Consider the following 118,625-nt stretch of genomic DNA (forward strand, 5'->3'; position numbering starts at 1 on the left):
CTCCCCTGCGACCCACTATGGAATAAGCGGTAGAAAATGACTGACTGACTATATATATATATATATATATTATAGTTAACCCTTGACAATGTTTCAATTTATAGATTTGATGAGAGAGGTAAACCCGAATGATCAAGTTGGAGTTCAGCGGCTGGAATCGACAGTCTAAATTGAGAAGGCGAATTATTTCCAAACAAGAAAAACCCCAACAACATCTGAACTTTCTTCTAACACAGAAATTAAAACTGATTCTTTGAATACTCCTCCGCCAATTATCATCATTTCCCCTGAAGACACACTGGATAAGTTACCGGCACCTCCAGAAAGTAAGTCCTAGGAACTAACTATTTTTCTTTGAGAGTGAATGTATTTTAAACCTCAGATAAAAACTGTTTACAGATTCGACTGAGAGCTCTGTGGAAGACACAGCTGTCGAGCAGCAGCAGCAGCAGCAGCAGCAGCAGGGTAGAAAAAAAATAAAAATAAAATAAAAACAATATATATATATATATATATATATATATATATATATATATATGTATGTATTTTAAGCATAGTTCAATAAAATGTCATATAAACCTGTTTACAGATACATCCAAAGATGCCACATTGAATCCGCCCACCAGAAGGTCGCTTTTCAAAGATCAAGACAGCTTTCAGCAGAGAGGCACCGTTTCAGTTCAACAAGAAGTGAAATCTGGAGGTTTTACTGCAAAGAATATTTAACCCCGGCCAAAAGACAGCGACTCTCTGCGCTACAAAGCAGAGCAACACTAGTGAGTGGATTAATGAACGGTACGTTTTAATTCATACATACATACTGAATTAATTTGAATTCCTTTGTTTTTTTGTTTTTGTTTTCAGCTTTAATGTGATTATTTCAATATATATATATATATATTTATTATCTATTTATTTTTTTTTTGTTCATTCTCCTTACAGAGGTAATGTTGATGGTAGAACAGATTGGTCACAGAAACAGACAGCGCAGGAAGACAGTCTCTACAGCCTCACGGAATCTTCGTAATAAGGCCTCATCGTTAACGCTTCTGGCAGCATGTCAGATTCTGTTAAAGAAGCATTTTGGTGACATCAAGGTGATTTTAAACTGAACTGATCACTGTGTTTTGTTTTTGTTTTTGTTTTTTCTGTAGGTTAGTTTTATTTTATTTTATTTTTCTTATGTTCATAGAAAATGGATAACCGAATCAGACTTGACCTGGATGAAATAAGAAATTTAGTTAATGAACTTAACGAAATTCCCGTTAATGCAGAAGTAGCAGATAACATCGTTTTAAATGCATCTCCTGCTAACAGTGAAAATGTAATAAATGAAGATCAGCACGGTGACGTTTTAAACGTAATCAATCAGGCTCTTGAAGATTTAAATAGAGCACTGTATCCACTCAGCATTCAGCAAAATGATCCACCTGACACTCATCAGAATCCTTCTACGTCACAAGCCGCAGATCGGCACGGTGACGTTTTAAACGTAATCAATCAGGCTCTTGAAGATTTAAATAGAGCACTGTATCCACTCAGCATTGAGCAAAATGATTCACCTGACAGTCATCAGAATCCTTCTACGTCACACGCCGCAGATCAGCACGGGGGTCATTTCAATACGGACGTAGCAGTTAGTTCTGATCAAATAGAGCGAGATCCTCCAGCTGTGGTTGAACGTGAACATTTTAATAACCATGAAATAAGGAGACCTTTTACCATACCGCCGCCCTGTCCAAGTAACGTTCCAGATTTAGCAGCATTCTATACAGACATCATGCGTATTATCATTGAATTAGCCGACGCTGCGAGATCGTTAACCAGACGTAACGACGTTGTGCAGCTGGAATTAGTGGGTGAAAATCTCAATCGTCACATCACATTTACTGTTACAGATGATGGAAATATGATCCTGCCTGCTTTCGAAAACTTCCTCGACGATTTAGTACAATCGAATGCAAATATACCTGTAGATAATAACATGGAATTTGTTTTTCAGGTTGTTAATGACCCAGCAGGAGGTTCTAAGCGTAAAGCTGCAGGAACGTTAGACTGTGAACTGTTTAATAAGAAAATGCGTCATTTGTATATTATAAACAATACCGGTAATCAGTTATCAGTAATCAGTAATCAGCCTCGCACACGTCTCTGATCCTGAGCTCACGGATCACCGTGCTGTAGAACTGGGGAGGAGATGGCAGCATCAGGCAGGCCTCGACGAGCAAACAGCAGTTACTTTTAGTGATATTGGTAAATTTGAAACCATTCTGAAGAGAAAAATTGTAGTGTTTCACAGAACCACGGGCTCTACTGCTCTGTGTAAATTTGAGACCAGTTTCCCTGATTGTTCAAACCCTGTGTTTTTGCTGTTATTTCAAGGTCATTACTATGGGATAAAAAATCTCAAAGGTTTTATGGGGTGCAGATATATTTGTAATTACTGTTACACCAGCTATGATAATGCAAACACACACCATTGTGAAGGTTATTGTCCAGTGTGTCGAACATATACATGTATGCAAGAGATTAGCAATCCTGTAAGCTGTGCAGGCTGTCAAAGAATCTGTCGTAATTCCTCATGTTTCAGTAGACACAGGGAACCACGCAACAGAAATAGTGCTGAAAGGCCTATGAGTTACTGTGAGTTGGTAAAACTGTGTAAAGTATGCAAATGGATATACGTTATTCCAATCAGTAAACCGAATAAACCACACGTGTGTAATGTAAAATGCAGTATTTGCGGTGAAAATGTACCCCCCAGCCTAGACATTACATGCGATGATCATAAGTGTTACATTCTGCCTTGCAGTGCAATTAATCAGCTTGATGATAAACTGATTTTTTATGATTTCGAATGCCTCGTCAATGAGAGCGGCGTGCATACCCCCTTTCTGGTCTGTGCTAAAATGTTGAAAGGTGATAAATGGTACGCTTATGGACTGAATTGCACCCAAAAATTTCTCCTGCATTTCAGGAGGCCGAAGTACAGAGGCTTCACCTTCATAGCGCACAATGCGTGGGGTTACGATGGTTACCTGATTCTCACAGCAATGCTGCAGTTAGGCATTAAACCTCATCTCGTCATGGTAGGGAGTAAAGTTCTCTGTTTAACCGACCCTGATTACAGGTTAAAATACATTGATAGCCTGTCCTTCATGTGCATGAAGCTTAGTGCCATGCCGAAAGCGTTAGGCTTTACCGATCAAAGCAAGGGTTTTTTTCCCCACCTATTTTCCTCTGAACAACATCTCCAGTATGTTGGGGCTTTTCCTCCTCCATCCTCCTACGCTGTAGAACGCATGAGTCTTCAAGAACAACAGGTGTTTAACAGCTGGTACAGAGAAGCGAGCAAAGAGGTCTTTGACTTTAAGAAAGAAGCTATTCGTTATTGTAAAAATGACGTTGAAATTCTTTTTCAAGGATGCTTAAGATTCAGAGACGAGTTCTTTAAGGAGACAAGTGTGGATCCGTTTAAAAGTATCACAATAGCATCAGCCTGCATGAAGGTTTTTGTAACCAATTTCCTTCCTCCTCAAACCTTAGCCATTCCATCACCTCTGGACTACAGACGTAGCAGTAAAACGTTCTCCAGCGCGTCCATTCAATGGCTCGGCTGGATTGCAGACAGCAGAGCCATATTTATCGAGCATGCATTAAATAGGGGTGAAAAGAAAATCGGGCCATATTCAGTGGATGGGTATGCAGAGATTAACGGTGTCAGAGTTGCATTTGAATTTTACGGCTGTTTTTTCCACGGCTGTAAAAAATGTTACATGCCTCATGACAAGTGTCCGTTGAGAGGGGTCGCATTTGAACAGTTTTACGCCGCCACTGTTGAGAGAAGCAAGGTGTTACAAACTGTGTACGGCCTTCGTCTCGAAGTCATATGGGAGCATGAGTGGATTGAAATTAAAAAATCAGACCCTGGGGTGATCAGCTTTCTTGAGAAAGTTAATGCACCCGAACCGCTATCCCCCCGGGATGCTCTGTATGGTGGACGCACCTGTCCTATGAAGTTGAGGTACACAGCGGAACCGGATGAAACTGTACACTATGTGGATTACACATCTCTGTACCCTTATGTAAATGCCAACTGCGTTTTTCCCCTCGGACACCCCACCATCATTTACAAAGATTTTGATGACCCCAGCAGCTACTTCGATATAATCAAAGCTGTGGTCTACCCACCACGTAACCTGTTGTTCCCTGTTTTACCTTACAGAACATCCCAAGGTAAACTTGTGTTCACTCTCTGCCGCACATGCGCTGAAATAAATAACCAGTCAGGTCCCTGCATGCATAGTGATGAGGACAGAGCTCTGACGGGTGTATGGGTGAGTGTAGAACTCTGTAAAGCGTTGGAGTGTAGTTATCGTCTTGCTAAAATCACAGAGGTGTGGCATTTTGAAAAGAGAAGTGATACAATTTTTAAAGGTTACATTCATTGCTTTTAAAGGGTAAGCAGGAGGCTTCAGGCTATCCGTCTGAAGCAGTGGATCAGGAGAGTAAGTCAAAGTATATAAGCGACTACAAACTGCATCAGGGCATCCAATTAGACCCTGAGAAAATCGAGATGAATCCTGCCAAAAGGCAGGTTGCAAAATTGTGTTTAAACAGTTTTTGGGGGAAATTTGCGCAAAGAAGTGATCTGTCTCAGACCACAGTCATCACTAACCCTGAAGTCTTTTTCAGCTTCATGTTCTCGAGTAAATACAGGGTTAACTATTTTCATTTTTTCAACCCTGAAATGTGTGTAGTGCAGTGGAACTACAGCAAACGTGTCATATATCCACCAAGTAAGACAAATAATGTGTTTATTGCAGCATTCACCACCGCTTATGCACGTTTAAAACTTCTCAGCGGCATGGAGAAGTTACAGGACAGATTGATTTATATTGACACGGACAGTTTGATTTATGTGACAAAAAGTGGTGAAACTCCTCTGGAATTGGGGAATTATCTGGGTGATCTTACTGACGACTTAGATGGTGACAGCATTTCGGAGTTTGCATCAACAGGACCCAAGAGTTATGCATACCAGACCAAAAACCGTAAAAATGTAATGATACGTGCTAAAGGCATCACTCAGACGCATGAATGCAGCGAGAGGGTCAATTTTGACAGCATCAAAGGGCTGGTCGAGGGCTACTTACAGAGGTCAAGTGAGGGTGTCATTGAAATCCCTCAACACACAATCAGGAGGGATAAAAAGAGATTCCGTTTGACAAACGCGACATTTCTTAAAACGTTTCGATTGGTGTATGATAAGAGACGTCTTTTTTCTGACGGGACAACTCTGCCTTTCGGTTATTAGAGTTGAAGAAGAAATAAAATAAAAAGTCACATGGATTTACAGGAGATTGATTTTGATCCTAGATTTAGAGCACCTTTCTCATGTATGATAGTTGGACCCAGCGGCTGTGGGAAAACGTTCTTTGTAAAAAGTATTTTACAAAACTGTAATCATGTCATGGATATTGTTCCAGAAAATATTGTATGGATTTACACATCTTTTCAACCCATGTATGCTGAATTGCAGAAGATGAATAAAAATATTACCTTTGTGGAAGGATTGCCTCATTCTTTTGAAGATGAAAACCTGTTTCCTCCTGATCAGAATCATCTGATTATTCTAGACGATGTTATTGCTCAAGCCTCAGATGATGAAAACGTGATGAAGGTCTTTACCCAGTTTCGTCACCATCGTAATATGAGTGTTATGATGTTGACTCAGAATGTTTTTCATCAGGGAAAGTTCAGTCGCACTATTAGTTTGAACTGTAATTATATGGTGTTGTTTAAGAACCCGAGAGATAAACTCCAGCTGAATATACTGGCCCGCCAAATGTTTCCATCTCAAAAGGGTCTCTTCTTGGAGAGTTTTGAAGACGCAACGAGAGAAGCTCATGGATATTTAATCATCGATTTTACGCCTACCTGCCCAGAACATTTCAGACTGAGAACGGGGATACTTCCTCAGCAGTGGCCTGCTGTGTACGTACCCAGAACAAAGTAAGTCATCATGTCTGCGCGTTTAAAAAGGAATTTACCATTATTCAGAGCTTTGTACCAGGCCTGTCCACAGAAACGTAAAGATATTCTCGCACACTGCTCTCCCGACTTTATTCAGGCTCTGTGCGAGATTGCACTGAATATCCTAAAAGGTAACATTAAACTATCACCCTCTCAACACCGACAATTGAAGAAACAAATAAATATCATCAGATTGTTGGGTGATAAAAGAACCGGGATAAAAACTAAACAGTTGGCTCTCAAAAAGCAACAAGGTGGTTTTATTCTTCCCATCTTAACGGCTCTTGCACCCTTGATCGGTGATCTAGTGGGTGGTATAATCAGGAGATAATGTCTCTCAGAACATCGCAGAAGATGTTTCTCATTTCCCCTCATCAGTTCAGGTGTCTGACCCAGTCAGACACGTCCATCAGACAGACGGCGGAGGAGAATTTGGATGCTGAAATGAGAGCGATATTAAACGAGCCGGGTTTGACTTCTTATGAAAAAATCAAGAGATACGATGCTCTTCTCCAGAGGTATCTGACTTTATTTAAGCAAGGTGTCAAAGAAGAAAAACAGCGAGTCAGTTTAACGCTGCAGCGTGACACAGAGGTTCCTGAACATGAGCGGTCCCAAGAAAAACAAGGCCCAGGGCAGGACGAGGCCCCTAAGGATCAGGTCCTTACGGAAGTACTGAAAAGCCTTCCTAAACACAACCGTAAAAATGCCGAGTACATTTTGAAGAAATTATCCGAAAGAAGTTAGAGTTGGACTTCGCGAGGTGAATTTGTATTTAAAGAAAATGTTATAAAAGGGTCCCACATGATTGATTTGTTGAAAAATCTCATGCTTCCGTTTAAAAAATCTGGAGCATCACAAACCCGAGGATGGTCTGATTTTCTACACTCCATGTCAGAAGTAAACATCCCCATATCTTCAGTCATTAACCCTTATGCTCGTGAAGAATATAGACGTTTCAAAACAGAGGGTACATCGATTGAAAATGGGGGTACACCCCCCAGCGTTAAGCAGAGAAGAAAAAGAAGAAGAAGGCAGATAACTCATTCTCCCCATTGGTCGAGATCTGAGCTGGAAGATCCAAAAAATGCTGATGGGAGATCAAAAAGGTCTCTTCGTAAGACGACACTACCACCCCGATGGATTACATTTTCACCATAAACCGTTATAAGAAAATGAAACATGTAGTCTATTTCTTGTATTCAATAAAATATTTATTGATTATATTTTTCAAGTCTAACTTCGTTCTCTACTTCACACACTAACATATGATATCATTACACAAATATTAAATCATAAGAAGAAAAAAAACAAACAATCAATGAAAAAAAAATAAGACATTTTAAATTCCATAACAATCCAGAAACATCTCCAAAGAGCATGTTCCGTGAGTATAAAATGTACAACTTTGATTAACGACACATTTCTGATATTTTTTCACAAAGTTAGATACCATTAAATCATTCTTAATCACATCTCTGGTGTATTTCGACAACACTTGCTGCAGTGATAATCCGCACGCTCTATGACATAGATAAAAAATGCAATGGTGACCGCACACAGTGGACAGAGTGTTTTGAAGCTGATTATTATGATACAATATTTTTGAGGATCTGTCTTCTAAAAATGTTACGATGCTTGACGGGTAGAACTCGAAATCCGGAGAGAATCCATAAGAGTCAAAAAAGCTGGATTGACCATTCTCATCCAATGTCAGAGCTAGCCAGTGTTCTCCCGGCATGTGTGAAGGATGTGTGTTCACAATAAAGTAGGCCGGCCCTGGGAATTTGTCAGCTAGCAGCGGGAGCTGGTCGCACGGCCATACACCACAAAACAAATCTTCCAGCAGATGACGCATCAGGCTCTCAATTTCATGATTATTCATGTCTGATTAGATTAATAATAATCCACCAGCACACGCCTCTTTGAATCAATCTCTAAAATAGAGTCATAACAAGCGTAGATGATCAGCGTGGTGGTATGAGGCAACGGGTTTCTGAAGCGCATTTCCAATCTAAAATTCCCACTGGAAACTGGAAATAGAGCATCTGTGTCCTCGCCCGGGTTAAGATTAAATGTGAATAGAGAGTATCCTTGATTAAATTCCTGACGTGTTATACTCAGTGGAAGATCTTTTAGATGTCGTCCTGTAGCTGTAAACAAGTTGTAATACTCTCTCACTGAATGACCTTGGTTAAAATTGGGCTGGAAGGCTTTAGCAGGAATTTGTCTGCCATCCTTACACAAAGCTAAATATTCCATATCAAAATAATTAAAGTCAAACGGATTGAGATTGCGTGTTCCTGTAAAAGCGTCATGATCCAGTAACGGAATCACCATATACTTGGGAAAGATGCCTAAGAAAAGATTTTCTTGGTTGCATACCCTTGAATTTTCAGGGATGGAATATGTTTTTACATTCACACGTGAAAGTGGATACAGAGCATTTGCCTTCATTAAAGCTGAAGCGTGCCCCAGTCGTACAGCTGGAGAGACAGTAACTTTTTTTGATAAAAAGAGATGCTCCTAATATCCTGAGTTTGTAAGTGGAGTCTCTTGCTGCCATGAGACCAAAGGCATCGTTGGCTCTTGTAAGTTTAATTTTAAGGTCAACAGAGTTTAAAAGACGTCTCTCGCAGAAAAATATGTCTGCATGCAGGGGGCCTAGGAGATGTACCTCCCTGGAATTTTCCGTAAAGCCTGCTCTGCTGTTAAGACCTTGGTTAGGGCCGTTAGTTGTAACAATAGAGTTCAGAGCACCTGCAGTGTCTTTATAAAAAAGACCAGAGCTAAACTGGGTTTTTAAAGAATCCTCAGAAAAGTTTAACAATGTCTCAATCATGGCTCTATATGGATGTGTAGCGCTGGATTGTGAAATCATTCGATCTCCGAGAGTGACGTCACACTGACTGAAGATGGTGTTTAACGGGTAGTTGATGAGCCCTACAGGTGCATCATCTGGCAGGTTTGTTCCATTCTCGTTAGTAATTTTCACTCTGAGATGCAACAGCGTATCGTTGAGATCCAGATACTTTTCCCCGTCTCCCGGAATGAAAAACTCGATTGGCCATCCATCAGTGATTGCTGATAAAGGCTGGATCTCGGTGTAAATTTTATCTTCGATCAATAGCTGCGTCATCGGGGCAGAAAATAAGTCCAACTCTGCCAGCGTGCACTCTGATGATTTGTTATGTAAAAGAGCCATTATTTAAATATATCAAAACTTGCGGATGACTTCCTTCCTCTTCGTTTGTCAGCTGCGACTGATCTCCTTTTTCGCGTTTGTCGTTGTTTTTTAACCGTCCTTAAACGATCACCAGGGGGTCTTGTTCTGGGTCTTTTGGATAAAACCATAATTCCTGAACCTTCTTGACCGTCGGTGTGTGTAGAACCACTCATTTTATTCACGGCTCTACCGATGACATCCGAAGCGATATTTGATGCAGCCGTTTTAAGATGGGGTTTTGCAATTGCAAATCCTTTTTTAACCAGAGGGGATACGAAGCGGAATAATTTTGAAAATAATGATCCAATTCCGCGTCCGTACATGACCGGAGCCCCATAAAATCCTGGCAGATTACCGCCTGATTGACTTACATAGTAATTTACAAAGCGATTTGGATCACATCTCAGACTTAGCTGTGCCATGTTCTCTCTTGCCTGCTTGATGCAGTGTTGAATGACCAGCGTAATATGAATGATAACCAATCAATCTTAAAGGTTATATACATATCTCTGGAATAGTTTATACAAATAAAATTTATCTCAGGCTACGATATCACTGGTCTGAAGTGTAGTCTTATGACGGTCTTTCCATAGACGAAATTTACAGGAACGTTTTGGTCCGATTTAATTTCTATATTGATATTTTCAATATGTCTTCTGGAGACTGGAAGGTAGTGGGCGGGGTTAAACGTCTGAGTAATCATATCACTGAATTTGCCTTGTACTTTGACGGTCCGCAGTAAAGGTGCAAAAGTGTCGCCTACTATTTGTGGGCTGACCACGTCGCTGTAACAGTATAGGTGATAGAAACCAGCCTTTATATCCTCCGGAAAAGGAGCCAGTTTTGGTTCAGAAACATGAATCCATTCCCCTGGTTTCACACCCATCATATAAGCTAGAGTGTTGAAGAAGCGTATTTCATACGGACTGTTTGCTTGAAATGCAAATCTCTTTTGAACTTTGCTGAATTTAATGCGTAAACCCGATTTCAATTTTTTGAAAAACATTTCCATCTCTGTCTCGAGTTGAATAACGCTGTTATAGTAGCCACTTCTGATCCTTTGCGTATTGATCTCCACATCACCAACCTTCCTCCATTCAAAGTAGGCATCATAATCCGGTAAATTATGCCATGTATGAGGGTATGAAATCTCTGCTAATGCAACCATCCATTGGCCTTCTAAATCAATATGTTGAGCTAAATTCACACGGAAACTTGAACTGGTATTATTTTTAAACACTTCCATGCTAGCATTAGATGGAAGAGTAACGTAAAAGCCATCATCCTCTACCTGACGGTTCATGATGCTGTGTCAACTGTGAGGTTTAGTGCAAACCTTTTTTATACGTTTCGAAGTTCATCAAACTTGATCCAACTGTTGAATTTCTCAGGCCAGTTTTTCCAGCTTACAAAAACCTGTTTGACTCCCTTGACCGTACGTCGTTTTAATATTTTTTCCACTTGATACATCTTGTCGTTAAATATTTTTACTTTTTGAAGTTCCTCAGCGTAAAAGGAACCCTCGATAGGTTCTCCATCCAAATCTTTGAGTTTGTATACAGGAGGAGAACGGGGTATCCGCTCATACACTGTAAACACTTCATCCGTAAAACTCTGTTCGTATTTTTTGTCAAACACTCCACGGACCTTGGATGTTCTGACAAGATCCCCTTGTTTAAACGTTGTCACTGAGTCCTTGCAATATCTGTTGGACTTGACATCATACAGATTCTGAAACACTTGAAAGGCATTTTCTGGGGTCACTTCCATAGGGCTCATTTTAATGCTGGAGTGGTAGGAATGGTTGTAGCTTCTAGCTAGGTTTTGCAGTACATCGACGTACCGCCGGGTATTGTTAGCTGTAAAATATCTCCACATCCTTGTTTTTAATGTGCGGTTAAATCTCTCGACCACTGAAGCTTTTGCTTCACTCGCTGTGGCAAAATGTTCAATACCGTGTTTCTCCATTAAAACCTTGAATTTCTTGTTAGAAAATTATTTACCGGCATCAGTCTGAAGTTTTTTGGGGATCTGACTTTCTGTAAAAACTGATTTAAATGCCTTTACCACCTCAGCGGCTGTTTTCCTCTTCAAAACTCGTACATACGCCCTTTTTGAAAAGATGTCAATGACTGTTAATAAATAATTATAACCATCATTTTCCATGGCCAGAGCTTGCATGTCACAGAGATCAGCCTGGAACTGCCTCAATGGTCTGGTGACAAAAACGCTGTTTCTCGGGAACTTTATTCTTGCAGGTTTATGTAGAGTATAGGTATCTTCTCCTGATAAAAAATCTTTAACTTTTTCAACCGCAACCTTCTTTCCCGTTTCATCTTGCATAACCCTCCTCAGCCTATCTACACCCCCAAAACTTCCCGGATTTGAAGGGCTATAATATACTTTCTTCATCAGCCGTCTTCCTGCCATCTCTGCCTTATGCTCACTCTGCCGATTACTTGTTAAATAATGAGAAAAAACACACAGGAGGGTAAATTTATCCTTTTTTATTTTTGTATTTTTGCATTTAATATTGAAAGAAAACAACCAAAAAAAAATTCAGATAAAATGCAGATTAATGCAGATGAATTCAAACACTACTAGCTTTTAAACAACACTTTTGGGAAAGGTTACTATGTTCCTACTTTAATTGTATTTAATAGTAAAAAGAAAAAAGAAGAAAAATCATATAATGCAGATTAATTAAAGTACTGGAATACAAAAAAAAAAATAAAAAATGATACAACAAGTCATCAAACATGTGAGATCAGTTTGTCAGTCCATAGCACTCTGAAACAGAGTTAAGTTGTTTGAGATGTTTCTCATCGACCATGCGATCATAAACGTGCGCTATTGCACTGTGGATGCCTTGTACCGATTTCAGTTCATATAAAACCGTCTTGGCAATCGTCTTCACTCTGAAGTCATCCGCTTGTATGCGTCGAAGTACCAGAAGATTCTGAATAGCAGGAACGAGTTTGGGGGTTACGAGTCGTCGTACGATGCGTTGAAAGTTGACTTGGTAATAATCCTCCCCCAGTACCTCCAGGCAATGGTGTTGACGCTGGCTCGGGTGGTTCGTTATACATCCATAGCGGGTTTCTCTGAGATAGTTCAAAGAGGTTATGTTGAAGAAATGAAGTATCGCTGTTTTCACCGTATTGATGAGGGTGGTTGAGAACCAACCGTCAATTTCGTCCTCCTGGTTACTCTCATCCTCTGCTGAAGGCTGAGGGTCCTCCATCGGTTCCAGGGTTTGTGTAGGGGCTTCGGTGGAGGGTGAGTAGCCGGTGGCTACCTCCTCCTCCACGACCACCTTCATGTCTTCAGGCAGGACATTCGCGTCTACAGACTCAGCCATGAATAGCGGTGATGGTGAGCAGAGGTCTGGAGAAAGCGGTAGATATTTCATGTTGTATCCTGTAAGTGATGCAGGACTGAAGTGGTTCTCTGAGAATGAGGATGTTGAGGTGGATGGTGAGAAGAGGTCAGGGGAAGGCGGATGATATGGTCCAATGTTGAAGCTTTCATCGTGCTCAGGAGAGAAGTGGATCTCTGCTCGGTGGTTGTAGAGATTCCTGTATGGTGTCGGTCCACTCATTCTCATGATACGATTCTCAGTGTCTGTGAGCTTGCAGTTATCCCCCCCGTATATATATCATAGGAAGGGGCGTGTCCTCAGAAGAGGGTTCGTTCTAAACGTAAAACAGGAAACGTCAGCGTTTTTTTCACTGACATGACATCGATCCAACTTCGTGACTTGTGGAAAAGGTCGGAAAGACGATGTCCAATTTCACTCATCTTCTCTGCCCAAGCTTCAAACGGCAGAGCCAGCATTGTCTTGAATACGCCGCAGTCCTGATTGAGAGCCTCCAACACAAACAGATCTGAGGGACTCGTCCGGTTGTTCCTGCGTCTGCTTGCCCGAAAAGACCAGCGGCCATTTACTGTGGTTTTTGACCCCCACACTGCGCTAAAGAGAGGTTCTCTCTCAGCTATTTCACCATCGGATGGTATATGAAACATTCTCGCCCGTTTTACAAGTCGAGGAGACAGTTCATTTTCTTCTTCTTCTTCCTCCCTCTCCTGCCTTGAGACTGTTTCAGGGCTATCATTAAGGTGCGGGATTGCAAGCCTTAACACAGCCCAGTCGCTGTGGGTGAGAGTACACAGAGCCAGTGATCCATTAAATACCTCATCTTGATCCAATTGATACAGGCAAAGCTCTCCTATTTCATACATGAAAATATAACCCCAGCTGCCAACCAGGCCATATGGCTCCAAAGACCATTCTTCCTGCAGAGTGTCGAACGGGGGTCTTTGTACCCTGCAGATGTAGTATGTTGATTTCTTAGGAGCATTCAATTCACGGGATGAATACTGGTAGACGGTCACTGGGGTTTCGCACAGAACTGACATACCTCTTGGCCGACCCGAGGTCTGATTTTCAACCATGGTTGTTGAAGTTGATGTTGGATCCTCATCATCGGTAGAGTATGTCATGACGGGAATTCCGATAGGTATCTCCGTTGAGGAAGTATATGATGCAGTTGCTTGTTCATCATCATCATCTTGGCACGCGTTGCGTTTCTCCTCAGCTTGACGATAAACTCTCTTAACTCTAGCCATTGTTGAACGGGTGTTCTTTTTTCCAACGAATGCTGCATGTAAAGTGCAGAGTTTTATCTCTGTATTTAAAGTAAACACTAAAGCACGCCCTATTGTTTTCATTGGGTTATTCAAGGTTTAACGATGCTTACAAACACACCCCCTCTATTTTTAATTGGTGCTGATGCCACACAGTTTCCGATAATACCATATTTGTCTTGTTCTATTTATAACAAACACACCCCTGTGTTTTAATTGACTCATTTAAGGTATCGCCCCTAATGACGACAAGCAATCAGCATCCACGGTTACGCCCCCTTGGACACACCACCTGCTTGACCACGTGACCTCCTGCCCACATGGCACCCACATAGCGCCAACCGGAAGTCCCGCACTCACCGGAAGTCCCACCCACCTGTCAAAAAGTTTGATGAAAGGGTGTACTTAAATTCTCTCCCCAGAGTAGACATTTTGAGTATTATTGCATTTCAAAGCCACCAAATGACTGGAACCCATCATTGGCTTAGATCTGTTTTAATAAGTAATCGGTCTACCTTTAATTAAATATTATAATGTTATGGACTTAAAATCTATGGCTTACGGGCTTCAGGAGTCCAGGAACCACAAGTTGAGTACTACTGCATTGAAGAATGGTGTTAACTTTCTGCAGAGATTGAAGGATTGGCTAAATATATTATTTCTGCTTGGACAATAATCAGATTTAAAATTATGAGTTCACAGCTCCTAATTTACCTCAGATCATATTTGCTCCTAACCCAGTTCATAAGAAGCTTCAGACAAACATTATGCTAAAACGCCAAAAACAAAACAAACAAAAACCAGATCTGTTTTAAAATAAAGGAAAAGCATGCTTAAAAAAAACTTGGTACTGTGGTGGAAAATAACTCCACGGTTCTGAAGGCCTTTTCATGCAGTCTTTTAGGAAACATGAGATTAGTTTAATTTTTGTGTGGTACCACTGTCCAATCAGATTCTTTCTAAATAACCCCATTTTTCATTCTCATTTTAAAGGTTTGTTTTACCAAGGAAAATGTGTTTAACAAAACCAATTACTCTCAAAGTTTCAAAAGTTTTTTAGCTGGTGATATCTTAGAAAACAACGTGTTTTAAGACTCCTATGCGACACAGAACTGATCAGGTTTCTCTTTCCTTCTCCAAAGGGAGAAAAAAGGAAACTGCAGAACCAAACCTTTCATAGTTTTTTTGTCAGGACCTGATATAAGGTACAGTGTAAATCAACAGCTGCATGAATCAGAAGAGGGAAGAAAAATCTAATATAACCTCTTCCCAGCAGCTGCTGTGAAAAACAATGAATTTGTACTTTCCATAAGAGTAAGTTAGCACTTGCGGACAAAACTGCACCAAACTGTAAATACTGTGTCAGAAACTGTATGAAGACCATTTGCAGTAAAACTAAGCCTGTTTTAATGAGGTCTCTACCCATTAGATTTATGGGATACAAATTCTGACAACAGAAAATAATATCTGAAGGAGAAACCCATCAGGTTTTACGCATGCGCTGGGTTTTAAAAAAATGCTCCATGAGATCTGTCCTGAGAATAACATAGAAACACTTGGTTACTGCTGAGTTTTGGAGATGTTGTAACTTCCTCTGCTTTTTAATAACTTTTAATAACTATAATAATTGACCCTGAATATTCCACGACGAAAGAGAACTTGTTTCTCTAAAAGAATTAACCGGAAAGTATCAAATGAGTTAAGTTATCACCCTTTTAAAGATACTTTTCTAACCCTAAAATAATATTTTAACCCGCTATATCTGTCAACGTCAGGCCAGCGTCACATGAGCAGCGGTTAATAAGCGTTTTTCATTGCAGAAAATAGGAAAAGATTTATGCAAATGTGTGTGTGTTTGTACGTTACCCCCATCAGTTTCTAAATCGCTCCAGAGTCAGACTGTCATGGCACACAGTCCTCTATCAGTCCAAAAAACAACCAGGCCCTTCCCAGGTCTGTTGGTGAGACATTGAATCATTCTTTGTCCACTTTAACTTCTCCAGGAGGGAGAAAGAAGAAACTTTGCTCCGGCCTGTTTCTCTTCTGCCCGCATAAGATGCTTTCAATATAAATCCAGTGTATCACTCTTCTGGCTCTGGCAAACAGCATTTGTCCATCTCAGTGGGTTCGGGCCAGACTTCTTCTGAGTTTCGTTTTTTGTGGAAATTCACACTGCGATTTGCAACAAGCAGGCAGACAGGAAGGCAGATCTCTTTCTCTCTTATCTCTCTCTCTTCCAGGCTGTGCTGGAGAAGCGTCTCTGGCGGAGTAGCCATGGAGAAGGGCAGGTTTCTAAAATCCAGACTCAAAAACGCAGATGTTGAACTCAAATCCCATATATGTGTGTATTTGTGTGTGAGAGAGGCAGAAGAAAAAGTTTAGTATAGGTTCAGATTTTGCACAAAGAAATATTATCAGTCAGTGAGTCAGTCGTCCCCCTGCCTGTCACTTCCTTCCACAAGATGCACTATAATCCTTTCTAAAACAACTTTCTTTTCGACTCTCCAATGTCCCTTTTCACTTTTTTACCTTCTTTTCCGACTGATCGCAACATTTAAGACAAACGAAACTTCCTTCAGGAAAGTTTTAACTTTTTTTTTTTTTTTACTCATTTACACTTAAACTTCCACACTGTGAAAAACCAAACTTATCTTCCAAATTAAAGCACATTTAACACAATCATCCCCACTTTGATGTTTAGGAGATGATGGTTAATGTGTAATAAAAATAGGAAGAACAATAATATAGCACTCACACAGGTTAGTATTTTAACATATTTATGTCCCTTCAGCAATATGTATGGTCGACCTAGTTTAGTTTATGAGATCTCTTTATTATTTAACACTTAATTTAATTCCCTTCCGGCGGAATGTTACCAACCAAATTATCCAGTTCACTTTACGGCACCTAGTCGTCTCTGATCTCCTTGCGGCGAGATCCTACCTAAATTTATCACTATTTCCTTGCGGCGAAATAACACCTTTCCAATGCAGTGTCCTTACGGCGACACACTACCAAAAGACTTTTAAGTACTTTTCTTCTTTCATTTCTATAGCGCTTACTCTTATCTCACGTACTGTATTTTAAAACTGTCTCACCTCTGAGTTGACTTTCAGGTGACTCTGTCGGATCTCCCGGACCCGCCCGGCATCGAGCAAGACAATAATCCACCGGCCAGATGCGAACGTCACACATCAGGACTTTCAGCCACCAGGCCTAGATGCGGCTGTGCGGCAGCGCTTAACTCGACGTCAGGCTGTCTCCGGAGATCCGCCAGTCACTGCAAAGAAAGATAAAATCAGTTTAGTTCTTATACTCTCCGGCTCGAAGGACCAAATTAATGATAGGTATAATTTAATCAACTCAGAGGTAAGGAAAGACACCGAGTCAGTTTTACTTGCAAGGGTAGCTGTACACTACAGACTACGAAGTATTAGCCCCCTCTCTCTTTATTTATACATGCTTGGTCACACACAGTTCAAACATCATTCAGAGTGGGGGTGTGTGTGTGTGTGTGTGTGGGTGTGTGTGTGGGGTCAGAAAGGTTAGGGTTCATGTGTCTTGATTTAAAGAGAAAGGAGTGAGGATTGGTGCCAGTCCCTAGATGTTGCTGATAATAGCATAACTCACCCTTCTCTCTTATCTCTTTGTCTATGACATGTGGGGGAAGAAAGCACTTAGAGCAGACACAAGTGATAAACAATAAGAAAAGTCATAAAAACCCTAACACAAACTGTCCCAGAGAAGTTCCTTACAGAGAAGCGGTTTCTACGAAGCCGAACGGAGCGGTCTCCCAGTCTGGAAGGAAGACAGCAGAGACCCCATCACCGTGGTTACAGTAACGTGCAGTGTGGTTGGCGGACAGAACGGGCCGTCTTTCATCCACAGCTAAGGAGGATAGCTGTAGCTAACTGTTTAAAGACTGTGGACGTTTCTTCAAACTTCTCCGCCTTGGACATCGTTCCTCACCACAGTTCATGAAATTAAGTGTTTGGGCAGAATAACATAGAAGTGATTTAGATTGAAATGATCTAAACGTTTTTCATTTTATGAAGTTTGGTTTTGTTTGTGTTGAACTCAGATATCTTGGTGCTAGCAGACTATCTGCAGCACACGTGCTCAGGTTGTGTTCTTTGTATGTTTTTAAAGTTAAGACAAACTTTATTAAAGGGGGATTTTAAACAGAAGATTGATCATAACGCGCCGTCCGCGCTTATGCATTTTAACCCTTTTATTAATGGTATTTTTAAAGGTGTGTTTTTGATCCTGGTGCTAAGCTATCAGCCTCCTTTGTTAGCTGAACTGCTAACAGCTGAGGACATGTGCTTGCTGCTAAATAATATTTACCCAGAAAGGTTTAGTTTTCAATCCAGTAAACACCATTAAGCCCATTTCTCCAGAAAGATTTGGCTCTTTCCAAAATATTCCCTTAATAATATTTATTCAAATATTATTTCAATAAATAAAGGTAGCTAATGAGACACCGTTGAGAATTCATCCAGAAGGTTGGTTTTATTCAGCAGATCATTCTTAAAACATTATTTTATTAAAATAATATTTTATCTGATCTTGCATTGTGAAGGGTTGTCTAAAGGTATGCTGATTATTGCCTTAGTTAGTTCCATGACTAACTTCACTTCACTTCAAGATTCTTCAAGATGATCCTTGGTTCTCAAACATAAATAACATTGCATGGTAATGTTGCATCACTCTTTTGGTCATGATTTTCAATCATCTTTAATCAACTTGTTTATATTGTACATAGCCCATTAGTCTTCATTGTTCTTTAATTCTGCTTGGTAGTTTAGTTGGATTGTTTTAGCATAGTAAAGAGTTTGTTGATTGAAATATGTTTGATTTTGAGTTTACTAATTTTTGTTAATAAATTCTTGTATTTTAAGAAATTGTGTGAATTCATTCCATGTGTGTGCAGAGTTTTGCTGTTCAATAATGTCAGAGCTTGTCTCACATCTTTCTATTGTGTCCTAATACCATCGCCTTACTGGGCTGGTATTCACAGGACAACCCTTAACAGACCGAAATATTATTTGATAAAATATTAAAATATTAATATTAAATAATATTCTCAGATTCATAATCCCAACACTGGGAAGAAATCCTGAAACATCTAAGGACAGTTTTGGACCGACTGAAGATGGCAGGTCTTACAATCAACCCAGCAAAGTGTTCCATGGCCAAGACGGAGACACAGTACCTTGGTTTCACAGTTGGAGGTGGGGTTATAAAGCCACAAGTAAGAGCTAATGCATCCACTTCGCTTCCACAGACTAAAAAACAGCTGAGATCCTTCCTTGGGATGGCCAGCTTCTACAATCGCTTTATTGCAAACTGTTCAGCCAGAGCAGCTGCCTTAACGGATTTGACAGGTTTGCGGTGCCCAAACCAGGTTCAGTGGAGTCAAGAGGCAGTAGCAACTTTTCGAGACATCCAGCAATCTCTGAGTAAGAATCCAGTTCCCCCAGATCTCCAAGCTCCAGCAAAACAATATCAGAGATGTGTGGACAGGGATGAAGAAGATCACAGGCTTCAAGCAGAAGGATGATCAGACCGATGGAGGTCTGGACAGAGCCAATGAACTGAACACATTCTTCAATGGGTTCAGTTCAGAAACAAGCTTCGCCTCCTCCTCTCCTGCTCACAGCCAAACAGATATTCCACCTTCCTTTGACCCATAGGACCCACAGCTGTCCAGTAACACCTCACATTCTTTATCTTCCACCTCAGCCCTAGACCCTTCTGCTTCTACATGTTTGCCTTCAACCATATCAGAAGATGCTGATGCTTCATTTGCTTCCCCCTTCCACCTGTGTGTCTCAAGAAGTCAAGTGAAGATGCAACTGGAGAGACTGAATCGGAATAAGGCTGTAGGTCCAGATCATGTCAGCCCTAGAGTCCTGAAGGCCTGTGCACAGCAGCTCTGTGGGATTCTGCAGCACCTCTTCAACCTTAGCCTGGCCCAGAATAAGGTTCCGGTGTTGTGGAAGATCTCCTGTCTTGTTCCGGTACCAAAGAAAACTCACCCATCAGTCCTCAATGACTATAGACCTGTTGCCCTGACATCTCACATCATGAAGGTCCTAGAGAGACTCCTGTTGGCCCACCTGAGTAAGCAAACAGTAAACCATCGGGACCCCCTTCAGTTTGCTTATTGCTGTGGAGTTGGAGTTGAAGATGCCATCATACACCTGCTTCAACAAACCCACTATCATCTGGACAAAGCCAGCAGCACTGTGAGGATCATGTTCTTTGATTTCTCCAGAACATTTAGTACAATCCAACCTGATTTGCTTTGTCAGAAACTCCAGAAGACTCAGGTGGAGGCCTCAACAATCTCCTGGATCAAAGACTACCTGACAAACAGACCACAGTTTGTGAGAATGAAGGGTTGTGAGTCTAGCCAGGTAGTCAGCAGCACAGGAGCACCACAGGGGACTGTACTCTCACCATTCCTTTTCACTCTGTACACCTCAGACTTCCAGTACAAGACAGACTCCTGTCATCTGCAGAAATACTCAGATGATTCTGCAGTCGTGGGGTGGATCAGAGATGGACAAGAAGCTGAGTACAGGAAGGCGGTGGACCGCTTTGTGGCATGGTGTGGAAACAATAATCTCATTTTGAACGTGACTAAAACAAAGGAGATGATTGTAGATTTTAAGAGAAACGGGAATAAGTCAAAAACAATTTCTATCATGGGAGAAGAAGTGGAGGTGGTGGAGGAGTATAAATACCTTGGTGTTCACCTGGACAACAGACTAGAGTGGAGATGCAACTGTGAAGCCATCTACAAGAAGGGACAGAGCAGACTGTACTTCTTGAGGAAGCTTAGGTCCTTTGGTGTTTGCAGCAAGATGCTGCATATCTTCTATAAGTCTGTTGTGGAGAGTCTGATCTCTTCTACCATCATCTGCTGGGGAAGCAGCATCAGAACCAGGGGCTTAAAAAGCTCAACAAGCTGATAAAAAAGGCTGGCTCTGTTCTGGGGACTCCTCTGGAACCTCTGGAAATCATTGTGGAAAGACGGATTCTTCATAAAATGAAGAACATTATGGAGAACCCTGAGCATCCTCTTCATGAGACTGTCCTACAACAACAGAGTGTCTTCAGTCAGAGGCTTCTTCAGATCTGCTGTAAGACGGAGCGCTACAGGAGATCCTTCCTGCCCACAGCCATCAGCATCTACAACGGCTCTTTGAGGAAACCTTCATAATGAGCTACAACAACATTTAATTTCCCTTTGGGATTAATAAAGTATTTTTGAATTGAATTGAATTTTGAATTGAATCTGTTGTTTTAGCTGATACAAAGATTAAGCAAGTCAAAACAGAGCAAAATATTCATGAATTTACTACAGACTTCAGCACAGCTATTTTAGTCGCTGCAGTCAATTCCTAAAGGTCGTAGTGGTCAAAAAAAGAAATGTGTTCCTTGATGGACAGAAGACTGCAAAAGGGCAATTTAAAGTCGAAATCAAGCATTTGGGGTTCTTAAATCAACCAACACTCATTATAAAAGGAAACGGGCAATGGCGAGGAAGTTGTGAAATTTGCTATACAGAATTATTGAATGACATTTTGTGAATCTATTGAATGGAGTACACCAATACAAAAAGTCTGGAAAATTATTAATGATTATTAATAATAAAGATGAGTAGGGATAGGACAGATTATAGGTACCCAATCTTGAAAGAGGGACACAATGTTATAATAGAAAATAAGATTAAGACAGAATATTTTGCAAGAGCATTGGCTAAATTCATAGCACAGATAATCTCACTATTGAGGGAAAAAGGCAAAGAGCCTTGTGAGAATTCACAATAATCTTACTATTAAATTTTCTGTCTTGTTGAATTATGCTCTATAAAACAAAATAATCATCTCCAGGAAAGGATCAAATTACATACAGTATGTTGAAGAATCTTACTGAGAAAGGTAAAAAGACAAGTTTGAAACTTTACAACGGAGTCTGGGAAAAGGGAATCATTCCGGCTGCTTGGAAAAAGGTCGTTATTGTACCAATTTTTAAACCATGCAAGGATCCAGGTCAGGCTAATAGTTATAGACTGATCGCATTGACATCTCAGGTATAAAAAACTATGGAGAAAATGGTCAATGAAAGGTTGATTTATTATTTAGGAACAAAAGAGAAGATTAAAATTATCAAAGTGTATTTATGAAAGGTAGAACTACACTTGACTCTACCCTATGGTTAGAAGATCAGATAAGGAAAGCACAAGCCAATAAAGAAAGTCTTATTGCTGTATTTGTTTGATGTAGAGAAGGTGTATGACATAATGTGGAAGCCGGGACTTATGATTAAGCTGTATGGGCTTGGAATAAAGGAAAAAAATTATAAGTAAAACGTTTTTTTAACAGAATTTGTGTTAGGGTAGGCAATGAATTTAGTTCAGATTATGCAGTAGAAAATGGTACTCTGCAAGGAAGTATTGTTAGTCTGGCACTATTCTCTATTATGATTAAAACTGGAAGTAATAGAGTCCTTCAAATACCTAGGGATTTGATTTGATAAAAAGCTTACCTGGGCATTTTATTTTGGAAAAGTCATTAATAAATGTAACAAAGTAATTTATATAATTAGATTTCTGAGGGGTAAAGAGTGGGTGCAGAAAGATGTCCAATGAGGACATTGCATATAGCTCTTGTAAGATCTGTTCTGGATTGTGAATGTCTAGTATATCAAACAGCAGCATTTTCAATTCTTCAGAAATAGAAATTATTCAATATCAAGCTTTGAGACTGTGTTGTAGTGCAGCTAAATCTATACCGATGGCTGCATTACAAGTTCAAATGGGAGAGATGCCACTGCATCTTAGGAGGAAACAGTTGGCAGCGGTTTATTGGGCCAATTTAAAGGGGCATAAGGATGTCCATCCTAAAAGGTCAGTAGTACAACCAAGTCAAGAGAAAGAAAAAAGTCAGTTCAGAGGTTTTGGGTGGACAATCGTAGATTGAACAAACAATGTAAAAGTTGATCAGTTGAATGTAAGCCCTACAGTACCTTTTAGAACAGTGCCACCCTGGGTCCTGGATGAAGCAGTCACAGACACTTGCCTTCTACAATTAAAACATAGAATAAATCTAATTACACAAGATGTAATAAATCACTTTCAGTCTAGATATTTAGGGTATCTAAAGATCTAGCCTTATGCTTCAATAATTGCTCATAGGGTAGGATCTGCATTTATTGTAAATGAAACCGGTTATATGTCCTCTTATAGAATTAGTGATAATACATCTGCGTATACTGGTGAATTAGTAACAATCCTTGTAGCATTACAGTGGGTAGAAAACAACAGATCAAATTATGTTTTACTTGCGACAGACTCTAGCTGTGCTATATCTAGTATAAAGCTTGCTCATTCCCAGGCAAGATTAGATATTATTGTAGACATTCTTCAGTCAATTTTTAGAATTAATAGATCGGGTAAGTCAGTCAAATTAATATGGGTTCTCAGGAGTTGAAGATAATGAGTTTCAGGACAGGTTTGCTAAAGAGGCTACAAAGAAAACAGAGATTACTCTGGTTGTTCCTTACAGCAAGCCTGAGGTAAAAAGTATTGTGAAGGAAGAAGTGAAAAGGAAATGACAGGAAGAGTGGAATAAAGAGCAGAAAGGGAGATTTTATTTTGCTCAGTCCAAAAAACAGTGGGTAAGATGAGGGAAACATCAAGAACCAAAAGGGATGAGGACATAATATCAAGCCTTAGGTTTGGTCATACAGGTCTAAATAAAAGTTTAAGAGGAATTGGTAAACACTCTACTGGACTTTGTGATTGTGGCTATTCTCAAGAGACTGTTGAACATGCAATTATGTTTTGTACCAGGTATAGTAGAGAAAGACATGTTCTTCAAGATAAGTGTCTGGATCAAAAAATACAGTTTAACTTAATTGAGTTACTTCATCTAAAGTCTGGTCGTTGTCTAGTGAGAGCGTTTCTTAAGTTTCTTATCAAAACAAAATGTTTTAGTAGGAAATAGGGGCGGTAATGCACACCACTAGAATAGAATAAATGGCACATTTTTCTTAAGATGGGGAAACATCTTACTAGTTTATTTAATTAGTGTAATACCAAAGAGACGGTAGAACATGTTTTTATTAGATGCAGTAGGTACTAGAATCAAGAAACAATATTAAGGGTGGAACTGGGTAGAATTGGGGAATTGAAGTTTGAAAATGTGGTTGCTCAGTTAAGTAATGAAGTACAGAAGGATTTTTTCATTTTAGTCAAAAATACTGGATTCCTTAAGCAGTGGAAATGTGGATAAAATCCAAGAAATTTCATTAGTGCAATATTTTTGGATGCAAGTAAAAAACTAAAGAAGAAAAGAAGAAGTGCCAGGTTTGGCCCTGGCAACCTGTTCTTTTCACACATGAGAGGAGGTTCGCCCCGAGCTCATGTGATAGACGTGAAAGGAAGCTGTTATGAATGTTATGTTCAACACATACACATCAACTCCAGTAACAATGTTGTCTCCAACTAGAACAGATTTTGACAAAATTTCCCAATTTCACCAAATAAACTGCAAAATCTTAGAAGAAATCGTAAGCTCTTCTTCCTGCTGTCTTGATCTTTTACCCACAGCTTTCCTTAAGAAAGCTTTTGCCTGTAATAACATCTGATTTAACTCAAATAATAAACACGTCCCTTTTGTCTGGTGTTTTCCCCCACGCCCTGAAAACAGCAATTATCACACCTCTATTGAAAAAGAACAATTTGGACAAGCTGCTACTACAGAACTACAATCCTATATCAAACCTCCCCTTCATCAGTAAGATTATTGAAAAAGCTGTGTTTCAGCAGTTAAACAACTTCCTAACAACGACCAACCGCTTCGATGTCTTCCAGTCAGGCTTCCGTGCTCACCACAGTACAGAGACTGCCCTTGTCAAGGTGTTCAATGACAATATAAATGCAGACTGTGGAAGAACTACAGTGCTGGTATTTTTGGACCTTAGTGCAGCATTCGACACTGTTGATCACTCCATTTTATTAGAGCGCCTGGAAAACTGGGTCGGCCTTTCTGGTACAGCACTCAACTGGTTTAAATCCTACTTGAAGGACAGGGACTTTTTTGTGTCAGTAGGTAACTTTACAACAGAGAGCACAAAAATCACATGTGGCGTTACCCAAGGGTCCATCTTAGGGCCCCTCCTTTTCACTATCTACATGCTCCCCCTAACTCAGATTTTAATAAACAACAACGTAAGTTATCATAACTATGCAGATGACACACAGCTATATGTTACCATGTCACCAGGTGACCATGAACCCATTCAAGCGCTGGGTAAATGCTTAGAAGAAATCAATGCCTGGATGGGCCTAAATTTTCTTTAGCTGAATCAAAACAAAACTGAAGTAATAATCTTTGGACCAAAGGAAGAGCGTTTAAAAGTTAGCACACAGCTTCAGTTAATACAGCTAGAAACCACCAGTCAGGCTGGAAACCTGGGTGTAGTGATGGACTCAGACCTGAACCTTCAGAGGCACATAAAGACAGTAACAAGGTCAGCCTTCTATCACCTAAAGAACATCTCCAGGATTAAAGGACTAATGTCTCAGCAAGACCTTGAAAAACTAATTCATGCGTTCATCTTTAGTAGAATTGATTACTGCAACGGTGTCTTCACAGGTCTGCCTAAAAAGTCGATCAGACAGCTGCAGTTGATCCAGAACGCTGCTGCCCGCGTCCTCACTAGAACTAAGAAAGTGGAGCACATCACCCCGGTTCTAAAGTCCCTACACTGGCTCCCTGTAGCTCAGAGAATAGACTTTAAAATACTTCTGTTGGTCTATAAATCACTGAATGGCTTAGCACCAAAATACATTACAGACTTGTTGTCAGTGGATCAACCATCCAGACCTCTCAGGTCTTCTGGCTCAAATCTACTCTGCAGAACCAGAACCAGAACTAAACATGGAGAAGCAGCTTTTAGTTCTTATGCTCCACTAATCTGGAATAAACTGCCAGAAAACTGTAAAAGCACCGAAACTCTAAGTGGCTTTAAATCAAGGTTAAAAACTTATTTGTTTAGAGTGGCCTTTGACTGTATCATTTAGGCATGATTAGTTGTGATTAGTTGCGTTTTCAGTCCAATTTTCCTTTCATTTTCTTGTCCATCATTCTATTCTCTTTATTTTATTTTACTTTTTTAAATGACCTCTGTTGTTTGATTTAATCATTTGTTTTGTTTTTCTGTGTCTGTATTTGTGTTTATTTGCTTTGTGATTGTATTGTAATTGTATGTACAGCGCTTTGAGTGTCTCGTTGCTAAAAAGCGCTATATAAATAAACTTACCTTAGACCTGTACAGGGCAATGGCACCCTGACTGGATGAAATCCTTAGCGCCATTGTTAGACGCTTCGCTGTTGCAGTGGGTCCTGGTTTCCTCCTGATGCAAGAGAATGCCCGGTACCCAGGACACCATCTGTCGTCTCATAAGGAGCATGTCCCAATGTTGTCAAGGTTGTGTACAAGCATGTGGGGGCTGTACAATTTTAAGTTGCTGCAATAACATTTCAGCAGATTGGATTAGCCTGCTGCATCATGTTTCCGCTGAACGTTATCTGTGACTTTAGATTAAGCCTTCTGTGGGTTAACAGTTTTCATGTTCATCAAATGATGTGGCATCATGTTGTTCCTAACAAATTACCCATTCCATATCAGTAGGGATATCCACCATGAGTTTTTTTCAGTTTAGATATGAAGTGTTCCTTTAATTTATTTGAGCATTTGAGTATTTTAATAATTAGTTGAACATTTTTGTTTTGGTAAGGCAAGACAATTTCATATGTACTCGTACTCGTACTCGTCGTCTTCCGCTTATCCGGGACTGGGTCGCGGGGGCAGCAGACTCAGCAGACTCAGCAGAGACACCCAGACGTCCTTCCCCCCAGACACCTCCTCCAGCTCCTCCGGGTGGAGCCGAAGGCGTACCCAGGCCAGCTGAGAGACATGGTCCCTCCAGCGTGTCCTGGGCCGTCCCCTGGACCTCCTCCTGGTGGGACATGCCTGGAACACCTCCCGAGGAAGGCGTCCAGGAGGCATCCGGTATAGATGCCTGAGCCACCTCAACTGGCTCCTCTCGATGTGGAGGAGCAGCGGCTCTACTCCGAGCTCCTCCCGGATGGCCGAGCTCCTCACCCTATCTCTGAGGGAGTGCCCAGCCACCCTACGGAGGAAGCTCATTTCAGCCGCTTGTATCCGGGATCTCGTTCTTTCGGTCACGACCCAAAGTTCATGGCTAAAGGTGAGGGTAGGAATGTAGACCGACCGGTAAATTGAGAGCTTCATTTTTTGGCTCAGCTCTCTCTTCACCACAACAGACTGGCACAGCGCCCCCATTACTGTGGCAGCCGCACCGATCCGTCTGTCGATCTCCCACTCCATTTTTCCTCACTCGTGAACAAGACCCCGAGATACTTAAACTCCTCCACTTGAGGCAGGAACTTCCCTCCAACCTGAAGAGGACAAGTCACCCTTTTCCAATTTCATATGTACTATAACACAATTCAAAAACAAATATTTCAAATTCATTCATAAGTGCTACACATGGAGAAATACATTTAATAACGCAAAAATGTTACATAAACATTTTGAAGGTGTAAAGGTCAATATAAAGCAAATTAGGAACTTTTATGAGATCAGAAACCTCCGTGGAAAAACTCCAGTGAAAAATTAGGTTTTCATTTAAGATTTAAAAGAGCCCACAGATTATGAAAAATAATGTTTGTTTAGTTCTGGTCCTAGTAACACTAAGTAAACAGGTTGGTGATGAATTGAAGGACCTACATTGTTCATACCTGACACATCACTTAGATCCTATACCAATAACAAGTTTAAAATCCTTTTAAAAAGCGTCATTGTCACTGCCAGCGCAAGGATTTAAGGACTGTTATAATTAGACGTGGGCCAGATGAGATTCTTCCCAAAATATAAATTATGAACCAAAATTCCTAGTTTCGCATTGCTCCATCCCCAATGCTTTACCTGATTTTTTTTAATGGTTTTGGGGTTGGTGAAAAAGCAGACGTACTTTAGTCAGATTCCAGGTTTTTAATTTAGCAGTTGTTCAGATCGTAATCTGATTAGGTTTGGACCCTTTCACTTGTCATGTTGTCATTCAGATAGATAGATAGATAGATAGATAGATAGATAGATAGATAGATAGATAGATAGATAGATAGATAGATAGATAGATAGATAGATAGATAGATAGATAGATAGATAGATAGATAGATAGATAGATAGATAGATAGATATAGATAGATAGATAGATAGATAGATAGATAGATAGATAGATAGATAGATAGATAGATAGATAGATAGATAGATAGATAGATAGATAGATAGATAGATAGATAGATAGATAGATAGATAGATAGATAGATAGATAGATAGATAGATAGATAGATAGATAGATAGATAGATAGATAGATAGATAGATAGATAGATAGATAGATAGATAGATAGATAGATAGATTGAATGGTTGATTTTAATATGATACTAGAGTATAATTGTGTTTAATACTATTAAAATGTGTTTTATGGTCGGATCTGTGTGAAATAGTAGGTGGCGACAAAGCAATAATCTCCAGGACGGAAATGAGGAAGGAGCTCGTCACAGCTCAAGTTAGAATAGGTTCCGGTGTAGCAGGGTGAGTTAGAGGGGGCTGCAGCTGGAAAAGACTTCCAACATGCTGTTACGAGTGAGTATTGAACCTTGTTTGTGTTAATGTAGTCTGTCGGTAAGAGCTCCGCCTCTAAACGTGTGTTACATAAAGTTAGTGGTGTGTAACATGGCAGGACAGCTGCTCTGGTAACGCTGTGTCCTCCCTCACCGCTTGTTTGGATAACAGGACAGCTTCAGATGCTGCATCGTAACTATGTTCACTGCTGAGAAGAAGTCTGATGTTCATTCAGCTGGTTTGATTTGTAACATGTACGACACAAAGCCTTTTTATTGAAGAGCTGAATATTCTGGCTTCATAACAGACCTCTAAAAATAACTGAGAGTACCAGAATATCTATTATTCAGATCAAGATGAGAAAAATTCTGAAGTCGCCCTTCAACAGGTCTAATTCTGTAAGTGAGCGCAGCTCCAACAGAGTCCTTTCAGAAACATCCCAGTTAGCCCTGTTGCGCCTTTCCTCACAGCTTGATTTAGATCCGGAAAACCTCACCTTAACCTACTGGGACTAACCCAGATAAGTATATTAATAATAATTTGACTTCTAACATGCATTATCTAAGCAGACTCCAACAGTGAAACATAGAAAATGACTATCCATGTATTATTTTTCACCAACATAATCAAGCAGGGCTGCACGTCTCTTAAAAACAACAGGATCGGTATTGATTGTGTCCAGGAGTGTAATATCTGAGGATCTGAAGGAAAGGGAGTTTCTCTGAGAGAGTTCATCAGGCTGGCTGATCAGTTTTCAGCCATATCCCTCTGCTGCAGCTAAATAACCAAGGAGCAAACATTTCACAATACTATTCCTACTTTGAGTTCTCTTATAAAAAAAACAGTCATATCTTCATAAAGCAGCTGACCGATCAGAACCGTGTCATGAACCACAGTTTTTTGTTGTAGTTTTAAATGACTGAGATCCAGACGGTTTGCTGGGCATGCCACTGAGATGATCTTTCTTGGATTTCATCATCATCATGAAAAATTGACGTCTGCCACACCTACATGTTCACCTCTACATCTCCTGCCATCTGCCCTGCTCCTTTACTGGATATGCAGCAGCTTGTCATTAAATTATGCATATTTACAAAATTCAACCAGGTCTTTCTTTCTTGTAAAAACACTGTGTATACACATACTTACTAAATTAGTTTTATTTCTCTTTCATGTTTCTGTAAAACAAAGTCCTCATTGAGAGCTATTTAGAACCGAAGTCAAATTCCCTGTTTGTGTGCACACACCTGGCAAATAAAGCTGGTTCTGGTTCTGATCAGCGACGGTAGAATGGACTTGTTGTCTTCAGCTACTCCTTTAGATGCTTCATTGGGACAACACCAAATAAAGAGTCGTCTCCTTGGCCAGTGCAGATTCCAGATCCTTCACCATATCATCCACATTGCTAGAGCCCTGTTTTCTTCTTGTATTGTTGAAGGCTTTAGTTTCTGCAAATGGTTGACATTTTTTTACAAATGCTAGAAGTCTAATTCCAACATTTTTCACTTCCCTGCATCTACAAAAATCCATGTACCAATAATTACAACAATGTGATTTCATTTTTTAACAAATGTTTTATAAATCCAAACTGTTCTGTTGTATAGTGTGTTTTTTTAACAAGGTAAAACAACTTCCTGAATAACCGCCTAGAGTCCAATGTTTTTATCATAAGCAACATTTCTTCTGACAGTTTGAATGTTAGATTTATTTATGTAATTATGTATTTATGATTATGTTCATGTTTAATGTGTTTTCAGCTTTAGGAATAGGAGCTAAGATCCAAACAGTTTTACAGAATTTCTGAATGAATCTTGGTTGAATACTGTGGTTCTGGCTTAGACATTAAAAAGGTTGTTAAAAGATAATAACAGCAACAGGAATCCCCAAGCGCAGGGCTTTACAAGGCACTTCTGTTCTACTAAAATACTGTTTAGAGTTAAACCCAGACTTACTCGCACTGCTGGCAGATTCAGGTTCAAGGTATGATTTGAAGTTTTCCGACATGTGTCTTGGGACTGGAATGTTAACATTCTACAGTGGCGGAGCGCGGTGGTGGTGGTGAAGGGGTTAGGCATGCGACCATGTGCAGAGGCTATAGTGGCTGTCCTGGGTTTGAGTCCCAGACCCGGCGACCTTTGCCGAATGTCTCCCCCTCTGTTTGCCCTCTTTCCTGTCTTCCTACTGTTGGAAAAATGAAAAAATAAAGGCCTCTACTGCTGCAAAAACCATTTTGCAGTGGCCCAGTCAAAGTCGCAACTTGAATCTCAAAGATAAATCCTCAATACACCAGAGGAAAATGTTAAAAGCTGCTCAGCATTTATAAAAGGGGTTTAATTGCTGCAATGCTAGAAAGGTTTTTCTGTTGAATATTAAGAGGATATCATAATTTATTATTACTGAAAGTAGATGGAAGCAGACAAATTATTGCTTTCCAAAATGATTCTCCTTTTATGTTGTTGCATTATTTTTTGAGAAATATCCGTCTCATTTCCTTTCAGAAACAAACCAGTTGGTTGAATAAAAGATTTTTGGATCTAAAGTTGCATGCCATATGATTCATTTTGGGTTTCATTGTAATTAATGTTAAAACGTCTCTTTCCTGTCTGATAGAGTTTATTGAACATCGGGCGTCTGTCTCTGAAGCACAGCAGAGCCGTCCACCACAGTCCTGTATGGAGGAGTCCTCTCATACCCATAGTTGTGGAGCAGACGGTAAGTGGCAGATTACCCACAATGCACTACATCAATGTCCACATTTTTTTACTGTGGCATTTTGATAAATGTGTAGGTGTGCTGAGTCAGTGGTGGAGGTTAGTGGTCATCATAGCTAGAAGAAAATGGGAATTTGGTTTATTTTTGGATTCGGGAATATTTTGGGCCTCTTCACAATGTTGTTTCTGCACAGATCCCACCATAGAAATGTTTTTTGAGGTCTGAACTTTGATTAGGCTAATATGTCACCCTTTTTTCCAGCCACTCTGTTAATAATTTTCTGCAGTGTTTGGGTAATTTATGTAAATCTGTATATGTATTAACTGAATTTGCATAATATTTTTTATTGTATAATGTTGCAATAATATAGCTGCTGAAAACCTAAAAGTACAACTGTGTTTGTTTTAGGGGAGAGGGGAACGGGCGTACGACATCTACTCTCGCCTCCTGAGAGAACGAATCATCTGTGTGATGGGTCCTGTAAGTGTTATAATAACATGAAAATTTCACCATGTTTTCAGAGAAATCTGTCATCGCGTAACCCTTCACGTTCCCCATGTTCTCAGATTGATGACACCGTAGCCAGTCTGGTAATTGCCCAGCTGCTCTTCCTCCAGTCAGAAAGCAACAACAAGCCCATCCACATGTACATCAACAGTCCTGGTGAGAGACCCAACGCCGAACAGAAGCCCTTGAAGGGCTCACTGTTAGCTCACATTGGTTAACATCATGGACAAAACATTCAAACGACTTGCTGCTGTTATACAGTAATGTCTAATTTCAAATTTCAATTACTTATATTCTTATAACATGCAGTCCCCAAAGGTCTCTCTGTGTTGAAGGTAGTCCAGTTTTGTCTTTGGGTAAAATAATCCTGTCTTTTTGCACTTTGCAGCAGTAAATCCTTACTTTTACTCCCTCTTCTGACCAGGCGGTGTGGTGACAGCAGGCCTGGCCATTTATGACACTATGCAGTATATTCTTAATCCCATCTCCACCTGGTGTGTTGGCCAGGCAGCCAGCATGGGCAGCTTGCTCCTGGCAGCAGGTACGACTGGCATGAGGCATTCACTGCCCAACGCCCGAATCATGGTGCACCAGCCTTCAGGTGGTGCCAGGGTAAGCAGACCAATTCAGACCCATCAGAAATTAGACCTGAAGGGTTTACAAAGTCTAAATGATGACCCGACATTAAGAGTGCTGTTCCTCCAGGGCCAGGCCACAGACATCGCTATCCAGGCTGAGGAAATTCTCAAGCTAAAGAGACAGATCAACAACATCTATGCAAAACACACTGGGCAGGCACTGGAAACTATAGGTAGGTTTGCGAGGCTTTGTGTGAATGTGAACCTTTACTTAAAGAAATAGGTGCACAATTGTGATGTTACTGTACACAGAATATATGGAATCCAGCCAAAAACCGATTGTGAGACTATACAAGACAAGGTGGACATGGAATTACTGTATCTAACTAAATTCAGAGATCTGTTACTTGCAAGAGATCTTAAAATTAAACTTGTTTTCTTGCCATAAGTTGATTAATTTCTGGAGGTTGGAGTAAAGTCTCTGTGATGGATTACAGTACCATAGCACCCTTTCTTTCCCTGTCTTTAAACTAGATTTATTTGTAGCTGCTGGGTTTTTTTCCTTCTTCTCCTGTCTTGCATAATGTTAGACATAATGTTTTTAACTGATTTTAGAGTTTTCAGCTGCCATGAAAAGTAGCTTCATCACAAATTACTCACAATATACTGTATAAATGAGCTTACAGTATCAATGGTAAATGGCCTGAACTTGTATAGCGCTTTATCAAGTCCCCAGAGACACCAAAGCTTTACACTACAGTCAGTCATCCACCCATTCATGCACACATTCACATACTGACAGTGGTTCAAAGCTACAACGTAGCCACAGCTTCCCTGGGTCAGACTGACAGAAGTGCGGATGCCAGACACAGGTGCCACCGAGCCCTCTGACCACCATCAGCAGACAAGTCTGGTGAAGTGTCTTGCCCAAGTACACAACGACTAATACAAACAGACCTGGGGTTTGAACTGGCAACCCACCAATTACAGGATGAACCCCTACCATCTGAGCCACTGCTAACCCAATGCTATGCTGAATACACTAGAAAAATCTTTACATGGTAACAAATCAACCTATAAAGGCTGGGCTTCACTACAGCTCATAGACGGCTTCTGTGGTCAACCATGAATTGGTGTGTGTCTCTCTCCTGGAGAATGATGCATTTAAGGACATACGGAGAATCTGAGTCAAGAAACCCTGCCAGGATTCCAATTAATTCCTTCATGCTGTTACTCATTAGAACAAAACTCCTCTGCATGCACTTTATAGTAGTGATGCAGGCAGCATGATCTATTACGCACACAGTGCCTTGCAAAAGTGTTTTTACCCCTTGAACTAATTCACATTTTGTGACATTCCAACCACCATTTTCAGTGTGTTGTATTGGGGTTTTATGTGATTGATAGACACAAAGTACAACATTGTAAAGTGGAGGAGTAATGATAAATTGACATTTTCCAGCTAGCTTTACTCAGCATCTCCTAAATAAAATCCAGTGAACAATCTGTCTTCTGGAGTCACCCAATTAGTAGATATGAGCTGTTCTGTGAAGACTTCTAAAGGTTTGTTAAAGAACATGATTGAACAAGCAGCATGTGAAGACCAAGGACCACAGCACACACGGGTCAGGGAGAAAGTTGTGGAGAAATGTAAAGCAGGGTTAGATTCTACAACAATATCCCAAGCTTAGAACATTTCACAGAGCTCTGTTCAATCCATCATCTGAACATGTAGAGAGGACGGACCAACTGGAGACCTATCATGACGCAGGGGTCGACTTAAACTGGCAGGCTGGGTATGGAGAACATTAATCTGAGAAGTAGTCAAGAGGCCCCTGGTAACTCTGAAGGAGCTGCAGATCTGGCCTTTATGAAAGAGTGGTGAGAAGAAAAGCGCTGTTGAAAGAAAGCCAAAAGAAGTCCTTGCAGTTTGCTGTGAGCCATAGTAGTAGACAGAATATCACCAGCTCAGTTAAACAGTTTTTGTACTGTGTCCCACTCTGTGTTGCTGAGGAAGAAACAGCTTCTTAGGTTAGGGCTGTTGCAGGTGACTCGCCTGTTTGACAAACCAGTAGAATATCATCACCCAGTTGTTTTAGTATCTGCTTTGCCACCTTTACAAAAACGTATCTCCAAATTAATGCTGGAGGGAATCTTGTACTCGATTGCTGAAAGTGTAAATGTTTTATAGTCGGTTCAGTACTACTGGGCTGATGCATAGTGAGCAGTGGTAAATGGATGTTCATTTCTTTCCAACTTTTAGAGAGTGTGATGGAAAGGGATCGCTACATGAGCCCCATGGAGGCTCAGGACTTTGGCATCATTGACCGGGTCCTGGTCCATCCACCCCAGGCAGGCCAGGATGAGCCAGAGTTGGTACAGAAAGAACCAGCAGCAGCGGCAAGTCCCTCTCCACAGCCAGAGTCTGCAGGCCCAGATGAGGCCTCCACCAGTACTAATCCCCCCACTTCATACAAACCAGAACTTTGAACTTCTACTGCAGTCTGATCCTGGATCTGATGGCTGCTCTCTAGGACTCTGTGCCTGACGGGCTCTGAGAGCAAAACCTAGCTTCTCTTTTTTTTCTTTACTAGGTCGCTGTTCTCCATAATCGACGGCCTGCAGCCTAAACATACAGTATGTGGCCTGGGTAGTTCAGGCACATACTTTTAAAGAAACAGAATTTCATTCCTGTAGTGTAAAAAAATATGACCCAGAAAACACGTACTGACCATAGACCTCAGCAGACACCTTTTATCCTCCATACAGCCAGTTGATGAATTCTGAGAAAAACTCAAGTGTTTGAGAACTAGATATTTATGGAAGTAAAGGATGAAAGTAAAAAAACTGAGCCTCCTGAAGGTTACATGAGCTCCACAAGACAGCTGCTGAAAATACCTTCAGGAGTGGAATTCTTGTTATTCAGGTTTCTAATAAAGACAATTTTTGACCACAAAGTGTCTATTTGATCCATACGTTTCCTCCTGACCCTGGTGACTGAAAAGACTGAAATTTAGGGTCTTAAAAAGTCTCACACTTTTATAAAAAAGTTTAAATAACACCAAAATGTTTCATACTAGGCCTTAAATAGCATATGGTTATGTCATAAATGAGTATGTTTTTTCATGTTTCCTCCATTCCTGGTGGCATTCGTTTGCAGTGAGAGACGTTTGATCAAACTGACCATTGTAAAATACAGAATAATAGGCTGATTAAACACATGATGTGATTTAACATTTAACTAAAACTGTTCCAAAAGGAATTTTTTTCACACAAAATAATACCTTTAGGTGAACTAATTTATATGAACTTTGAAGATGAATCAATTGAGGTTCGTTTGGGTGAACATCTGCCTAGATTCCCAGTCACCCAGGTCATGACCATCCTAAGTGATTAAACAGAATGCAACCGCTGGGTTAATTCTAATTTATGTGGACCTATTACTTTCTCCTCATGTCAGGCACATATAATACAAAGAACTCCCTTATTAAAAACAGAGTTTGTCATCTGCACAAACAGTTTTTTTCTAACTGAGCAGTCTAAACAGTTATGTTCAAATTATTTATGGGGATAATTATTCATGACTGAAACACGCTTGTTTATTTTTTTTATGTGAAACTGATCCTTAAATGATTTTAAATTCTCATGCTTGACTATTATTACAATTATAGTTTTGATGTTTAGATGCATTTTCAAAGTGTTGTGAGGGTTTAAGGAGCATAGAATGAGATTTGAGCAGACTGCAGATATGTGGTTACTTACTCATTACAACTTTAGCAATGAAAATCAGTTTTTCTTTAGTGATAATGACCATGCTGCAAGCCCACTGACACACTGCACGGTAGTTCAGTGGTAGTTCTCTGTAATTTGCTCTTAGTTCTGACTGTGTGTATGCATGGATGTTTGTCCTGTGATGGACTGGCATCCTGTTTAGGGTGAAATTAGTTTCATTCAAAAATTATTTAGTAATCCCAAAAGAAAATTAAAGAAAAAATTTTTTGCGTCCTCTCCGGCAGAGTAGCGCTCAGAATTGTTGTCTGAGTTCCAAGAATAAGCCCAACAGATTTACTTTCACAAGTAGAGCTTTGCAGCTTTAATTAATCCTTAAATCTCTGCTTGATATTTATAAAAGAAACCTAATTAGAAACTGCTTTGGGATTATTTCAATTGTTATGGACACGGAGACAGAAACAAAAAGGAAAAAATAAGCACAAAAGAGAGAGGTGGGGCAAAAAGGAAAAAGGGGGAGAAAGAGAAAAGAATGGAGGAGAGAAAGGAGGATGAAGAAATTACAAGATAACACCCTGCTTGTGGAGCTTTTTAACCACCTCGGTGACTTCAGCCTGGGTGATGAAAGAGTCCAACCCCGAGTCCCCAGCCTCTGTTTCCACCACGGAATGCGTGATGGCAGGATTGAGGAGATCCTCGAAGTACTCCTTCCACCGCCCGATAATGTCCTCAGTTGAGGTCAGCAGTCTCCCGCCCCCACTATAAACAGTGTTGGCGAAGCACTGCTTCCCCCTCCTGAGGCGACGGACGGTTTGCCAGAATCGCTTCGAGGCCAACCAGTAGTCCTTGTCCATGGCCTCACCGAACTCCTCCCAGGTCCGGGTTTTTGTCTCTGCCATAGCCCGGGCCGCAGCACGCTTGGCCTCACGGTACCCATCAGCCGCCTCAGGAGTCCCACAAGCCAACCACAGCCGATAGGACTCCTTCAGCTTAACAGCATCCCTTACTGCCGGTGTCCACCACCGGGTTCTGGGATTGCCGCCGCGACAGGCACCGCAGACCTTACGGCCACAGCTACGGGCAGCAGCATCGACAATAGATGCGGAGAACATGGTCCACTCGGACTCTATGTCTCCAACATCCCCACAATCTGGTCGAAGCTCTCCCGGAGGTGGGAGTTGAATACATCCCTGGCCGAGGGCTCTGCCAGGCGTTCCCAGCAGACCCTCACTATGCGCTTGGGCCTGCCAAGTCTGTCCGACTTTTTCCTCCTCCAGCGGATCCAACTCACCACCAGGTGTTGATCTGTGGACAGCTCAGCCCCTCTCTTCACCCAAGTGTCCAAAACATGCGGCTGAAGGTCTGATGATACGACAACAAAGTCGATCATCGACCTCCTGCCTAGGGTGTCCTGGTGCCAAGTCCACTGATGGACACCCTTATGTTTGAACATGGTGTTCGTTATGGACAATCTGTGACTAGCACATAAGTCCAATAACAAAACACCGCTCGGATTCAGATCGGGGAGGCCATTCCTCCCGATCACGCCTCTCCAGGTGTCACTGTCGTTCCCCACGTGGGCGTTGAAGTCCCCCAGCAGAATAATGGAGTCCCCAGGAGGGGCACTATCCAGTACCCCCGACAGGGACGCCAAGAAGGCCGGGTACTCTGCACTGCCACTCGGCCCGTAGGCTGAAATGATAGTCAGAGACCTCTCCCCAACCCGAAGGCGCAGGGATACGACCCTCTCATCCACTGGGGTAAACCCCAACACGAGACGGCTGAGCTGGGGGCAACAAGCAAACCCACACCAGCCCGCCGCCTCTCCCCGTGGGCCACTCCAGAGTAGAACAGAGTCCAACCCCTCTCAAGGAGACGGGTTCCAGAGCCCACGCTGTGCGTGGAGGCGAGCCCAACTATTTCTAGTCGATATCTCTCGACCTCCTGCACAAGCTCAGGCTCCTTCCCCCCCAGCGAGGTGACGTTCCACATCCCTAGAGCCAGCCTAAGCATCCGGGGATCGGGCCGCTGAGGTCTCCACCTTCGTCCACCACCCAATCCTCTTTGCACCGGTCCCTCACGGTTCCCCCTGCAGGTGGTGGGCCCACTGGGGGATGGCCTCGCGTCTCTCGTTCGGGCTTGGCCCGGCCGGGTCCCGCGAGGAGCAACCCGGCCACCAGGCGCTCTCCGACGAGTCCCGACCCCAGGCCTGGCTCCAGGGTGGGACCCCGGCTCCGCCGTACCGGGCGACGTCACGTGCCTCGATATTTTATTCTTCATGAGGGATTCTTCCTCCACATCGAGAGGAGCCAGTTGAGGTGGCTCGGGCATCTATACCGGATGCCTCCTGGACGCCTTCCTCGGGAGGTGTTCCAGGCACGTCCCACCGGGAGGAGGCCCAGGGGACGGCCCAGGACACGCTGGAGGGACTATGTCTCTCGGCTGGCCTGGGAACGCCTTGGGCTCCCCCTGGAGGAACTGGAGGAGGTGTCTGGAGAGAGGGACGTCTGGGCGTCTCTGTTGAGTCTGCTGCCCCCGCGACCCGGTCCCGGATAAGCGGAAGACGACGAGACGAGACCCTGCTTGTGTGGCCTTGAAATAGGCCCCACATTTCATGGGGGGCCTAAACTGATCCAGGAGAGGGAGCAGTCCCAAGACCCACCCTGACAAAACGTAGGCACACACAGTCACGATCACACATTCTCACCCTCATGCATACACATAAAAACACTCACACCCATGCACCCAACGTAATGACAAACAACAATGGACCATACACTCACTCACACTTCCCATACATACTCTATACTCCAAAGCCCAGGTGCCAATACCCCATAGGGGCAACAGGACCCAGGGCAACAGGACCCAGGAGGTGGTCCCTTTCCTTCCGGGGGTGGAGACAGGCAGACCGCCCCAGCACCAGCTCAGATTAGTGCTGGCACTGCCCGAACCTGAGCAACCCAGACCCCGACCCTAGTCCCCAACGACCCCCATCCTCATCCGGAGAGGGGGCCATGTACAAAAGAGGGATCTACCTGGTCCAAATGAGTCCACCAACTAGTGCCACCACAAGATCAAACAGTCCCAACCCCCCAATGAATTTTGATCTCAACCCTATAAGCCCCCCACCCCCCATGAACCCCAACATGAATTTTCCTACTGGGCCACCCCCAACCAGAAAACAGATATCAAACACATGTCCCCGAACCCAAACGGCATGAATCACCTCCCCACAGGGGCAAACCCACACAGCACAAGCACCCCGGCTGCAGCCTGCCCCACACCAAGACAAGGGCCCCACGCAATGCCACCCTAGCCTCCGCCCACAGGTGCAACAGGGCAGACCCCACCGAGTATCGCGCCCACAACGGAAACCCCGATCCCACACCAAGACAGCACAAACTCACCCGGCAAGAGAGGTCCCCGGCCAGTGGCAAGCACCCAGGGCCAACGTCCCCCACCACGCCCCCCGCAACCACACAAACACACCACATCACCGACACTGCAACAATAGCCCAGGGAAAAACATTATCCTGCTCAGCTCTACCATCGCCGCTCCCCCCCCGCACCCCACAGACTGCAGCCCCTTCACGCCACCCTCTAGCTGCTGCCTGGATCATCCCCCCCGGACACAACAGCCAGCAGAGCAGCACGTCGCCAAGCCCGCCCAACCATCCAGCAAGCGCCAGCAGCCCCAGCCCACCGGTCCATGACAGAGAAGCATGCACAGCATGCACCAGCTGAGTAACCGGGCCGGGCAGTCCAACCACTCCAGGTTCCAAGCACAACCCGCCAGCTGCGGGTTAAATGTTGTAACTTCTATTATTCTAGTTTCTTCAAAGAACTGAACCTCTCATCCTTTGTCTCCTGGAGATAAAGACCAGCCAGCGAACCCGACACCCCCCCTCCCCGCTCTAGTTGAGTGCCATCTAATTTAGTGAGTGCATGGTTAGCAGCTGATGAACAGGAATGTGGAAGAAGTATGTTTAGTCTTATAAGCATTAAGTACCAAGTTTAGCATGGCCAAAGAACATTGAATAACTGAAGTGCAGACTGAAGAGTATTAATTGTAAAGATGCTACATCATCAGCATAAAAAAATAACTAATAACCAAATTCACTTCTTTACAGAACCTTGATAAAAAAGCACCAGAGGCTCACACCAGAGCTGAGAAACATCAACATAAGTAGACACATAAGTAGTACATGTCACTTGTTGGCAAGTTAAATCAAAGTCATTAGATAGCATAGTTATGAAGTCAACCTAGCATTTTTTCGTACATCATACGAGTTCAAAATTTAAAGTCATAATGGTCTTAAAAAGTCCATGCATCCATTGTCTATACCAGCTTGATCTTGGTAGGGTCACGGAGGCGCTGGTGACTGCCATAAGGGGTCATTGGGTGAGAGGCCCTGAACAGATCATCAGTCCATCACCGGACAACACACCACACCCATATTAGAGCAAGTTAAGAGCAGATTAGAGAGAGCCATTACCCTAACATGATGTTTTAGGCTGGTGGAGGAAGTCTGGGTGCACATGTACAAGGAGAACATGCAAACTCCATGCAGAAAACCTGCAGCCTTGGATCTAAACCCAGGTTCTTCTTGCTGCAATTGGTTTGGGTTTCTTAAAGAAACCCTTAGAATTCTCTGTTTTGCAACAAAGGTTAGAAAAATCTAATTTATTTAGAAACAAACATCCTTTGCTTCCCCCTTCCACCTGTGTGTCTCAAGAAGTCAAGTGAAGATGCAACTGGAGAGACTGAATCAGAATAAGGGTGCAGGTCCAGATCATGTCAGCCCTAGAGTCCTGAAGGCCTGTGCAGAGCAGCTCTGTGGGATTCTGCAGCACCTCTTCAACCTTAGCCTGGCCCAGAAGAAGGTTCAGGTGTTGTGGAAGACCTCCTGTCTTGTTCCGGTACCAAAGAAAACTCACCCATCAGTCCTCAATGACTATAGACCTGTTGCTCTGACATCTCACATCATGAAGGTCCTAGAGAGACTCCTGTTGGCCCACCTGAGTAAGCAAACAGTAAACCATCAGGACCCCCTTCAGTTTGCTTATCGCTGTGGAGTTGGAGTTGAAGATGCCATCATACACCTGCTTCAACAAACCCACTGTCATCTGGACAAAGCCAGCAGCACTGTGAGGATCATGTTCTTTGATTTCTCCAGTGCATTTAATACAATCCAACCTGATTTGCTTTGTCAGAAACTCCAGAAGACTCAGGTGGAGGCCTCAACAATCTCCTGGATCAAAGACTACCTGACAAACAGACCACAGTTTGTGAGACTGAAGGGTTATGAGTCTAACCAGGTAGTCAGCAGCACAGGAGCACCACAGGGGACTGTACTCTCACCATTCCTTTTCACTCTGTACACCTCAGACTTCCAGTACAAGACAGACTCCTGTCATCTGCAGAAATACTCGGATGATTCTGCAGTTGTGGGGTGGATCAGAGATGGACAAGAAGCTGAGTACAGGAAGGTGGTGGACCGCTTTGTTGCATGGTGTGTTCCTCCTTGCAGAAAGGCGGAGGTGGCGGTCCTGCTGCTGGGTTGTTGCCCTCCTACGGCCTCCTCCACGTCTCCTGGTGTACTGGTCTGTCTCCTGGTAGCGCCACCAGGCTCTGGACACTATACTGACAGACACAGCAAACCTTCTTGCCACAGCTCGCATTGATGTGCCATCCTGGATGAGCTGCACTACCTGAGCCACTTGTGTGGGTTGTAGAGTCCGTCTCATGCTACCTCGGGTGTGAAAGCACCACCAACATTCAAAAGAGACCAAAACGTCAGCCAGAAAGCATCGGTACTGAGAAGTGGTCTGTGGTCCCCACCTGCAGAACCACTCCTTTATTGAGTGTGTCTTGCTAATCGCCAAAGATTTCCTCCTGTTGTCTTTTCCATTTACACAACAGCTGTGAAATTGATTGTCAATCAGTGTTGCTTCCTAAGTGGATAGTTTGATTTCACAGACGTTTGATTTACTTGGAGTTATATTATGTTGTTTAAGTGTTCCCTTTATTTTTTTGAGCAGTGTATATACAAAAACACCAATAATCTTCCAAAATGTTGCAAAACAAACATTTATTGTCCTCCTAAATTGTATTTCAGTGTAAAAAGTTTCTATTTGGTCTTAAATTCTCACATCCATCTTCATCATGTTGCCCTTAAAAGGAATTTACACTGATATAATCAATTCTTTAACCCTCTAAATCAGCCCTCTGTTATCAGATGTTAACCCTCACACTGCCACTTAATCCTGAGGTGGGACCTGATGGCCATCAAAAAGCTGGCAGACACCAGAAATGATCTCTCCATACAGATACAGTAAAACAAGCCACACAGACTGTATTACATCAGTGAACAGCTGCTTTGCTGAGACGTGGTCCAACGCAGCCATTTCAACTTGTCTTCAGTGTAAGGTGGATACCGCAGGGTATTGAGTCTCTCCAAACCCCAGCCTCGCATCATGCAGGCCCGTCGATGACTGAACGTCTCAAAGCTCCAGCGGCCATGGTAGGAGCCCCAGCCACTGGCCCCTGGAGGGACGTGGGAAAAACGTTTAAGTTAGTTAAACATATTATTGTCTGACAAAATAAATCTAAAACAGTTTCTAATGAATTCTATGGTGCAACTTCCAACTGACTGCAGTGCTTAATTATATTTAACATAATTTATTTTGTGTCTGTAAAGTCCCGATGGCACTGCTGCCTCCACGCATCAGGCTGTAGCAGAGGGCCAGAAAATACATATTTTCCAGAAAATTGGACTCCAATCTGCATTTAAATACAAACATTTTCCCATTCTTCATTCTCTCTTTCCATAATTACTGAGACCTGGAATACTTCAGTCAAACTCCAGCCTGTTTAGGAACCCTGGCAAAATGTCTTAAAGCCACGTTGTCCACTGCTGCCATGAAAGCCAGTTAAGACCACCTCATGCCATCACAACCTCAATGCTGGTTATATGTTTGTTAAACTTAGGGCTTCAGGATTAGTGTATTAGTTTCTGTCCAGGCAGCATTTCGGTTTAACCCCCAACACCTTCAGTTTTCTACAAACCTCAGGCTTCCTGAAAAACTCAAAATAAAAGCTTACTTGGACAGAAGCCTGATTTTGTGTTTGCCTGCTCTGTTGCCCTCAGATCCAGTTTGAACTTACTAGAGCCAATATCATAGCAGTCAGTAGGAGACAGAGGCTCAGCAGTGGGTTAACTGACACATACCTACACCTCCGAAAGGCAGACCAGGAAGGGTCATATGAACAATCCCATCATTAGAGCAGAAGCCCCCACTGCTGGTCTTCTCCATCACCGTCTTCACCACCTTTGACAGGAACAACAAAGTTATCTTCATTTTTACATGTGTTTGAAGCTTTCAACAGGGAGCCTTAAGAGTTCTTGTCCTTACAGAGGATTCGTCAGAGAACACATAAAGGGCCAACGGCTTTTCATGACGATTGACAAATTCAATGCTCTTCTCCAGTTCCTCCACAGTGAAAATAGGCAGAATAGGGCCAAAGATCTCCTCCGCCATCAGGGCATCATCTTCCCCTGCATCCACCACCACTGTGGGTGCTGAAGAAGAACAAAGACTTCAATTTTGCATTAAACTTAAACTCATCAGTAGAATTATTTTTTCTTCTTACCATCAACTTTTAAAAATGATTCTTTGAACATTTCGAATGTTTATTTCTGAGCTCTCCTGTGCATCAGTAAACATGGTCCTGAGTTAGCCATTCAGATGATATGATATGAATAAATGTTTGAAAAGTTTTATTATGACACGTCAGCAGGTTGCTGCTGATGAGTCTGATGCTTTCAATCATTCACTAAACACCAGTTAAAGAACGTCTAGGCCCACCTATGTATTTATCCTCCTGGTCGCTCTCTCCTCCAATAACAACCTTCCCTTTGGTCTGTTCAAGCAGCTTCATCAGACGAGTGAAGTGCCGAGCAGAGACAATCCGGGACAGGTCGGGACACCTCTGGGGCTCCTTTCCGTAGAACTGTTCCAACACGCTGGACAGTGCGGGCAGCAGGGCGTCCCGGGTAGCTTCTGTGCACAGCACGTAGTCTGGAGCCACGCAGCTCTGGCCAGCATTAAAGAACTTTGCCCACACTAAGCGCTGAGCAGCAGCTTGGATGTTTATCCGCCCATATATGAGGCAGGGACTCTTGCCGCCCAGCTCCAAAGTTACTGGTGTCAGGTAAACAGAGGCTGCCTGCACAACGCTTCGGGCCACAGCTTGGGAACCTAAAGGAAAGAGTTAAATGTCAGAGGTCAAAGCAGAAATGGCTGCACCATTTTTATGGTAAATGGTAAAAGGGCTGCACTTATACAGCTTTTCTAGTCTGCCAACACATCAAAGCTTTACACTGGTACTGGTGAGAAATGTATATGAACTCATCATGGGCATCAGTATCAGATTACTTAAAGATGCACTTAAACTGGTGTTTTTCCAGGTTAGAAGGATCATCTAAGAATTTTAAAAAACAACACCTTGGCGCAAATGTTTGAAATTATTGTGGATTTTCTCCAATCCACACAGGTTCTCCATATGCATACATGCTCAGCTATATACATACACCTCACTGTCCTGTTGGAACCCCCGACTGTGTCCAAGTTTCAACCATCTGAGCCAAACTGTCACCCTCTGATGAAAGTATATCAGTTAGAATGATTAGAATCACGAATAATCCAGGTAGCACGAAGGTTTAAGCCCATTATATCCTGCCCAGAGTCAACGTGGTCACCAGGAAAGACGCACGTGCTCACAAATCAACAACTTCAAGCTCGACTGAAATTTGCACCTGCCCATATGGACATGCCAAATGTCTTCTGGAGAAAAGCGTTATGGTCAAACGAGAAAAAGAGTGAGCTTTTAAGCAATAAAAAAAATGTGGAGGAGTTTAAGGGGAGGCTTCAAACCTAAGAACACTAGCAACTGTCAAGCATGAGGCTGGTAGCATCATGCTGAGGGTGTGGGTAAGGCTGGAATTTTGAAGGAACATTACCTCAAAATTCTTCAACCTAACCTGAAATCAACACATACAGTACAGACCAAAAGTTTGGACACACCTTCTCATTCAAAGAGTTTTCTTTATTTTCATGACTATGAATATTGTAGCTTCACACTGAAGGCATCAGAACTATGAATTAACACATGTGGAATTATATACTGAACAAAAAAGTGTGAAACAACTGAAAATATGTCTTATATTCTAGGTTCTTCAAAGTAGCCACCTTTTGCTTTGATTACTGCTCCACACACTCTTGGTATTCTGTTGATGAGCTTCAAGAGGTAGTCACCTGAAATGGTTTTCACTTCACAGGTGTGCCCTGTCAGGTTTAATAAGTGGGATTTCAAGCCTTATAAATGGGGTTGGGACCATCAGTTGTGTTGTGCCTGAACCCAATCGAGATGGTTTGGGTGAGCTGGACCGCAGAGTGAAGGCAAAGGGGCCAACAAGTGCAAAGCATCTCTGGGAACTGCTTCAAGACTGTTGGAAAACCATTTCAGGTGACGACCTCTTGAAGCTCATCAACAGAATGCCAAGAGTGTGCGGAGCAGTAATCAAAGCAAAAGGTGGCTACTTTGAAGAACCTAGAATATAAGACATATTTTCAGTTGTTTCACACTTTTTTGTTCAGTATATAATTCCACATGTGTTCATTCATAGTTTTGATGCCTTCAGTGTGAAGCTACAATATTCATAGTCATGAAAATAAAGAAAACTCTTTGAATGAGAAGGTGTGTCCAATCTTTTGGTCTGTACTGTAGATGGTTGAACCCTGGACTCAGTTAAATATATCAGGAGGACAATGAAAAAACATACTAAAATTAAGCTTAATGGCCCTGACCTAAACCACACAGTACGGTCATGTCCTCAAGGAGCTAAAAGCAGCACACAGCGCTAACATGAGCAGAAGGCACAATACTACTGCTATCAGAACAATAGCCAGGATGTCATATCAACGCACAATAAATGTATGTCTAATATAAAGTTTGTTGTCATTTTAGTGTAAGTGCTGCGTATCACTTTGCTTTGTCCGTTGTTTCCATAGACAGAAGGAACTGATCCCTTAATCAGATGAAGTCTTTCAGCAAATCCTTCTTGATACTGGAGGCGGTTGCTGAAGGCACTCGTCCTTGAAGTTGGGGAAATAGGAATATTTCCATGAAAAATAAAATTTAACCAGGCACTTTGAAAAGGTTCTGATGCTGGGGGATGGTGTAATGAATTGTGTGGGTTAATACACACAAGAACCAAACCGAACTCATCCACTTGCAGCTTCGGCATTGTTTAGCTTGGACTGCAAATTCACAGCGAGAAATAAAAATTGTGTATACGTGAAATTGATCAGCCAGACGTCCATGACCTTATTTAACTGTTCTTCATCAAATACTGTGACGTAACACTTGCAAAAACGTAACAGATGATAGAGAAAACTGAACCGACCGAAAAATATGACCCAAACAGAATATAAAGATATTTCCGCAACACATGGAGAGACTCAATTCAACTTTTCTGCACTCCTGCAGACTCCAAGTACACAATAACATGTAATGAAGGGCTAAAAAAGTTGATTTTGCAGGATATGTCCCCTTTAAGGTCAGAGTCTGATCCAAAGACACACTGACATACGTACTTGTGCGTGCGTTTGTGTGGTATTGGTGGTCTGGAATAAAACTCATAACCTCACAACGGTCAGATGACTAATCTTTCCTACCAATCAGCAGCCATCACATTTACACATCTAACAACCAAACACTAAACAAGCTGGTGCCATATGTTTGTGGATCACAACAGATGTGGAGTTCATCTGGGTTCATACCGGTGTAAAAGATGTGATCAAATCGGTTCTGCAGCAGAGCCTTGGTTTGCTCTGATCCACCACGAACAACTGCATAACAATCCTGTGGAATCAAACCTGCAGTCAGAAGTGCAAGACCTGCTGTGTCGAGTTAAGATGGATCTCCCACAACACATAGCTAAAGCTTGTTTAAAACTGTAGTTGAACAAAACATGAAATACTTCTAAAATTGAATAAGGCAGCTGAAATTCATTTAGCAGTATTAACGGTTAACAATTCTGTAACTAAATAAGCTGATTTACCTGAGACAGGTACTTAGGAATGATCTCTGCTACCAGACGGTCTGTGGCGGAGCTGATCTCTGAAGGCTTGATTACTGCACAGTTTCCTGTCAGAGACATTAACACTGGAAAGTCAGCAAACACAAAGACACTTGGACATCAGTGTGACATACAGCTTTACACAGACATTAATACGTAGACATCCTATCGAACGCTGCTGCCATGTTTGTGGAGTAAAGTCGGAGAGCCAAAACGCCTCTTACGTGTGCAGCATGAAATTGTTCAAACCGCTTAGGAGATCTGCAGTTCTTTTTTATAAGTTCTCATTAAAATCCTGACTTTATTCTTGTAATTAAAGAAAAAAAAATCTCTTAGCCTGGTCCTGATTCTCCATTGTACCTATGAACATAAGTGTGTGTGTGAATAAATAAGGTGAGGCATTAACGGAAACTTCTGTTAAAAATGCTTTATGAAATAAAGTCCCTTTATTTGTATTAGTTCACATGGCAGCCTTGCCTAAAGCAATATGGCGGACACATGGTTACGTCTCAGCAGCGGGCCGACCCAGTCAAAGAGGCGTCTACGTATTAATGTCTATGGCTTTACAGACGTGCTCCTATTAAATAGTTTCAGCCTGACTTATGTGTTTCTGTGAAATTTTCTCCACGATAGCAGGGACATGAAGGGGTTAACATGGAGACCTTCACCTTGGAACTGCAGCACACTGCACCAACCAACAGATAAGCTTGTAGACATCGTAATCTCATCTCCTGGGACAAGAAGTAGGGTAAACAAATATGGAAGTATTATCTTAGCAAATGTCAAGATAGAATATACTTCTATGAGGAACCAGGAGTTGTAGTTCCCCCACTGCAAATAAGAACCACCAATCCTGCTCCATGTCTATGAACTTCCTCTAGCAGTAAGTGAGCTACAAGCTCATGCATCTGATCTCTTCAGACAGAAACCAATTTAAAAGCACTTTAAACCCAGGTTTGGCAAAACAATTTTTACACAGTACTGTTGTTCATTTTTCACTTTGGTTTTGGATCATGTTCATGTTAGGACTGGATGCTCTAATTGTACGTAAAATGTCTCGCTCCTAATGAGTTCCCATCTTTGCTTTACATTAGTGCTTCTGCCATTAACTCTGCTGCTTTCTACTTTATAAAAGTAAAACATACAGTTAGAGATACTTTGGTGGTCTACATGGAACGTTCTGACTTCAGTGACATTTGCTATCCAGTTTATGATACACAAGGTCTGCAGACCTGCAGCAATGGCTCCAACTAGTGGTACAATGAGAAGTTGCAGTGGGTAGTTCCATGGTCCAATGATCAGCACCACTCCTAAAGGCTCCCTCCGGACAAAACATTCATCTAGCTTTGTGGCCTGCAAAAACAACAGAAAAAAATAGGCTAAAAAACAAGCAGGTTCACATTATTCTGATTTCAAAGGAAAATATTTGTAGGCAGGATCTTTAAAAAGCAAAGCTTTCCATGCTTTTATTGAACTTGAGATCTCAGGGGCAACAACACAACTTTACAACCAATTTAAAACAATAATTAATATCCGGAGAATTCTAATAAGAACATTAAAGCTGCTCTATGAGATCTACATAGAGACACATCAATCAGTTTTCTGGCTTATTTGCAAAAAACAATTTTTTAAGTTCTGACCTGCTGACTTTGATTTTAGCTGAATCCAATTACTAATGAAGAATTATGAAGAATTATAAATACTTTATTTGAGATGCATTAACCCAAAAGTGTCACCAAACATTACTGACATAGAGCCTGAATGCTTGAGGTTTAAATAATTGGCTAACATTTATTGAAATCCAAGCAGTTCTTTGCTAAATGAATAACGCATTCAGTGTTAAAAATACATTTGCGACATACAGGGGTTGGACAATGAAACTGAAACACCTGTCATTTTAGTGTGGGAGGTTTCATGGCTAAATTGGACCAGCCTGGTAGCCAGTCTTCATTGATTGCACATTGCACCAGTAAGAGCAGAGTCTAAAGATTCAATTAGTAGGGTAAGAGCACAGTTTTGCTCAAAATATTGAAATGCACACAACATTATGGGTGACATACCAGAGTTCAAAAGAGGACAAATTGTTGGTGCACGTCTTGCTGGCGCATCTGTGACCAAGACAGCAAGTCTTTGTGATGTATCAAGAGCCACGGTATCCAGGGTAATGTCAGCATGCCACCAAGAAGGACGAACCACATCCAACAGGATTAACTGTGGACGCAAGAGGAAGCTGTCTGAAAGGGATGTTCGGGTGCTAACCCGGATTGTATCCAAAAAACATAAAACCACGGCTGCCCAAATCACGGCAGAATTAAATGTGCACCTCAACTCTCCTGTTTCCACCAGAACGTCCGTTGGGAGCTCCACAGGGTCAATATACACGGCCGGGCTGCTATAGCCAAACCTTTGGTCACTCATGCCAATGCCAAACGTCGGTTTCAATGGTGCAAGGAGCGCAAATCTTGGGCTGTGGACAATGTGAAACATGTATTGTTCTCTGATGAGTCCACCTTCACTGTTTTCCCCACATCCGGGAGAGTTACGGTGTGGAGAAGCCCCAAAGAAGCGTACCACCCAGACTGTTGCATGCCCAGAGTGAAGCATGGGGGTGGATCAGTGATGGTTTGGGCTGCCATATCATGGCATTCCCTTGGCCCAATACTTGTGCTAGATGGGCGCGTCACTGCCAAGGACTACCGAACCATTCTTGAGGACCATGTACATCCAATGGTTCAAACATTGTATCCTGAAGGTGGTGCCGTATATCAGGATGACAATGCACCAATACACACAGCAAGACTGGTGAAAGATTGGTTTGATGAACATGAAAGTGAAGTTGAACATCTCCCATGGCCTGCACAGTCACCAGATCTAAATATTATTGAGACACTTTGGGGTGTTTTGGAGGAGCGAGTCAGGAAACGTTTTCCTCCACCAGTTTCACGTAGTGACCTGGCCACTATCCTGCAAGAAGAATGGCTTAAAATCCCTCTGACCACTGTGCAGGACTTGTATATGTCATTCCCAAGATGAATTGACGCTGTATTGGCCGCAAAAGGAGGCCCTACACCATACTAATAAATTATTGTGGTCTAAAACCAGGTGTTTCAGTTTCATTGTCCAACCCCTGTACATACTCACAAAAAGTTCGCGATTATTGGCTTTCAGGTGAGATTTATGGAAAATGAAAAAAGTTCACACCTTAGTGATTTTATATCATAAAGTATGGCATTTAAGTAGGAGCATGCAATGTTGGTTTCCTCATTTCAGTTTATTGAAACAAATGTCAACAACAGTGGTGGGTATACCACAATAAAACATGTCAGTAGCCCCCTTTCCACCGAAAGCATGTCACAAACATGTGTCATGTGCTCTTGAGCAGCAATTCCAGCTTGACAACAAGGTCTCATGCTGTTCACTAGTCGACTTATTATCTGCTGAGGCATGGCATCCGTGGATCGACTTTCATCAGAGAACAGCACTGAAGCCCTCTGGTCCCTCGTCCAGCGTAAATGCTCCCTGGCCTATGCAACAATGTGCCTGGTGGCGCGTTCAGGTACCACTGCAGGTTGTCTAGCACACAGACCACGCTGATAAAAACAGTGTTAAACGGTCTGACATGACACTTGGGTACCTCTCTTAAATGTGCCTGGAGTTGTGTGGCATCATTTGGTTCTGCGGGACACTGTTCACAGTGAAGCAGTCATCAGTGTGGGATGTGGCCAAAGGACGTCCACTTCTATGCCTTTCTGTGACGCGTGCATTCAAAAGTTTAGAGAAGGTCACATATGGTTCACCTGTAAAGGTTTTGGTTCATTTAAGGTTCATCCTGAAATTTCATCTGAAGGCTGAATATCCAGAACTTTTTGCAAGTTATGTATATACCACCAGGCATCTTGGAGGATAAACAATGAGGGTAACCATGGCAACGTATAAAGAAATATTGGAGATAGCAAGTATTAGAAACAGTTATGAAAGAAGGTAAAGTGGTTTTAGGCTACATAACATTCAGTACACTGATACAGAGAACTGCACTGAGTTATCAGTAAAACACAACCAGTTCACATCTAGTTGGGTAATTAACCTGTCAGCGGTCTACACAAAGAAAACACAGCACCTAGTAGAGGCAAGCTAAGGATTTTCCTTTTTTATTTACCTGTTGGGAAGTGCTAACGGCCGCTAGCTTTTTATTTGAAAACCTACAACTCGTCTGTAAACTTCACTGCAGTAAGTCTAAATCCAAAATGTACCCAACCTGCATAAAATTATCAAATTGACAGTTACTTTCTAGATTTATCTTCTTATTCTATGTGTAGGGGCTTAGGCTACACAAGAAAATTGGGTTTCAAAAATAGACGCTCAGCTCATGCCTGTAAAAGTAATATTGGTAAGCCTAGGCCTAGGTCAAGCACCACCCTGGTGACTAGAGAATCACAGTGAGAACCATTACCCACAAATGGAGAACACACAGAACAGCAGAGAAACTTCCCAGGAGAGGGCGGCCTACCAAAAGCACTCAGAAGAGTGCATTGACGACTCTTCCAAAAGGTCAAAAAGGAGGGTTTCAAGGCTAAACCAATGCTTAGCAAAAAGTCTTACATTTACCGGAACATTTGTAAGATTCCCAAGACTTAACATCCTGTTGACTGATGAGACAATTGTGGAACATTTTGGAAGGTGTGTCTTGTTACATCTGGTGTAGAACCATGGCACTATTTCAGGAAAAGAACATTATACACATAGTCAAACATGGTACTTCTTTGGTACTTGGAAGATCTTCTATGATTGATGGAACCATGAATTTCTTCTTTCTAGAGAAAAAAACCAACTGCATATCAGCCTATCTGTTTGACACCTTATGCTTAAATACATATAGGTTATGTAGCAGGACATCGATCCAAAGCACACCAGCAAGTCCTCCTATTAGGTGCTGGAAAAAACAACAAAGAAAAAAGGTCTTGGAGTGATCTCGTCAACTTCTGGACTTAAATCCAACTAAGATGCTGTGGTGGGACCTTAAACATGCTGTGGGCATGCCTGAGAAACTCTCTAATCTGGCTGAATTAAAACAACTATACAAAGAAGAGTGGGCCAACATTTCTAAACATCTATATCAATGACCCACTGCCAGTGCTTTATGGCAATTGCTGCTCCCAAGGCTAGGTATTAGGTTTAGGGAGCGATCAGCTTTTTTCCATTAATACCTTGTTTCCATTAATACCTTGTTTTGAAAACAGGATTTTGTATTTACTCAGGTTATGTTGTATATTAAGGTTTGTCTGTAGGAAGTCAGTAAGGGAACACAAGACTGTAACTGTTCTCTCTGCATCGATAATACCTCTTACTTTAACAGATCACAGCTGAACTTACCAGGCTTTTGGCCACATACTCCGGCTTCATCCAGTTTCTGAAGTTGGAGATGGCATAATGCAGCTCATTGACCACTATATCCACCTCAGAGAGGATGCTCTCAAATTTGGGCTGAAATGCAGGAGCAGCAGTGCAATAAAACGTTAACTTCAGACGCCAACATGTGTGCCCAGCTGAATCACACATAAATGACAATAAAATGTAAAACACGGTTAATAGTTGCGTTAAATGTTCACTAAGCAGGTGTCTTGTGCATTCAGATGGTTGTGGGAAGCATTAAAACAATGTCCTCCTGCATCATCATGAGGGCAGCGACACAATTTTGTATTGTGACTACGAAGTGATGTGTTTGTGCATGTGCTGCTCTGTGCAACACATGTGTCATATACCTTCGCTAAATCTTGGTGTAAAGCCTTTAAAATCTGCTCCTCATTGTCTCTGACCATGGACAAGAGATTGGTGAGCTGCGTTCGACGAAACTCCTCTGGTAAAGTGATTCCTGACCTAAAGGCTGTCCGTAACCGCTCCAGAACATGACTCTGGGAGTCCATCCCTGCAGCTGGAACAAATAATCCCATTCACTTCTAGACTTCTACAATAAAGTTTGACATTATGAACATTAAACAGGTTTAGAGTTTTGATCTGGAAAAATAAACAGTGGTAAGTTGAGAGAACGTGTTTCAGAAAAAACATTTCACAAGGTGCAATAAAACTTGACGGGCCAGTCCAAATGATTCAGCAGAACATGAGGCTTAATGAAAATCCATGAAATATCACAGTTTGTTTCTACAAAAACTTTAACTGAATGGAAAAAAATAAGCAAACATTGATGAACAATGGCTGATAGGGATCTTACTGTGACGAGGCAACTGTCATTAGTTCCAAACTGAGGTTAGGAAACATTCCAAGCAAAACAGGAATGTGCCTCAATTTGAAATAGGTCACAGCAGAAGCTGGTATCCCATTTGACTTTAGTTAAGGGCTATTTTACTCTTTCTGCAATCTAAAATACTTAGGGCAAACCTAAACTGGATTATTCTACACTGAACAGTTTACTAGTGGGAACACAAATGAGGATTTTAATGCTTCCTTTTATTTTTTAAAATATCTGTCAAATAATTATCAAATACAGGTCCTTCTCAAAATATTAGCATATTGTTATAAAGTTCATTATTTTCCATAATGTAATGATGAAAATTTAACATTCATATATTTTAGATTCATTGCACACTAACTGAAATATTTCAGGTCTTTTATTGTCTTAATACAGATGATTTTGGCATACAGCTCATGAAAACCCAAAATTCCTATCTCACAAAATTAGCATATTTCATCCGACCAATAAAAGAAAAGTGTTTTTAATACAAAAAACGTCAACCTTCAAATAATCATGTACAGTTATGCACTCAATACTTGGTCGGGAATCCTTTTGCAGAAATGACTGCTTCAATGCGGCGTGGCATGGAGGCAATCAGCCTGTGGCACTGCTGAGGTCTTATGGAGGCCCAGGATGCTTCGATAGCGGCCTTTAGCTCATCCAGAGTGTTGGGTCTTGAGTGTCTCAACGTTCTCTTCACAATATCCCACAGATTCTCTATGGGGTTCAGGTCAGGAGAGTTGGCAGGCCAATTGAGCACAGTGATACCATGGTCAGTAAACCATTTACCAGTGGTTTTGGCACTGTGAGCAGGTGCCAGGTCGTGCTGAAAAATGAAATCTTCATCTCCATAAAGCTTTTCAGCAGATGGAAGCATGAAGTGCTCCAAAATCTCCTGATAGCTAGCTGCATTGACCCTGCCCTTGATAAAACACAGTGGACCAACATCAGCAGCTGACACGACACCCCAGACCATCACTGACTGTGGGTACTTGACACTGGACTTCTGGCATTTTGGCATTTCCTTCTCCCCAGTCTTCCTCCAGACTCTGGCACCTTGATTTCCGAATGACATGCAGAATTTGCTTTCATCCGAAAAAAGTACTTTGGACCACTGAGCAACAGTCCAGTGCTGCTTCTCTGTAGCCCAGGTCTGGGGAATGTGGCACCTGTAGCCCATTTCCTGCACACGCCTGTGCACGGTGGCTCTGGATGTTTCTACTCCAGACTCAGTCCACTGCTTCCGCAGGTCCCCCAAGGTCTGGAATCGGCCCTTCTTCACAATCTTCCTCAGGGTCCGGTCACCTCTTCTCGTTGTGCAGCGTTTTCTGCCACACTTTTTCCATTGAGATGCCTTGATACAGCACTCTGGGAACAGCCTATTCGTTCAGAAATGTCTTTCTGTGTCTTACCCTCTTGCTTGAGGGTGTCAATAGTGGCCTTCTGGACAGCAGTCAGGTCGGCAGTCTTACCCATGATTGGGGTTTTGAGTGATGAACCAGGCTGGGAGTTTTAAAGGCCTCAGGAATCTTTTGCAGGTGTTTAGAGTTAACTCGTTGATTCAGATGATTAGGTTCATAGCTCGTTTAGAGACCCTTTTAATAATATGCTAATTTTGTGAGATAGGAATTTTGGGTTTTCATGAGCTGTATGCCAAAATCATCCGTATTAAGACAATAAAAGACCTGAAATATTTCAGTTAGTGTGCAATGAATCTAAAATATATGAATGTTAAATTTTCATCATTACATTATGGAAAATAATGAACTTCATCACAATATGCTAATATTTTGAGAAGGACCTGTACCTCCTCCACACAACTCATCCTGAACGCCAGCACAACTGAAACCCAATCCTCATTCATCCTGTCTCACAGTGAGTATCTTGACTTGGCTTAATGTTCAAACAAGAAAAAACCTGACCTCATGTTAGCGTTCGTTACAAGATATTTTCATGATTTGTTGGATTATTGATTGCTTAATACACCAGCCCAGGATACAATTTCACATTAAACATTTTAGAATATCCTCTTTGAATGAATTTTAATTTGGCCATTTTTTTGAAACTTTACCAATCAAATATGTTGTAGCAGAGACTAAGTAGTGAGGTAGGAAAAAACCCTTTGCAGCATCTGAATTTCAGCATTTAATGTAAAAAAATCATAATGGAAGAGAAATAAGAACAGAGGCCTGCCTGCCTGCAGCAACCTTGGGTGAAACCATCCTCAGTGGTGAGCAAGCAGAGTAGTTCCTGTGACTGACCATTTCACAAGTCCCAAACTTATCTAAAGGATCTCTGAACCAATGAAGAACATCCAGCATTATGGTTTCAATCTGGATTAAGGGTTGTTTCACTGCTAAAGTATATTGAAATCATCCAAAAAGACTCACCAGCCATTCATTGTGTTTTAAGGAATCTCTGTTCACTGTAGAATAATTTAATTAAGGTTTGACCTGTGTAAGTATTTTTGATATCTAAACAGAGAATCAGAGCCCAGGTTTGCTAAAACAGTGAACTAGTCCTTTACCACTGAACCGCATACCAACTTCAGTGGCTGTTAGATGAACAGATTTACCGCTGAGTTTACAGTCAGTCAGAGGTTGTCAGCTTTTAAACACGCCCAATCTTCTCTGAACTATCAAAGCACCATAAATGTTCAAGCAAAAAACAAAGAAACATGTATATACGTTAGCAGATAACTCCCAACCACATGACAACTCTTCATCTACGTTCTCCATTTCTTCCATCACGCACCGACTGGCCGCCTATTCAGCTACGTATCCTTCCGCGGTGACTGGCGAAAATTGTGCAAACACAAAATAAACCGAGATAAGAGACACAGCTGCTTGCCATCTACCTGCTTGATGCGCTGGTTTCTCTAAATATCAAAGCCGACAGCAGATGCCGTGAGAAGTCAGCGCTTCAGGCGAGGAGGACCTCTGGTTTCCGGGTGTTCCTTCCTCTACCAGCCCTATCCCCTTTGGAAGGTGGGACCTAGTTTCTGTTCGAGCTGGAAGAACTAGCCGCGAAACTTGTCAGGTGAGAGAGCCGCGACCCGAGGCTCCCGTCTGCCTGATCGGTCCAAGATTGAATTCGGTAGCTTCTGCTGACCAAGAGGTCTCATAACCACTTACTTTTTTTTTTTTTTTTACAGAAAATACAAGATTAGAATTAAATAACTCACGTTCAATACTAGTCGAGTATTTCAGTAAAAACATGTGGACACCACACGGTCTGTCAGTTACTCGGGATCCAAATTTAATCTGTTTTCAGCGGATTGGTCCTTTAAAATGAAACCTCATGAATGTTTTCTGCAGGTCATAAAAATCACTGCTAAACCAACAAATCAGTATTGATAGAAAAACTTTATTTTCACCATATCAAAATTGACAGAGCTAGAGCAATCCAGAGATTAAAATGAATTAAGAGGAGAAAAATAGAGAACATTGTGACTTTGTTGAGTTGGTTACACATCTGACGTTTATTTGTGATGGTGCTGAGCAGCAGCACGTAGAATGTTAAAGATCAACGCACGTAACAGATGACAGACAAAAACAACAGTTATACAAAGTCAAACAAAATGGATCTATTAAAGGAATTCCTTAACTGATAAAATTGTAAAATCTCCTACAGCTGTAGATTTCTGAAAAAGAAAAAAGACTTTGCTCCATTCAAAGTTCTAAAACTAAATTACAATATTTGTCATAAAAAATAAAAAAGAACACTAGAAAAGAGTTGAGCTGAAAACAAGGATGTATCTACACATAGTGAGGAGGGGATCAGGCGGAAGAGGTTGGCTGAAGGCTTTAAGAGTCAGCCTCATATAGCTTAGAAGTGACAACAGTCATTGGCCCAGTATTTGCCACGCCTTTCCACCTCTCACTGCAACTGCTCTGTCAGGACTGGGCAATCAGGCAAAAATCCAGCTCTTCAAGCTGAAGCTGCACAGCTTTGCAGGATCGGGCGGGTTTTCTGTCTAACTGCGTAGAGTTCAGGCTGAAGGAATGCTCCAGCAGCAGGATGGAGGTCGCTTGGTGTTAAATGGTACTAGAATTTGACACATGGCTGGCTATTTAAAGATTTTACAGGAAATAGTCAGCTACTGGTTTCTTGGAAGGGATGCCTCTGGTCTCCTGTGGTGCTGCCTCAAATATGATGAACTCTCGCTGTAAATGCTCGTCAAGTTCCAAGATGGCTGCCACATTTCCACATCTGATTATCAGGGGGGACAAAAAACATTGGTTTGGTCATTTTAAATGGATACAATGAGCTTCGTTTTAAAATTTCCTTTGATTATCATCATAGATTATAATGTATGTGCTCAGAAATTCAGGACAAGTGCAAAGGCTACATCTAGTCTGACAGACTGCAAACCAACCTCAGCCTTTCCTTCAAACTGTAAGAAAGATGCCCATTTATTACAAAACTAAACTCATGTATGACTGCTTGGCTGTGTTTGGTTGAGGCACTCAACATGCTAACTGTTGTCAAAAAGTACATGCTTACAGTGACCTCAGATTACATGGGAATAGCTTTGCATGCATGACATTTATATACATCAGTTCTATTTGTCTTGCTTGTAATCCACTTTGTTTTGGTCTCGCTGTGAATCAGCATTTTATTGAAGCACCTTCAAGGTAGGATGTTAATAATAAGAGCGCTCAATATCACAGATTCTCCAAGGCTTCTATATTATAACTGGCCAGTTGGATGGACTCTGCACAGTGTATTTGGCTCACAGATCATATGGATCTTAGTGACCGAGGCTAGCATTGGAGACACCATGATGTTGGAAAAGAAACAGCAGAGTGAGGAAGATGTTGGTCAATCTCAAGCCATATTGTTCATGTCATATTTAACAATATTGCAGATTCATGTTTTTCTAATATCATGCAGTCCTGGTTAAAAGTAGCTCGTACAACTGGATTAACTAGGAGAACAGCTGTACAGTGTGTTGGTAGAACATTAACATAATGACAGATTTGAAATACTGCAATAAATGTTAAATATGCATCAACAATATGCTACTCCACAGTGTGAAGCATTATTTGGATGTGTCAGCAACTCCGGTTGTCCAGTAAATAAAAACACTGAGTTGAATGCAACTAGACTCCCCACCTGTAGCAGTAGTTTGGTGCTGACCACACTGTGAGCACAGTCTCATTGAAGTGCCACTTGTATCCCTCCATGACCAGCTGGTGGGCCCGGCATATCATGTGTATGTCGTTGGCGGCGTTGAACTGAGCCACCACATCACTCCCAAACAAGTAGCCAGCTCCTCTGGGACTCACCCCCCATCCTGTGGTATCTGAGATCAAAGAAACAAAAATTATTCTCAGGAAACCATTTCCTTCTGACTGTTGTTGTAAATTCAGCTCAAAATCCCTAAGCTACAATTTACCTGAAGTACCTTTGTCTGAAATGTTAGGAATCAAAGATAGTTTGTAAAAACCTGCAGATACCTTCAGGGTCTGACCACAAAAGGTCACACATGGGTCCATCATGGGGCACTTCCTGTTTCCTATCAATGGTCCTGATCTGGTCCAATGTCTGGATGGAGGGAGACAAACCACCATGGACGCAGAAGATCTGAAACATTCAAATTAACGTGGTGTATTAGAAACAGAAGCAAACAGTTAAATGCAACAACATTCCCATAAAATACTTGTAAGTCAGAGATGACCCGTAAATACATCTCACCTTTCCATCAATGATAGCAGAAAGTGACAAGTAATCAAAAATCTCAGTGCAGTATCTCCACACGGTGACTGAACCATATTTGCGGAGGCACTCATCGTAGAAGCCGTAGACCTGTGTAATTTGCCTGGATTCGTGGTTTCCTCGGATTAGGGTTATCCTATCAGGATAACGCACCTAATGTGAACACACAAGAGGTTAAAAGACGAAATGAAAGCACAGTGAAAATGCTGCATAAATGAACTAATCTATCTTGTCTAAGCTGTAACTGAAATCCAAATGTTTACAACTGTACTGGCAAACACACAAGTAAGGTTTGTCCCCTGTGTTTACCTTAAGAGCTAGCAGCAGAAGAAAAGTCTCCACACTGTAGAAGCCACGGTCCACAAAGTCCCCCATGAAGAGATAATTTGTCTCCGGAACGTCACCGCCAACCTATTTTGTTTGAAGGTTAAAAACAAAAGGATAGTGCTTTTAATAATGTGCTGGGAATTTTAAATAGTTGTTATAGATGAGGGGTTGACAGAATGTTCTATACAGAAAGGCTTACCAGGGTTCATACAGAATGTGCTTCAGAACCAGCAATGCTACGACCCACTTATTACTTTAACATGTCAGCCGCTCCAATGTGACAGTATAAGAACCAAGGTGAACATGTAGGAAACAGTCTCCATTCATGAAGCATCAACAGAAGGTTGCAGATGAATTCCCCCACATTTCCACTGTTGGGAAGGTGGGGTTGAATCCCTTCCCAGAAGGCTTGTGAAAGCAGTCAGTAGTGATCTTCTTTAAAACAGCATCCTAGCTGACAGAACTACAGCTTATTTCATAGCCCTAAAAGAAATCCTAGAGCTTTCTTCCCTTTAAAATACAGGAACTATGAATGATCAGGGCTCAGAAAAAAAAGATCTTTATCTCAGACTAAAAGCTGTAGTAATAGGGAGCAAAATAAAATACATCCACCAACCAATGAAGTTTGATGCTAGCTCTACTGAGCTGACAATAAGGAGGTATTCTGACTGATTTTCATCAACCTCGGGAGTCGGAACTGGGAAGTCCGACTGAGTTTTCTCAGAGTTGTAGCATTCCAGTTTCCTGCTTGTTTCCGTTCGAATTGCTAGCAACTGTAACAGCTGTCTTACAACAATAACGATGACAATAACACTGCTCTAAGCAGTATTTTGTGCATATAAACAGCTATCAAACATCTCATCCTATAAACACTGAAAGTAGTACGAGTATGACTGACTAAAAGGTGCAAAAATAATAAAGAACTGCTAAAAACAGTCACAGCAAGCACAATTTACAACTATTGATGTGAGCAGCAGCCATCTTGAATGCAGAAGTTGGGAATGGTCAGTTGCCCTGACTTTCCAACTTGTAATTCCCTTTTTGCGGGCATTCCAATTGAAATTTCCTGCTCGGAGGTCAGAAATTCCGGTTTTCAAGTACAAATGGACCCGGCACAAAACAAGACCCTTGTAATTTGACAACTCAAAGAAACATTATGTCCCTCATTGAACTTCAAGCAAAAGCAAATCAAGCATTCATTCCTTTTATTCCAGTCAGAGGTTGCAGTAGCTCAGTAGAGCTGCACAATACTGGAAAATCATAAAATGGTTAAGTTATTGTTAAATACTGAAGTGAGGAAACCAGTTGAGATAATTCCAAATGTTGCCTCCAGTATCTTGGACATGGTGTCCATCTACTGCAGACAGATTCCAGCAAACACACCTAGTACATTAGTGGCACGCACTATCATTTCCTGACACTTAAAAATAGACTTCATAGAAAGCTCCTCACTGTGAAAAACTATTAGAATGGTCAGAAGCAAATGGTAAAAAGATGAAAACTTACTCTGAACAACTCTTTCAGGTCATAGAACTGTCCATGAATATCTCCACACACCTACAAGAAAAATGCTTTAAAAAGACTCCACATCAGACACAAAAAAAATCAAACTAATGTTTAGTTTACTTACTGTGACAGGAGAGTCTACCCTCTGAACATTGCTTTCTTCAACTAGAATCTCTCTGAAAATATGTTCAGATGAAAATAAAGTTAGAATTTCATGCTTTGATATTTGAAACCATTTTTTTTTTTTTACAGTTGCATAGAATTGATGAAAATCTGCAATTTTCTGGGCACCATCTAGAATTTTCACAAATCACAGAGAAAGACACCAAATACAATGCTGCATTTCATGGACACCTGGGGTGTGTGATCTGCATGTGGATGTATGGTGAACGCTGAGGTTTTACGTTTTTTTATTTCACAATATTATGGCAAACTATATACTAGATGAACTGACAATTCCCTTTGCTGAAATCCACTGGATCAGATGGAGAACTACTTTCACACTGCATTGAACAGATGCTGACTGACTAATCTCAGGGTTTAGTTAAATCATGGAATATGCAAAAGAAACATCCGGATGTGGCCTCAAATTAAAAGGAGCACAATAGTAGTTTGGTAGTACCCCGCCTCTCGCCCATAGACTGCTGGAGATAGGCACCAGCTCCCCCACGACCCACTATGGAATAAGCGGTAGAAAATGACTGACTGACTGACAATAGTATATCATGTGGTTAATATAAAAATGTCTCACAACCATAAAGTACAATAATATTTCTATGTTCTCCATAGTCAACTTATAAATGGTCTTTTTTTCATTATGATGTTCATGTATTAATCCAAGCCACGCTGAGTTCCACAGTCAGTACTGAGAGCATAAATAAATGTAGCATTTATGTTTCAAAATACATGTTCACAGCATACTTGCAAAACTGAATTTAACTGTTTGACAAAGAGCAAGGGTCATTTTTACAACAATAAACAATCTGGGTTACTGGGCTCACTAATAGATTTAAAGGTAAAGAAACTGAGCTGACTTGTAACAATACTTTATTAATCCCAAAGGGAAATTAAATGTTGTAGCTCATTATGAAGGTTTCTTCAAAGAGTTGTAGATGCTGATGGCTGTGGGCAGGAAGGATCTCCTGTAGCGATCCGTCTTACAGCAGATCTGAAGAAGCCTCTGACTGAAGACACTGTTGTTGTACAACAGTCTCATATCACCACAATAAAAGTAGAAAAGTTATGAAAAACATTTTAGGCGCATAATCACCCATTGCTTGTATATTTAACGATATGTCTGAAAAGATTTCAGTCTGAACCTGTTCATTTAAAGTCTGCTTTTTCTATTCGGCATCCAAAGACGAAGAACAAGGAAAACATACAAGTCTTCAAAATATATATTGAGACACTTAAACAGTTATACTGTGGAGTAACAGATTTTTAATTATATAACGTGTACTTTTAATATAAGGCAGTACTTTAGCATAAGGCTGTACAATATCACGAGTTTATCATTATCACAATACACAATATGCATACCGCAAAGAGCCAGGACTGCTATAAGTGCTAGATACTAAATGAAATACCATGCATTTTGGCGCTTTATGCCTGTAATATGTGTAGCAACCCTTTTTTTAAATGCAGCATAAATGTTTTAGATCGTAAAGAGGTGAAAAGGTGCTAAAGTCATTAAGTGACTATAAGTTGTTTCAATGACAAAAACAGATAACAGGCAGATGCAACTTTTTCAATAAAAACTTTTTTTTTCCCAGCAGCTGGACAGACTACTCACAACCAGGGCTCTATGTTGGCTATAAATCCAAGGCAGAAAGACGGAAAAACTTGTGAATTCTTTATTACTCACAAGTCATATTGTTATCACAACACTCACCGACATTACTGCATATCACACGTTTCCCTAAAATTATGCAGCGCTACTTAACTACACAACTGAGTCTTTTAAAAAAATGTGGATATATTTCAGAACTGAAATGCCCAATATACTCCTTTGCTGTCAGAGTTTGAGATTTTCAAAGCACAGAGGATTTATCATCTTTTCTTGAGATGTTTTAATATGGATACGGCTTAACCAGGACTATCAATGATTTCTGATTAATTTACATGTACAGTTACTCCTGTCTCCATGCCAAGCTGCACTCACCTGGCTTTAGCACATAATGCTTTGACTTCATTTTCCTTGATGAGCTCACAGCGTCGGAGCTGCTCTATTTGTCGGTCCAGGTCACTGATGTCCCCCATTGTCACACACATAGAGAGGTGTTCACACTATTCACCTCTAACACTCCGGGATCCCTCAACACTCGGCTACTCCACCCCCAAAGCAACCGAGCCAATATCCCGCACGGAGAAAGGCCGGGGATCTGCTTCAGCCACGGAGGTGAGGACTTAAAAAAGCTGAGGGGAAAAATAAAACAATGATATTAATTCAGATCTAAAATAAAAAACTTAAACATTCAAAACAACCAGCAGTGTGTTGGGAAGTCACAAGTTCCTATCTGCTTTCTGAAAATAAAACCACAGTAACTTTAAAGTCTTCAACGTGAAACAGACAAAAAAGCACAAAAAGTGGCGTTATTTCTTGAAGAATGCGAGGCCTAGGGGCGCAGCTTCCCCTATGCTAGTCACTAGCATGTTAGCTTACATCACCATCAATACGTCAGAGAACAACTGATTCTTTGAGAACTAAGCCAACCATTTTGTTCAGGAATTTGTCTGAATCGCTGAACAAATGTCTCGCAGTGTATAGCAAACACATCCCTATGTCCGACAGCCTGTTGTAGTAATAAAGTACGTCAATCTGATGATATAAACGGCTGTCACTTAGCAGTATTAGCATCTGGTTAACTTCACATTTGGCGCAAACGCTAGTTAGCTCTCCTTGGCTAATTTGGCTAGCAAGACATACAACGGCACACATTCCACTGGTGAAACGACAGGACTTCAAAAACGTAATTACCGTGTTTCTAGATGTTGAAACCCAAACACTTATGTTACTCTTAATGGACGGTGGACTCTTTCGCCGTTTGTTCACCGGCTCCTCTCCCTCCCCCGGTATCGTCTTTGCCTGTTCAGTCCTGCTGTGCTCGCCAACGCCACTCCACCGTAACTTCCGGTGTGGGGGACGCGCAACTGTCGGTCTAATTTTCAACCAGAACAGTGTCTGACTGGAGAACGTTACAAAACAAGCTACATTACAAAAAAAAAAATATATATATATACATATATATATATATATACATATATATATATCTATATATATATATATGTATATATATACATATATATATATATATATACATATATATATATATATATACACATATATATATGTATATGTATATATATATATATATTTATATATATATATATATATATACACCTGGTTTTAGACCACAATAATTTATTAGTATAGTGTAGGGCCTCCTTTTGCGGCCAATACAGCGTCAATTCGTCTTGGGAATGACATATACAAGTCCTGCACAGTGGTCAGAGGGATTTTAAGCCATTCTTCTTGCAGGATAGTGGCCAGGTCACTATGTGATACTGGTGGAGGAAAACGTTTCCTGACTCGCTCCTCCAAAACACCCCAAAGTGGCTCAATAATATTTAGATCTGGTGACTGTGCAGGCCATGGGAGATGTTCAACTTCACTCTTATGTTCATCAAACCAATCTTTCACCAGTCTTGCTGTGTTTATTGGTGCATTGTCATCCTGATACACGGCACCACCTTCAGGATACAATGTTTGAACCATTGGATGCACATGGTCCTCAAGAATGGTTCGGTAGTCCTTGGCAGTGACGCGCCCATCTAGCACAAGTATTGGGCCAAGGGAATGCCATGATATGGCAGCCCAAACCATCACTGATCCACCCCCATGCTTCACTCTGGGCATGCAACAGTCTGGGTGGTATGCTTCTTTGGGGCTTCTCCACACCGTAACTCTCCTGGATGTGGGGAAAACAGTAAAGGTGGACTCATCAGAGAACAATACATGTTTCACATTGTCCACAGCCCAAGATTTGCGCTCCTTGCTCCATTGAAACCGACGTTTGGCATTGGCATGAGTGACCAAACGTTTGCCTATAGCAGCCCGGCCGTGTAGATTGACCCTGTGGAGCTCCTGACGGACAGTTCTGGTGGAAACAGGAGAGTTGAGGTGCACATTTAATTCTGCCGTGATTTGGGCAGCCGTGGTTTTATGTTTTCTGGATACAATCCAGGTTAGCACCCGAACATCCCTTTCAGACAGCTTCCTCTTGCGTCCACAGTTAATCCTGTTGGATGTGGTTCGTCCTTCTTGGTGGTATGCTGACATTACCCTGGATACCGTGGCTCTTGATACATCACAAAGACTTGCTGTCTTGGTCACAGATGCCCCAGCAAGACGTGCACCAACAATTTGTCCTCTTTTGAACTCTGGTATGTCACCCATAATGTTGTGTGCATTTCAATATTTTGAACAAAACTGTGCTCTTACCCTGCTAATTGAACCTTCACACTCTGCTCTTACTGGTGCAATGTGCAATCAATGAAGACTGGTTACCAGGCTGGTCCAATTTAGCCATGAAACCACCAACACTAAAATGACAGGTGTTTCAGTTTCATTGTCCAACCCCTGTATATATATATGGTGGAAATTCAAAGACAGATTTGTTGCCATGGTTGTGGTCAGAAAGCTGCAACACGTAGTTGTGGCGCTGTTCGATTTGCCAGTAGAACAGATTATCAACCGTTTACATAATTGAATACCAAGTTTTCCAGGAATATACCTAATGTTAACTTCGAACACTAGTACAACAGGACTTGGACCTTTTCAGTTTGTTGCGGTATGCCGTAAGAAAACAAAGATTAAAAAAGCTTATATTTTGGCTCTGAATTGTTTGGTTGAGTTTTCTTACTTACCCCAACCCCAAAATCCATTATGTCTGTGTTGTATTCAAATTTATTCATATAGCAGCAGGGATAAACAATGTTTTTTGTATTTCTGACTATCTGTATGTCACATATATTCACACACACAATACTAAACAACCTTCTCTAATAAACATGTCGCTTAGAGAAACACTAATATTCACAGTAGTTACCCTGGTCAGCATGTAGATCTGTAAATCCCATTGGATTCAGACTTGGAACTGAAACATGGTTTAGTTTTCTTATTCCCAGATCCAGATAAAATAATTTACAATAACTGGCGTGTAAGGTTACTGCAGAACAAGAGCCCAAGAAAATTCAATCATTATTTATTCATGCAAAAATCACAATCATAAAAAAAAGATTAAAAAAAAAAAACCTTGACAAAAATAAGAAATGTCAGCTATGGCATCATAATCTGGAAGCTCCATGTCAGTAGGATTGTGCACATTGGTTCATTTTGGAGACACATTTCTAAACTAGCAAGGCACATCTTTAAAAAGTTTATTAGTGCTTAAATAATATTTCATTTACAGTTCTCTTGTGAGTAATAAACTAATTGTATGATCATTAGTAACAAAGTTGAAAGAAGGTGAGATTTTGATTCATTAAAGTTCTGTGTTTTCCAGATTACTAAAACTGATCCACCTGAAATTACTACTGGTCCCATTTGTAATAAATGACTGTAGAATGTTTCAATGTTTCAACTTCACTAAATAATCTGTTCTATCAGTACCCTCAAATAAAATAGAACAAGTACAACAGTATATGCCATAGTTCAGTAGGTTCATTCTTCCAATTGGACCACTCACCCTACCATCAACAGAAACCTTCCCAAACGTTTTGACAAAAAAACACTGTTTAAAATAGCACAATAGCAAATGATGAGCGCTTAAATAGAAAGACTGTGTATAGCCCTTAGAAACTACACTTGGTAATAAAACACAAAACTGGATTTAATCTTTAAAGGCACTGTAAAACTGATCTAATGAGGAGCTTCCAGCTTGACTGTTCAGTGTAAACATATTTAACTGAGGAAAATCAAAGTTTTTAAGTGCATACTTTACACTGCAGCATTTCTTACATCAGGACTAGCAAACATCATCAGTATTATTTTCAAGAGTTTTTTTTAATACAGTTGGACCAACGGTGGTCAGACCTCTACTCGTATTTGGACTCCTCCGTACTTTCAAATTCTAGACCTGTTTCACCTGCCCTTTCCACAATTTTACAAAGGCGGTTTTTAATCATCTGCAGTCCTTTCTAGAAACTAATTGTATTTTTTTTAAATGTTTTAATCTGGTTTTAGATCCCATCACAGCACTGAGACTGCCCTCTTAAAAGTTCACAATGATACTGCGCGGTATGTCGATGCCAGATGCCCAACTGTCTTGGTGCTGTTTGACCTCACTGCAGTATTGATACAGTGCATCACACAGTAATTCTGTCATGTTTAAGTCACAATGTTTGAATTCGAGGTATGGCACTTAAATGGTTTGCTTCATACTTAACAGAGAAATCCTTGTTTGTAATGATTGTTGACCTGTCTTCTTCTACTGCCCCTCTTTCTTATGGCGTCCCACAAGGCTCCAACCTTGGCCACTTACTTTTCTGTCTTTACATGCTACCACTTGGATCAGTCATTGTCAAACTGTCCTTTCAGTGCTATGTCGATGACATACAAATATATCTCCCAGTAAATTCTGACAGGGATGAGGCAACTACTTCTTTGTCTGTCTGTATCTCAGATATTAAGCAGTGACTGGCTCAAAATTCCTTAAATTGTTTTACATTAAATCAGGACAAATTTGAACATATTGTATTTGGGAACAGTACAGCAGCTTGCCTTAATTCTTCTCTCACTTCTACTGTTAGAAATCTCAGTGTGCTCTTTGACTCAAATTTTAAACTTGACAAATGAATAAACAATGTGGTTAGGACAAGCTTCTTTTACTTACAGCTCCTAGTGAAAGCTAGATCATAATGACCTTGAAAAGGTTGTCCATGCTTCTGGATTACAGTAATTCCTTGTTTTCAGTCTAAACCAGTCTTTATTGAGTCACCTTTGAAACCTTACAGAATGCTGCTGCCCATCTCATAACAAACACTAGGAAAAAGGATCACATAACAGTGATACCTAAATCCCTTCTCTGGCTCCCCACTAGGTTTAGGATTGATTTAAAACTTTTAATGCTTGCGTCTTAAAGTTCTGATTGGTTTGGTCCCATTGTATCTGTGTGATCTTTTAAATGTTTGTGTACATGGCCGAGTCTTGAGGGCCTCAAATGAGCATCTGTTGGAGGAGCCCATGTCTAAATATAAGCACTGGTGTGGTCAGTATACCATTTGAGATCCTCATAAAAAGGAAACTAATTAGAAAAAAAAAGCCCCTTTATGTTACAAATGTTAGAAGATGTAAAATCAGTACTTACAACTTGATATATTGACTTTTAATGCTAATTGTCTCAGTGAAGAAATGCTTATATATCCAGCTGTCAGTCTGGATCATTGGTCTTTTCACTGTTATTTTGTGGGTAGGAAGCTTAACAGATTCTTATGTCAGGTGACTTCTCAGTTGTTGAGGATTCAGCAACTGGTGTTAATGAATTCAGGAGGAATACTGTATCTGGAATCCTCCAGTGTGTTGCTTGTTCTTCCTGCTGGCCAGGGTGTGAGCTTCTCACAGGGAACAAAAGTATTTATGTACAGGAAAAGCTACAAGTCCAGCCAGAGCTATTCCCAGACTGTCTCCCACACTGGCAGTTGCCATGGCAAACTCTCTGTATCTGCTTTCAGTTTGTGGGAGAAAACACATCCATCAGGAAACACTTCAGAGGTGTGTGTATAAACAGATGCAGACACATGTTTGGCAACCCTGGTAAGGATGTGAACAAAAAGGTATTGTCTTCATATAAACGCATCTTTTAATGCTGAAAAATAAATTCAAACTGAGAATTTAGAAAAAAATCTCTCTTTGACCGTTCTTTTTTACACAATCTCTCTAGATGAGTCCTGGGTCCTGTCTGATGCTCCCTTCTCTTCGGCTCAGCCTACAGGTTCTCTACAGAATTTAGTTCTGCAACTGAGATGATTATGGAAGAAGGTTGACTTTGTGTCTGGTAAACCATTTTATTTTATGTATTTATTTGGGAATAATGTTTAACTTATTATTTTGCTGTACAATGCAAAGATGATCTTGTTTCCATTTAATCTTTCTAAAATCTCCTGATATTTGTGAGAGTTCAACATACCATGCTATCTAACAAGGTTTCCAATGACTTTGGCAGAGAAATAGGACCACAGCATCACAGATCCTCTTCCATACTCACCAATGGGTATGAGAAACTGTTTAATACAAACTCAAGCCCAATCTTAGTCTCATACGGCCACTCATTTGCCACTTTTTGCAATAATTACCAAGAGTGCCAACAAATGTGTCCACATCTGTATATATAAATACATTTTTATGGCAAAAATAGATTCAAAACAGTAAAAATGTCCATACTTTCTGTTTCATCCTCTATTTTCCGTACTCTTAAATAAGAAACGTGCTGGCAGACAGGTGATGTTACCTCCTTGCTGATGAAGTAGAAGGTGTTTACATAGGCTGCTCCACCAAGCAGACCCTCATAGAGAATTATAACCAAGACAATCCAGGCGCTGGGCAGGAACTGGAAGCGCACAGCAAACAGGAGGAAGACTGCGTTCACCACCTGTGGCAGATAGAGAGCAGCAGAGGGGCTAAACATTTAAATGGAGTCTTTGCAAAACACAAAGTGAAACTGCAGAACTGTAAGCACCTGTATTGGGCCAACATATTTAAAATAAGTTCTTTCAGAGTGTTGCTCATTAACACAAAGTCACAGATACTGCCATGAAACCAGAAAGAGTTAAACCCTCTGACTACTGATAAGTTCTCACATAATAAGTATGTAAAACTGGGTTCTGTACAGTAACTGAACTGTAAATGAACCTTTTCTCAGAGTAAAAAGAAAATAAATGGAAAACCAGCCACCTCCACTCCTCATCTTCAACATCCAATCACGCTGCATTCACTGAACCCATGAAAATGGTGCTCCACCTCTTTTGGTTTGTTTGTGTTTTAGAAACAAGTCCTAATCTTTAGTTCTAGCAACTTTTGAAAAAAACAGCTAACACAACTCTTTTTGTACCACACTTTATACTCCAGCCAAGACACTCAGCTCTTACGGTTTTTCCACAGCATAACTTGGCATTTCTGATTTCTGGTTTTTATTATATATAAAAGAAAGCAATTTGTTCTAACTAAACACGTAACACCAACAGTTGAGAGTTTCAGTCCTATAACAGAAGAACTGCACAAAGGCGCAGTCAAGTGTTTATGAGCCTACAGCAATAAAGGTCCAACATCATTTAACATTCTTTGCTAAAATGATCATTAATAAAACAGTTATTATCAGATGCAGTCTTAAAATTCCAGGCCTGCCTGTATGATGAGGTATTTCTGATCTTCTGCTGTTTGGTCGGCCTCAAACATCACTTCGGCTCTGACTGTCCGAAGGAGCTCACTATATTGTCCTAAACCCAACTAACTCCTGGGTTCCTTTTCTCCACCCACACAAATCAGACTTGTTCATAACTTTTCATATCTTCCCATAATCTACTATAGCAACAAGTGAACATGCGAACTGACATCTGTAGAGTGCATTTGGAATGTTATTCAGGATTGCATTATCTGACCTCAGGGTAAACCTCTGGGTAAGACTGGGAACTTTTCTTCAGTGTTTTCCATTTATTGCGTGATTGGATCCAAGTTGTTCGAACTTCGGCTAAACATAATAGGGAACCAGCTAATGTTTTTAAATAAAAATTGCAGGTTTTTTTTGATGGAATAACTGCTTTCAATTTTAGACAAGAATGATACCAAAAGTACCAGAAATATTTTTTTAGATCTATTTTTCTATTTATTAGCTTGGAAACAATGGACTTTTTAATTTAATTTTCCACAAATATCAACATTTTGTAGAAGGAAATGTATCCACCCTCTTTTGCAAAATGGTTGTTTATTGTCATTGTAAAACCTAAAAACAGAAATAAAATTGAAAGGGTTCTTTAAAAATTACAACAAATTTCCTATAATAGAAATTAGAAGTTGTCTTTTACCCCAAAGGTCATGTGACATTTTTGACTTGAAATTAGTTTTATTTAGATGGACTGAGGACAGAAATGGCTGTTTGGAATGTAAAGGTTGCAGACACCAGCCAGGTCAGAGGTTTTACTTGTCTTATTCTACAACCAGCGAGACACGACATAATGGTTCTATTTTACCTGTCCTGCTGTAAGAAACGCCAAAACTGTCAAATTTAGAAGTGTGCCCTGGTAATTAGTGTGTTGTTCATTTTTTTACTTTAATTTCCATTGAAACTTAATTATAACAAGAAGAAAACTATGTTTCTCTAATAAAAAAAGGTTTGCTACAGTCAACAGTAAATCAAGATGCATCAAATCTTCACAATTTTGATCTGAGTTGAATAACTTATAAACAAGTTATCAACAAATTTGTAGGAAAAGATTCTGCCTGGTGTCATTTTTCAGCAACTACACCTTCTGAGCTGGTCTGCTGCTACAAGGCTCTCGCACTTTGAGTATTTAGAAAGTATATTTGTAATTCCTTTCAGCAGACTATGTTACCATATGAAGCTTTGCTGTATTTGATAAACCTTAAACCAACTACAAGCACAGTTATGGGTAGCAGTAGTCATGTACAGCTTATGCACTTCCAGATATGTATTTGATCCATTTCTCACCTGCAGCAAGGAGAAAATCCACACTCTCCTGAACTTTATGCAATACAGAGAGGATCGGGACACCAGCACACCAACCTGGTATAGGGTCTGGTACCTAAGCACAAAGACAAATGATGAACAAGCAAAACCTTTAATCTGAATGAAATAGTGCCTTAAAATAAAACAAAATAAATGCTTTTACTAACCAGCGATACTGTGCTGCGTGTGATAGGAAAAAGTTGTGAAAAAACAGGAGTTCTATCTAACAAATACAATAAAATTCAAAATTATTTTTGTATGAATATTAATGTTTGTAGTAATTTTTTTGTTTAAACTTCTCCTTTTTTCTTTATGATGGTTGCATCTGATAATCTCTAACATCTTACACAAACCTACAGCATGCAATGAGATAGGTGTAAGGCCAGAGATCACTAAAGAGCTCACCAAGCCTTGGTTGATGAAGTACTCAGCAAAGTAGACCAGTCCCAGTGGAGCAACAAACCGTACCAAACCCTGCTCACAGGAATGATATGGAATGATTATATCAGCTGACAATGAATAAAACCTTGCAGTCATGTGAGACATGCACTTACTTTGATGACATAGTACTTCTCCTTTAGGGTAACAGATCCCCTGGTTCTGTCCTCTGTTACATTCAATGGGAAGATAATACAGCATGTGTAGCTATTCAGTAACAAAGCACAGCAAATGTAAACTGCATCTATATTCATTGTGTGTCAAAGTGTGGAGGATGTGTGTCAGTTAATAACATGGTGCAGTCATTTTTCCTTCTTTTTGAAGTTGAGTTTAGCTTCAGTTTTAAGTGTTTAGGGAAGTCTGACAGGGAGGCTGTCAGACCTGATGGGAAGCCGGATGGAGCTAAGTTCAGGACTTTAAGGTGTCCAAGTTTGGTTGGGTGGGTGGGTGAAGAGTTCATTCAGATGAAAGATTCTCCTGTAGGACAGTCATACATTTCCATTCAGATGTTCCTGACTGCTACCTACCCTCCTTAGTCCTAACAGATAGACTTTCACACACATCTTCCAGATTTTTGTAATTGCTCTTTGTAGAATCAAGACAAGATAGTTTGCTAGATAGATTTCCCAGAATTGAATTTATATGAGACCTAGTATCTACCAGATCATTTAAAGTCCTGAGGAGGCTTGGTTTCTAGTGTGACTATGGTTAAATGACTCTTACCAATACATTACTTTAGTAAACCCTCGCCAGAAGCTCCATCAACCTGTCACAGTTATTGGTATCCTGCTTATGTTGTACAGAGGACTCAAACTGGTTTTAAAACAGAAAATATTTTTTTAAAGCCAATCAAACATTCTTATCACTTCCTCTGAAACATTAAAGATAGATTAGTTCACACCAACTACATTCTATGATAAAACGCACATCTGAGGAAGTAGAAATGCTGATTTAGACATTAGTAACCGTTATCGGTCTCTAGTCAAACTAAAGATCAGCAGTTTTTCCTCCAAACATACATTTCAGTAATATCAGATAACACCAATGGAAAACGTATCTGTCCTCTAATATATGATATTGCCTAACTCAAAGTGATGTAAAATTCTGATCGAGCAACTACAAAATCAAGTATGTCTTGAAATTCTGTTTTTGGTATTAAGCAGGCTGTTGTGAGTTTGTGACATTTACCTGAAGCTGAAGTCTCCTGTTCCTCATCTTCTGATTCATCCATCAGCTGCTGTTGTTCCTCGGAATCCACAGCTGCATACTCCAACTCTGACCTCCTCCACTGAGGTAAAGAAGGTACAGGAGCCAGCACACCAAAATAGCTGATGATGGAGTCAGAACAGAAACAAGACACACACATGAACCTAACGATTCTATTAGATGTTAATTCTTCTTAGCAGTGTACGTTCCCACTTCAAATGAGTTTTAAGGGTGCAACATCTTTCAGCCTACTGTCCCACAATAAAGCCCATATGCGGCTCCACCAGAGTTACCATGGGCCTCTTGGCTTCTTCTCTGGTTAATGCGCTCCTAGACTGACCTGTCAGTTCATGTGTGAGATATTCAAAGCTTGGGATACTGTTTTAGAACCTAACCATGATTTAAACTTCTACATTTTAATGGCTGATCTATTTTAGCTGCAGCAGGTGAATCTCTTGTTCCAGCTGTTGAGATTGAGCACAGAGTGTGGTTGGAGTCTATTGGCTACAGTGAGATTTGAAAGTTTAGGGAGTAAGATAGCTGCTGGGAATAGCCTTATGATAAAAACAGCTAAAATATGCCAACAGTAAATCATAAAACACAATTATTTCTGTTCCATGAAGACAAGTAGGAAACTCCTAAATTAATTGTTAGGATTAGTCTTATAAAAGATTTTGAAGATATGCTTTTTAAAAGGGGAATATTACTCAAATTCTGTAAGATATTTCTGACATAATCTTTGTGTTCTAAAAATCACCCTTAAAATAATTATTCAATCTTTTACTTTACCTGAAATCAAATCAAAGCTCTTTAATCTAAAAAGGGTTTGTACTCTCTTTACAATAATTTCATTAATTATTATTTGATCTAGAGCTGCACAATATAACGCAAGCATATCGTCATCGCACTATCAGTGTTTACAATATTCATATCGCAAAGGACTGTTTAGACTGCAGTAGCCGTTTGCTAATACACTAGTACCTTTAACTTAATATTTTGTTGCAGAACCTTTTGAGGCAATCATTGCAATAAAACAATTTCTGTAACTGTCAATGATACCTGTGCACCTATTTACACGTATTTTAGCCCACAACTCATGAGCGAACTGCTCCAATTGTCTCAGCTTTGTAGGGTGCCTTCTCCAGACCGCATGTTTCAGCTCACAGGAGAGATGCTGCTGTCTGGAATTGTAGAGCTCCTACGTTTACCTGAAGAAGTTAAAATTTGGGGCTTTATCAGAAGGTTTTTGTCTCAGCCATGGAAATAAGGAGGACAAGAACTTTAAAGAGCAAAACTGCAGACTTCTAACCCCGGTAAAGTTAGTTTTAGGTTGGATATTGGATATTCACGCACGATGGATTCAGCGGGATCTTTCTCCCGTTTGATCTGCAGGCAGTCTGATTACAGGCAGCTGCTCTCTGCATGCTCCCTCCTCCTGCAGACGCTAGTTTGCTTAAGGGCCATCAGTACATTTCCGAACCAAACATGCTGTTTGGTGGTGGAATTGATTTGTGTTTTTTCCGGGAAATGTTTGTGTGTCTGAACAGCTCATTTTATGTGTTCAGCTGATTTAGGATTTTATTAAATACAGCACCACCTACCTGTGTGTAATTCAAAAAGCTGATGAATCGATTTTTGTGTCTTTCAGCCTTCAGGCATGGTTTAAGATTTGTAAATAAGATTATGTTTCAGCATAACCCACTTTGGCCATTGTAGTCTTGAGGGTTAGGGTTAGAGTCAAGTTATTATTGTAGTCGTTCATGAGTCTTATTGTATTATTATTTTATTTATGGTATGGTCCTTTTTGATAAAGCTTATAGTTATGTCGACTTGGGTTATTCTGAGCTATCTCTGTATAGGCTTAGACTGCTGGAGGACATAATAACCACTTTCACTCTCTCTGCTACATTCTCATACTACTCTCCGATTTTGCGTTATTTGCTGTTATTAAAGATTTTAACTATGTTCTCTCTCTGTTTTTTCTCTTTCTAGAAGCTACATCTGGCCTGACTCTGTGTTTAACTGTGGCACCTTCCTGGAGGGGACATCTCCCAAGCCTCTGCTGCCAACAACTTAATGGTCACCTTGTACAGATGATACACTTGGCCCTTTCTTTTAGTATAGAACCCCGTCTCTTCTAGACTTAGCTACTGGCTGAGCTTCCACTGTGACTAACTGCATGTGCTCTCTTTCATACTCTAGACTTGAAAACTGGCTCAGAGTTAATCTGCTTAGCTGCCTTTCTTTCCCAGATTAAGCCATTAAAGGAGCTATATAACCATTAATATTTTACTTTTATTTCCCATGGAAAGTACCCCTGGATCAGTGCTTTTGTGTTCTTTTTGTGTCTCTGCTCTGTTCTCTCAAACCCCCAGTCGGTTGTGGCAGATGGCTGCTTATGTTGAGCCTGATTCTGCTGGAGGTTTCTTCCTGTTAAAAAGGAGTTTTCCTCTCCACTGTCACTATATGCATGCTCAGTATGAGGGATTGATGCAAAGTCAATGCAAGCGACTGCCCACTGTCACTACATGCTCATCCAGGAGAAGTGAATGCTGCAAGACACTGACTCGATGCAATCTGCTGGGTCTCCTTTGATAAAATACCCGTTCTTGGCTCTACTCAGAGCCACTCCCAGATGGCTGAGCTCCTCACCCTATCTCTAAGGGAGTGCCCCGCCACCAACGGGTTTGGGGATTGCCGCCACAACAGGGACCGCAGACCTTACAGCCACAGCTACGGGCTTCCCCCCCAGCGAGATGACATTCCACGTTCATAGAGCCAGCCTTAGCATCCGGAGATCAGGACATTGCACCGGTCCCTCATGGTTCCCCCTGCAGGTGGTGGGCCCACTGGGGGTTGGCCTCGCATCTCTCGTTCGGGCTGGGCCCGGCTGGGTCCAGCAAGGAGCAATCTGGCCACCAGGTGCTCTCTGACAAGTCTCGTCACCAGGCCTGGCTCCAGGGTGGGACCCTGGCTCCGGACTGGGCGGCGTCACGTGCCTCAATTTATTGGTCCTCATGAAGGCGTCTTGAACTGCTCTTTGTCTGACCCGTCACCCAGAGCCTGTTTGCCATGGGAGACCCTACCAAGGGCATTTAAGCCCCAGCCAACATAGCCTCTAGGATCATTCGAGCACTCAAACCCCTCTACCATGTTAAGGTGACGGTTCAAGGAAGGGAGATGGAAAAAGATAGAAACCTTTTAACCAATTTGAAAAATAAACTAAATCTGACTGCACTGACTGATAGGATTAGGATTAATTGGAATGTACGTACCCGACTTGAAATCTGTATGATCGGATTGAATTGACTTTGTAAAGTGCCTTGAGATGACATGTGTTGTGAATTGGCGCTATATAAATAAAACTTAATTAAATTGAATTGAATCAATTTTACCTCAGCAAAAACCCTCTCATTTCTCCTGTTCCCATGGCCAGTCAGTGAACAGCAGTCTGTTCATGTCACACATGGTCCCTACTCAGCCCCGTACCTGCTGAAGAGCAGGGACGATAAAAGTAGGAACTGGAACATAGAAAACAGTAATGGAAATGCTCGCAAAGCGGGCTGAGCGGAGTGGAGCTGGGCTAAATAGAGCCGGTAGACAAGGGGCACGTTTCCTTTTTTTTTTTGTCTTGTGTCCTGTCTGGCAGAGAATTGGCAGAGTCAGAATTGTTTGAGTGCCAAGAAGAAGCCCAAAAGCTTTACTTTCACAAGTGGAGCATTACAGCTAACGCTTTAATGTTCTGCTTGATATTTATGGAAGAAAAAAAACTTTATTCGAAACAGCTTTGGGATTATATTAATTGTTATGGATACAGAGACAGAAACAAAAAGCAACAAAGAGAGAGAGGTGGGGCAAAAATGACAAAGGGAGAGAAGGATGAACGAATGGAGAGAAAGAAGGATGAGATCACAAGATAGCACCCTAGAAGATTGCTTCTACACCGAAGAAACATGTATAATAACAAGATTGTTACCAAAACGTGCACTGTACTAATAAATGCAAGGTGTATTTAGTGGTAACTGCGGCTCAATATAGAACATCTATGTATCTGTGGATTTACGTGTAAGCGCGCTTGTGTATACAAGGTTTCTCCATAAAAATATGCAATAGCGAGTGGGAGGAGCCACATACCTGCCCCCTGAACCCGAGACAGACACAGAGGAGATCCGAGCCACATACACCCAAAGGCCCCCCAGAGCACAGAAACCCCAGGAGAACCGCTGCCGGGACGACTGCAACCCCCGAGAGAAGAGCAGAGTAGAGTCCCAGGGGAACCACCCAGCAGCCACAGTGCAGACGCCCCAGGAAGCTGCAGCGATGAGCCCACAGGCCCCGGCAGCAGCCATCAGAGCAGATCCAACTATGGACCCAGAGACCCAAGACCCCGGGACACATCACTCCCCAAGAAGAGGAACGACAGAGCCCAGGGACCCAGACCCGCAGCAAACAATCACCAGGAGTGAGCCGGCACACACCAAAGCACCCAGCCCCAGACACCAAGAACCACAAGCACACCAGCAGTCAGAGACACCGGCCACCCACAGGTAGTGTTGCAGGGAGGAAATAGTTACCGTATTTTCCGCACTATTTTAGAACTTTTTTCATATATAGGGCGCACCGGATTATAAGGCGCATAGAATAGAAGCTACTGCAGTCAAACGTTTGACTGGGGTTGCGTTATGCATCCACTAGATGGAGCTGTGCTAAAAATGTCAACAAAACAGTCAGATAAGTCAGTCAGTCAAACTTTATTAATACACTACAAACCAGCGTTCTGATAACTCCATTCACTCTCATGGTAAGGTCTCCTCTACATAGAATTCTATTGAATAGAGCCAACCGCATGTTAGGAATGCATTGGAGTCTATGAAGTTGAAGTTGAAATCAAACGTTAGTTAAAACGTGAAAGGGAACTTTTCCCTGATTCAGTAAACACGTAAAAGAAACAGTTTGATGCACTAAATCAAACGTTAGTACTGTTAACCTTTCCTGTTTCTGTCCCCTGACCGTAGTCTGATGACACAGGGGAGACGCTTTCTCCAGGGCCGAAGTTACTAGTTTCCTCGGGGTTAACTCCCTCACTCATACGTTGCTGAGTTGAGCATGAAGAAACAGCATCAAAACACTGAGTTGTTGACGAGATTCGGGGTTCTTTTTAATGACTTTGCAGCACGTAAAAACACAGGGCTTACAGGCTCATACACCGCTGCTCCGGTCGTCGTCTCTACCCACCCCACACACACAATAATACCGACGTCACTCCTTCACTCTTGATTCTCAGCTACGGCAGCACACAGCGCCACCTCTGTCCGGAGGAGTAATGTCAACATCTTCCATACACACACGAAACATACACCCCACACACTGAGCTTCTAATCACATATAGTTCAGGCAATTCCTGCAACAGTACATTCAAACGTTATACACACACAAGTGGTGTTGGACTAGGACTAAGCACAGTACAGGTGTTTACCGCTATTCCTTCGGCGACACCCCTGACTACGGTAGCCGTAATGCTGCAAGCGGTGCGGCTTTGTAGTTTACCAGTCGTACTGAAACATTTTGACAGAGCACCGTGTACAACCAGTATGGATCAACCAATTAACCAATTGATCCATATATAAGGCGCTCCGGATTACAAGGCACACTGTCATTTTTTGAAAACATTTAAGGTTTTTAAGTGCGCCTTATAGTGCGGAAAATACGGTAAACTGATCCAGAAGGGGGACCAGCCCAAGACCCAACATGACACAAAAACAGGTACACACATTCACAATCACACATTCCTACCCTCACACACCCAACGTAAAAACACACAACAATGGACGTCGTACATTCACTCACACTCCCCATACATACTTTATACTCCCAGGTCCAGGTGCCGATACCCCAGAGGAGCAAACAGCCCCCGGACCCAGGAGGCAGTCCCCTTCCTTCCGGGGCAGAGACAGGCCGCCCTAGCACCAGCACAGACTAGTGCCGGCACCGCCCGAACGCGAGCAACCCCGGTCCAGACCCCGACCCCCCACCTTGACCCTGGTCCCTAATGACCCCCGTCCCCATCCGGAGTGGGGCCATGTACAAAGGAGGGGTCTACCTGGTCCAAACGAGCCCGCCAACCAGAGCCATCCCAGGATGAAACAGTCCCAACCCCCCAATGAATTCCTTTCTCAGTGCCGGCACAAGACATGCTCCACTGCTTGACCCACCCAAAGGAAGCATCGGAGGAAGCCCACCACAGCACGCCAAAGACCGGGCACACCGGCAACCCCACACACCTAAGCCCTGGAACATAGAGCTAATGTGCCTTGCTGAAGACAGATGACACAGTTTTTCCCTTGGTTGTCTCCCATGAAGTCCACTTTAGCTCATGCAACGACGGATAGTGGGATCCGACACTGATGTAACCTTGATTTTTGAGATCGTCTTTAATTTCTTTGGAGGTTCTTGGCTCTTTGGTTACCATTCATATTACATTTCTCTTCAATTAGTCATTATTCTTCCTCCTGCGGCCACGGCCAGGGAGATTGTGAACCTTAAACCTTTTATTAACATGTTCAACTGTAGTCACAGGAACATCATGCTGCTGGGAGATGGTCTTCTTGCCTTTACCTTTAACATGCTAGTCTATAATTTTCTTTCTAATCTCCTGAGACAACTCTCTCCGCTTCCTGTGGTCCATGTTCAGTGTGGTACACACCATGTCACCAAACATCACAGTGACCACTTGTCACCCTTTAAAATAGGCAGACTGACTGATTACGAGTTTGAAGACACCTGTAATGCTAATTAGAGGACACACCTTAGTTTAACATGTCCCTTTGGTCAAAATCTTTTCTAGGGTACCATCTTTTTTCTCCAGGCCTGTTTCATGAGTTTGTTTTTTAAAATGATTCTGTTGAACCACAATTAAAAACCAATGTTAGATTTTCATTGGTTGATTTTCAGAACATTTTTATTTACTATTACTTTTGTTAGATTTAAAGTTATTTCAGTGACTATTTTTCGGTCATTAACAAAGGGGTACCAACAATTTTGTCCAAATGCGTATATTCCAAGTCTTTTTCAGGCTAATGTAATATATAGAATCAGAATCACCTTTATTTAGCCAGTAGGACAGAATCCAATGGCAGCTAATGCTTACACTGAACATTAATGACACGATCCAAAATGCTGAAGGTCACAGAGCTATGGAAGCACAGATGGAAAATATATCACAACAGATATCATCATCGCAATATTTACCATTATTATCACCATTGCAAGACTTTCTAATTAATTAATCCCTAATTAGACATAAACTATCTGTACATCTAGATAATGCTGATAATTAAAGTCAATAAGCTCTGATGAAGGTTTGTTAGGGACTACAGAGAGCAGAATGTTGGAGTTTTAGACATAAAACCAGATAACATCCGAAACTGTTTTCTATAACATCTCCACAGAATAATGCTCTGATGTCACTTCAATATTCCGTTTTTTTACATAAGAAAAACATAAAAAATTTTTAAAACATTGTCTCAAGTGGCTTGTGAACATGATCTGAAGGAGACATCTTAATTATATCATGAATGGCCGAATGACTGCTTTCCTGAATTTAAAAAGGGACAGACCATGAACACATTTTAAACACTTCTTTGAATGAAACTATGACAGAAGTAACAGATTTTTTAATCACAGCATTTCAACGCTTACCTAACCAGCATTGCAAACGGGACAACCAGCATGATACATAGTGTGATCTGGGGTGACAGACCCACTTGGATGAGGCCTGAGTAGAGAAAGGAGCCAGCAACACCAGCGCCACCAGTCCCAGACCCCCAGCCTTCCAAAACATTCCTGAGGAAGAAGGTAGAGCACTGTTACTAACCCCAATGTAAGGGTCTACACTTAATATTATACAATGGATTAAAAAAAAGCTATATATATTGCAAAGGTATTCACACCCGTTAATCTTTTTCGCCTTACAACCAAAAACTTCAATATATTTTCTTGGAAATTTATGTGACAGAACTACACAAAGGAGCTCATAACTGTGAAGCAGAATAAGAATAATAATTTTTATTATGTTTTTTATTATTATTACTTTAATTTACAGCCTCCCTTGGTTAATACTGTCCACCCACCTCTCAGTGTAATTGCAGCTGCAGGTCTTTGGGGATTTGCCCCAAGAGCTGCACAAAACATGCAATATGCATTAATGTTTGGGAATACTGTGATAACAATATAACTTGTGATAAATAAATACTTAACTCAAGAATATTACTGTCTCTGCTTTGGGTTCTTTGCAAGCATACATTACATATCGTACCACCATGTAACCTTGTAAACCTTTTTTATCCTGTATAAAAACAACAAGCATAATATTTCTAGTACAGAGAGCATGACTGCATGGTATTTTAATTCGTAGGTAGTATTTATTTCAGTATACTGATACTGCATAAAGTGATACTGCGCTAGCAATAGTTTTGCCACATAATGTGCAGCCCTATATGCTCCTACAAGCTTTGTGTAACAAACATTGTTGCCCCTTCTTATGTTAAAATAGTTTAAGCTCAGTCAGATTGGGTTGAGTGTCCGTTAACACCAGTTATTCTATAGCCACAGACTCAACTTGATGTAGGTCTCAGCTAATCAGAGCACCTTAACCATAAACATAGCATTGTAAACCTTGCTTTATGCAGCTTTGTGCAAGGGCTGCACAATATATTGCAAATTTAGTTATTGTAATATCACTATATGCAATATAAATATTGCTAAAAACTGCAATAAATACTAGTTAATTAAACAACCACCTTGTACTCTCCATGCCAATAATGTATTTGGTGCTGCTTGAGAGAAGCAGGGGAAACTGTTTTAGGGGGGCCTTAAGGTGTTCTAGTAAAGTCATTAAGAAACTAAAACTAAGTTGTTTCTCTGCCAAAACAAACTGAAGGAGGAAGTTACAATTTTTAACAAAACCACGTGGATTACATGGAAATCCTGAATATATTTTTTTCAGTTGCTAGGTAGATCAATCACTATAGAAAGAGATTAATGTTTAGTTCAGATATGAGTTACATCATTATCATGACATTCACCAGCATTATCACATGTTTTCCTGCAGCCTGTAGTGCAACCCCACTCTTGGTTATGTGTTAGACACAGATCAAAGTGTACCTTAAAAAATAAAAAGAAATAAATAATATTTTTACCTGTCGAAGAAGACACTAAGAGACAGGAAAGATAGTTCTCCCAGTCCAGAGCTTATACTGGCAAAGATCACTCCTATAACAACACAGAGAGCCTGGTATGAATGGAGGAACTTTCTACTACATATCATCATACAAATACAGGTCCTTCTCAAAATATTAGCATATTGTGATAAAGTTCATTATTTTCCATAATGTAATGATGAAAATTTAACATTCATATATTTTAGATTCATTGCACACTAACTGAAATATTTCAGGTCTTTTATTGTCTTAATACGGATGATTTTGGCATACAGCTCATGAAAACCCAAAATTCCTATCTCACAAAATTAGCATATTTCATCCGACCAATAAAATAAAAGTGTTTTTAATACAAAAAACGTCAACCTTCAAATAATCATGTACAGTTATGCACTCAATACTTGGTCAGGAATCCTTTTGCAGAAATGACTGCTTCAATGCGGCGTGGCATGGAGGCAATCAGCCTGTGGCACTGTTGAGGTCTTATGGAGGCCCAGGATGCTTCGATAGCGGCCTTTAGCTCATCCAGAGTGTTGGGTCTTGAGTCTCTCAACGTTCTCTTCACAATATCCCACAGATTCTCTATGGGGTTCAGGTCAGGAGAGTTGGCAGGCCAATTGAGCACAGTGATACCATGGTCAGTAAACCATTTACCAGTGGTTTTGGCACTGTGAGCAGGTGCCAGGTCGTGCTGAAAAATGAAATCTTCATCTCCATAAAGCTTTTCAGCAGATGGAAGCATGAAGTGCTCCAAAATCTCCTGATAGCTAGCTGCATTGACCCTGCCCTTGATAAAACACAGTGGACCAACACCAGCAGCTGACACGGCACCCCAGACCATCACTGACTGTGGGTACTTGACACTGGACTTCTGGCATTTTGGCATTTCCTTCTCCCCAGTCTTCCTCCAGACTCTGGCACCTTGATTTCCGAATGACATGCAGAATTTGCTTTCATCCGAAAAAAGTACTTTGGACCACTGAGCAACAGTCCAGTGCTGCTTCTCTGTAGCCCAGGTCAGGCGCTTCTGCCGCTGTTTCTGGTTCAAAAGTGGCTTGACCTGGGGAATGCGGCACCTGTAGCCCATTTCCTGCACACGCCTGTGCACAGTGGCTCTGGATGTTTCTACTCCAGACTCAGTCCACTGCTTCCGCAGGTCCCCCAAGGTCTGGAATCGGCCCTTCTCCACAATCTTCCTCAGGGTCCGGTCACCTCTTCTCGTTGTGCAGCGTTTTCTGCCACACTTTTTCCTTCCCACAGACTTCCCACTGAGGTGCCTTGATACAGCACTCTGGGAACAGCCTATTCGTTCAGAAATGTCTTTCTGTGTCTTACCTTCTTGCTTGAGGGTGTCAATAGTGGCCTTCTGGACAGCAGTCAGGTCGGCAGTCTTACCCATGATTGGGGTTTTGAGTGATGAACCAGGCTGGGAGTTTTAAAGGCCTCAGGAATCTTTTGCAGGTGTTTAGAGTTAACTCGTTGATTCAGATGATTAGGTTCATAGCTCGTTTAGAGACCCTTTTAATGATATGCTAATTTTGTGAGATAGGAATTTTGGGTTTTCATGAGCTGTATGCCAAAATCATCCGTATTAAGACAATAAAAGACCTGAAATATTTCAGTTAGTGTGCAATGAAGCTAAAATATATGAATGTTACATTTTCATCATGACATTATGGAAAATAATGAACTTTATCACAATATGCTAATATTTTGAGAAGGACCTGTATCACCAACTTTCTACTTCAGTCCTTTCTCTGAGCCCTAATTTACAAGATTCCTTGTGTGCATGCAGTTTGTTGTTCTCGTTTATGACATATCTATTTTAAATTTAAAGAAGTCCCCGACTGAAATATTTGCACAAAATTCAACACATAATTAACGGAAAGTAGAGTACACAATACACATGCTACTGCTTTTACCAGCATGTGACACCTTCACAGTAGTGTAAGAGTGCTTAACAATGAAACAGTAAGAGGTTTCAGACACTGCCCAATCAGAAATCGGGGGGTCTTATGATGACACCAGCTCTTCATTTTAGAGCCTGAATTTGGTTAAGATTTCCAAGGCTGCTAGAAAAATTACTCTGAATGAATAAACTGCAACAGCGGTGCTGAAAGATACTATCCAGTAATGTAGTTTTATTATTATTTTTTACAAATTTACACTAGTAATAAAGTTAAGCTGGATAATGAAGTATTTCATAAAATATGAAATCCTTAAAAGGAAAAAAAACTGATTTGCGTGTATTGGGGTCAATGGAATTACAACAGGAAGAAGAATCCAGCCGATCAGCTGGCATCAGCAACCTTTTTGATTCAACCGATTCTGAAGGGTTCGGGTTGCCTTTGAATTGAAGGAGATTCAACCCAGAAATTTTCATAAGTCATTTTCAATAAGTCATGACTTACGTCGGTCACCCCATGTCAGAGTTAGGTTTCAAGTCTCTAATGACTGAAAGAAACATTTTCTTATTAAATCCAAGGCATCTAGGTCTCTAACTTTGTAGGTTAGGAATCCAAACCTGTACTGTTCCTCCTAAGGCCTAAGTTACCAAACTAACATTTGATAGTTCTATTTAAATGTATTATTCTCATAAACAATTATATCTTCACCTTTTAACATGCAAAAATCTTCTAAAGGCTGCTTTATATTATTATGAAAATAGCTCAAATGGCAAATTAACACCTATTAGATAGACGTTTGAGCTCTGAGAAAAATCATAGAAATACATTAAAACCTGTTAATGTTGAACTTCTGAATGAATGAAATAAGGTGTGTTTCTGTCTTTGTAATGACTTAGTTAACATCTATTTATCCCTATTTTCATATTGTCCACTCCCTTATATATAGCGCTAAATAAGGTTAGGAAGGTTTTCCCAAGTCGCCATCTCTGGTTCAACCTTATGTGTTTAATCCGGAATTGGACTCTGATGACCTCCAAGCCCTGATGGTACGGCTGTGGGAGGAGAGGCTAAAGCAAACAATGCAGATATTTATAATAGTGACCTTCTTTAGAATTGTAACTGATACAAATCTGTTTATATTCCTGTTTGAATTTTTCCTCCATTGGTCTGGGTACATATTTATCACTCAAACATTGAGCAAACACAATATTCCACTTGAATGGAGTTGCGTGATTTGCCAGAACATTAGAACTGCACACACCTCAAGATCACCATTATCGTTTTCTCAAAGTACTTGTCTCTCTGATTGTGAACTGTAGAACTTGTTGCTGGTGCACGGGCTGACTGGTGGGACTGGGCTCATTAGAATTCAGTTGGCCTAATAATCATTTTCAGCAGAAGTAGTTGGTGATGCAGCAGTTTCGTATGTAACTTTAAAGGGACTTGTCAATGAATGAAACACTTCACTTGGCTCTGTATAGTTACTGCAGATCATTGCAGTCTGTCCAGGTCCTCTTCACAAACTGCTTCCATGTGTTTTAATGCTGCCAAATTATCCTGAAATCCTTGCTGTGTTTTCACACATGGCACAAAATACACAAGCAAACAAGATCAATTGCCTTTTGCATTATGTAATGTCACCAGAGGCATGCATGTATGAAGCTTGTTTTGAAAGGATTGGTGTTACTTTGATTAAAGAGCAACTTCCAACAGAATAGTAAAACAGTTAAAAAGCTGCCATATTATGTTGTTCTTTAGATGTCAGACTATCCAAAGGTGGTTTGATTGATTTTACAGAAAAGTCTGGTAAGCAGTTTTTATTAAGTGATCTTAAACTTAATTCATTGTGTATACAGTATGGAACCCACTGGATTGTACAGTATACGTGGGCGTATAGCCATTCTTTGCCCCAGTCCTTGTTACTGCTTTATTTCAACTCTGTTAGGGCCTCCTAGAGAATAGGATGGACCCCTGTGTGTGTATGCAAACTGATACTTGCAGCACACTAAGGTAACATGAGTATAGGAGCCATTATCTTTGTGCTTTTACTGGACTCTGACCTGTAAGGTGTTCTCATGAATTCTGTGGGTGTAGCACCAACATGCTGCTGTGTGAAGGCCGTTTGAGATTATTCAGATCAGATCGCCTCCTTCTCTGAAACGCTGATAAGTAACTTTCATAGAAGTAGGTATTAATAACTGCGTATCAATACATTATCTGAGCATGATGATGAATGTCAGACTTATCATAATGAGCTGCACCAGCCTCATTTCAACATAAAACTAAAATTAGATCATATTTCTCTGCATACACAGAAGAGAGAAAACTAAACTGAAAAAGCATACTTTAATTTTATCTAATCCATTTTCTGACTTCTCGACCAGTATCAGTTTCACAACACACAGCAAGGCGTGTAAGAGCACCAGTAATTACCAACAATACTTATCCACACAGCAGAGGAACAGGACACAAGCAGGAAACTTGCTGCTGCCATGGTGACACAAAACAGCACTCGAAAACTAATAAATAATAAAAGATAATAAAAGGAATTCTGTTAGAATCTTGGAAAAGATGAATCCATACTTTGGGAAAAGCAGTTATTTTTCCACATCAAAAAGCTTTCTGCATAAAAACATATACTCCACAAACTTTTTTATTTTGAACACTAAGAATAAAAATTTGGTCCAGGTTAAAATGATAGCGAGCGGGGATCACTATACAAAATATATATTTTTACACTTTTTCCCATCAAATTTGGTCTCAAACATTTTAGGCTTATTAAATACTGACATAATTAGAAGTAGACATAATGATCTCACCCATAAGGTACTTTGTGGATTACAAAGGGAGCAAAAAGCTTGATGATGAGCGTTGGAAGGATGTCAGCTAACAGCACAGCCTGCAAACACAGATTATAAACATTTAGTTCTAAGAGAACAATTCTTTCAAACTATTGTTATCTAACAAAACATGGCAATAAACACAGAACATAAGAGAACAAGTGATGAAACATTATCGTGTTAAATACAGTGCCTTCCAAAAGTGTTCAAGCAGCCCAGCTGTGTGTTATGAGTCTAACTGGCTGATCTGTGAAGACCTCAGAGGTTTGTTAGAGAACCTTAGAGAACAAACTGCACCACGAAAACCAAGGAACACAGCAGACAGGTCAGGGAGAAAGTTGTTGAGAAGTTTAAAGCAGGGTCAGGTTCTAAAACTATATCCCAAGCTGTGAACATCTCACGGAGCTCTGTTCAATCCATTGTCTAAACATGGAGAGAGGATGGACCAGCTCAGGACCTACCAAAACATGGAGGTCCACCTAAACTGACAGCCTGGGGAAGGAGAGCATTCTTTAGAGGAGCAGCCAAGAGGCCCATGGTAACTCTGGAGGAGCTACAGAGTTCACAGCTCAGATGGGATTGACAGGACAACTATAAAGCACGCACTTTCCAATCTGACCTTTATGGAAGAGTAGCAAGAAAAATGCCATTTTTGAAAGACAGCCACAAGAGGCCCCATTGGTAGTTTACCACAAGTCAGGGTTGCAGAAACACAGCGTGTGAAAGAAGGTTATGGGAAGAAATTTGTATTTGTGTAATTTGAAATGAAATGCATTGGTTTGAAAAATAATTTCACTAAACTGAAACTGAATTTTATGGTTTGAAACTGAATTCATTTGCTTTTAAAATGTATTTCGTCGCATTAAAAATTCAGTTTGACTACTTCAGGTCTGTAATTCAATTTCAGTTCCAAAATTCAGCTTTTTGTGTCACACTTCCAGGTCCTTGAGGATAGCCACAAATCAAACACAGATTCGTCGATTTACGTTTCACATCAGATTAAACTTCCTTTACGGCATGTTGAGCTGGAGCAGTGCAGCTACATGAGCTTGACGGATGTCGGTCACCAAGTCAAATGAACATCTACAAGAACTGTCATGTAAACAAATGACGGTCAAACAGTAACACTTAAGCTACCTGCAGGCATTAGCTAAAAATGCCAGATTAGATCTTGTTCATCGTTCAGCCATTTAAAATGTTGAAAATATTTTTTGTGTTCATAGACATAAAAATCTAACACTAGATAAAATACATTGATGACAAATACCATTTGTTTAATTTATTTGTAAAGCTTTAAACAACTTAGACACTAACATATAAACTTTAGGAATAAAGTTTAAATTAGGTTATTTGCAGAGTATAATAATTATTATCATTATTATAATAAATAAACCAGACATTAATATTAGATTTCATTTGACTGAATTATATCTTTTTAACTTCCACCCATTGGGGAAACCCAGCGGGATTTTGAAAACAATGTGCCGGGAGTCAGCTGGTCTCTCAGGGTTTAGCGCACCTCAACCACCCGGTCAGCTGACAGCTGGTGAGGCGAGCCGGCTCATGGGGCAGGGGACGAACACATCGGCGCATTTGTGCAATTAAGCGAAATCTTTACACAACTACATTCTCGTCTGAAAACATTGTAAAAGTTCAGTTGTTTCACAGAATGCGCAATATATCCAATTTTATTCACAGCTTTTCCGTCCACCGGCCTTTGCTACTTCCGTCTGAACAAGCTACTTCGACCCGCAATGAATCATGGGATAGGGTGGGACACGGAGGATACACCGGACCCATCCTTCAAATCTGGGTATAAGAAGGAAGCATTTATTGGAACCTTGGAGATTGGACAGCAATCGTCGCCTCATCCAGGATGTTACAGGCCTACAAATGTGTCCTTCAAAGGATGCAGTCCTGAATCTGGACACAGCAATAGTGAATGACATCTGTGAATCATTAAATCTGTGTTTGATTAATCTGTGGCTTCAAGGACCTGGATGTGGGACAAAAAAACTGAATGTTAGAACTGAAATTGAATTTCAGACCTGAAAGTGAAAGTAATCAAACTGAATTTTCAACACACGCTTAGCAATTTTCAAAGTAAACAAATTCAGTTTTAAACCATTATATTCAGTTTCAGTTTAGTGAAATTCATTTTCAAACCAATGCTTTTAATTTCAAATTACACAAATACAGATTCAGTCTGAGCAATTCAAATTCAGTTTCTGATGGCACAAGTTTCTTCCCATAGAAGGTGCTCTGCTCAGATGAGCACAGAAATACAGGTCCTTCTCAAAATATTAGCATATTGTGATAAAGTTCATTATTTTCCATAATGTCATGATGAAAATTTAACATTCATATATTTTAGATTCATTGCACACTAACTGAAATATTTCAGGTCTTTTATTGTCTTAATACGGATTATTTTGGCATACAGCTCATGAAAACCCAAAATTCCTATCTCACAAAATTAGCATATCATTAAAAGGGTCTCTAAACGAGCTATGAACCTAATCATCTGAATCAACGAGTTAACTCTAAACACCTGCAAAAGATTCCTGAGGCCTTTAAAACTCCCAGCCTGGTTCATCACTCAAAACCCCAATCATGGGTAAGACTGCCGACCTGACTGCTGTCCAGAAGGCCACTATTGACACCCTCAAGCAAGAGGGTAAGACACAGAAAGAAATCTCTGAATGAATACGCTGTTCCCAGAGTGCTGTATCAAGGCACCTCAGTGGGAAGTCTGTGGGAAGGAAAAAGTGTGGCAGAAAACGCTGCACAACGAGAAGAGGTGACCGGACCCTGAGGAAGATTGTGGAGAAGGGCCGATTCCAGACCTTGGGGGACCTGCGGAAACAGTGGACTGAGTCTGGAGTAGAAACATCCAGAGCCACCGTGCACAGGCGTGTGCAGGAAATGGGCTACAGGTGCAGCATTCCCCAGGTCAAGCCACTTTTGAACCAGAAACAGCGGCAGAAGCGCCTGACCTGGGCTACAGAGAAGCAGCACTGGACTGTTGCTCAGTGGTCCAAAGTACTTTTTTCGGATGAAAGCAAATTCTGCATGTCATTCAGAAATCAAGGTGCCAGAGTCTGGAGGAAGACTGGGGAGAAGGAAATGCCAAAATGCCAGAAGTCCAGTGTCAAGTACCCACAGTCAGTGATGGTCTGGGGTGCCGTGTCAGCTGCTGGTGTTGGTCCAATGTGTTTTATCAAGGGCAGGGTCAATGCAGCTAGCTATCAGGAGATTTTGGAGCACTTCATGCTTCCATCTGCTGAAAAGCTTTATGGAGATGAAGATTTCATTTTTCAGCACGACCTGGCACCTGCTCACAGTGCCAAAACCACTGGTAAATGGTTTACTGACCATGGTATCACTGTGCTCAATTGGCCTGCCAACTCTCCTGACCTGAACCCCATAGAGAATCTGTGGGATATTGTGAAGAGAACGTTGAGAGACTCAAGACCCAACACTCTGGATGAGCTAAAGGCCGCTATCGAAGCATCCTGGGCCTCCATAAGACCTCAGCAGTGCCACAGGCTGATTGCCTCCATGCCACGCCGCATTGAAGCAGTCATTTTTGCAAAAGGATTCCTGACCAAGTATTGAGTCCATAACTGTACATGATTATTTGAAGGTTGACGTTTTTTGTTTTAAAAACACTTTTCTTTTATTGGTCGGATGAAATATGCTAATTTTGTGAGATAGGAATTTTGGGTTTTCATGAGCTGTATGCCAAAATCATCCGTATTAAGACAATAAAAGACCTGAAATATTTCAGTTAGTGTGCAATGCATCTAAAATATATGAATGTTAAATTTTCATCATGACATTATGGAAAATAATGAACTTTATCACAATATGCTAATATTTTGAGAAGGACCTGTACACTTTTTGATCTACATGCAAAATGCAATTAATTATCCTCTGCAAGGACAGTGAAGCTGGTTAGACTTGATGGGAAGATAGAGAGGAAATACAGGGCAATATTGGAGGAAAACTTGTCAAAGGCTCTAAAAGACTGGAAACTGTAGCAGAGGTTCACCCTCCAACAGGAGAACGACTCCAAACTTACAGCAAGAGCTACAATTGAATAGTTTAGATCAAAGTGTTTTAGCCACATGGCCCAGTCAAATGCCAGAGCTAAATCTAACTGAGAATCTGTGACAAGACTTAAAAACTGATGTTCACAGATACTGTCTAAATGTTCGAAGCTGGTAGAGACGTTCTCCAAAAGACTTGGAGGTATAAGGGCAATGAGAGCTGGTTCTATAATGTACCGACATAATGGGCTAAGTACAAATGCACATCATACTTCAGATTTTTGTTAGCAAAATATTTTGTTAAAACCCCATGAGAAGCTACTAATTACAAATTGGCACTGACTGTATGGTTATACCTATTAAAACTGCACTGAAACAGACATTTAGATCTATTATGACATCGAAATTATTTTATTTAATTTTAATCTCTTTTTTTCTTCATTTTCTTCAGCCTGATACCAGATGGTCACTATTTAATAAACTCAATGAACAAACAGAAAACCCAAACGGTAATTCCCAAACAGAGGGCATTCCTGGCATGCAGAGAATTACTAGGAGGTTTCCACAGAAAGAGGCTGTAAAAATAAATGATGCAATGAATGAACTGGAAAACCCTTACGCCAATCAAAGATTATACGTGGACAGCTGGTTGCATGAGCGTAAAACATTTCTAATAAAAAGGTTTAATGGAAAGAACCCAAATGCTTTGCTGCCTGATACATTAGAACCCCCCCGAGGAGTCTTCCAGAGTAAAGGATTTGCGATTCTAACGGAGACAGTCTGAGTTAAGTGTTACTGGTCTCTGCAGAGACGACCAGAAAGGTGTTGTGTGCTGAATCTTCTCTTACCCCTGTGGTGACGGGACTGCAGTCATACCCACTACTATTGCTATTGTTCCCAGCTCGAAAGTCCACAGTCAGTTTATCTGAGGCCTAGAATATGAAATTCAAAAATTATTTCATGAAACACATCGTTTCCCATTAAAACTGTTTTTGCTCTGCATCAACACATTTGCTTCCTTACAGATGTGGAGTTTTTTGATTCTTGCTTTTCGAGGATGTCGTGGGCCGCGCTCAGCATGACCACATAAGCAAAGTTGTTGCATAATCCAAGGAGCCTGATGAGGGGAGGGGGGGGGCACAGAACACAAAAGAGCAGTTTTCATACTTTTCAACAGATCCACTGACTATAAAGTACAAAAACAAAGAATACAAGGTTTGATTACTTGGCTTTTATGCAAGTATGTTGTGCTTTTGTCAAGTTTTACCTGGAACCAACCCTCTTTGCATATTTCACTGTTTTCAAAGCAACTTTATTTTAAATATATATGCTATTCATTAACATAAGCAATGCTAACATTATTTTAGTTTAAATAATTATGCACATAGAACATAATGCCAACAGACAACATTGGAATTAAATTATTCATATTAATCATTAAAAAAAAATGTATTTTTTCACTCTGTACACCTCAGACTTCCAGTACAAGACAGACTCCTGTCATCTGCAGAAATACTCGGATGATTCTGCAGTCGTGGGGTGGATCAGAGATGGACAAGAAGCTGAGTACAGGAAGGTGGTGGACCGCTTTGTGGCATGGTGTGGAAACAATCATCTCATTTTGAACGTGACTAAAACAAAGGAGATGATTGTAGATTTTAAGAGAAACAGGAATAAGTCAAAAACTATTTCTATCATGGGAGAAGAAGTGGAGGTGGTGGAGGAGTATAAATACCTTGGTGTTCACCTGGACAACAGACTAGAGTGGAGATGCAACTGTGAAGCCATCTACAAGAAGGGACAGAGCAGACTGTACTTCTTGAGGAAGCTTAGGTCCTTTGGTGTTTGCAGCAAGATGCTGCATATCTTCTATAAGTCTGTTGTGGAGAGTGTGATCTCTTCTACCATCATCTGCTGGGGAAGCAGCATCAGAGCCAGGGACTTAAAAAAGCTCAACAAGCTAATAAAGAAGGCTGGCTCTGTTCTGGGGACTCCTCTGGAACCTCTGGAGATCATTGTGGAAAGACGGATTCTTCATAAAATGAAGAACATTATGGAGAACCCTGAGCATCCTCTTGTCCTACAACAACAGAGTGTCTTCAGTCGGAGGATTCTTCAGATCTGCTGTAAGACGGAGCGCTACAGGAGATCCTTCCTGCCCACAGCCATCAGCATCTACAACGTCTCTTTGAGGAAACTTTCATAATATGAGCTACAACAACATTTAATTTCCCTTTGGGATTAATAAAGTATTTTTGAATTGAATTGAATTTGAATAATACTGTTTGAAGATTACATTATATTGGAAAACACCTCTAAACTTTTCAGAAATGCCAATTATGAATTTTGAGGTTATTGTATTGGACAGGACGGACCTTTTGTAGTCCTTACTGGCTGCATATAGTCTAAAAACTGGAATGAAGAGTTTTTTATTCCCCTACAAATTCTCTGAGCTCATCCATGAACTTGCAGGAATCTTACATTCTTCAAAATGATTTGGGAAACCAGGTTTAAACTTTCTCCAACACTCTTTCCATGATGCTCCTGCTCATTCCTTGAACCAGTCTCAGACCTGGGGTTGGTTTTAGCAGTAGTGTAGAAATGCAAGGGTGTGTAAGCATGTAAATATCTCACAGAGCTCTGTTCAATCCATCCACTGAACATGGAGAGAGGATGGACCAACTGCTGACCTACCAAGACATGGATGTCCACCTAAACTGACAGGCTGGGAAAGGAAAACATTATTCATAGAAGTAGTCAATGCACCCATGGTAACTCTGGAGGAGCTGCTGAGTGCACAAGTTGACTGGGTTTAGCTGTTCTCAGAAAAACCATCAGTTGTGCACTACACAAATCTAGCCTTTACGGAGTGCCAGAAACAAAGCCATCAGAAGTCCGGTTTACCTCATATGAAAGAAGGATTATTAACACACCATTTTAACCTTTTAAATATGTAACTTAAGTGAAAGATGCTTATACAAAGTGTTGAATCAGCGGGGCTGACGGCAAACCAGACTTAAAAGATTATTGTTTGTAAAAAATTGAAACCCTTGTATTACTTTCCCTCCACAGATATGCACTAGATTGTGTTGGTCTATCATACAGTACCTTTAAAATATGCTGTAGTTTTTGGTTGTAATGCAATAGAATATGAAAAAGTTCATGTAGTATGGCTACTTTTGCAAGGCGCTGTACATATAAATGCAAAATACAAGAAATTATTGAAACAATTTAGTTTCTGTTCTTTAACAATAAAGGGGAAGTAAAACTGTTTAAAATCATTAGACAGTAATGAGGAAGATGTGACCAGCTGGGTTTCATTGGATGGAATTTAGTTTCACTGTCAGCCTTTCTGTTATGTTTTCATTTCCTATTTGGTCTGATTAAAAACATCAGTCATTATGACTAATATTGAAAAAAAACCATTTTGTTTGTTGAGGCAGTAGCTTATGTCTTTAGAAACATGCACTATATGGCCAAAAATACTGGGTCACAGCACCACATCAATGAGTTCTGGAGTTCTGATCACTTCCATGGCTGCAGGGGTATAAAATCTGGTTTGGAGAAACCTGACTGGCCTGTAGAGTCCTGACCTCAACTTTCTTCAACACATTTGAGATAATTTAAAGCAGAGGCTGCAGTTCTGGTTTTCTCATCTAACTATGAACACTCTTCTAAACCTTGGAAGATGCTTACAGAATAGTTAAAGTTGATGTTGCTGACAACAGTGGGTCCATCAACAAATTGGACCTCAAAAATTAAGAATAGGATGTCATCAAGGTTCATGTACATGTACAATTAGACAGAAAAATACTTATAGCAAGCTAGAGTATTTTAGGATCATATGAATACGAAGTGAACACTCACCAGAAGCCAATCCAGTTTCTCCATTTAACGCAGCGGCCTGGAGATAACAGACAAAACGGAGCGTTAGTGGTTCGAGTAAAATCAGGTTTAATCACGAGGTTCAGTGAACCTGACAGATGACTGACCCACCATGACTACCCGGCTGCTCGGCGGGATCTGCATTAACGCTGGCTGTACGCTCAATGGTTCCAACCCTGGAAAAATCAACGGGACTAAGCTACCAAAATGTCCGAGACAACGTTCACCAACATGGTGAGTTTTATGAAAACAACTAATTGACTTTAGCTCATTGTTTGGCTAAAATATGACCTCACAAGCTGTGTTCCATTTGAAAATGTTCCCATCAGAAACACAGCCAGCGCCGACCGTTCCTAGGTCTGCTGTAGTACGATACTGGTCAGAGGTTCACATCCACTCAAAATCGGTCATGACTGTCAGATGGATTTGGGGCTTTTAATGGTGTATTTGAACCGGTCTGTTCCTAGATGGAATAAAATACAGCAAATAATGTTAAAGAGTTTAGAAGGAAGAAGTGAGTTCACACATTTAAATTTAATCCACAAACGTTCTAATTAACAAGGACGAGCTCAGCAGGTTACAGGGAAACCATCAACAAGCTTCTCGTATAACTGTCTGAATATTGACCAGTCTTATTATAAGAAACTATAGTGTTAATTTAAATTAGTCGCTTTTTTTGGCACTGATCCAGCTTTGAGCAATCTGTAAAATTTCGAAAGGGTTCTGGTAGGCGTTAATGCAGAAGTTTATGTTAGTCTGCTTTGTCCATTCCAAATGTTGTTTAGATGTTTGTTTGGGGTCATAAACTGTAAAAAGCAGAAACAGGGTCACTGTCCTCAGTGAAGAGAGTTTGGTCAAGAGTCTATTTGGTCACATCAACAAGAAGATTGTTTGGATGAGTAAAGGTGAGGTTTTCAAGACTAGAACATGGCACCAACTGTAAAGTATGTTGGTTATAGACTCGTGCTGAAGGTCTGTTCGGAAAACAGTGTTAATGCTGTGTCACACAAGACTGTTGGAAAAAAGAACAGACGAATATTAACCAAACACACATCTGAACTCATTTTGGAATGAATAAAGCAGGCTGACATTAAGCTTCTGGGATGACCTTGACCTTAACTCCATAAAAAACCCATAAACTATGCTAAAATAATATTCAGTCAGAAACCAACCAAATAAAATGACCTTTACCATTTCTGATGACAGGAGTGGTCAAATATCCAGCTGCAATCATGCCAAGACCATGCTGATGGCCACGGAAAGTGTTGAGTTCCTAAGGAACTTTAAAGCTAGACTGTCTCTTTATTAGGTAGAGCTTTCTAGTACCAGGGTGGTGTTGTTTTAGCCTTCAGAATTATTTTCTTACCTCAGCTTTTTCATCTTTCCTCTTGGTCCTGGATTTTGGTGCTAATCACCAAAATCTAAAGCCAGGACCTGGAGTTGTTGGGTTTAGTTAGTGTGTGCGCCAGTATCCTGAAGGTCTAAGAAGAGGTGCTGCATTATTCTGCAGCACCTCTTCAACCATAGCCTGACCCAAGGGAAGCTTCCAGTGCTGTCAGATTCAGGATGGCTAATCTTCTGCAGTAGGTTGGCTAGGATGTTGAGGAGTCCTTACACAGAACAGGGTTGCATCATGTTACTGTTTTGCTCATCAGGCAACTGTCGGTTGGGATTTGGTTTATCAGGCAAAAACAATCCGAAAAAGTAGAAAATGTCATAAAGTTATATTCCAAAACACTGAAAGGAAAAATATGGAATATAAAGATACGAACAAAATTGTGGGAAAAGCAGGCAGAAGCAGGATAAATATCTAAGGAGCTGGGAGCTCCTTGATGAGCAACAAAACTCAGGGAAAACAGCCAGAATCGTTTATAGAAGACAGGATGGATTCGTGCTCTTATGCTTTTTATGTGAGATTCTGACGCTACCATCTAAAGGTTGCAGCTGAAACTGAGACACACCCAAACATTTTCCCACTCTGTTATTTCCCAGTTTTTGTGAGTCTGTGTTGATTCTAACCTAAATTGCCTGACCTTAACTGTTGGAGTATTCTGCTACTGTAGCCCATCTGCTTGAAGGTTCCACGTGTTGTACGTTCAGTAATGGTATTCCATACAACTATAACCACCAAGAGATTATCTTGAAGTCAGCCTATTCTCTTATCTCTGACATCAACATGGTATTTAAAAAAATGTACCGGTAAATAAAATTTTATAATTTTCTCAAGTCCTTCAAACTAATCTAAAACAAAGTGACAGGATGTTTTAAGTCTCCTTTTAACGAACTTGGGGAAATTCTTCTCACCTACACACACTATAAGGGGCTGGATGATGGAACTGATAGGAGTTTTTCATCATCGGCTGAGTGTATAAAACTCCAAGAGTTTCTGGCAGTCACTGCTCCTCAGAACTCTATCTCAGCCATGGCTGTGGGTAAACTGATCGGTGTGCTGGTTCTGCTCCAATGCTCCGCAGGTGAGAAACAATATCATTTTATGTTGAATAATCTGTACAGAATTTTCATTTATTTCTCAAAATGTTTCTTCATAACCTCAGAAACAGATCAAATATTACAATTATTCTTTCTCTACCTTTATTAAGATATTGTTGGTTAAATGTTTGCTTCATTGATATGGGATCTACAACATTTACAGCAAGATGTTAAGTTTTTTATTCTGAGGTGACATTCATGAAATTGTTTTTTTTAGGTATAATGGGAGCTGGACTGAGGAGCTCCATCATTGGTGGGGAGAATGCCCCAAAGGGAAAGTGGCCATGGTTGGTCTACCTTAACATCAAGACAGACAATGGGTTAAGAAAGTGGCACTGCAGTGGCACAATTATCAATAACAACTGGGTGCTGACTGCTGGGCGCTGCTGGGATGAGTAAGTTTGGGTTTAATTTTCTAATAGTCTTTCACAATTATGTTACTTCTGATGTATATGTCTAAAATATTTATCAAAGAATATTTCAAATTTAAAGATTTAAGTATACCATATTTAAACCGTTATGTATTTCATATGAAGAACAAATACTGGTCCTTCTCAAAATATTAGCATATTGTGATAAAGTTCATTATTTTCCATAATGTCATAATGAAAATTTAACATTCATATATTTTAGATTCATTGCACACTAACTGAAATATTTCAGGTCTTTTATTGTCTTAATATGGATGATTTTGGCATACAGCTCATGAAAACCCAAAATTCCTATCTCACAAAATTAGCATATCATTAAAAGGGTCTCTAAACGAGCTATGAACCTAATCATCTGAATCAACGAGTTAACTCTAAACACCTGCAAAAGATTCCTAGAGCCTTTAAAACTCCCAGCCTGGTTCATCACTCAAAACCCCAATCATGGGTAAGACTGCCGACCTGACTGCTGTCCAGAAGGCCACTATTGACACCCTCAAGCAAGAGGGTAAGACACAGAAAGAAATTTCTGAACGAATAGGCTGTTCCCAGAGTGCTGTATCAAGGCACCTCAGTGGGAAGTCTGTGGGAAGGAAAAAGTGTGGCAGAAAACGCTGTACAACGAGAAGAGGTGACCGGACCCTGAGGAAGATTGTGGAGAAGGGCCGATTCCAGACCTTGGGGGACCTGCGGAAGCAGTGGACTGAGTGTGGAGTAGAAACATCCAGAGCCACCGTGCACAGGTGTGTGCAGGAAATGGGCTACAGGTGCCGCATTCCCCAGACCTCGGCTACAGAGAAGCAGCACTGGACTGTTGCTCAGTGGTCCAAAGTACTTTTTTCGGATGAAAGCAAATTCTGCATGTCATTCAGAAATCAAGGTGCCAGAGTCTGGAGGAAGACTGGGGAGAAGGAAATGCCAAAATGCCAGAGGTCCAGTGTCAAGTACCCACAGTCAGTGATGGTCTGGGGTGCCGTGTCAGCTGCTGGTGTTGGTCCACTGTGTTTTATCAAGGGCAGGGTCAATGCAGCTAGCTATCAGGAGATTTTGGAGCACTTCATGCTTCCATCTGCTGAAAAGCTTTATGGAGATGAAGATTTCATTTTTCAGCACGACCTGGCACCTGCTCACAGTGCCAAAACCACTGGTAAATGGTTTACTGACCATGGTATCACTGTGCTCAATTGGCCTACCAACTCTCCTGACCTGAACCCCATAGAGAATCTGTGGGATATTGTGAAGAGAACGTTGAGAGACTCAAGACCCAACACTCTGGATGAGCTAAAGGCCGCTATCGAAGCATCCTGGGCCTCCATAAGACCTCAGCAGTGCCACAGGCTGATTGCCTCCATGCCACGCCGCATTGAAGCAGTAATTTCTGCCAAAGGATTCCCGACCAAGTATTGAGTGCATAACTGTACATGATTATTTGAAGGTTGACGTTTTTTGTATTAAAAACACTTTTCTTTTATTGGTCGGATGAAATATGCTAATTTTGTGAGATAGGAATTTTGGGTTTTCATGAGCTGTATGCCAAAATCATCCGTATTAAGACAATAAAAGACCTGAAATATTTCAGTTAGTGTGCAATGAATCTAAAATATATGAATGTTAAATTTTCATCATGACATTATGGAAAATAATGAACTTTATCACAATATGCTAATTTTTTGAGAAGGACCTGTAGATGTTCAGCTTGTATAATTTTTACATTATTTATTATGGAGATACCTCAAATGTAGTGATATGTATTGACATAATGAATTACCATAAGTGATATTTTATCACCCTGTAAGTTGTTGTAGTAGCAGTTTTTTTTACCATGTCCTGTCCTGGCAGCTTAGATGGACAGCAGGGTGGATCTGGTTGCCTCCCTTTATCCAGGCAGATATATGCTAGAAAAGAAGGATTCAATGGATTCCCTTCAGCTGAACCAACTTTCAGAGTACACCAGGGTATACTGTTTGAGAGCTGGGTTTACAGGGAATAAAAAAAGTACACATTTTGTCACTTTTTCTGCTTGTTGCAGTGAATTGTGGTCCAGATGGGATCGAACAGGAGTGTGGGTTGGAACATATGAGCTGGAAATGCCATCTGAACGTTACATGCATGTAAAAAACGTTATCCGTCCAAATGACTTCAGTGCTGTAGGCAATGGCTACGTCAATGACATTGCACTGATACAGTTGAGTAAAACTATTACATTCTCTAAGAATGTTGCTGCAGTGAGATTGCCCAAGGAGGAGGACACCTTTGATTCATCCTCCGAGTGTTGGATCACAGGCTGGGGTGACGTTGGCAAAGGTGGCTTTATTTTCCACTTGTCTATAAAATCTGCATACACAAAACTAATGTAAAAAGGAATTTGCTGATAGAAATATACATTTATTAATGTTTGTAAAAAGAAATATATCTCAATATTAAAAGTTGTTGGAATAATTTCTCATCATTAACATAAAGTCTTCATGACTTTTGTGTGTCCATTCAGACCCACTGTCAGCTCCAGGAATTCTTCAGCAGGTAAAGATTTCAATCTTGCCTCCAGCAGATTGTACAGGGACATATCCGGATATAGTGCAATCCAATAACAACGTTAAGATGGTGTGTGCAGGTGACCCTGCTGGGGGAAAGGACGCCTGCAATGTAAGTTTTAGCATTTATATGAGCTGAAATGTGCAAAAGGATATTCTAGGTCAATATTGTGGAGACATCTCTGTATCAAAGCAGGAGCTTCAATTCATGTTAAATTAGAACACATTATGCATGCGCCTTTTTCATTCGGTGACACTCTGTTGGGACACAAAGCTTAAAAAAAGATATCTACACACAGTCAATGGGTGCTGCCAATTAACCTAACATGCAAGTTTTAGGCAGTGGGAAGGAGGCAACAAACCCAGGGAAACCCAATGGAGGCAAAATGCAGACTCCACCAACCTTCCAGCTGTAAAGTCACAATGCTAACTGGAGGAGCCACCAAGCAGCCCTAACGTTATGTCGTGTTAACTTAGATTTTCTAATGCTTTGAAGGGGAAGAAGCAACAATTATTCGAATCTTATTGGTAGCGTTTACATTACATTTTTACAATTTCTGACAAGAAACAAGGTATAGTGAGCTTTTTGGATGGTAGGCGGATTAAACTGCTGTCATCCCAAAGATTTTTTTTTTCAGTTTTTTATTCTTCCTGTGCATACATTGGATTCTTCCAGGTACTCTGACTTGTTCCCTACATCCAAAAAGAAAACAACATTCCAGACATATAATAAATTGAAATTGACCTGAGGTGTGACTATGAGTTTGCACGCTTGTTTATTTTTCTGTCAACACACAGTCAACATAAGTTCAATGCATAGCAATTATGAATTAATAATCTCACAGCATTTTACAAAGTCACTGTCTAAGTAGGCTTAGAATGCTAGGGAATATAAAACATCATTCTATGTTAAATATTCTCCTCCACAGGGCGACTATGGTGACCCACTCATGTGTAATACAGCCAGAGGCTATGTGCAGGTGGGAATCATGAGTTTTGGGAGTCCTGATGGTTGTGGCATCCGAGGCCGTCCTAGCATCTATACTCAAGTTTCCAGTTACATGGGTTACATCAATGCCTACACCCATCTTGGTCCTGAAGAATCAGCTGAAGCCTGATATTCCAAGAAGCCAAAGAAGAATAATTCGAAGCCTTTTTTAATCAGTGGAGTTTCTGCCTCACTCTAAAACCTGCCTTTCTAGCTTATCTCCTCACTCCTATTAACCCTAGCTGCACATTCACTCTGTGTCAAATAATACATCACATTGCATTAAAGCTTTGAAGCATCACTTGCTTTGTCTGTTTGTGTTTATTTCATGAATTTGTTATGGTTTGCGAGATAGAATCCCAGAATGCAGACAAGCAGGCATCGTAATGGTGGTGAAAAACAATTTAATAAAAAACAAAAACTCACTCTAAGAAAAGGTAAGAACAAAACAACAAATTGGCAGGCAGTACAGGCAAAAAACAGACTTGGCCAGGCTGGCAAGACAGAAGTGATGTGACTACAGGACAAGAGCAATATCTGAGTAATGTTTCCGCGAAGAACAACTGAACAGGAGAGACTAAATGTACATCCTTCAATCAAACAAGGTGTGACAGGTGGGCGGGACTTCCGGTGGCGGGACTTCCGGTGGCGTAACCGGATATTGTCATTACAATCAGAATCAGCTTTATTGCCAAGTTCGTGCATACAAACAAGGAATTTGACTCTGGTACACTTTGCTCTTTTGTTCTGTTTTTGCATTACAGAATATACAAATTTACAATTTACAATGTACAATATACACATATATAATAAAAAGGTGCATTTGCAACATCTGTATGCTGTTGTTCTGTACTCTATTGAATGTTCATCAGAGAAACAGCCTGGGGGAAGTAGCTGTCTTTGTGGCGGCTGGTTTTAGTGAACTGTGCTCTGTAGCGGCGGCCTGAAGGTAAAACTCTAAACAGTTTATGTGCTGGGTGTGTGGGGTCTGCAGAGATTTTGGCAGCTCTTTTCTTGACCCTAGACCTGTATAGGTCCTGGATGGAGGGAAGGTCAGCTCTGATTATTCTCTCTGCAGACCTGATTATTCGTTGCAGTCTGGACCTGTCCTGTTTTGTGGATGATCCAAACCACACTGAGATGGATGAAGACAGGACAGACTGAATGATGGCAGTGTAGAAGATGACCAGCAGCTCCTGTGGAAGGTTGAACTTCTTGAGTTGCCTCAGGAAGTACAGTCTCTGCTGGGCCTTCTTTCGAACAGTGTCTATGTGCGAAGACCATCTCAGGTCCTCAGAGATGGTGGTTCCTAAGAACCTGAAGTGGTCCATGGCCGATACAGTGTTGTTGAGGATGGTGAGGGGGTGTATGGGGGTGGTGTTCTTCGAAAGTCCACCACCATTTCCACAGTCTTGAGTGGGTTCAGTTCAAGGTAGTTCTGACCGCACCAGTGTACCAGCCGATCCACCTGCTGTCTGTATGCAGACTCATCACCGTCCTGGATCAGTCCAATGACAGTGGTGTCGTCTGCAAACTTAAGGAGTTTCACGGCCGAGTCCGATGAGGTGCAGTCATTTGTGTACAGAGAGAAGAGGAATGGGGATAGAACACACCCCTGGGGGGCACCAGTACTTATTGATCTGGATCGGGAGAAGATGCTCCCCAGTGACACCAGCTGCTGTCGGTCTGTCAGGAAGCTGTTGATCCACTGACAGGTGGAGGCTGGGACGTTGAGCTGTGTGAACTTCTGGTGGAGGATGTCTGGTATGATAGTGTTGAAGGCTGAGCTGAAGTCTACAAACAGGATCCTGGCGTACGTCCCAGGGGGTTGAGGTGTCGCAGGATGAAGTGTAGACCTAAGTTAACAGCATCATCTGCTGACCAGTTTGCTCGGTAAGCAAATTGCAGGGGGTCCAGCAGGGGGCCTGTGATGTCTTTCAGGTGCTTCAACACCAGCCGCTCAAAGGATTTCATGACCACAGACGTCAGGGCTACAGACCTGTAGTCATTTAATCCTACAATGGTGGGTTTCTTGGGAACCGGGATGATGGTGGATCGTTTGAGGCAGGAGGGGACCTCACATTTCTCCAGTGACTTGTTGAAGATCCTTGTGAAGATCGGAGTGAGTTGATGTGCGCAGACTTTCAGACATAATGGGGAGACGTTATCAGGTCCTCCAGCTTTCTTTGTTTTCATGCGCTGAAAGAGCCTGTTTACATCTTCCTGGGAGATCTTTAGTGCAGGCAGAGGATCTGATGGTGGGGGGTTGGTTGCTTTATGGGAGGAATTTGTTCCTGAATGGGATGTGGAGGAGATGATTTGAGGTGTGAATGGCTTCTTGTCATGTCTGCAGTAGAAGCCATTCAGACGGTTGGCCAGGAGACGACTCTGTTCAGGATGGGTGGAGGGGCTCTTGTAGGCAGTCAGGTTTCTCAGACCAGTCCATATAGCTGAAGGAAGCGAATCTTTCTAATTGTATGTTTTTAGATGTTTTTACATAAAAAAACATGTTGTTTATCCACTTTAAAGGTCACTCCGGTTAATGCAGGCACGTCACACAAAATTCTGATATTCTCAAATTTTATGAGTGCTCAGTATGCTGTGTCCAAATTAGAAATGGATTCTACAGCTAAAAGACTTTGTTTGGAATCATGAGAGACTCCATTTGGTAAAATGGACGATAATTTTAGTTACCTTAAGCTTTTCTTTTTTCATCTTAGAGCAATAGTTATTGAGTATTTAGAGAAAACAGTTTTCTCCTCATCCCACGTGGGAGCCAGAGGTTGTAACCTGTAGGTGTGGTCTATGTAAAACGTCACAAGAAACTGAAAAAATAAAAACCAAAGGTTATTAAGTCCTCAGACATGTCACTTTTTATTGAATTAAGGCAGACATCCGCAGCTGTTTCTTGTGTATTGTCTCAGACAAAGTCTTCACACCGACTGTAGTCAAAGTAATTAAGACGACCGTGCTCCTTCCTGGCCCAAAGTGTCGAGCACTGTCTCTGACAATTCACATCCCCTGTTTATTGAATTAACGCGTATGCGCTGTTGCTGAGGTGTCTCGGGGGAGGTGTGACCAAGGGGCGTAAACATGCATGCTGATCGGTTGTCGTCATTGGAAACAGAGAAGGTGGCGTAGTCAGTCATCCTGGTTCAATCGAGAGATACAATGCAATCTTTACTGGGAGATCGGCTTCAAATCTGGTAGCTAAAAGTTTATTTTTTAACCAATTACACTGAAATATTTTTAGAACACGCAAACGAAGAAGGTGGTGAACATTCTGCTTCTATCGAGAAATACAATGCAATCTTCAGTGGTAAATATTCATCTTTAAGAATTCCTTAAGTGCTTGTGAATGCTTGTTGGATAATAATAATGTTTAACTTATATTCTTTAGAACCCACGAGTGACGAGCTGGATGGCATCGTTTTTCCACAGTCTGACTATGGTAATTATTAACTGCAACAACATCTGGTTTAGTCAACTGGTGAATGCTATTTTGTGATTTAAAAAATAAATGAAATAAATTCTACTTACAGATTTAACAAGAGATGTATTCCTGAACGTTGGAGAGGTCAGCGTTTGTAACCGTCTGCCTCCGAAAAAATCAAAGTTGAGACGGAAACTTGTCTTTAAAAAAGACAATCCGATCCCAGCTAAACATGAAATAGAGGGCGAAGCCATTCATGCACCACAGTCCCCTGACCGTGCGCCGGAAGAATTAACAGCTCCGGAAGAGGAGAGTAAGTAAGAAAAAATATATATATATATTTCTAAGCATATGTTTTCACAGGTCTATGCGAAATTGCAGACTTGTTTTAACCCCTGATAAAATATTTTACAGATATATCGAATAATTTAATCCAGAACCCAAGCCTGGATAACATTCAGCAGAACTGTAGCAGTTCAGTGCAGGAAGAGTTGGAGCCGCCCGGAACCGTTCAAATACCCCGTGTACGGAGTAAGTTAGAGTTATATTCAAATTCTGTTCTATCCAAATCTTCACAGAAACAAGATTTTCTTTTTCAAAAGACCTGCATTGTAAGGTAACTTTATTTTGTTTCAAAGAATATCTTAAATTGAGGAAAAGACGGCGACTCTGTGCTCTTTATACCAGGGCGAGGCTTGTTAGAGGTTTATTGAATGGTAAGTTTAATTCTTCTTATACTCATTTACCTACTGAATTAATTCGTTTAATTCATTAATTTATTTTTTCTTTATCTTTCCAGAGGCAACGTTGATGGTGGAGCAGATTTCATCGAGACCTGGACAGCAACATCGCAGACAGAGAGTTCCCCTATCCTTACGTGACCGTTGTAATAAAGCATCAAGTTTAACGCTTCTGGCTGCATGTCAGACATTGTTACTGAAACATTGTGCTGATATCAAGGTAATTTAAACTGATCCCTGGGTCTTCTTCTTCTTCTTCTGATACTCATGTTAATATGGATAGCCAGATCACACATGCGCTGAATGAGATAAGGAATGTTGTTGCTCAACTTAATGAAATTCCCGTTCATGCAGAAGTAGCAAATAACATCGGGTTAAATTCATCTCCTGCTAACAGTGAAAATGTAATAAATCAAAATCTGCACGGTGACTTTTTACGCTCATTAGAACAGGCTGTTGAAGATTTAAATAGAACACCGTCTCCACCCAGCATTCAGCAAAATGAATCAGATGGGTCTTATTCTTCTTCTGATACTCATGTTAATATGGATCTCATCATGGGCTGTATGTTATGTAACATTTTTAAAAGACAGATCATCAAAAATATTCTATCACAATAACCAGCTTCAAAACACTCTGTCCACAGTGTGTAGTCACCATTGTCTTTATTACCTCTGTCATAGAGCATGTGGTCTATCACTGCAGCAAGTGTTGTCTAAATACACTGGAAATGTGTTTAAGAATGATTTAATGGTATCTAACTTTGTAAAAAAGTTCAGAGTTCAGCATTTTTCAGTCACAGCGCATGCTCCTTGGAGATGTTTCAGAATTGTTATGGAATTTAAATTGTCTATTTTTTTTCTGATTTTAATTTCTGCTTAAATTCTAATTAAAATGTATATCAGTGTGTGTGTGTGAAGTAGAGCATGATGCTAGACATGAAAATATAATCAATAAAGATTTTATTGAATGAAAGAAATAGGTTACACGTCTCATTTTCTTATAACGGTTTATGATGAAAATGTGATCCATCGGGGAGATAGTATTGTTTTACGAAGAGACTTTTTTGGCTTCATGGTAGTATTTTTAGGGTCTTCCTGCTCGGATCTCGACCTATGGGGAGAAAGAGTTATCTGCTTTTTTCTTCTCTGCTTAATGCGAGGGAATGCTTCAGCACTTTCAATAAATAATGCCTCTCCATCTGTTTTGAGCTGTCTATACTCATCACGAGCATAAGGGTTATTGACTGAAGATATGGGGATGTTTACTTCTGACAAAGTATGCAGAAAGTCTGACCATCCTTGGGGTAGCGGTGCTCCAGATTGTTTAAACGGTAGCATGAGATTTTTTAACAAGTCAATCACATGGGACCCCTTTACAACATTTTCTTTAAATACAAATTCTCCTCGCAAAGTCCAACCCCCAGTTCTTTCAGATAATTTCTTCAAAATGTACTCAGCATTAGCAGGCTTTTCAGTACATCCATAACAATTTGATTCGAAGCAACCTGGTCATGCCCGGGACCTGTTTTTCTTCATGCTGCTCATGGTCTGGAGTCTCGCTCAATGTGTCACGCTGAAATGTCAAACTAACCCATGGTTCTTCTTTTACACCATGCTTGAGTAGAGTGAGATACCTCTGCAAAAGTGCATCATATTTATTTTTTTTTCATAAGAAGTCAAACCGGGGTCATTCAATATTGCTTTCATTTCAGCATCCAAATTCTCCTCCGCCGTCTATCTGATGGACGTGTCTGACTGGGTCAGACGCCTGAACTGATGAGGGGAAATGAGAAACATCTTCTGCGATGTTCTGAGAGACATTATCTCCTGATGATTCCACCCACTAGATCACCGATCAAGGGGGCAAGAGCCGTTAAGATGGGGAGAATAAAACCACCTCCCTGGATTTTGAGAGCCAGCTGTTTACGTTTGATACCAGTTCTTTTATCAGCCAACAATCTGATGATTTTTCTTTGCTTCTTCAATTTCCGGTGTTGAGAGGGTGATAGTTTAATGTTACCTTTTAAAATATTCAGAACAATCTCACACAGAGCCTGAATAAAGTCGGGAGAGCAGTGTGCGAGAATATCTTTACGTTTCTGCGGACTGGCTTGGTACAGAGCTCTGAATAATGGGACATTCCTTTTTATACACGCAGAGATGACTTACTTTGTTTTGGGCACATACACAGCAGGCCATTGGTGAGGAAGTATGCCTGTTCTCAGTCTGAAATGTTCTGGGCAGGTAGGTGTGAAATCGATGATTAAATAACCATGAGCTTCTCTCGTTGCGTCTTCAAAACTCTCCAGGAAGAGACCCTTTTGAGATGGAAACATTTGGCAGGCTAGTATATTCAACTGCAGTTTATCTCTCGGGTTCTTAAACAACACCATATAATTAACGTTCAGGCTGATGGTGCGACTGTACTTTCCCTGATGAAATACATTCTGAGTCAACATCATGACGCTCATATTACGATGGTGACAAAACTGGGTAAAGACCTTCATCACGTTTTCATCATCTGAGGCTTGAGCGATAACATTGTCTAGAATTATTATATGATTATGATCAGAAGTAAACAGGTTTTAGTCTTCAAAAGAATGAGGCAATCCTTCCACAAATTTAATATTTTTATTCATCTTCTGCAATTCAGCATACATGGGTTGAAAAGAAGTGTAAATCCATACAAAATTTTCTGGAAAAACATCCATGACATGATTACAATTTTGCAAAACACTTTTTACAAAAAAGGTTTTCCCACAACCGCTGGGTCCTATTATCATACATGAGAAAGGCGCTCTAAATCTAGGATCAAAATCAACCTCCTGTAAATTGGCAGAATGCAACATTTTTATTTTTTTATTATATATTTCTTCTTCTTCTTATGCTCTAATAACCAAAAGGCAGAGTTGTCCCATCAGAAAAAAGGCATCTCTTGTCATACACCAACCGAAACCTTTTAACAAATGCAGCATTTCTTAAGAGGAATCTCTTTTTATCCCTCCTGATCGTGTGCTGAGGAATTTCAATGACACCCTCACTTGACCCGTGTAAGTAGCCCTCGACCAGCCCTTTGATGCTGTCCAAATTGACCCTCTCGCTGCATTCATGCGTCTGAGTGATGCCTTTAGCATGTATCACTAGCTTTTTCTGGTTTTTGGTTTGATATGCATAACTCTTGGGTCCTGTTGATGCAAACTCCGAAATGCTGTCACCATCTAACTCGTCAGTAAGATCACCCAGATAATTCCCCAATTCCAGAGGAGTTTCACCACTTTTTGTCACATAAATCAATCTGTCCTGCAATTGTTCCATGCTGCTGAGAAGTTTTAAACGTGCATAAGCGGTGGTGAATGCAGCAATAAACACATTGTTTACATTGCTTGGGGGAGAGATGACACGTTTGCTGTAGTTCCACTGCACTACACACATTTCAGGGTTGAAGAAATGGAAGTAGTTAACCCTGTATTTACTCGAGAACATGAAGCTGAAAAACTCATCAGGGTTAGTGAGGACTGTGGTCTGAGACAGATCACTTCGCTGTGCAAACTTTCCCCAAAAGCTGTTTAAACACAGTTTTTCTACCTGTCTTTTGGCAGGTAGAAAAACATAACGTTAGGGCTGCTTGGTGGCTCCTCCAGTTAGCATTGTGACTTTACAGCTGGAAGGTTGGTGGAGTCTGCATTTTGCCCCCATTGGGTTTCCCTGGGTTTGTTGCCTCCTTCCCACTGCCTAAAACTTGCATGTTAGGTTAATTGGCAGCACCCATTGACTGTGTGTGTTGGGCAATCTCACTGCAGCAACATTCTTAGAGAATTTTATAGTTTTACTCAACTGTATCAGTGCAATGTCATTGACGTAGCCATTGCCTACAGCACTGAAATCATTTGGACGGATAACGTTTTTTACATGCATGTAACGTTCAGATGGCATTTCCAGCTCATATGTTCCAACCCACACTCCTGTTCGATCCCATCTGGACCACAATTCACTGCAACAAGCAGAAAAAGTGACAAAATGTGTACTTTTTTTATTTCCTGTAAACCCAGCTCTCAAACAGTATACCCTGGTGTACTCTGAAAGTTGGTTCAGCTGAAGGGAATCCATTGAATCCTTCTTTTCTAGCATATATCTGCCTGGATAAAGGGAGGCAACCAGATCCACCCTGCTGTCCATCTAAGCTGTGGTCTGAGACAGATCACTTCGCTGTGCAAACTTTCCCCAAAAGCTGTTTAAACACAGTTTTTCTACCTGTCTTTTGGCAGGGTTCACCTCAATTTTGCCTGCGTCTAGTTGGATACCCTGGTGGAGTTTGTAGTCTGCTACATACTTTGACCTGCTCTCCTCATCCACCGCTTCAGAAGGGTAGCCTAAAGCCTCCTGCTTACCCTTTAAAAAGCAATGAATGTAACCTTTAAAGATTGTGTCACTGGTCTTCTCAAAATGCCAAACTTCAGTGATTTTGGCAAGGTGATAACCACACTGCAACGCTTTACAAAACTCTACACTCACCCACACACCTGTCAGAGCTCTGTCCTCATCATTATGCCTGCAGGGACCTGACTGGTTATTTATTTCAGCACATGTGTGGCAGAGAGTAAACACAAGTTTACCTTGGGATGTTCTGTAAGGCAAAACAGGAAAAAAGAGCCCTCGTGGGGGGTAGACCACAGCTCTGACGAGGCCAAAGTAGCTGCTGAGGTCATCAAAATGTTTGTAGATGATGGTGGGGTGCCCGAGGGGAAAGACGCAGCTAGCATTTACATAAGGGTACAGAGATGTGTAATCCACATAGTGTACAGTTTCACCTGGCCCCGCTGTGTACCTCAACCTCATAGGGCAGGTGCGTCCACCATACAGAGCATCTCGGAGTGATAGCGGTTCGGGTGCATTAACTTTCTCAAGAAAGCTGATCACCGCCGGGTCGGACTTTTTAATTGCAGTCCACTCATGCTCCCAGATGACCTCGAGACGAAGGCCGTACACAGTTTGGAGTACCTTGCTTTTCTCAACAGTGGCTGCATAAAACTGTTCAAATGCTACCCCTCTCAAAGGACACTTATCATGAGGCATGTAACACTTTTTACAGCCGTGGAAAAAACAGCCGTAAAATTCAAACGCAACCTTTCCACCGTTAATCTCCGCAAACCCATCCACAGGATATGGACCGATTTTCTTTTCCCCCTTGTTTAATGCATCTTCGATGTCTATTTTTCTGCTGTCTGAAATCCAGCCAAGCCATTGAATGGACGTGCTGGAAAACGTCTTACTACTACGCCTGTAATCCAGAGGTGAGGGGATGGCCAAGGTTTTAGGAGGAAGGAAATTGGTTACAAAAACCTTCATGCAGGCTGAGGCTATCGTGACGCATTTAAGCAGATCCTCACTTGTCTCCATAAAGAACTCATCCCTGAATTTAACACAACCTTGAAATAGAACGTCCACATCATTTTTACAATAACGAAGAGCTTCCTTCTCAAAGTCAAAGACCCCTTTGCTTGCTTCTTTGTACCAGCTGCTAAACACCTTTTAGATTTCTCAGGATTCATAGATTTTTAGATTTCTTAGCATTTGATTTGTTTTTCTGTGTTCTTTGTGATTGTATTGTAATTGTATGTACAGCGCTTTGAGTGTCTCGTTACTGAAAAGCGCTATATAAATAAACTTACCATACCATACCTTACCTTACCTGTTGTTCTTGAAGGTTCATGCGTTCTACAGCGTAGGAGGATGGAGGAGGAAAAGACCCCACATACTGGAGATGTTGTTCAGAGGAGAATAGGTGGGGAAAAAACCTTTGGTCTTATCACTAAAACCTAATGCTTTTGGCATCACACTAAGCTTCATACACATGAAGGACAGGTTATCAATAAATTTTAACCTGTAATCAGGGTCGGTTAAACAGAGAACTTTACTTCCCTGCATGATGAGATGAGGTTTAATGCCTAACTGCTGCATAACTGTGAGAATCAGGTAGCTGTCATACCCACGTGTGTTGTGTGCTATTAAGGTAAAGCCTCTGTACATCGGTCTCCTGAAATGGAGAAGTAATTTTTGGGTGCAATTCAATCCATAAGCATGCCATTCCTCCCCTTTCAGCGTTTTAACACAGACCATACAGGGGATGTGCACACCGTTCTCGTCGATGAAGCATTCAAAATCATAAAAAAACAGTTTATCATTTAACTGATTACAGGCTTGGGCGGTTTGAATGTAATACAGATGACCATCGCACGTCACATCTTAATTTTGTGGTATATTCTCACCGCAAATACGGCATTTGGTTTATCCTGCTTACTGTTTGGAATAACGTATATCCTTTTGCACACCTTGTACAGTTTTACCAACTCACAGTCACTCATAGGCCTGTCAGCACTAGGTCTGTTGCGGGGTTCCCTGTGTCTACTGAAACAAGAAAAGTTACGACAGATTCTGTGACAACCTCCACAGGAGACAGGTTTGTTAATTTCACACATACACTGGTATGAGTGACACACCGGACAATAGCCTTCACAATGGTGTGTGTCTGGCTTTTCATAGCTCCCGTAACAATATGCACAGATGTATCTCGATCCTATAAAACCCTTGAGATTTTTTATTCCCATAATAGTGACCTTGAAATAACAGCAGAAAGAGAGGGTTTGATCGATCAGGGAAACTGGTCTCAAATTTACACAGAGCTGCAGAGTCTGTAACGGTTCTGTGAAACACTACAATTTTTCTCTTTAGAATGTTTTCAAATTTACCAATGTCGCTGAAAGTTACTGCTGTCTGATCATCTAAACCAGCCCTGTGTTGCCACTCCCTCCCCAGCTCTAAAGCCTGATTATCAGTAAGGTTAGAGTCAGAGACGTGTGCAAGACTTATGGCAAAGCATAACTGATTACCGGTATTATCTACAATATACAGGTGACGCATTTTCTTATTAATCAGTTCACAGTCTAACGTTCCTTTAACCTTATGTTTTGACCCTCCTGCAGGGTCATTAACTACCTGTAGAACAAATTCCAGGTTATTATCTGCAGGCATTTCAGCGTTGGACTGTACTAACTCATCTAAAAAATCCTCAAAAGCAGGCAGAATCATATTTCCATCATCGTTAATGGTAAACATGACGTTACGGTTCAGATTTTCCCCTAATTCTAGCTGCACAACATCGTTACGTCTGGCTAAAGATCTTGCAGTATCGGCTAATTCAGTGAGAATATGCATGATGTTTATATAGACTGCAGTGAGATCAGGAACATGACCAGGGCAGGGAGGCGGGATGGTAAAAGGTCTCCTTATTTTAATGTTAATAAATCTTTCACGTTCAACAGTCGCAGGAGGATCTCCCTCAATCTGATCAGGGTTGAGTGCAACCTCTGGATTGAAATTACCACCATGCTGCCCAGTATGATCAGCGGCGTGTGACGTTGAAGGAATTTGTAAGTCAGCTGATTCATTTTGCTGAATGCTGGATGGAGACGGTGTTCTATTTAAATCTTCAACAGCCTGTTCTAATGAGCTAAAAAAGTCACCGTGCAGATTTTGATTTATTACATTTTCACTGTTAGCAGGAGATGCATTTAACCCGATGTTATTTGCTACATCAGCATTAACAGGAATTTCATTAAGTTGAGCAACAACATTCCTTATCTCATTCAGCGCATGTATGATCTGGCGATCCATATCAACATGAGTATCAGAAGAAGAAGAAGAAGACCCAGGGATCAGTTTAAATTACCTTGATATCAGCGCAATGTTTCAGTAACAATGTCTGACATGCAGCCAGAAGTGTTAAACTTGATGCTTTATTACAACGGTCACGTAAGGATAGGGGAACTCTCTGTCTGCAATGTTGCTGTCCAGGTCTCGATGAAATCTGCTCCACCATCAACGTTGCCTCTGGAAAGATAAAGAAAAAATAAATTAATGAAATAAACAAATTAATTCAGTAGGTAAATGAGTATAAGAAGAATTAAACTTACCATTCAATAAACCTCTAACAAGCCTCGCCCTGGTATAAAGAGCACAGAGTCGCCGTCTTTTCCTCAATTTAAGATATTCTTTGAAACAAAATAAAGTTACCTTACAATGCAGGTCTTTTGAAAAAAAATAATCTTGTTTCTGTGAAGATTTGAATATAACTCTAACTTACTCCGTACACGGGGTATTTGAACGGTTCCGGGCGGCTCCAACTCTTCCTGCACTGAACTGCTACAGTTCTGCTGAATGTTATCCAGGCTTGGGTTCTGGATTAAATTATTCGATATATCTGTAAAATATTTTATCAGGGGTTAAAACAAGTCTGCAATTTCGCATAGACCTGTGAAAACATATGCTTAGAAATATATATATATATTTTTTCTTACTTACTCTCCTCTTCCGGAGCTGTTAATTCTTCCGGCGCACGGTCAGGTGACTGTGGTACATGAATGGCTTCGCCCTCTATTTCATGTTTTGCTGGGATCGGATTGTCTTTTTTAAAGACAAGTTTCCGTCTCAACTTTGATTTTTTAGGAGGCAGACGGTTACAAACGCTGACCTCTCCAACGTTCAGGAATACATCTCTTGTTAAATCTGTAAGTAGATTTTATCTCATTTATTTTTTAAATCACAAAATAGCATTCACCAGTTGACTAAACCAGTTGTTGTTGCAGTTAATAATTACAATAGTCAGACTGTGTAAAAACGATACCATCCAGCTCGTCACTCGTGGGTTCTAAAGAATATAAGTTAAACATTATTATTATCCAACGAGCATTCACAAGCACTTAAGGAATTCTTAAAGATGAATATTTACCACTGAAGATTGCATTGTATTTCTCGATAGAAGCAGAATGTTCACCACCTTCTTCGTTTGCGTGTTCTAAAAATATTTCAGTGTAATTGGTTAAAAAATAAACTTTTAGCTACCAGATTTGAAGCGGATCTCCCAGTAAAGATTGCGTTGTATCTCTCGATAGAACCAGGATGACTGACTACGCCACCTTCTCTGTTTCCAATGACGACAACCGATCAGCATGCATGTTTACGCCCCTTGGTCACACCTCCCCCGAGACACCTCAGCAACAGCGCATACGCGTTAATTCAATAAACAGGGGATGTGAATTGTCAGAGACAGTGCTCGACACTTTGGGCCAGGAAGGAGCACGGTCGTCTTAATTACTTTGACTACAGTCGGTGTGAAGACTTTGTCTGAGACAATACACAAGAAACAGCTGCGGATGTCTGCCTCAATTCAATAAACAGTAACATGTCTGAGGACTTTATAACCTTTATTTTTTATTTTTTCAGTTTCTTGTGACGTTTTACATAGACCACACCTACAGATTACAACCTCTGGCTCCCACGTGGGATGAGGAGAAAACTGTTTTCTCTAAATCCTCAATAACTATTGCTCTAAGATGAAAAAAGAAAAGCTTAAGGTAACTAAAATTATCATCCATTTTACCAAATGGAGTCTCTCATGAGTCCAAACAAAGTCTTTTAGCTGTAGAATCCATTTCTAATTTGGACACAGCATACTGAGCACTCATAAAAGTTTAGATGATTCCATGTTTGGCTTACTTTTTACCTATTTTTTTCAGTTTGTTTCTCTGTTTTTTAGATCATCTCTACCAGTTGCTGGTGCAGATTAGATTACTCAAACATTTGAGCAGAGGAAGAAAGGTTCTGTATCTACTTTTTTTTTTTGTCTTTCTTGTTTTTTTTAGATGTAAAAACATTCATCTAAATAACCCCTGCGTTAAAACAAAATAAATTTACAATTCTGTCAGGTTCTCTTTTTATCAGAATTTTATGTGACATGCCTGCATTAACCGAGTGACCTTTAAAGTGGATAAACAACATTTTTTTTTATTTTTTTTTTTTATGTAAAAACATCTAAAAACATACAATTAGAAAGATTCGCTTCCTTGTAATGACAACATCCGGTTAATGACGATATCCGGTTACGCCACCGGATGTCCCGCCCACCTGTCAAACTTTTCACACCTCGTTTGATTGAAGGATGTATACAGGTCCTTCTCAAAATATTAGCATATTGTGATAAAGTTCATTATTTTCCATAATGTCATTATGAAAATTTAACATTCATATATTTTAGATTCATTGCACACTAACTGAAATATTTCAGGTCTTTTATTGTCTTAATACAGATGATTTTGGCATACAGCTCATGAAAACCCAAAATTCCTATCTCACAAAATTAGCATATCATTAAAGGGTCTCTAAACGAGCTATGAAACTAATCATCTGAATCAACGAGTTAACTCTAAACACCTGCAAAAGATTCCTGAGGCCTTTAAAACTCCCAGCCTGGTTCATCACTCAAAACCCCAATCATGGGTAAGACTGCCGACCTGACTGCTGTCCAGAAGGCCACTATTGACACCCTCAAGCAAGAGGGTAAGACACAGAAAGACATTTCTGAACGAATAGGCTGTTCCCAGAGTGCTGTATCAAGGCACCTCAGTGGGAAGTCTGTGGGAAGGAAAAAGTGTGGCAGAAAACGCTGCACAACGAGAAGAGGTGACCGGACCCTGAGGAAGATTGTGGAGAAGGGCCGATTCCAGACCTTGGGGGACCTGCGGAAGCAGTGGACTGAGTCTGGAGTAGAAACATCCAGAGCCACCGTGCACAGGCATGTGCAGGAAATGGGCTACAGGTGCCGCATTCCCCAGGTCAAGCCACTTTTGAACCAGAAACAGCGGCAGAAGCGCCTGACCTGGGCTACAGAGAAGCAGCACTGGACTGTTGCTCAGTCGTCCAAAGTACTTTTTTCGGATGAAAGCAAATTCTGCATGTCATTCAGAAATCAAGGTGCCAGAGTCTGGAGGAAGACTGGGGAGAAGGAAATGCCAAAATGCCAGAAGTCCAGTGTCAAGTACCCACAGTCAGTGATGGTCTGGGGTGCCGTGTCAGCTGCTGGTGTTGGTCCACTGTGTTTTATCAAGGGCAGGGTCAATGCAGCTAGCTATCAGGAGATTGTGGAGCACTTCATGCTTCCATCTGCTGAAAAGCTTTATGGAGATGAAGATTTCATTTTTCAGCACGACCTGGCACCTGCTCACAGTGCCAAAACCACTGGTAAATGGTTTACTGACCATGGTATCACTGTGCTCAATTGGCCTGCCAACTCTCCTGACCTGAACCCCATAGAGAATCTGTGGGATATTGTGAAGAGAACGTTGAGAGACTCAAGACCCAACACTCTGGATGAACTAAAGGCCGCTATCGAAGCATCCTGGGCCTCCATAAGACCTCAGCAGTGCCACAGGCTGATTGCCTCCATGCCACGCCGCATTGAAGCAGTCATTTCTGCCAAAGGATTCCCGACCAAGTATTGAGTGCATAACTGTACATGATTATTTGAAGGTTGACGTTTTTTGTATTAAAAACACTTTTCTTTTATTGGTCGGATGAAATATGCTAATTTTGTGAGATAGGAATTTTGGGTTTTCATGAGCTGTATGCCACAATCATCCGTATTAAGACAATAAAAGACCTGAAATATTTCAGTTAGTGTGCAATGAATCTAAAATATATGAATGTTAAATTTTCATCATGACATTATGGAAAATAATGAACTTTATCACAATATGCTAATATTTTGAGAAGGACCAGTACATCCTGCTTTGCCTTTAACCCACTAGTGATAGCTTATAGGGCGAAGCCTATACGAAATAGAACGTTGGTTACGTACTGTAACCCCAGATTCAATGAGTAGCTATAGGCGCAGCCCTTTAAGCGTTGGACCTCACTGTGTCCTAAATGGCTGAAGAAAATAAGCTGTTTGGGAGCCGTTTGCCCGGTCTCACCCTAATTTATACGGACCGGGGTGAGGCCCACACAGCGTGTGCGTTACGCTCTCATCCAAATGTTTCACCCTGAGGCTCCATGCTCTTTTCAGCCCTTTGTTCCACTTACGAAGAAATTTGGCCAGCCAAAAATAATAAATGAAACATTTCCAGCACAGTCTGTTGTTCTCCGCTGAGCATGTGAGCCATGAGTTAAGTTCTAACTATTAAAGTTTCTGAGAGAAAAGGTGTTAAGTTGTGGTGTTTGAAACATAACATAGAGCCTCATCCTGGACATTTCTTGGACTGTTATCTTCTGTTCTGTTCTTAGTATTAATATTACAGTTAATAACTGTATACATATGGTATGAACACATTGCCTTGAGAAACGCTGTTATTCAGAAAAATAAAAGTTACCTAGTTAATGGTACACCTGTGATCAATTTATCTGATTTTTATTTCTCATACTGCACCTTTAAACAACCCAGAGCTGTAGGTTTAGAATCAGGACAGAAGATATGAGAAAGAAGCCAGGGGCTTACTTTTACACTTTCTACCATGTCTTAGTGGCACCAGTAGATATTTTCCCAGCATATTCAGCAACAATTTCTTCTGTCTACATGTAGAACTGGACTATAGGACTGGCTGCAGCAATGAGATACAATGTTAAGATCTGAAAAACCTTCTAAATGTGTTTAGTAACTTTTATTTTGACTGAACTAAGGGACCAGATTTCTTTCACATTATGATTAATTCAGCTAGAAGCTCAGAGGATTCCTACTACTTTCTATCACTTTACCTGTAGCTCAGGTGAAAGCCTCTAGTCTGTTCCTCAT

General features: G+C 41.0%; 5 protein-coding genes across 10 annotated transcripts; 2 read left to right on the forward strand and 3 right to left on the reverse strand.

Moving 5' to 3' along the window:
- Positions 1-28,594: 28,594 nt before the first annotated feature.
- Positions 28,595-35,392, forward strand: LOC124864333 (ATP-dependent Clp protease proteolytic subunit, mitochondrial-like). Its single transcript, XM_047359090.1, has 7 exons — positions 28,595-28,659; positions 31,249-31,350; positions 31,759-31,830; positions 31,917-32,013; positions 32,282-32,469; positions 32,563-32,668; positions 34,699-35,392. The coding sequence occupies exons 1-7, from the start codon at positions 28,648-28,650 to the stop codon at positions 34,923-34,925; spliced, it is 804 nt and encodes a 267-aa protein (XP_047215046.1). The 5' UTR covers positions 28,595-28,647; the 3' UTR covers positions 34,926-35,392.
- Positions 35,393-42,235: 6,843 nt separating this feature from the next.
- Positions 42,236-56,566, reverse strand: LOC124864331 (aldehyde dehydrogenase family 3 member B1-like). Of its 2 annotated transcripts, none has more exons than XM_047359087.1 (10): positions 56,413-56,566; positions 53,068-53,237; positions 52,679-52,789; positions 48,541-48,661; positions 47,291-47,376; positions 47,010-47,091; positions 44,034-44,426; positions 43,581-43,747; positions 43,397-43,496; positions 42,236-42,711 (listed from the first exon to the last, which is right to left on the reverse strand). In XM_047359087.1, exons 2-10 carry the CDS (start codon positions 53,227-53,229, stop codon positions 42,524-42,526), a joined length of 1,410 nt encoding a protein of 469 aa, XP_047215043.1. In that variant the 5' UTR covers positions 53,230-53,237; positions 56,413-56,566; the 3' UTR covers positions 42,236-42,523. The 2 variants fall into 2 exon arrangements, with proteins under 2 accessions (XP_047215043.1, XP_047215044.1); XM_047359088.1 differs by lacking the exon at positions 56,413-56,566 and adding an exon at positions 56,243-56,270.
- A 335-nt stretch (positions 56,567-56,901) lies between these two features.
- Positions 56,902-64,243, reverse strand: LOC124864332 (serine/threonine-protein phosphatase 4 catalytic subunit B). The gene is made up of 9 exons (XM_047359089.1): positions 64,087-64,243; positions 63,271-63,524; positions 61,234-61,285; positions 61,110-61,160; positions 59,586-59,687; positions 59,256-59,429; positions 59,018-59,144; positions 58,674-58,863; positions 56,902-57,767 (listed from the first exon to the last, which is right to left on the reverse strand). Exons 2-9 carry the CDS (start codon positions 63,378-63,380, stop codon positions 57,638-57,640), a joined length of 936 nt encoding a protein of 311 aa, XP_047215045.1. The 5' UTR covers positions 63,381-63,524; positions 64,087-64,243; the 3' UTR covers positions 56,902-57,637.
- Positions 64,244-65,770: 1,527 nt separating this feature from the next.
- LOC124863942 (battenin-like) lies at positions 65,771-95,646 on the reverse strand. Of its 5 annotated transcripts, XM_047358515.1 has the most exons (15): positions 95,506-95,646; positions 95,377-95,413; positions 92,533-92,626; positions 92,358-92,441; positions 87,437-87,516; positions 87,051-87,136; positions 82,690-82,762; positions 81,191-81,334; positions 73,475-73,614; positions 72,403-72,455; positions 72,254-72,322; positions 72,016-72,071; positions 71,831-71,924; positions 69,617-69,757; positions 68,594-68,841 (listed from the first exon to the last, which is right to left on the reverse strand). In XM_047358515.1, the coding sequence occupies exons 3-15, from the start codon at positions 92,587-92,589 to the stop codon at positions 68,725-68,727; spliced, it is 1,194 nt and encodes a 397-aa protein (XP_047214471.1). In that variant the 5' UTR covers positions 92,590-92,626; positions 95,377-95,413; positions 95,506-95,646; the 3' UTR covers positions 68,594-68,724. The 5 variants fall into 5 exon arrangements, 4 of the variants coding, with proteins under 4 accessions (XP_047214473.1, XP_047214475.1, XP_047214471.1 ...); XM_047358519.1 differs by lacking the exons at positions 68,594-68,841; positions 69,617-69,757 and adding an exon at positions 66,218-66,337; XR_007037223.1 differs by lacking the exon at positions 72,016-72,071 and having other exon boundaries at positions 68,811-68,841.
- On the forward strand, positions 95,587-102,132 carry LOC124863943 (tryptase-2-like). The gene is made up of 6 exons (XM_047358520.1): positions 95,587-95,628; positions 97,715-97,868; positions 98,102-98,279; positions 100,342-100,616; positions 100,801-100,955; positions 101,773-102,132. The coding sequence occupies exons 1-6, from the start codon at positions 95,602-95,604 to the stop codon at positions 101,959-101,961; spliced, it is 978 nt and encodes a 325-aa protein (XP_047214476.1). The 5' UTR covers positions 95,587-95,601; the 3' UTR covers positions 101,962-102,132.
- The last annotated feature ends 16,493 nt before the right edge of the window (positions 102,133-118,625 follow it).

The sequence above is a fragment of the Girardinichthys multiradiatus genome, chromosome Y, assembly GCF_021462225.1.
Source record: "Girardinichthys multiradiatus isolate DD_20200921_A chromosome Y, DD_fGirMul_XY1, whole genome shotgun sequence".
Taxonomy (NCBI): Eukaryota; Metazoa; Chordata; class Actinopteri; order Cyprinodontiformes; family Goodeidae; genus Girardinichthys; species Girardinichthys multiradiatus.

What these genes read in the sequence shown, in the direction of transcription:
- LOC124864331 (XM_047359087.1), bottom strand. Translation starts at nt 53,229, where the DNA reads ATGGACTCCCAGAGTCATGTTCTGGAGCGGTTACGGACAGCCTTTAGG. An exon ending in TTCCTAAGTACCTGTCTCAG is followed by an intron (nt 47,092 to 47,290) that starts GTAAATCAGCTT and finishes TTGATTCCACAG; the next exon opens with GATTGTTATGCAGTTGTTCG. An exon ending in TGTTCTCTGACGAATCCTCT is followed by an intron (nt 43,497 to 43,580) that starts GTAAGGACAAGA and finishes TTCCTGTCAAAG; the next exon opens with GTGGTGAAGACGGTGATGGA.
- LOC124864332 (XM_047359089.1), bottom strand. Translation starts at nt 63,380, where the DNA reads ATGTGTGTGACAATGGGGGACATCAGTGACCTGGACCGACAAATAGAG. An exon ending in ACCTGAAAGAGTTGTTCAGA is followed by an intron (nt 59,688 to 61,109) that starts GTAAGTTTTCAT and finishes CAAACAAAATAG; the next exon opens with GTTGGCGGTGACGTTCCGGA. An exon ending in TTTGTGGTCAGACCCTGAAG is followed by an intron (nt 58,864 to 59,017) that starts GTATCTGCAGGT and finishes CTTTGATCTCAG; the next exon opens with ATACCACAGGATGGGGGGTG.
- LOC124863943 (XM_047358520.1), top strand. Translation starts at nt 95,602, where the DNA reads ATGTCCGAGACAACGTTCACCAACATG. An exon ending in AGACAACGTTCACCAACATG is followed by an intron (nt 95,629 to 97,714) that starts GTGAGTTTTATG and finishes ACACACTATAAG; the next exon opens with GGGCTGGATGATGGAACTGA. An exon ending in GGGGAAAGGACGCCTGCAAT is followed by an intron (nt 100,956 to 101,772) that starts GTAAGTTTTAGC and finishes TCTCCTCCACAG; the next exon opens with GGCGACTATGGTGACCCACT.
- LOC124863942 (XM_047358515.1), bottom strand. Translation starts at nt 92,589, where the DNA reads ATGCTGAGCGCGGCCCACGACATCCTCGAAAAGCAAGAATCAAAAAAC. An exon ending in TGTGTGGATAAGTATTGTTG is followed by an intron (nt 82,763 to 87,050) that starts GTAATTACTGGT and finishes GTGTTGTTATAG; the next exon opens with GAGTGATCTTTGCCAGTATA. An exon ending in CCGTTTGCAATGCTGGTTAG is followed by an intron (nt 73,615 to 81,190) that starts GTAAGCGTTGAA and finishes CTCCATCATCAG; the next exon opens with CTATTTTGGTGTGCTGGCTC.
- LOC124864333 (XM_047359090.1), top strand. An exon ending in TCATCTGTGTGATGGGTCCT is followed by an intron (nt 31,831 to 31,916) that starts GTAAGTGTTATA and finishes CCATGTTCTCAG; the next exon opens with ATTGATGACACCGTAGCCAG. An exon ending in AGCCTTCAGGTGGTGCCAGG is followed by an intron (nt 32,470 to 32,562) that starts GTAAGCAGACCA and finishes CTGTTCCTCCAG; the next exon opens with GGCCAGGCCACAGACATCGC.